General features: G+C 34.4%; 1 long non-coding RNA gene and 2 pseudogenes across 1 annotated transcript; 1 reads left to right on the top strand and 2 right to left on the bottom strand.

The window, feature by feature from the left end:
- Window positions 1-12221: 12221 nt before the first annotated feature.
- On the bottom strand, window positions 12222-15698 carry LOC149557328 (protein CTR9 homolog pseudogene; annotated as a pseudogene).
- A 17642-nt stretch (window positions 15699-33340) lies between these two features.
- Window positions 33341-34576, top strand: LOC149557327 (pyruvate decarboxylase 2-like; annotated as a pseudogene).
- Window positions 34577-41826: 7250 nt separating this feature from the next.
- LOC149557326 (uncharacterized) lies at window positions 41827-87698 on the bottom strand. The gene is made up of 3 exons (XR_016352392.1): window positions 87574-87698; window positions 86191-86251; window positions 41827-42162 (listed from the first exon to the last, which is right to left on the bottom strand). It is a non-coding gene; the product is annotated as an uncharacterized LOC149557326 (long non-coding RNA).
- Between the last annotated feature and the right edge of the window lie 56481 nt (window positions 87699-144179).

Genomic DNA, 144179 nt, shown 5'->3' with positions numbered 1-144179 from the left:
GTTGAGGTCAATTAGTTGAGCAGGTAGATGTTAGATATAATTTTGTTCAGCACATTGTTGAATCTATGCAACAATAATTACTGATGATTAAAAAAAGTACAACTATAGGAAAGAAGAAGACATTTAGGTTCACAAGTTACTTGTTTTGCCTTCTTTTAGCAAAGCATCACCCAATATTTGAGACAGAGAACAACAAGCTTGATAATGAGGTCTATAAGTTTGATGAGAGAACCCAGAAGAAATCAGAGACTCCAAGTCCAGTATATGATTGGACACATAAGATGAGGATGACTTCTGCAAATAAAAACTACAACCATTTTGTAGACTTTTTTTTGGCACCTATTTACCAAAAAATCACAAGCACTTCGATGCCTAGATTGCATGTGTCTTGTAAAGATTACAATTAACTCGGAAGTCAAATTCAATTGGCTGATTGGTTCTTCATGGAAGAGTATACTGTCTTAAGGTTTTATGGTTCCACAATTGAACCCTACAAAATTTCAATGCATGTTACAAAAAGGGTTTTTGCACTGAAATATGTATGGTAGATGGAGAGCGCAAATGAACTTTTCAATGGACAACAAAAGAAAATGATATTTCCTTCCTTGCCTTTCACAATTGGAGGCCTCACATTTGAAAGAAAGGCTTTCAAACTACCAAATGAATTGGTAACCTTTTTTGGCTTTGATTTTGTCAGTCACTGGAATTATGATCCACTAAACATAATAGATATGAGACTTATTGCCAATGGGAACTTTGCAAGAAAATATCAACATCAGGAGATGCCATTGATAGAAAAGTTTAAAAACAAGGAGTCATGGAATGAGGTTAAGAAAGAGATGGAGAAACATGCAACAGAGAATAATATTTCAATGCAAGAATTTTTATCCCAAATTATGACATTGCACAAATCAGAGCCTCTGACATACTTAATTTTCTACGAGAAAGCATCTCAACCTTCTAAGAGGTCCATGTTGAAAGAAGTTAAAGAGGCATGTGCAGTTGAAATGTGGTGTCAAACCAAGATGACTGATTTTTGAAAAATGAAGCAAAATTTGGGTGAACAAAAGACATCAGTTGGTTTTGATGAAATTGAGGAGGATGAAATTTTCAGCAATTATTGGAATAAAGAGCATCCAACTGTACTATATGATTTTGGCAGTGACAGTGATAATGAAAGGCAAAAGGACCTCGAGTCTGATGCTAACATTCAAGGTATTTAGGATTTCAAGTCAACTAGGGGCAAAGATATTGTTACACTTCAAATGAGTGATTATGTTAAACAAACGTATAGTAGAGGGGTAACTGTGATACAAAAAATGGGTTATGCAAGTATAGGGCCCATTGGTGCAAGTGGTGAACAGATTTGGAATCCATTTCCAATACTAGACCCACCCAAAACAAGATGTAAACCAATCATTGGACTCTCTGAGAATGGAGATGATTCATCTAGAAAAGGCAAAAAACATTATCTTTGCTTCTAAAGGTCATCCCAAAGCATTATTTGTTAAATCTTTGAATCCAGTTGTAGTTGATCCCAATGGGACTGGCACTGGCACTGGAACTAGCATGGATGAACCTTGTGCAAAAAAGTAAAAAGTTATGACAATTACAATTCCAGCAATGTTAGCGGTTACTTCACCAATGTATGCACCAGTAGCTTCTATACAAAACCCAAAAAATAATCCTAAAATGCTATGATTTGGAATGGGTCATCTTCAGTCTGTTGGCAATCCTCAAAATACAATTGTAGGTGGAGTAGGTTTAATTGAAGTTCGAGGAGCACACAAGGAACAATTGATAATTCAGCTTTCAAACACTCAATTGTGTCAACAAACCTAAATTTTAGTTTTAACGAGTTTGCATCAAAGTTTGAATAGACAAGAAAAAGAAATAAGCAAATTATGAAGACTTTGAAAAGTGATGCAATTGTTGAATGTCAAGGATCTACTAACAGAATATTTCCAATATATGATCAAAACAATGAAATGATGAACTTCATGGTTGTTATGCCCCTGGGTAGAGATAATAATCCACCACAAAATGTAATAAATCCTACCAATATACAAGTTACCAATCTTCAAATGGATTTGTCAAAAGTGAGAAATATTGACAAAATTAATATATCAAAAGAGAGCAACAAAATGGTCTACTCTACACTTTCGAAAGTGGAGAGGGAAAACAAAAGGCTTACAGAAAAGTTACAGGTAGACTTTGATAATGTGAAGGCAAAGGAAAAAGCAACAAACAATAGGTTCAAAGAATTGCAAAATAGTATAAAGAAATCATCTCCTATAGAGACAATTGTCCAGTAAGAAAAGATGAATGAACAAGTAAAAAAATTGACTAAAGAATTGGATGAGTGCCAAAAAAGACTTTAGCATGAACAAGCCTCTAATGCACAGTTGTTCAAGTCTTTAGAGAGTAGTGCATGGGTCAATAATAAATTGAAAACTGACCTAGACTATGCTACTAAGGAAAATAATATTTTGAAGACTAAATTGGAGAATGAAAAGAAACATTCAATGTCTAGGGAAAATATGGTTTTTAATTTGCAAAAGGAATTGGAAAATGAGAAGAAAAAAGAGGAGTCTAGTGCAAAAACAATTGACAATTTGAATAAGCAATTGGAGAATATGAAACAAAAAGAGGAGTCAACTGCAAAAACTATCAGTAATTTGGAGAAGTAATTGGAGAATGTGAAGAAAATGGAGTCTAGTGCTATTGCAAGCACTAACACAATCCACCACATAAGGAGGGAATTGGAGAATGCAAAGAAAAAAGAGGAGTCAGCTACAAATAAAATCTTCAATTTGAGAAAGGAATTGGAGAATGCGAAGAAAGAGGAGTCTACTGACTCTACTCAAAGACTCCATGATTTGAAGAAGGAATTGAACAATGTGAAGAAAAAGGAGGAATCCATTGCAAAGACAATCCATGATTTGAAAAGGGAACTCGAGGATGAGAAGAAAAAAGAGGTAACTACTAAAAAGAGAATCCAAGATTTGAAGAAGAAATTGGAGGATGAGAGGAAGAGAGAAACTAATTGGCAATGGAAACTAGAGGAAATATAGAAAAAGAGTGAAAAAGAGATGTCTCAAATGAAGAAAAAAATAGAGAATGTAATAGCAGAAAATAAAGTGACCTCTTCTGAAGACCATCATGTGAAGGATACTATAATAAACACAGTTAAGCTTATCAAACAAGAAAATTGGGACAAAATAATGAAGAATAGTAATAGTTAGTTTTTAATGGCTTGATTTAAATAGCAATATTAGACTTGTCTTTGAAAATGTAAAAAGTGATATTTTGGGTAAAAGAAAAATCTTCACCAATTCCTTTAAAAATCTTTCTAACCATTGAAGTTGGTCACAATTATGAACAAGTAATAGAAATAGGTGAAGCTCTCAAATCTGCTTCCAAAGAAGTGAAGAAGATAAATAACATCATACTGAACTTGTTGACTGCTAGACTACCAAATCTTGTTGACTCAGATGGCAGATTCATTGGAAAAGAAAATTACATGAAAAGGTTGTAGGACAGCATGAATTATGATTTAGGCAACTTTCCTAAGGAAACCACTCTAGAAAAAATTGCAAGTTGCATCAAACTACTGTAAAAAATGAATGAAGTTGTAGATAAATTCCTCGATTCATGTAAAAATATCTCTCAGAAGTATTTATTGTTGACGAGGTTACAACTATTTAGCTACAACCTCAAACAAATAGATCTTCCAAATGATGCAAAATAGAGCACCCTAAAGAAATTCTTTGAAGCTAGGTCATCTTCTCAAACTGAAGCTGTTATTGTTGTTGTCATTGGCATGACTCATAGCCAATAGCACTAAGAAGTAACAAGTTAGTAAGTGATAGTACTATAATCATTTTGTTACTTTTTGCTCTTTAATTTCAAATTTTGGATTTAATTTCAACTTTTTTTAATGTTAATTGTTACAGGAATCAAGAGCTAGCATATCAGGATAGTTGGGCAGGCAGGAACTAACATACTATTACTACACTGAGTAGATGGAAAAAAATTCCCTAGCCCTACTACTTGAAAAAATTGTACAATTGGAAATGTGACAAATTGGCAATGTGATTGTATAGTACCAAAGTAACAAGAATCAAAATGGATCGAAATCGGCAAGCTTGAATCAAATCGTGAATCGAATCGTCAAATTGTGTAAATCATCGTGATTCTTAGAACTATGTTGTATACACATAATGTATTATGTAGTAATAATCTAATTATATATACAATTACAAACCGACCTACAGCTATTGTTGCTCCCTTGTATCTGCAAAAGGGAATTCAGGGTCATTTCAATTTGACATTGAGTCATTTGCAAAGTGTTGTAATTGTTTGTAATTGAAAATTGTTAAATGTATCATGTTGCAGGCTAATTTATAATTATAAATTATAATACAATTTTTTTTAAATAGAGCTTATTCTATTAAATGCATTATGTTACAATTTCTTAAAGAAACTAGAATAAATCAAAATCTCAATATGTTAAAAAATACAATCAATGAAAATCTCAACATGTAAGTTTGTAACATCAACATGTTCAAAAAATAATAATTTAAGCATCTATAAAGGGACAGTGAATGAAGTCTATAAATTAACTTCTACAAACATGTTACATAATTAATTAGTAGGTAGAGTCTTAGATCAGAGCTACTAGCCTACTACTTGACTCATGCAATAGTTAAAATTTGAGGTTGAGATGCTACTATAGTTGTCATTCTGCCTAGACCGGCTTAGCATTGCTATCATTAGAATCCTCCTATTATTGTCTGTTGTCTTTTCTTTAGATTCATTGTTAATGTAAGACTCACTATGGATGCCAAAGTCAACATCATCTTCATTACTTCCAATATCAGGATATGAACCACTACCACTACCATTGCCACTTGGGTTTGAAATGTTGGCAATCCCTCTTCTTTGACATTGGTTTCTCCAAATGTTGATAGCCCTTGTCATAAGGGAAATCTTCTACCTCATACCTAGAATGATAGAGCCTCAGATAATTATCCAAATTTTTGTCTAATTTGTTTCTAACCTTTGACTTCAAGAAGCCCAAAGTACTGAAAACTCTCTCATCCTCCATTGAACCCAATATCATTGTCAAATATAAATCAGTAAGCTTGAAATATTCTGGTATTACCGCTCTCAATTGATTACTCTCACCAAGGTTTTTCCAAAGCTTTTTTACCACTCCCTCTTCATTTGGGTTCTCCATAAGAGCATATTTTTCCCTCATTATGTTTGCAAAAGAATACGATTGATCTCTTAGTTGAGATTCATCTAAAATTCCATTTATAGTGACTCCATTGAGTACTTTAGGTTTGCAAAAATGCTGAATCAAAGTTTTCATCCTTCTTCAAAAATCAATAGGATAGTTTAGAGACCAATATTGTGGAAAAACAATTGACATTGCTTCGAGCAGTTCCTCTGGATGGAATTTGAATATGATTTCTAATGAAAGATTGTAGCAAACTCACTTGACAGAGTCAAGCACAAAGTCTTTGATCTTCTTGAAGTCTTCACTTCTAACACCTAAAAGTACCTTCTCTAGTACTAATTCAACTTCGCTTACTGTTTCATTGGGGTTAGAGTTAGGGTTGACAAGGACATAGTACTGCATTGGTATGTCAACTCCACGTGCCCTGGCATATACCTCATCATTTGCACCAGTTTGTAAAAAGTTCCTAGGATTGTTCAAATCTGAGATTTCTAACCACTTTGCAAAATTTGTTTTGTCTAATGGTATTAATCGGTACAAAGTATCCATGCTACTACATGTCATTTTACACAGCTTATTATATTGTGCAATGTACATAGCTCTTTTTTGAACCTTTTTAAAAATATTTCTCATGTCCTCTAGCATGGGGAGAATAGTTTCTAAAGTTAAGAGTACCTTAACATTAGTTAGGCTTGAATATAGCTGAGGGAATCTATCTCCCATAGAGTGGATTAGTCTAAGCAATGACGGGTATTTAAACATTACTGGATGCATTGGTCCATCCAAAGAGATCCATCTAGTATCATTGTCTTTAAGAAGCTTCTTCCCATCAATAAGTCCTTCAGCAAAGTGTTGAAATTCCCAGACTCATTTTGGACTTCGAAAAAAGTATTGGTAAATCTCTTTGATTAGAGATTCCACTTTACTTACACAACCAAAATTTTTGACAATTCCAAAAGCTAGATTCATTCGATGGGCCATGCAATGAATGGGAATAGAGTAGGGTGCCAAATCATTCGTGATCTTTTTGCAATGACTGCCTTTATGACCTTGCATAACCAAAGCTCCATTTGCTCCAACACACACCAACTTTTTGGCAATTTCCATGCTATCCAAACCTCTAGATTCAATTAGAGTAGTCTTTAATAATTCATATAAATTTTCAGCTATCGCAGTACAATTCAATTTAGCAACAAATAGTAGAAATGGCTGATGACAAAGATTGTTTACAGTATAAACATGCATGCACACCCAAGAAGTATTATCAATTGTTGTAACTTCATCTAGATACAATGCAATGAAATTAGAGTCTTTAATTTTTTCCTTCATATCTTCTTTTTCAACATGTGCAAGGCATCTAGCCCATTCCCACCTGTTGTTTACTGACCAGTGACTGTTCAGATAGTTTCAAGTTTTCAAAAAGCATAATAAGGAAAGAATTGAAGGGTAGTTCATCATAGAACATCCTCTTTTCAATATATAAAACACCACACTTAATTTAACTACTTTTCCCATATTTTGCACTTCAGTTGCTTTCCCAATGAAATCTTTAATGGAACCTTTTACTGCAAAACGCTTCTCCCGTAATTGCTGGTGTAACACATATATTTTGGCATTCTTGATATGCAAATAGTTCTTTGTTTTCCAAGTTAGCATGGATTTTTCAACTCCATCTATAGTTTCCTTCTTGTAAACTTTACCGACATGCTTTTCTATGGTATCAAGTTTAAGCTGCAACCTCTTCTCCTTCTTTGTTATCTATGTGCAAATCTGACATCTGTATTTTGCAGGAGACTCGCCATCAATTATATTGGGAACCGGTTCAATGAACCAGTACTTTTTCACCCATTATAACTGAAAATTCCTTTTGGATAGATCCCAATGAGATGAATCTTTCATCGATTCCAATTTTCTTTTCCCCTTTTGTGCATGAACACAATTTATGGAATTAGTTTTGGTTTTCTCACCCAACTGGTCTGGGACCGACTCCAACTCTATAATCTCATTTTGTGACTCCTTACTTAGGGGAAGTGCCTCCAAATCTTGTTCAAGTTCATCCTCGACTGCAATATCAGGTTCACCAACTTGAACTTCAATATGGTCTGAGGGTCCAACTTGTGATTAATCTCCTTTTTCAATAACCACTGGAGATCTAACTTGTGAATCTTGTAGGTTTCCAACATTTCCACCACCAAAATATGCTGCTATGGTTATGCATTTTGGTAATGGTGTCCTCTCTTGGCTTTCAGGGATCTTACTAGAACCCCTATTACTCCTCTTGTTTGACATGGTAAACCAATAAAGACTACAAAAAAATATCAACTTAGTTGTTGAACAAAAGACTCAACTACTTAGACTACATATAATAACAATAATATGATTCAATTCATGAATAAGAGGGATTTTAAAATGTTTCTCTGGCTCATGCATTCCCTGCTTCTACCCACAGTTTCTCCAATGTCTAGACTTGTGGCTCATGGGCCTATTCTGGCACCTATTCCAAGGCCTTTTGCCTCCTCCTCATCCTCCTTGGTTTTCGTTGTGTCTGCTCATCCTGTTGTCCCTATTTTTTCGGATGGGTCTATCTCAGGGGTTGGTTTAGGGCCTCCTATCGACTCTCCCTTGGAGGCTCATTCTGGTGGTGATGGCTCTAGGATGGCTTCTCTTGCATTTTTAGGGGTAGGACTGCTTCCTATGCTGATGTGGCAGCCTTTGAAGTGGGTCTTCATGGTGCTGCTTATGTTCGTTCTGGGCCTTCTTGCCCTCGTAAGGTTTTTCCTATATGTGTTTTTAAACCCATCATGGTCCTTTTAGACATTAATACTGCTGCAGATATTCTTAATATAGTAGAGGAGTTCTCTTCCCTTGCTGCCATCTTTCATTTCTGATTTTTTGGCCCTCTCTGGCTGATCTCCATGCTTGGATCTCCAAGCACTGAGAACCTATTTTAGACCATGGTGTTCAAATTTTTCCTAATGCTAGAGGTTTCTTTATTGTTAAGTTTGCAAGTGCTAAGGATCGAAAGTCCATCTTGTGTCATAACTATTTTTCATCGCAAGACAGATATCCACTTATGGCCAAACCATGGCATATGAATTTTGATCTACTCTCTAAATCCTTTAACAAGGTTCCTATCTGGGTCTAGCTTCTGAACCTCCCAATGCATCTCTAGATAGACTCTATTTTGGAAACTATCGAAGAATCTCTTGGTGAATTTTTATATGTCGACTCAGCCACTTTTGATGTTCTCCATTCAACGTGTACTTGAATTCTTGTTGAGATGGATGTCTCAAAGGGCCTTCTAGGAAAGATTTGTTTGGCCTATTTACAGGGCTCCTAGACTCAAATGTTGGATTACAAAGGTATCCCCTTCTGCTACAGAAACTGCCATATGATAGGACACATTGCTGCTTCTTGTGTTGTTCAGAAGTCTAATCCAAGGCGTCCACCTTCCTGGTGGGCTAGGATCTCCCCTGAACACTACATGGTGCTTAAGCCCTCAGACGTGTCTTCGATTGTTTCCTCAAAGGTTGAGGATGATCCCCATGCTATTGACATCCCAGTGCCTAAGGTGGTAGTGGATGTTAGGCCTTCTCCTCTTGTTGATTCAATGTCAGTGGTTGCTGAGGTTGGCAGGTTTTGGGTCTAGCCTCTGGCACTACCCCTGTCTCAGTTGTTGCTCTAGTGGGAGACCAACCCTCCTCTCCTAGGGAGTTTTTTGTTGGTCCTGCTCCCCTTGGCTTCCACTCTTCTATTTATTTTGGGGATTGGATTGGTGTGGTGGCTAGGGTGGAGGATGGTTGGATCGAGGTAAAAAGAAAAAAGACTAAGCCCTCCATTCCACCTTTTGATATGTATCTCCAATCTAGCAAGGGAGACTCCAAATCAAAGGGAGTATCTTGAGCTCCCTTGCTGTGCCTGGCCTTTTTGGAAGTAGGTCCTTTCTTCATATCTTTGCTTCCTTTCTTGGTTCTGGCTGGTGATAGGTTTCTCTATCACCTTGGTCTTACCCTTTTGGGGGGAGACCTGTTCCTCTTTGGTTAGCCATAGTTTTGTTTCTATTATCATTGTTTATCTATAGTAGTGTACAGGGTTTCAAGCACCCTTCAAAACCTATTTTAGTTAATCAAAAATAATAATATGATTCATTCTCAAAAAAAGGGTACTACTACTACGGTAATATAGTCTATAGTACTACCCAATATAATTCGCAAACCTATAGGCTATCCTAGTATGTGAGATGTCCAGTCACCAGTAGACACTGGACAGTAAAACTTAAAAAGAAACCAGTACCACTATACCAGCGGTCCAGTACCACTGTTGACATAAAAAATAAATTAAAAATCACTTGCCTTTTACAAAAGCCAGGGTCCATGAGTCAATGGCCAATGCACTTAGCACTCTGAAAGTTTGGCAGCAATAAGAAATGCCAATCTCCAGACCAGAAAATGGTGAATTGTGTAGAATAATAATATCTTATAGTCCAATCTAGGTTGGCATATTAGGTGGGATTAACAAGCGAAAATGTCAAATGCAAGCGAAATGCACCTTCCTATGCAAGCCCATAGTAGGAAATAGTTGGCTAAACAAGGCTGGTGATCAACACACGTCAATAAAATGGTTGGTGACAGCCAACCCAAGGGAAAATTATTTAGTTGTAGTAATGGTCAAAGAATGTGGGCCAATAAGAAATAACATGCAAAGGCTGGTGATATGTTTAAAATAAATGTATCCAAAATTTATATTGCATTGGCGATTGGACTGATATTTTTGACCAATCATGTGATAACTAATGGGTGACTATGCCGGGCATTGGACCCAAATCTAATAAATATCTGACGATGCAATTGACCTGTGTTGCATGCACTATTCACCAAATGATGATTGACTCGTCAGATGGGATCGCCAAAAGGCAAAGATTTTCCACTAAAGTAATTGTTGATCTTTGCTTTCCTCTTTTCTCAACAATTAGCACATCATTTTGCAAATCATTGTTAGTCTCAAAGAAAACTTCAGCATTATGTCTAACAATTCTAGAATTATCTTCTTCTTCATTTGAATTATAATCTACCATCTTTTCCTTAGTTCCAAACTTTTCATCAATTCTCACATTTGTGCATTCAACTATTGTCTTAGTTATATAGTTAAAACATCAGTATGCCTTGCTTTCAATAAATAGCCAAGAAACATACCTTCATCACTTATTGGATCAAACTTACCAACACTAGTGCATTTCACCCTAAATCGCAACCAAGAATTGTGACCAAGTTTATTAAATGGGTTGGTTGGTCGCATTATAAAGCAAATTTTTGTTTTCTTTTTAAAACATGCCCGTGTTGGTCGCAATTGCGACAAATTAATTACGTTGAAATTGCGACACACACGGTAGCATAAAACCAAAAAAAAAGGGCAAAAATGTAATTCACATTTCATTTGGTGAAGCTGTGAGTCCAGTCTCCATCAACATTGGTGCGAGCAAAGCAAAAAGTCTGGTCTCCATCAACATTGGTGCGAGGGAAGCAAAAAAGTCCGGTCTCCATCGAAAAGGGCACAAGGGCACATCTACTACAGATCATTGATGGGTGTGTTTGATTGTAGAACATTGTAATAAAACTTTGTTGCGACTTATTGCTATGATTTTAGACTTCCATTTGTGCTTTCCCTTTTGTTTTAGCTCTTGTTCTTGCCACCTCCTTCATGCTCCGATCACATTGTATTTTAAAGTTTTTTTTGGGGTTTTTTTTTTCCACTTTTTATGATATGCAGTGGATCATCTCATTAGATTCTTCACTCATACTATGCAACTTTCCATGAACTGCCTATTTGGATTATGTTCATGATCTCAACTATTAGGGAAAACTTTGCACACTCTGTCTTCTCTCGACTGTGTAGGGTTCTATAATTTTGAACGCTTTTGATCTCCTTAGGGCATGAAGAGCCTTATCTTTATTAGGTCTTCTTCCTTTGAAATAGATGTTGTCTAAATTGACACTAAGTTTCTTATCAAACGCAATTGGCTACTTTGCATAATTCACACTAATAGAAACAGCAACACCAACTACTTATTACTCTGCAAGGAAAAAGTGAGCATCTTCTGCACCCCTTTCACAACTTTCATGCAAGATTTTGTGTTTGTTACAAAGTGCACTCCACATTTAATGATTCAGCTTGATAGAAGTCCTCTCCTTGGAAAATAACAAGCTTTTTCATTCTTGAATAGGGCTTGACTACTATTCTATTTATCCCAGGAATGCCATGTAAAACTCTCTGCCATATACTGACATATTCAGGTTGTATTGTGTTTTTAATGGACACTTTTAATGGATTTCTACCAAGCCACTACTTTAAGAATATGCTCTCTTTCGTCAAGATTACTTTCTAGGATAGTTACTAAACTTTTTATGTCAATACTTTAGTTAGAAATATGCTTTCTTGTTCAGCAACACAAAATCTACCTTGTCTTCATAATTTTGTAAAGTTCTCTGATGCTCATCTTGCAAAAACAACCTTGAAATTTTTAAAAATTCATTGAAACATAGTGCATATTCCTTGTTTCTTGTATCATATTTCATTATTCCACAAAGTTTTGCTCATGATCAAATCATACAATTACATAGCCTAACAGTTCCTTAAATCAAATTAGCATACATATAGAAAAAATGCACTTAGATGGCAGGTTGTGAAAGCAATCATATAGGGATGCAACATGGGTGGCCTATATTAATCCTTGAAACCTGCCATATGTATGAGGGCTTGGCACTACTAACAGTTGGCTAAACACATGGAGCGCATTATTTAATTCAAACACTACTTGACGAACCTCATCAGCAGTACGTTTTTGCTTTTGAAGTGTTGAAGTTGAAAACTTCTACATGGCAACACCAACATCAAAGCGTAACATGTAATTTGAGGATGCCAAATGTACTGCTCTTAATAATGTTCTTTTACAATCTTGCCACTATTCTACTTCATAATGTTATCGAGCTAAATATAATAAAATTTGGGTGTTAGTGCCAAAATAGAATTTCCTCAAACAATTTTGATACATTTTCACTGTAAGCCCAAACTATCCTTGTGCAAAGTAAACATGTGCTAGATTTACCCACACATCAGGCATCTGAACAAAGATGTTTCCTGCTACAGCTTCTTGAACTTGTGTGAAAATTTCCTTTGCAATATCAAAATGACCCCTTTCGGCTAGCACAATGCCTACCCCATTTGCAGCATAGACATTTCCAGGTCTCTAAGGCAACACTTTACAATACAGTTCCCTAGCCTTATCAGGATGTATTCCATCCACATCTGGATCCTTCTTCTCATTGTGTGAAGCTGTAAAATAATTCCAGTTTCCAAGAGAAATGTCAACATAAGCATCCTTACCATCTGATACATTTTGTGCAGTTTTAATTGTTTCTTTTGCTTTAAGCCAGTCATCTATTTTTAGTTCTAGGTTGCCAAGCATGGTAATCACATTTACCGAGGTTTTATCCACCTTAAGTGCCTCCCCAATCAATTCTAGGCTTACTTGGATCTCATTTCCAGCCTGGAACATGGCTGCAAGTCGTAGATATGCATCCACATAATCAAGAAACTTGAACAATATTAGCCTGTACAAAAGATTTGCTTTTCCAGTGTCATGTAGCTATTCAAACAGTCTGGCAAGATTAAATAGTATGGTATATGAAATATTTTACATATTCAACAATGGATGATCTATATTCTAAGAGATCTTTTGTAGTCAAAATAGAAGTTTGAAAATTGTTGAAAATCTAGTATAAGTTTATGTTGAAAATGGTTCTAATCTTTTAAATTGAATTCACCAAATAAAGTTATTTGAGAAGATGTTTTGTAGTCAATATAGAAGTTTGAAACATAGAAAATGTTATTTGTTTTTTATTTGTTTCACAAAAAGATTTTGAAGTCAACAAAAGGAAAATCAAGCGATGAAATTTTGTTCCTCTTATGTTCAATGATATAGTTCTATTATCTTTTTATTTTTATTTTTTTATTGAATATATATCTTAAAATTATTTTAAATAAATCTTAGGTTCAAATTTATTCAATATTTGATTTATCTTCCAAAAATAAGAAATTGAAACCCACTTGAAGATTTTTGTGACATATGACTTCTAAATGATCCATGAGAATTTAACTTATATCTTGAAAATATTCCAGATTGATTTGATTTACATTATTACATAAATACATATATGTTTCTAGAGATATTTAGTTTATTTAAATATGTTGTTGCTTCTGATCTATCTACTGTATAGGTAAAATACTAAAGGTTCACCACACAAAGAGTCTTTTTGATGAAATGATGTATTCACAAAATAAGAAGTATTACCAATGTAGGATGGAATGAATTATTTATTATATCATCCCCAAAATACCTCAATAGGAGACAAGAGGTAGTTGAATCATGAGCTTTCCATTGAGTTCGAAGATATTTTTAGAAAAAAAAATATGTATTTTTGGAGAATGGTTAACACTATAAAACACAAGTTATCTAAATAGATTATTGAATTTTTTGTTAGAAAATATCAACTAGGATAAGATTATAAATCAAGGATAACAACATGATTTGGTATCCTATTTCCAAGATAAAATAGGCTACAAAGAAAGAAAAGTGGTTCACTCATAATATTCTAAAATGCTAATTTGGGTATAAATTGTGTCTTGTTGTCTTTATGGGCTTCATTTGGCTGGTCATTAGCTAAAAAACTAGGAATATATAAAGATCAATTAAATAGGGATAATCATTTATAGTTTTTGTATGAACACATTTAGACTATTTTAAATTAAATATATTGATTTTCCTTTGCATTGAGTTGCTATAATAATTTTGTTTGCTTCAAATCCATATAGTAGATTAAATAAAATGTCTCATTATTTCTATATTCACCACTACTTATAGGTGAAAAAAGAACATTCAAGCATTCAAGGACTATTGTGATATTTTTTATGCAAGCTCACAATGTCCAATAGACTTGCAAACAACTAGAATGCTTCATCCCATGTATGAAAGTTTTCATTTATAAAATAGTTATTCTGTGGTATATGAAATATTTTATATATTCAACAATGAAAAATCTATCGTTCTCTTGTAACATTTAGAAAATAGTTTGAATACTTGACTTTCTAAAATATTTTGTTAGTATGCACATTTTTGGGGAGCCAAATGACAAAGATGAGCTTGAAATATTTGAATACATTCCTTTTCATACGAGTGATTATGAACACATGTCAAGATAGATTGAAATATAAATATATTTTTTTATCGCACACTTATGTAGTGCACACATTTAGATATGTGTAGTTACTTTTAAACATGTTAATCTAGTGTAACTTATAAAATGTCTAATATAAGTCTAGGTTGAAAAAGGTTATAATTTTTTAATGGAATTTGTCAAATAAAGTTATTTCAGTAGATGTTTATTAGTCAACATAGAAGTTTGAAACATAGAAAATGTTAGTTATTATTTTATTTGCTTCATAGAAAGATCATGAATCTTAGGGCTTCATTCGAATCTAACATGCAGACCTCGTTCATACTACTAATAACTGATCAGAAAAGCTTTTAAATCCAACATTTTTTTTTGTTTTTCCGATGGTTTCATGTATGATTTGGTGGTCTAGGGTGCTAAGAGGGAAGTTAGTAACATCATACCTTGCATCAGCATCTCTGTCTATGATGCAGGAGCACCTATTCATTGGATTTCTCATGGATAAATTCATATTTTAAATTATATTTAAATAGTATTTAAAAAGCAACTCAATTTAAATAGAGTTGTCACTTTATCCCATGGAAACTCAAGTGAAACACTTTCTTCTTCTAGTCGATGGAAGAATTCCATGTCCTTTAAACACACATGAAAAACTTCAGAATTGATACTAGGGCTTTTATTGATGAATTCAACCCAAACGCCATTTCCTAATGCCTCCATGAAAGTTTGTTGAGCCAACTCTAGTTCATCTCGCTCAAAATGAAGAACCCCAGTGTTGTTTAACAATTCAATGGGTACATCTTCTCTGCTCTTCTTCAGAAGAGACTTTGCTGTGTTAAGAGAATCTAAGGCTGCACTAGGGTCTGATGATATCAATAACTCACCCATCTTAATAAAGGAATGAGCATCACGTGGATCTATGTGAGTTTCCTTTCTTAGAATTTCCAAAGCCTTCTCTCGCTGCCCTTGTTGAGCATATATATGGCCTACAACTTTCAAGCTCTCACAGTTCTCAGGGTGAACCTCCAGAACCTTTTCAAAATTTGAGAGAGAACTCTTAAGATCTCCCAATTTCATTTAACCTGTCCCAACCCAAAGTATGGCAAAAAAAAATCTTGTGGCTTCTGGATTTCCTTGACTGATGCCATGTAGTAGCGGCCAGCAATTTCATAATCACCTTTGCTATGATAAGATCGTGCAATATTATAATATGAATGAGATTTCATGAGAGGGTGGTCTTTCGAAACAAGAGCTATCTTAGTCAACTGTTTATTTGGATCTCCACATTGCTAATCACTTGGATCAATGCTTTTCTCTTTCTTCACAAAATAGGTTTGGTCCCAGAGTTCAACAAGTCAAGAAAGTGAACCATTTAGGTTAGTGTCTCCCCTCCCAAATGATTTCCTCAAAATCAATATAGATGGGTTTTCAAGGAGTAATCCACGTCCAACAGGAATGGGTGGTACTAGTAGTGGAACTTTAAGCCATGTTTAAGTTTTTCTTTTCTACTTCCTTAAGTACTCATTCTAAAAATTAGATGGAAGCTTGGGCTATTCTCTATACTCTTGAGAAAGCCTGTGTATCAATCTGGAAAATGATTTTTGCAAGATGGACTATGATTCTTGTCACCCTTCTGAATAGTGGAAATTTTCTAGATTGCTCTTGGAGGCTAGCCCTAGTGTCTATGCTAATGTACAATTTAATATGTTTGAGAATGAATATGAACTTTTTTGTTAATATGATTCTAGATGTTAAGTAGTTAGCTATAGATGCACCCTTATGTATGATCTTTTTTCTTAAATCAATATAAAAAGGTGTGGCCCCTTAGGCCACAATTTATGTCGAAATGAAAAAATGTAAAATAAACATAGATATGAGATAAGAAAAATAATAAACAATGGAATAATAACAAAAGCAATAGCCATTGCTAAAGTCTACCCTTCTCATACTTTGTCACTTGCATAAGCTCAAAAGAAGAGATGCTATAAGCCCTAGAAAAGACATAGTTTTTGAACCTAGGAATTCTCATAAAAATTATCAATGTGGAAATCATTTCTCATCATGCATTTGAAAAATAAGTCTCACCATAGATTTTTCTTAAAATCACAGTCAATGAATTTAAGGCTATAAGAACAAATATGCCTACCAAATATGACACTTTGGGTTTCAACATTGAAACTAAAAAGCATCAAACTACATTGGACAAAAAAATTTAAACAAATTGAAATGGAGTACCCAAATCGGGAATTGCTAAATGTCCTAATCAACCAATTTTTATGCTCTATAGTAACGACCTAGTATTTATACCAATTATGCTAATTTTTGTGGAATATGTATCATAAATATTGCCTCAAATCCTTAGCCTACCCTATGGGCCCAGAACCTATCCAGTTTGCAAGTACTAACTAGAATTCAAAACTAATATCTTGATGTATTTGATAGATCATTGTCAATTGTTTGATTTCTCTTTATTATCATTTCTTGAAGGATTGATGGGTGGATGATTAACCAATTGATGTCTTAATTATACATATTTAAATGATTGGATGCTAGAATGGTTGATACTTGAATAGTTGATATTTTCCTGTATAAGTGACTGATTGTTTGCTTGCTGGTCTAATTGTTTGGTTATTTTGATATTTGATTCCCAATTGATGATAGGTGGACAATTGAATGGTTTACTTTGATGGATTCTGGATTGATGATTTAACAAATGTTGATAGTGATGATTGAATGAATGCTGATTTGATATATTGGTGTGTAATGATTTCATTAATTGATTCTTGAATGGATTTCTAATTTTGTATCTAGTTGAATGAAATGACATTTGATGGTGAATTTCTATTGATCTTCCCTTTATATTTTATTTATAAAAGAATTGCCACCCTTCAAAAGGAATTGAGTCACCACCCTTCATTGCTACCTCACGGAATAATAATTTATTTCCAAATGATTGTTTGCTTCCTTCATGTTCTATTCTCATAGAATGGTCTCTCCTTTATATCTTAACCCTTCAATACTCATAACTCTTTATTGCATTCATTTTGATCATTCACTAAACTTAATTAAATTATAACTATATTACATGTTATTTTAATTTTTTTTTTTTTTACTTTTTATTTTTATTATTGAATGTTGTCATGTCAAAAAGGGGACATTATAGTGAGATGCATTACAATATAGAAAAATAACAAGAGCCTTATTGAAACAAACTGATACAACATTCAGATTATAAAATCAGACTGCTGCAACAACACAAATTAACCTAATAGAAAGCATAGAATACCATTCCCTCAATGACCGAACATTTACCCCCTAAACTACACCTCTTCTAAATAATGTAAGATGCTGATAACACGTTGATACTGCCATCACACATGTCAAATTAGACTGATACACACTAAAAGCCACCCCAATCAATTGTAGCTAACATCTGGATGCACACTTATAATTGATGTCAATCAGAATACTGAAGGTCTGGAATAGGGCATAGTGGTTGTTGATACAGCAGGTACAAACTCATAGAAAGCTCACCAAATTTTCCAAAGTCTACATAACTAAGACTTAGCATCAAACGTTCTCCCTAGGCACCTCAAAACCACCAAATATTGGCCCGAAATAGGAGCCCTTCATCTTCAAGCTCTCACATACTTTCTCCACTTGGTACAACACCCCATAAAGGTCATCTATTCACTTTCAACTTGGATAGCCTACAATATGGTCTTTGTATACAATTCATTTTTTGTCATTTCATTATATGGTTTGAACAAGTGTGGAAAAAAATCAGATTTTTATTATGAATTCTTTGTTCACCAATCTATGTTAAACTAATTAGCAAGGTCACTTTCCTAGAACTTTATGAACTAGATGCTATTCACAAGGTCAGTTTCCTAATACTCACTATAGTACTTGCTATTCAATTGAGATAGACATGGCTCATTAGTTTGTCTGTATTCTCTTTGGATTTTGTTAAAGAAGACAGTTGAATGCTATATGATGAACTAAAATTTCTGTGGTGTCAATAGGCTTGTGCATCTCTTGAGCCAAATTACCAGCCCTAGTGATATTTGTTGTTGTTCAAAACCAGCACCATACTAGACTATTTGCAAACAACCATGTAGATAGGCATTCTATAGATAGACTTGGGAACATCTTGCCAAGTCTTCAGTACATAATAAAGCAACTGAATTTCATAAATTGTTTTTTTGATAGTTGATTTGTTTAAATATTTCCCATCAAAAATTACTTATTACATCTCATCTTTTTTTTGCACAGGAGCTTGAAGTTCTGAAGAATCTGATAGCGAAGAATTTGAAGAAGATATTGTAGCAAAGGTATATTTGGTGTTCTTTTTTAAGTGAAAATGTGATTGAAAATTTTGTATATTGTCATATTTCACTTGCAGAAAGGTCAAATTGTAAATAGAGGTGAAGTTGTATGGATTTAAGTTTATTCTTCATTATTTATAATGCTCTCGATTCCTCCTTTGTAGCTATAAAAATACTTGTTTATTTTCACCTTTCCAGATACCCTTTACCAAGTTCTTCAAGATTCCAAAATATCTTGGGCTGACCCCACTCCAGCATGTCCTAACTCCTACTTGGTTCAGAGACCTAACTCCTTTTTATATGTGTCTTCCTCTTACTACTCCATCTGCAGGTTGTAAACAAATCATCCTTCTTCCACCAATGAGTCATTCCATTCAAGAAAGACCATGTTTGATGATATCAATGCACAAAAAAATAGGGAGACAATTGCTAGACTGTTGTCTAACTTAAAAAGAAAAGGTGATGGAAAATGTTATTGTCCTTGCAAAATGTGTAAGGGCTTAAAGACTCGAAGATATCTAATCACAACAGCTAAGCAACATTGTAGGCAACATGGTCACATTGAAGGGGAAAACGAGTATCGCCCATTGGTATGTATTTTAATAGTTTATAAATTACATAAGACATGATTTGATGATGACATCATGGTCATGGTTAATATAAGGTCATCATTTTCATATAGGTCAACATCCTTGAGTTTCATGTTATGGACCATGACAATTTGGAGAATGCAAATTTCCTAACGAGGGAACATGGAGGTGTGAATATTGAAGTAGAAGGTAATGATACAATGGAAGAAGATCAGAATGATGAAGATCACGATGATCAAAATGATCACAATGATCAAGATGATAATGATGATGATGATGGTGGTGATGATGATGCAGAGTTTGATGTACCTTTACTTGAGAAGGTACACCAGTCCCTATATGAAGGCTCCAAAACAACTCTTCTTACCACTGTATTGCTATTGGTGAACTTGAAGGTTATGAATGGTTTATCCAATGTAGCAATGAAATGTATGTTAAGGTATTCCATATTCTTTCATTATTTTACTCCTAGTTCCCTTACAATTAACATTGGGTTCGTGTAGTAATTAATATTCTTTAAATTAAGAAATTATATTTTTGGCCGTAGGTTGATAGGTGAGTGTTTTTTACCACCATCAAACATTCTACCTCGCTCATACCGAGAATTATCTACCATCATGAAAGATATTGGAATGGAGTATCAAACAATACATGCATGTCCGAACGATCATATTATATATCATAAACAGCATGAATTTGCAACACAATGCCCTACTTGTCATATCAGTAGATATCAATCAAATCGATTAACAAAAAGGTGCCTCACAAGGTTCTTCGGCATATTCCCATTATTCCACGTCTGCAACGATTATTCAAGTGCAATAGCTTGGCACAATTTATGGATTACCATGTACACAATAGAAGTCAAGATGACATTATGCGAATGCCTACAGATGGTTTGACATTTAAGAAAATAGAGGAAAAATGGCCACACTTTAAAGAAGAACCTCGTAATCTCAAGCTTTCATTGGCAATAGACGGTGTCAATCCTTATGGAGAGATGAGATCTACTTACTCAGCGTGGCCTATTTTTGTTATCAACAATAACATACCTCCTTGGTTGTCCATAAAGAGAGAGCACATAATGTTGACACTGATTGTTCCAGGTATTTTTTGATTTAGTGGTCATCTAAATTAATTTATTATTACTAATCCATCAAATGGTCAAAATAATTATGTAATGTTTTTTCTCATTCAACTAGGTAAGTACCAAGTCAAAGATATCAATGTATATATTAAACACCTTATCGACGAGTTGGTGGTGTTATGGAATGGGGTTACTATGTATGACATTTGTAGATCAATAGGACAAAGACAATTTCAATTTCATGCAATGCTTGTATGGACAATACACGATGCCCTTGGGCTAACACATTTTTGTGGTATGTTCTCTTCTTGAAACCTCTTTTTTGGTATGTCAAAGTTAATAGATTTAATCCATTTATACACGATCTTGTAGGTCTTCAAACAAAGGGTAAATTTGCATGTCTAGTTTTTGGTCCAAAGACAAAATCTCGTCATTCAAAAAGTTTAAGAAAGTAGGTGTTTGATGAGAATAGACACTTTCTGCACAGAAATCATAAGTACCGAATTACCGAAAAAACATCTTGTCAATGGTCTAGAAGAGACTACGTCAAAGCCACAGAGAATGACACATCGCCTATGGAAGTTGGCATACAATAAAATAAATCATCGAGGTAATGTCATTCCATTTGATGCTTTTTGTTTCAAATTTATATTTCGATATTGTGTTTTGTTTACTGATGATGTGATTGATGGTTGTGAAGGTCGTCAAGACATCAATGTCCAACTTCCAAAAGGACTAAAAATTTATCCTACGCAATTTACTAGGTTGCCATACTACGAGCAACTCCCAATTGTGCATTTGTTTGATCCTATGCATATTGGAAAGAATGTAGCAGAGACATTATGGAAAATCTTGGATGGAAGACGTGAAAAAGATCAAATTGTCAAAACTTGTAGTGACATTGAAGAATCCAACCATGCAATGAAAAATGGTATTCGACCAAATAACAATGGAGACTAAATTGATACAAGTGCCCTTAGTTGGTTATTGTTAGAGCAGCAGAGCAATGCTATAAAAGAAGTCATAAAAAAAAAATGATTTCCCACAAGATTTGTTGCGAACATAAACAATGTCATATCAAATAAAAGTGAATTTGGGCCAAGGTTGAAAACACACGATTGGCATACATTTATTAAGGTAATTCATGTTATTTTTTATTCACTATATGTTTATATACTGCATGTAGTTTCAATTGCATTCTTTTATATTTAATATTGACAAGATCATTTTACAAATATTGCAATATGTTCTACCTTTATCTCTCCCACACCACTTTGCCAACAATGTCAAATAGGTTATATATGATTTTGAAAAATACATAAGGTGGTTGTCATCTAAAGAAATCAATAAAGAAGATATAAAATATTGGAAGAGAAAAATTCCTCTTCTGATGTGTGAAATGCAAAGGTGTCTACCTCCAAGTTTTTTCAATGCACAAGAACACTACCTCATACATCAAGTTGAGGAGATTGAATTGTGTGGACCTGTATCAACCAGGTCAATGTGAATGGTTGAGAGGCACTTGAAATTTTTGAAAGGCTTGGTTCAACAGAGAGCACATCCCGAGGGTTCTATGGTGGAGGGAAATATGGTATACCAGACCATGGTGTACATTACTGAATATCTTCCTAAGTTTGCAGCAAACATCCATGTAGATCGTATTTGGGATCCCAACTCAATTAACAAATTCAAAGGGGAGTACTTGATGGGCAAAGGTAGATCGAGGAAAGTGAGAGGTAAATCTAAGATTTTATTTTAGTTAATTAATTCATATAAATCTTCAATATAAGTTATTTTTAATTGGTGTATTTTTTTGAAATAGGTGGTCAAGAGTGGGATGCAATGCATTTGTATATTGCGAACAATCTTGATTAGATGACGGAATGGATTGAATGATGTCAACAAAATGGTTGCTCATTAACATGGGAAGGTTTTGCTTCATTGGTTACAAAAGCTCGTCGTAATGGAGATTCCAATGTTATGCCGATGGTAGTTGATCTAGTAAAGGGTTTAAGAGGTGGAGAGGTATGTAGATATTTATTAATAATCATAACTTGACGTATGTTTCATATCAACTCACGATGCAAATAATTTACACACATTTCAAAAATTGCAGGTCAAGCACCACAAAGCTATGTACTATCATGGCCACAAATTCCTCATAAAAATGTTGGATGACACAAAGAAAACTTGTGATTCTGGGATAACTGCAGTTTTTGAGGTCACCAATATATCATCTAGAAATGACATACATCCTCAACAATATCAAAATCAATACTATGGCATCTTGGATGATATAATTGAGTGTGAATTTAACACCTTCAAAGTAGTTCTATTCATCGTCAAATGGTATAGGTTACGACTAAATCAAAATGATCTAGATAGAACGGTTATTCAGCATGATAATGGATTTACAATGATCAATACAAAGTCATTTGAGCCATTTGGAGATGAGCACTATGTTCTTCCAAGCCAATGTGAGCAAGTGTTTTACTCAGATGTTCCAAATAAATAGGGTTGGTCATTTGTTGTTAGACATGATCCAAGAGGAAGGCCGATAAAGTATAATGTTATGGACGAAAAAGCTATTGAAGATGATGAAGAAGCAGATGATGAAGATCAAGATAATGGTGATGACGATGATGGTGATGGTGATGATGATGATGATGATGATGGTGATGATGATGATGATGGCAATGGTGATGATGGCGATGATGATGGTGATGATGGCGATGATGATGGCAATGATGGCGATGATGATGGTGATGATGGCGATGATGATGATGATGATGATGATGATGATGATGATGATGATGATGAAGATAATCAATGACTACAAACGTCGTCACCCCTTCTATTGATGATATTGCATTCCATATATTAAGGTAAATTTGTTCATGTTTACGATGTTGCATATTGTTCATGTTGTCTTCTAAGTTATTTGTAGCATACACGTATCATGTAATTTTTAGCTAACTTAAGATAAATGATTAACATATGCAAGAAATTTGATTACATATTTGTTGTGTTCATTTCTAATGATTACAACATATGTTATTTATAGTTACCAATGTTTATGTTGTGTTTGATTATGACCCTTTTTGCAAACAGTCAATTGACTACAGGTACATCGTCACCCCTTCTATTGACAATCTTGCATTCCATATATAAGGGAAATTTGTTCATGTTTGCGATGTTGCCTATTGTTCACGTTGTCTTCTAAGTTATTTGTAGCAAATGTGTATCATGTAATTTTTAGCTAACTTAAAGTAAATGATTAACATATTCAGGAAATTTGATTACATATTTATTGTGTTCATTTCTAATGATTACAACATATGTTATTTATAATTACCAATGTTTATATTGTGTTTGATTGTCACCCTTTTTGCAAACAGTCAATTGACTACAAGAAATTTGACCCGTTTGGCGTGGATTGTGCACAGTGACATGGATCAGCAGGTATAAGTCAATAAATAGACATAATTTTCTTATATTCTTCTTGTTTATCATTGAGCATGTATGTTATAAATAAACATATTATATAATCATATAATGTATATATAGACAAAGAAGGCCCGTATAGAAATATAATTGTATAATCACTTTCAACTTACTACATTTTATATTTGTCACTTTCACTTTCCATTTAATGGATTGCAGGACCCACCAAATAGGTACTTGCCAGATCTATCTACATCAAATGAGGGAAATGAGGAACTGGTAGATGAAAGCTCTACATGTAGTACGGCTAAAATAGGGAGATCAACTAGAGGTCAAAAGAATAGAAAAAAATTTGATAAATGCATGCAATTTTTCCTTGCTAATGGGGGGTCATGTTCTTATGATGATGAGACCAAAGGTGACATCAAGGTGCCCTTTCGGTACTCACACATTGAGAAAGAATGGGTACCCAATGAGCTACCTCCAATTAACACAGATATTTTTGTTCATGAGAGGATATATCACATTGCTCCATCCTCATTACATGGTTTGGGCCTATTTTCCATGGATGGGATAAAGGTAGGTTACAAAAAAGTTGTCAAATTGTTCAAGTATGTCGGTCCATGTTACAATTATAATGATTGGATGCAGATTGTTTGGTATAAAAAAAGTATGCGTAGGTATGGGGTATAAGCTACTTATATACAATGAAAAAAAATGATCAAAGTAAAAGATTTTCTATGTACATTGATGGGAGACCAAAAGCAATAGGTAATATTGCAAGTTTTATAAATAGTACGTGACCTTCTTCAACTAGTAAGCAACCCAAATGCATATTTGAGGTGCGTGAGGGGAATGAAGTTTTTGTTTGTGCAATAAAATCAATAAGTGCAGGGGAAGAACTACTAATCGATTACCATTTAAATTGCATAGATACAAACAAAGTTACTATCATGAGGGTTGTAAGTACTCTTTACCATTTTGTTAATAAGTTTTTTTTTTTTTATGTCTAGTGCTTTCAGTTAGCTGAATTTTTTATGTTTAATCTTTGTAATAGGAAAATATGGATCTGACAGATGATAGAGATCACCAAGATGCTAGTCCCACCCCTTCTTCAGCAAGGGTAAACCTTTTTGAAATTTTACAAAGTAGATAGTTGAAAAATGTTATATTATTATGTTAATTTATTTACAGTGTAAGTACTATTTACCATTTTGTTAATAAGTTTTTTTTTGCTGTCTATTGCTTTCAGTTAGCTGAATTTTTTATGTTTAATCTTTATGACAGGACGATATGGATCCAAAATATGATAGAGGTCACCAGGATGCTACTCCCACCCCTTCTTCAGCGAGGGTAAACCTTTTGGAAATTGTACAAATTAGATAGTTGAAAAATGTTATATTATTACAATATTTTATTTATGGTTTTTTTAGTTTTTATGATAGTTTTACTGATATTTCTCTCACAATTTGATGTTCAAGATAAGGGTAAAGTAGTATGAGTAAGTGTCGAGTCACTAGCTACGCCTTCTGATGAGGATATTGTTGAAACTCCCGATTTCATAAAAATGTTGTAGAAAAAATTTTAAAAATTAATTTAGAAGCAATGAAAATTTTGGATGAGGCAAATATGGAATCCGAGGAGATGATGAAGCAGCTATCAGATTTGAGAGCGCAAGCTCGTCGTTATGAAGTAAGCTCCAATGAATATTTAGTTATAAGAAAAGTTTAATAAAGATTTGTATTTTATAATATTTTATGTTGTGAAGTAAAGTATGTAATATTGGCAAAAATACTTTATTGATGCAATTTTTTTAAAGAGTTGTAAGAAACTTTAACTACTAAATTCTTGTTATACAGGAATTTTTGGCAACTAATCTACAACTTGGTCAAGGACAACACGGTGAGGCCGGTAGTAGCAGAGCTCTGACTGCCACTGGTAAAATAATCTTTTAGTTGACAAGTTAGAAAGAATTTTTTATTTCAAACATTCAAAACTTCTTAACTCTTACTTTTATTATTTCAGAATGTCTTTGCTAACAATGTATTGTTCAAGTCATCCAGTGCAAGAGACTCCTAAGAGGTTGACGGAGGCCTGTACGAGATGGTCGACTGCAATGTAAACAACAAGGGGACATCTAGCTGGTAAATCCTTATTTTTCTATATTTTGTTTTGTGTTAATTATGAGTTGATAATATGTACTTTAATCTTGGGTGCATCACATAGTGTATTGTTTTTTTTTGTGGTAGGAGATGCACCGTCTGGTACTCCACCAAATGTAGATCATAGTGCATGTATTGGTGATAATTCACTGTCATTTCTTGGAGCTACCCGTATTTCTAGCATGGGAGCTATGCAGACATCTTTGTTGATTGACGATGATGAATCAATGCCTTTGAAATGTCCTAAGATACCATGTACTTTAAATAATATTGTTTTATATTGTAATAAGGATTTTCTTGCAAGACGTAAACATGATAGGAAGTGGTTTGGTAGGATCATCTAAATTATCAATGACTTTTTGTCTATACCAGTAATTCTCTAGTTTAGTAATTCGGTACATTGCAATTTCATTCTTTTAGTAGAAGATACTAACCAATTTTTGTATAGAGAACCCAAAGTGGGAGTCTTCTTTCATATTCAATGTTCAGTTTTCAATGATTTCCCACATCATTGCTATTGCCTATTAGAGGTTTAGAGTGCTCACTTTTAGCTTCACTATCTATTTTAGAAATATTTGTTTTCCATAATATCCCAAGTATGATCAGTGACAACATCAATTAAGAATGAAAAAAAATGAAGGTCATGGCTAGTTATATGTATTATGCACTGTATTTTTTTTTCAAGGCATACTGATTAATATAGTCATAGTACATTTTTTAGATTCAGAACATCAGCAATAGAACCCTAGTAGAGTTTGACTGGTTTTAGACATTTTAAATTTTTTTCCAAACTTCTTTTTTGGTCAATTTTGGTCAAGTTGATCCTCCAGCCCTAAAATAGATCACTAAAAAGATGAAATGTATCTCATTTTATGTATTTTTTATTCACTATAAAAAGTATTCTTTGCATGATTCATTTTAATGGTTCTTACTATTAAATATCCCATGACATTTTTTGCAAGAAACGATACATTTTATAGGAGGCTTTATGACCTTGCACTGCAAAGATTCGGGCCCACCATACGTAAAAGGTGGAACATCATAACTGAACTAATTTTATCCCACTGTTTTTCTTCATATCATTAATTGGTGCAACATTTTTCCTTTCATTTGGGTCTTTTCTTATACTAGCTATATTTAACAATTTTGTGTTTTTTCTTAAAAGGTGGAACTACCAAGATCAAAAATTAAAAGATGAGCTCATCAAAGATATAGAGCATGATTTTTGTAGTAATATTTTTGATCATAAGAAATTGTTACAAAAAGCTTCTAGACATCTTAAGGTTGTGAGGGACACATATAGAAAGAGCCTCGTCCTAAACCCGAAGTATGAGCGTCCTCCCTTTGTTTCAGTGAGCGACTGGAATGAGTTCATTTTGGATGCAAAGGAGAAAAGGGAATGTCCAAAAGAAAGTACACTAGCAAATCCAAAAGAAAGTACACCAGCAAATCTGAAAGCGTATGCAATAGTATTAACTACTAGTACATTAATGAGAAAATTTAGGGTTCAACTTCAGTATCAACAATTTCAACTAGCTCAATTTAATCTATCTATTGATGAAAGGTATGTAATTCATATGCTGAAACAATTGCTTATAAATCTCAATCTCAATGCTGACACAATTGTATATATCTGAACTTGGGCATAAATCCTACATAAGATATAAATAGTGCGCTTATAACTTCACATATAGCTATATTATGTCTTGAAAATATAGTAATGCTCAACTACATGTACCATAGTTGTATGTGTTAGCAATATAGGTGATAAATGATATTCAGTAATTGTAATGTGATGCACAAAGGTGATGTCTTTTAAATTGAAAACAAAAAAATACTTACTTTTCAGCTATGGTAAAAAAGAATGCTACTAAAACAATCTGAAATCTGACATTCGCCCTCAAGTTTATACCTATTGCAGCCTTGGGGATAAAAACACTTTGAGTGTGGAACGTAGGGATAAAAATTTAATCTATAAAATCTACTAGCTATTTCAACTGTTAGCTTATCATTTACTTTATGTGACAATGCATAATAGAGACTGTCAAAATTGATGTGTAATTTTATGGAGAGGCATGTCAGAATATGGATACTTAGCATGAACTCCATGGATAAATAGCATGATTACACATGTCAATTAAAGGTATGATGCTATAATTTCTTCCCTTTTTTCATATTTTTGGTGGAACATGCTACTTTATGCTAAAACCTTCATACCATATAATAATCCACTATTTAGTACTGATCTTTATATCTATATCATCTATCATATTTCAAACTTTTCATAGGTTGCAGGACACATCAAAGGCAACAAAGGTGAGGCTGGAAAAGGTTGAGCAGCACAGACTTGGCTCTGAGGGATATTCAAAAATCAAAGCACGCATTGTAAGTAGCAATAAATGAATTTCAAAGAAAAATAATTTATAAAATGCAAATAATTTTTTTGATTAATAAAAAAATGTAGGGCACTGATTTTAATCTAGAGGCCATAGAAGAACACAAAAAAATAGCCTTCAAGCAAGGCTATGTAGCGGTGGCTGAATGCCTACGAAAAACTTCCATTGCCCCAACCGAATAGTCTCCTGCATCATGTACATAGGTAAATATGCCAACATATATATTAGAAATTGAATACTTGAGTAACAATTTATTTGATAATAATGTGCATGACATTGCAATGCAGCTTGTTAATTGTGACACAAATCATACGCAGCATCATGAAGCCCTTGATGTGCATTGTACTATCGATGGAGGTGCTCATTTGTTATTTAAAACTAATTATATAATTATTAATACAATTTAACATCTTTAATTGAACTTGGTGTAACCTTTTTTTGTTGAGGATATAGAATCATGTCGTGCTGACCGAGTGCCGGAGGATGTTCAAACTGATCAGCAGGTAGATCATGTCACACATTCAGGTAAAGAAAATCTATGTTTTGTTCTTTTAAATTAATTTATTGATTTATAGTTCTTTTACTTAAACAAAAAATCGTAATTCACTAATATAAAATGGTGCAAATTTAACTCATGGAGTACTTGTTATTGCAACGGACCCCCCTTTGGTGCAACGGCCTCATGTTGTTCCTAAACGGATGAGGAGGAGACATGTGTTAGAACCAGTACAGGAGAGGGATGACGAGGACATTGATATTCCTCTTAGAAATTTTATGGAAAAAAGAAATGGCAAGAGAGCAAAAAAGAAATGATTATTCATGAATGACTTACTCTTTTAATGAATATTGTGTTAATGAATATTATTCATTAATGTTGGGTGTTAATGAATTATTTAGGAATGACTTAATCTTGAATGTTGTGTGTTAATGAATTATTCACGAATGTTGTGTGTTTATGAATTTTATGTGTTAATGAATGTTATCATGTGATTATAATGATTGAATGCTATATTTCAAAAATGGATGAATTGAATGTTATTAAATGTTAATGGGGATGACGAGGACATTGATATTCCTCTTAGAAATTTTATGAAAAAAAGATACGGCAAGAAAGCAAAAAAGATATGATTATTCATGAATGACTTACTCTTGAATATTGTTAATGAATATTGTGTTAATGAATATTATTCATTAATATTGGGTGTTAATGAATATTGTGTTAATGAATTATTCATGAATGACTTACTTTTGAATTATTCATGAATGTTGTGTGTTTATGAATTTTACGTGTTAATGAATGTTATCATGTGATTATAATGATTGAATGTTATATTTCAAAAATGGATGAATTGAATGTTATTAAATGTTAATAGGGAATTTACAGTGATGTTTGGGGGGGGGAGGGGCCAAATGAGCTTCCACCTTCACATGGTTGGCCATGTTAAGTAGAGAATATTTAACTATTCTCAAAACCAAGTGAAGCTCAAACTTTAAAGATAAGCTTATAGTTAATAGTGACAACCAATTAGCAAGTCGAAATGAAGTTCTTTGTTACAGGTACCTTTTTAGTTTTTAAAGCACAATATCATGTTTTAATATTGTATAGTTTTTTTTCTTAAGTTAAAGTATTCTTTTACTATAACAACATAATTTATGACCATTTTAGTAACTATTCTAACATCGCTTTATGACAAATCTTGTTTTGGCAAAGATGGTGATACGTGGTGTTGTCTATTCCTTGGGAGATTTAATTGCACAGGTCTGTATCTCAACATCAACATGGCAAATGGTGTGAAATTGCACTTTCCTTAGTCGTGGTTGCATACCTACTACACTCTTTCATTTGAAAAATGAATAGAAATACCATATCTAGTAGCTTCTCTATGTTGTATTCATTTATTGGCGATGATTCAATGTCATTCCATTTGATGGTAGCTTCTAGAGTTTCATTTAGCTGTAAGGTGTGTCTTATCTTTTCAAGTTTGTATACTCCATTTGGTAGTTTGGTGTTAATTGATGATGTTTGGGATCTTCTACCTTCACTATAGTCTTCATCATCATCCAACTTGTTGTTTGGTATTTTCCATGTTATCCTCTATTTCCATGGTCTTCAGCATGGTTGTGTATTTTATCTATCTAGTTCAAAGAATCTATGCACCTAAGGTGGAAGCCATTTAGAACTAACAGTTGGAGAGATCATGTTTCCCCTTGTAAAACTAGAAAATGTCACAAGTTTAAGGTCAAGAAGGAAGAAGTCATAACATTTTGAGTAGCAAAATATGCTTAAAATTACATATTTAGTTGATTCTTTGGTGAAGTTTCTTGTTTCAATTCAATTGATTTTGGTTGTCAACCAAATTCCTAACTCCAATGTATATTGTATTTCAATGCTACATTTTCATAGGGATCTAAGTAAAATGATAGTTGACTATTATTTATATTTGAGACTTTGTGTTGTGCCTTACTATGATCCTCTAATAATAGAGGACAAATCAATTTGAATTTGTTTCTCATGTCCCATGTTCAATGCTTCTTCTTGTGTAACTAACCACTTTTGATGTGGGTTATGAACTCTGATGCTAGTATGCTATTACACTACCATTTATTATAGAGTAGATATAATAATTATCTTTGAATATACTGTAAGGGTCTCTAAACATGAGTAAAGCAGTATTACATAACGTAGATCTGAACTCAAAATTCATGATGTTTTCCACTCTGGAGAAAGAGGGGAACTTACTATATTCATAATACACCCCATCAAAAGAGATCCATTGGATGGTTTTTGTTGGGGTTTGACTCTCCTAGTGTAGCGCTAAGCTAGGCTTCTAGGTGCTAGGATATTTGCTCTTGTTGGTGGTTCTAGACCTGCTGAATGCTCTAGATAATTGTCTGTCAAATTTTGGTTGAAGGAGCTATGCTTGGGCTGTCAAGTCTTATGCAAATTTTGTCATATTTTGTGGTGATAACATGAACTTTTATTAGTGCAGAAGTATGGTCTATAAATTCTTAGAGTCTCTAGTGCCTCTAAGATTTACACTGTTGGGTGACTAATTCTTTGAAGTCCCTAATGTTTGGTGACATTAAGCTATACCTATGTGAGTTATGTTTGGGTTTTCCTTCCTCGTCTTCATTTCACTTTTTTGAGTTGTTTTGCCCAAGGCCATTGGAAATTCCCTTTGCTAGTTCCTAAAATTGGATGGATCTAGTACAATTTTGGGCTATTCTATGTTTGTATTCTAGTTGAAATAGAGATCTCTCCACTTCAATCATGGTTGATGAGAGGCCATAGGTGAAGCATTGAATATGAGGGTTTTCCATTTTGTTGTAGAGATTGCATCTCTATAGGATACATGCCTAATGATTGCCATTTTGTGTTGGATAGGTGTTGTCACTTGATGGAGGGCCGTGGAAAATGACCATTTGTAATTAGAGCTTCTGATTCTGTTTTAGATTTTCCTTTTGAGGACTTGTTTTCTAATGAAGAAGAAACTTTTTTTGATTATATTGATGCTTCTTATGCTGTTGGTCTGAGCTAGACTTCTATCGCTTCCATTCTTGTCACAATTTTGGATGTTAGATCGTATTTCAGGTGCAATGCCCGCTAGCCTTGTGGCCTATGTTGTTGAAGTTACTGCTCCCACTTCTATTTTGAACAAAATTCTACTGATAATGCTGACTCTTAAATAATCACTCTTGGGCCTTGTTGACAGGTTGTAGTGAGGTTTCCTTTGTTGCAATCCTAACAATAGCGTTGCTTAGACTTTTGTCCAAGTGCATAGGAAAAGGTTTTTTTTTTTTTGTGTTGTTGATGCCCTGTGTTTATGCTTTCATCCCTTGTTTTTGTAAAGGTTAACAACCCCTTGTTTTGGCTGTTATAGAAAAACAACATATCAATATCATCCTTTCAGATTGAACAATACTAGATGAGTAATGATACTATCTTGAAAAATACAAGAAGCCAAGACTACAATATACACTCGTTTGATGAAGCAAATAAAGTCCTTCCAACAATAATTAGTCAGAACTATCAAAGTGAATTTTTAGGATTGTATAAACACAATTGGAAAATGGATCAAGAAGATTTCATGTCTTTCTCATGGGTGGCAACTTTGGTTATTACGTGTAAAATTGGCCTCATTCTTTTAACAATTATTTTCATGTTATCCATAGAATTATTTTTTATCATTTAAGTTTCTTGTTCTTGCAACATGAACTACGAGATGCAATGTTACTGGTGTTTGCAAATAAGTAGGATATTCCCAATGCAATGAATGTTGCAAAGATCATGATAAACTTGGGTTACATTCTCTTAGGCAGCGACACTTATGAGTATTACATCCTTTATAATTTTTGGTATTAAAAATTCTAGATACTAATCATCTATTATGTTGCACTACTTCTACTTTGCATATAGTTTATTATCACTCTAGTAAATGAGAAAAAAATTGGAATGATTAGTGTTGCTTGTGAAATAGCTTGTATCATATCCTAAGGTATATACAAAGCATATATCTTTTAGCATGCAACGTTCACCACACACACTATTTCCAATACTTTGTTTGACAATAGTAAGGTTTAAATTATCATTCAAGATATTGGGTTGATGTGTAAACTTTATTCCCTTTTCATTGTTTCTTAATGTGTGTGTACCCTTTGCAAAATGAATTTAGAAGTGTGCTTTTTGTTTTGTTTCACCATGACATGTTCTTATAGTTTTCCAATGTTTGCAAGGTCTTGGTGGGTCACAAAATCCATTAATTAAATTGAAAGCAAGGCTTGTATGTCATGAAACTCTTGCATTGCTCATTGCATTTGAAGCCACTTGTAACTTGTTTTTTTAATAGTTTTTTTGGCTAGCATGAACTATAGGCTAAGCAATCCAAGAAGTTTGGAAGTAGCTGTGGAAACAACTATAGAGTTCCTAAATGCAACAGTTAAGCAAGTGTTGGTTAGGGGTCCAAAGCTGAGGGTTAAGGAAAAAGATGCATTTATGGAATTGAAAAATGCTTCAGGTTATGTTGTGGCTGCAATGCCATCGACTAAGGGTAAAGTTTCAGAGACTCTTCCACATTTCATAAGAACTTACTGGGGTGTAGTCGATACTGCATTTTGTGCTAAAATAGTTGAGTCTATAGATGCTTACTTATTTGCAGGGACCATTTTTAATGATTATAGCTCAATGGGATATTCATTACTCTTGAAGAAGGAGAAAGCTATAATTGTGCAGCCTAATCTGGTAACTATCACAAATGGACCTACTTTTGGGTGTATATTAATGAAAGACTTCTTAGAAGCCATCGCAAAGAAGTTGAAGCACAATACAATGGCCTTCGATAATTATTAGCATATATTTGTGCCTCACGGTGTTCCCTTGAAAGGTGCTCCAAACAAGGCTCTTAGAGTCAAATTGTTATTCAAACACATCCAGGTAAAATTATTGAGAATCACTACATATCATAAAATGACTTATGGTTCAGTCGTTACTTCAATCCTTGCTTTTGTTGTTGTTCCTATAGATTAATGAGTAAACACTTCTTATTTGTAGGCCATGCTATCAAATGAGACAATTGTCATTGCAGAAACTGGTGACTCTTGGTTCAACTTCAGAAAGCTTAACCTCCCAAAGAAATGCAGGTAATGCAAAATCTCTTGCAAAAGTTTATATAATTAAATTTCTGACTCATTTATTTTGATGATGGATCATAGTGTATGATTTAAAATGTCGATCTAACCAAGAAACTATTGAACAACAAAGTTCATAAAATTATAATACATGATTTGTCTAACTGACTAGCTTGTTACCTGTAAGTCACAAATTTGCGCTAAAATAGTTCCTACAATTTATTGCAATTATTTATGCCCCTATTTGGAATTGGTTATCAGGTTTAGTTTGAAGAATCAATAATTTGTGACATTATTTTTCTTAAGGCTTGTTTCAATGTTGAATGATTCATTCTAATGTTGATTTTGTAGGTATGAGTTTCAGATGTAGTATGGATCAATCGGTTGGTCTGTTGGAGCTACACTGGGATATGCTCAAGCATTGTACAGGATGAGTTTAAGGCCCAATCCCATCACCTTGAGAGGATCGTAAGGCTTGTATTCCATCTTCATTGATATTCCCCAAAACCATTTGTATCTCTACTAGCATACTTCCTTCATTGCAATAGTCTTTGAATATCCATTCTTGCTATTACAATCAATGCTAGCAAAGCTTTAACACACAAATCCACTCAGAGTTTCAAAAGAGAACTAAGGTTAGATTGAAGGATGTGGAATTTCTTTCTCTCTCCAGACCACGTGGCAACAATTTTAGCAATTTTGTAGTACCACCTAGAATACCTAAATGATGCCCTAATTGTTTGTCATTGCTTATTCCACAAAGTTCCCGTAACGTAGAACTTTGTATAACATAGTGCCCCTCATAACCAGTCTATGTTGCACTACTATTAACTACGTACATAATTCCTCCCTACTACCCTCAACCCTTAAGCATACTTGGATTTCTCAATGGTTGCATAGTACTTGCACTTAAATCAGTTTTATCAAGTGTCTATTGACTGCACATCTTTTCTTGTGTTTTTCTACAAACACAATATTTTAGAATAATTTCTAAATCCATTTGCAATCCCTAAATGATACATGAGAGAAAAGCTTTTACAATAAATGGGATAGCTTGTCAAAATTTCTACATATCTTCGTCTCAATTTCGACACAAATGCAATATTTTGGTCAAAATTTTGATGCAAAATTGGTTCGCTTTGGCGTCACTAGTATGGCACCGGCGAAAAAATGTAAAACGCTTTCGTTGCAATTTCAGTAAAAATGCAATATTTTGGTCAAAATTTTGATGCAAAACTGGTCCACTTTGGCATCGCGTGTATGCCATCGAAGGAGAAATGTGAATTGGATTCATTGCAATTTCGACGCACCACTATGAAGGTTTATGTCAAAATTTCGACGAGCACCTTTGGCAAATGAGGTAATATCACTTCAGCTTGGACCAGGGAAAGTGACAAAATTCATGTCAATAAGTTGACCTTTATGTAATCAAAATTTTGACGCGGAATGTATGTGGCGAAAAACCGACCAAAAAAGATCAACGGCAAGTTTGATCGCCTTATCGACCTACTCTTGTCGAAATTTTGACCTTTTTGCATCAAAATTGAAGCATAAATTTACTAGTGCAATGTCATCATCTCTCTTAAGATAACATCTTCTCCCAAATATTCTGAAATACTTAACTGATGGTGAATGACTAGACTATAGTTCATAAGGTGTCTTGTTCATACCTTTTTTTCTTTGTACTTTGTTCAGAGTGTACACTATTGTATTTACTACTTCTCTCCAAAATGTCTTCGAAAATTCATTCTCAAACAACATTGCTCTTGTTGCTTTTGCTACTAAATTATTCCTTCTTTGAGAAATCCCATTTTGCTCAGGTGTTCTAGGTGAAGATAGCTATCTTTTGATTCCATTCTCTTCACAAAATATGTAAACCTCTCTAGAGGTGAATTATCCTCCTCTATCAGATCTCTCACACTTTATCTTAACACCAAATTTATTCTCAACTCTATTCTTAAATATCTTGAACTTCTCAAAAGCTTTAGATTTCTCTTTAAGAAATATTTCTCATATCATTCTAGTGAAATCATCAACAAAAATCATAAAGTACCTTTCACCATAGAATCCTCTTGTTCTAAAAGGACCACTCACATCTGTGTGAACGATCTCCAGCTTCTCTGTGGTGGTGAACTTCTTGCTAGGAAGTGATACTTTCTTCTATTTAGCCAAAATACATTCTTTACACACAATATTAGTAGGCTTTATAATATTAGGCAAGTCTCTAACTGCAAATGTGCTACTAACCTTCACAATATTATCAAAGTTTATGTGACAGAATCTTCTATGCCACAACCAATTGTTGCTCACTTTAGCTACTAAACATGTCATTTCAGTAGGATTCAACTGAAATACATTACCTCTAGATCTTAGGTCTATTACAATCAGCTTATCATATTTGTCTTTGATAATGTAGGTATTCTCAGTGATTTGCAACTAATAACACTTGTCCACCAATTGTCCAACATTGAACAAGTTATGCTTCAATCCATCAACAAAATAAACATCACCAGTGTTAGTTTTACCATAAATTGTAATGGATCCAATTCTTGTTTAATTATAGCTTGCATTGTTACCAACTCTAACAATACCTCCATCATGATTCTTGAACTTAACAAACTTATTCATATCACAAGTCATGTGATGTGAACAACCACTGTCAACTATCCAATCAAATTTCTTTTCCACTTGGGAAATTAGAGCTCTTTTCTTCTCTAATTTCTCTATAAAGATCATCTTTCTTGATAGCCACAAATCATAATTCATCATCACTTTCACTTTGACCTTTCTCATCAAATTCTTCATCTTCATTTGCATACAAACAATTTCTATCTCTATCTCTTCTAGGCTTAATCTTTCCCTTGTACTTTTTCTCTCTTTTAGGAAATTTAGATTCATAATGACCAAATTCATCATGAGTCCAACATTTAAAGATTTTCTTACCATCATTTTCTCTTCTCACAAGAAGGGTTATTCCTTCCTCAATCTTCTTGTCTTCATCAAATCTGTTGCTACCAGCAAAATCTCCATATGTGCTTGCACTCCTTGTCATATTAGGTCAAATGTTCAGGGCACTAAAAGTTGTTTCAACTCTAGCTAGACCTCCAGACTATCTTAGATCTACTTTTGTAGATTCTAATCTTCCAAGCAACATTTCCTTTGTGAAATATTTAGTGCAAGGCATTACCGGCTGAATCATCCAAGCTACTTGCTTGAATGGTGGTATCAAACTTTTCAAGATCTTCCATTTTACTTCATCTTCTTCCTCGGCTCCACCATGAGACTGAATTCATGCAACGATTTCTAATATTCTAACAATATAACTACTTACATTATCCTCTTCCATCATCTTAGCATCTTGAAATGCACATCCAATTCTGCAATCTCATTCTCTTTGCATTGTATCACCTTCAAAAGTAGATTCTAATGCTTTCCAAATTTCATAAGATGTTTCAAGTGACTTTAGCTAATTGTATTCATTTTCTGGAAGAGCTAATAGTAGGGCTTCTCTTGCTCTCATGTTACACATGAATAAATCTCTCTCATAGAACATAAATCCCATGCTTATTATTAACCCATAAATCCTCTTCATCAATCAATGTAGAAGACTTCCCAAGCTTATTGTTGAAACAAACTCTTCCATCAAATATCTCAAATCTATTATTACTGCTACATTCAAGATCAAATGAATCATACATGTTGCATGCCATCATCTAATTAGAAGATTTATTTCCTTTAGCTTGGTTCTAAATCACAAGATCATGTAGCTTCTTCAATTCAAACTGCCTTTCATCAATATAAACCTTAACCAAAAGTTCTACCTTCTTCAAACCAAAAGTCTTGGAAACACTCACATTCTTATGTAGTACAAGGCATGTGCATCCCTAAAGGAGAAAACTAAGCCCCCATAAAATAACAACCACAACAAAAGTAACCAAGATACAATTGAAACAAACTCTCTTTATTAACAACAAATCTTGAATTACATCCAATGAACCAAATACATGTCAAGTTATAAGGCCTTCCCAACTATGGTCAAAATATTCCAAATTACAAACCAAACTCGCAACTCTTGAGCTATCTTCTTTTTCAACTAAGCATACTACAAAATTGATACTACCTTACAAGACTTAATGAAATTACATATATAGCCATCAAAGTACGCAAGTTGGCTTTGAGTTCACAATCTCCAATAAAGGAAATTTGTTATACAATATCAAACTCACCCTTAATGATTAATAACCAAATGCATAATACATCATAAAACCTTACAAAGCTCAGATATAGGTTCAAATGTTTGTTGGAAATATAAGAGTAACTAAGAGGGGAAGGGCAAATCAGTTACCACTAAAACAATTATAAATCCCTTAGATGTCAATACAAACTTCTTATTAACTCAAATCCTTGTAACTCAGTTAGAACTAGATATTCACTATAACTTAGTGAACAAAGCAATCTTGAGATAATTTGTATTAACCTTTAGTAACTTAGTTGTAGAAAGATAAAGTAGTAAGCAAATAACATGAATACATGAGACACCAAGATTTAATGTGGAAACCCAATTTGGAAAAACCACCAATGCAACTAATTACAATTTTTCATTCTTTTAAAGTGAGCCCTATTAGGAGCCAATCCTGTTAAAAGTTACAAAACACACAATTAGGTGAGATTATGTTAAAAGATTTGAATCACCCTGTGAGGAGTGGCCTTGTTAGAGGTCTTAAAACACTTCAATCTAAAAATGTCACCTTGTTAGAGGATTTACAAAATGATTGTTAAGCCAACTCTGTTAAGAGATTTCTTCACTACTACAATTGTTGAATAACAATGATCCACCATGCTTGTTATATAGAACAAAAAAAAAGCATAAAATCTATGGAAATATATTAGCAAGCTTTTTGCATTCATACATTTTGCATGCAAACAATTGTGTTATCTATGTATGTTGTATATTATGCAGACAATGCATAAGAATGCACAATCCAAAAGCTCAACATTCAAATTATTATGTATTAGATAAAATTTAGTAGACAAAGTTAAGCATATGCACTTGACTAGAGTTATATTGATCAAAATTACAAAATTGATAAGTCTTGGTGATATGATTGACTACAAGTCTTGACAATGGTTAAATTATTATAAATTGAGTTTCTCATCCAAATTGGCATCCACTATATATCTATCTTGTATATCTACTCTAAGATCTTTGAGATGTTATACTTTTCCTTACATACTAATCTTTTTGTTATTGTAGTTCAATTGTTTAATGTTTGATAGTATTGTATTTAAAATAATTAATATATTTATGTCGACAAAAGGGTAAGAATGTTGTATAGGGGTGCAAAAAAGTGTAACAAAGAAGAAAAAGGTAGTGCAAAGATACATGCAAGAAATACACAAAGTAAACTTAAAGAAGAAAAAGGCAATTAAAAAGCATAAGATCAAAAAACAGACAACAAATAAGATTAAATTGGCAAGGATCCAACAAAATAAGGAACATAATACTCTAGGGAAATACTACTCATCCTCTTTAAGTCATACAAGTATGTGATAGATGTATTAACATGCAAATTGTTAGATCTACAACACCTTATTGGACTACTTCATAAGCTTGATAACAAGCCACAAGGCTTTTTCCTACTGATGTTAAGAGAACTATTTTAAGTAATTGTCTAGATGGGGTCCCTCTACAAAACTATTAAAATGTTGTTAACGAAGGCAAAACTTCTTATGAATAATAGAATTAAAGCATCTTCCATCTATGTATAAAGAGAACTAAGCATCTTTGACCTTCATAAGCCATCAATTTTTGGAGAGCCAAATGGCTTTGAATGGGAAAAAGAGCTGCTGTTATATCTCGTAATATGGAAAGAATATTGTAGTCTGTTTCTAGAATTTGTTTCATTTATACAATTTATGAACCTAGGTTGTGTAAAACATTCCTAGACTAAAACATTTAATGTCATAATTTAATAACATTCCTAGACTAACACATTTAATGTCATTCATATCAAATGTAAATTGTATTCTAGAACATCCTAGACAACATCTCAAATCTAGAGACAGAAAAATAATTACTAGATGGCTAGTTTGCTATCTCCTTAAGATTGTGGTTTTCCTTCTACTGATTTCATTAATACAATTATTTTCATTGTAAGTTTGATTGGCAAAAAGCTTTTAACTTCACTTTACTTGCTTTGTGAGACCAGTAATCATTCATCAACCAAAATTATGAGAACCTTGTAATTCGAACCTAACACTCAGATTGTTTGGTTTTTCTCATTATTAACCAGGTTTATTGTCCATCATGCAGTGACACTTCACTCTTTCATTTCCACTGAGTCTTAGTTTAGTGATTACATGCAAATGATATTTGAGTATAGTAGAATGAGACTTTTTAAGTCCATGTCAACTAACACATTGACCAAACCTCAACGCGATATTATTCATTTAATAACAGCAATATTATTATCATGCGTGATGGGGTACCAATTCATTGTTAATGGAAGTTATGGTTTTAATCAATCACGGCTAGTACACTTACAGCGATGTGGGAAATAGGCTGTATTACAGCAATCGTGATGGAGATTTTCCCCGCTCCCCACTAAATCCCCACTTTGAAGAGTATTCAATATTGTATACCTTCCCACATGCACAATCACAACACCATCCATACTTTAGCACATTACTGTAACTGCATGCCCAATTCATTTAATGTTCATGGACATTAAAAGTTCTTCAAGCATTGACCAACATCATATTCGCTGGAAGAGAGTCGCCATACAAAATGCTAACAATAAAATGCAACCTGGACCTGGCCTTTTTCCAATATAGCGGAGATTCTTCAAACTGACAGGATTTGTGAGCCTAGACTTTATACAGCCTCCAAAGGGTACTGAAATGGATACCAAATTTACATCTACGAGGTTTCTAAAATTTATTGCAGTTTCCTTGAATAAGTTTATTTTTAGAAACTTCTCAATAGACGGGAATTAGTTGGTCGCAATTGGTTTGGAAGAACGTATCCAAATTTTGGTTTTTAATTCGCTATTCCAACATAGTTTATACAATCAAAAGCCAATACCTCAGTTTTTTCCAGGATTTTTCTTGATTGTTTCCATCATTATATAGCATACTGCAAAAGTCTTCAAAATCAACTGTAATAGCTTTTTTTCATTAACGACAATGATTTGAGCTAAAAGACGTGAAAACACCTATTGGCATATTAGAGAGTACTTCAGGTAATAGATAGTTGGATTAGGCCAAAAAGGCTAACAGACATGAAAACACCTATTGGATTATTTGAGATAATAGATAGTTGGATTAGGCAAAAACTTTTAAGATTGTATACTCACTGCCCGTAGGGCATTGACCCACCATTAACAAAAGTACATGGCCAAGCTTTTTGTGTTGTAAATTAGTAGTTACAATTAAACTTTCCAACTAATTCACACCTAATGGACTACATATGTAGTTCTTTTTCTGACTAATTTTATCTTTGCCTCTACAAAAACTACCCTTTTTAATCCAGCTACAATCTAAGTTTCCTTAAGTTCTAGCTTTAATTCATGTCGAATGGTCAATGGACTACATGCATACTTCTCTCACTATTTTTATCTTTGCTTCTACAAAACCACCCTTATTTTAAACATATACATCATCTATGTACTTATGAAAAAAAAGTTACTTTGTGTCAACAAAACCAAAGTGCAAACACATTCATTCTACCCATTTTAACTTACCACAACACAACTTAAATATTAAGTAATTACATATTTACATAAGAGCATGCTGCACTTGATGAAAGTGCTGTAAAATGTCAAATTTGAAGCCCCAGAATCCACACAAGATAGGAAGCTTGAACAACACCAAATCCTTGTAAACTCTTTTGCATATTTAAACACTAGTGAAATTTAATCGGTTGCATTAAACGGTGAGTGCTTATGTTTTTGTATGTTGTGACAGATCAAACAATCATAGATATTGCATGTGCAAGGAGAATACTTCACAAGATAATATTAGGCGGTTCCCCATGGTCATAGACTTTGAAGATGGCACCTGTTAGAAAACCATTTCTCTAATCAGATATCATCATACCAAGAATTATTATGCTCTTGTGAAAGAGAGACACTAAATAAGAAAACATTATTTCATTCTATGAATATGAACCACAAGTTCATGTTAATAAGACCATGGAATCAACAGTCCAAGATTTCAAATCTGAATACTAAAACATCAACCTTCAGATGAATGAATGATTTATAGTATGACTGCCTTGATAAGAACTCTTATTATGGTTTAGAGGTAAAAGAAAATCTCCATCCACGGTTATCTCTATGCAGAACTGAATGTAGTACATAATGATAAAAGTATCACTTTTCTAGATAAGCACATCCATAATACCTTGGTAAACTATGTTTTTTCATTTCAACTTGGAATAAAAAATTCAAGGAAAATAGAAGCAATCAAAGTTTAGACAAACCAAATCTTAGAATTCAAATTTTCATGCAGATAGTCATTCATGGCCATGTTTTGATTTGTGAAGAGATCATAGTTACTCCTATGTATGAAGATTAGAAAATAAAAATTTTAATGAGGCACTAGAGATGTTGTACTTTAATATACCGGTATTTAGCATGTAGCATGCATAGTCTGAATTTCACCATGAAGAATACAAAAACAAAAAAAGTAAAATAAAATCTATAAATGTAGGAAAAAAGTTCTCTGGGAAATCAATTTTGTAAGAGGCAAATTTCTAAAAGTTGTACTTTGAGAAAAATATTATCAATCCCAATAAGGTCTACATATTGCCACCCATAAAGCAAACTTGTTAGATGTGTCACAAAAATAGATATAAATAGCAGAGTCTATTGAGTTTGAGGGGACTGGAAAAGTATTAAAAAAAAGCCATGCCCTTTCAGTCATCTTATCCCTATCGTATCACCTCCCACCACAATTCAAACTATGATGTTCAAACACGGTTTCCTTAACAGTCAGGTGTTTAAAAAGATAAGGTCGGTCTAACATCTCACAAAGAGGTCAATATTACAATCTAAAGGTCCTTTCCTCTTCTTATACTTCCCAAAAGATACCAGTGCCAAAAGGGGCTTAATGTTTCTCAAAAAAATCAAGACTTATAGGTTCTAGGTAAAAACCTGGGCTGAATTCGGGAAACTGTGGGAACATGTCCCTCAGAACACTAATTTTTGTGCTGAAAGAGGGCTTTGATGATCATTATTGAAACTTTGTCAAATAAGACTACTTTGTTAATTGCTTGCATTCTGCATTGTTACCTACTATATGAAACAATGAAGACAAAAAACTCGCTTCTAACTAATTTGAGCTCTTCAAGTTGGCAATCTTTTAGGACAAATGCACTGTTCACAAAAGACTGGTCAGAATTCCTCTAAATTATAAAATATTTCTTTTGATTTGAGCCTCTAATTTTCTCTTGCTTCAACACAACATTGCCTCACATCTTTTGGTTAGCCCCAACTGATAATGTTGTTAATATATGTGAAAGAGTCATATCAGTTGTTATGTTGTCATTGATGTTGAGCCAAATCAGAAGCACCTAGTATGCAAATTGAATAGAGCACTATATGGATTGAAGCAAGCACTAAGAGCATGGTATGAAAGATTGAATTCATATTTGATCAAGATTGGATTTTTTAGAACAAGTGAGAACAATAACCTATACTTGAAAAGTGAAGTTGAAAATAGCTTATTGACAGCTAAGATATTTGTAGATGATATTTTTATGCAAATCATTTGTTGATCACATAAGTAAAGAATTTGAGATGTCTATGTTTGGTGAGATTAAGTTTTTCATTGGTTTGCAAGTTCATAAAACCAAAAAGTGATATATATGTGACTCAATATAAGTACATTAAGGAGATATTTAAGACATTTGGTATGGATGAGTCAAGACTATTTGGCTCACCCATGGTCATTGGGTGCAATCTAAGGAGACAATAATGCCGAAGTAAATGAGATGCAATATAGATCAATGATTGGGAAGTTGTAGTATGTTGTACACAGTAGACCTGATATTGCACATGCAGTTGGTATAGTTGCAAGGTTTTCCTCTAATCCTAAGGAAACACATATGACTGCAGTTAAGAAGATATTCAGATTCTTGAAAGGAACAAAAGACTATGGATTGTGGTACAAGCAAGAAGATGATTTTGAGCTTGAAGTTTATACTAATGTTGATTGGGCTGGAAATGTTGATGACAGTAAACACACTAGAGGTGGAGCTTTCTTTTTAGGAGAAAGATCGATTACATGGTTAAGCAAGAAATAGAGTTGTATATCACAGTCTACAACTGAAGCTGACTATGTTGATACTACTATTAACTGATCAAATATTCTTTGGATCAAGCAACTGTAGGAAGGAATGCAAGAGGAAGTCACCAAACCTGTTACTATCTATTGTGACAACACAAGTGTAATTGACATATCTAAGAATCATGTGATGAATGCAAAAACCAAGCATATATCTATCAAGTATTACTACTTGAGGGAGAAGTACAAGAGAAGCAAGTAAGATTGGAGTATGTGAAGTCTAAGGAGAAAATTGTAGACATTTTCACAAAATCATTGCCTAAAGATGCTTTTGAGTATCTAAGGGGTAAGTTAAGGATCCTTCCCCTATCCAAGATTCACTAAGAAAGGATGCATGTTGCATCAATTCATGGATGATCAGAAATTTCTTTATGGAGTTGATGCAAGTTCACTCTTTAGGGATTGTTTCCTGAAGTTGTGAAAGTGACTATGAATGAAGCAAATGTAATTAGTACATGCAAGGTACAAGGTACAACTACAAGGTTATATAAGTTTCTCATTGGAACTTATAGTTACTTTTGGCATTGTTATCAAAGGTTGAGGGAATCTATACAAAGAGATGAGCAAGTTAGACGAAATGAACCTGTATAGAGATGATATCCTAAGGGAGATTCCTACAAGTTAATATGCAGAGATGATGTTGAACAAGAGTACACCCAATGGGGGAGAAATTGTCGAAGTGAAGTAGAGTTGAAGAACCTAATGTTTAACTTGTTAGCTTGAACAAAGTGAGAGAGCTGAAGATGTGTTAGCATTTGATTATTTCATATTGTTATGAAATATCCTATTTGTTTATGTGTTGCCATCAATGCCAAAGGGGGAGATTGTTAGCCCCAAATGATAATGTTGTCAATGTATGTGAAAGAGTCATATCAGTTGTTATGTAGTCAATGATGTCAAGCCTTAATTGGTTAGACATTATACTAATTTAGTAGAGTGTCATATCATTTGATTGATGAAGAGGATATGAAGAAAATATAATGATGATGTAAGTGTTGGTCAATATATGGTATGCAATGGACACTTGAATGAGTTAGACTTTGACAATATAATGTTGGTTTGATTGTTTTACATGGTTTAATTAAGTTTTGAGATCATGTGTAAGCAACATAGTTTGGTCGATGAATGAAGAACCACAATATTAACCAAGCTACTATAGTTGTCACTAAGCACCAAATAAAGAAGTGAAGAATGTTTAGTGTTAACCGAGCAATTATAGTGTTAACCAAGTCTAGTGCTAATCGAGCAATACATAATGTCAACCAAGCATGAACGTGAAGAACAAGTTTAGAAAAGATTTAATCTAAGCCCAACATTTGATGAAAATTAAGATTGTTCAAGAAGTTTCAAGGATAAAGATGAAGTTAGTTATGAGATCAACAGTTGGAATAATTCATAGAAGATATAATGAAGGTGATTTAACAATTAAAATTGGAGCTTTAAGTTCAAGGTGGAAGTATAGTTCCTGAGAGTCTAGATTCAATGACTCTAAATGTGATGAAAAATCTGACGATTGTGATTAACTAGATAAACATAGAAGATTCTAGAGGAATAGGAAAAGTTTTATATTTAATAGATGAATAAGATGTTCATTGTTGCTGATCGAGTTGATGAAGAAAGTTCTTGTCAGAAGGAGAACCAAGAAAAACATCAATGTGAAGATTAAGCAAAGCAAGCGTTAAGTTGATGTGTGAAGTGTGAGAATCATCCAGAAAGGGATCAAACTATTGAAGGAAAAAAGTGATTGAGTGAAGTAGAGATTTGAACAAGCAAGGTAGTGCTAAAATCTAACAAATCATTTATTGTTACCTTATATTCATTGTATCAAAAAATCTCTTAACCAAGTGGACCTAACAGTCTTTTGAAATCCTATATGGTAACAATTTTTTGAATGTGTTGTAAGTCCTTTAGAGTAGGCCACTCTTTAGAAATTGTCAAGGAGTAAACAAGGTCTAGATGATCTTTGGTGAAAATCCTCTAACAAGGTCAAATTAACAATGTGTATGTAACCTTCAACAAGGTTGGCTTTTAATAGAGCTCACTTTAGAAGAGTGAAAAAATTTAAGTTGTCAATTCCCAGGTGGTTTTTTCCTTTACAGGGTTTCCATGTTAAATACTTATGTCAAAATTGAGTGAATGCTTATCATGTTGCATATTTATTTCATGTTTATTGTTTATTGATGCAATTTGGTATACGCTAAAAGTTTATTCTTGTTAATGTTATAATTTTGTTGGATAAATTATATTTTATATATATGAGATATATAATATATGACAATGTTATATATGGAATAATTAACTTATATTAAGAGTGATATATATATATATATATATATATATATAGAGAGAGAGAGAGAGAGAGAGAGAGTATATTAATTGTGTTATAACTAAAACTCATGTAAGTTAATATATTAAAGAGACATGTCTCTTCAAGAGGCATGCCTTTTTATATCATATATATATATTCATTGGAATAGTAACTTGGAAAACACATTAAATATCCACAAGTGCTATTACAAGTTACAGATCCTATTTCACTAACATGGTATCAGAGCTAGGTTCTGATCCTGGGACTTGTGATTTTGCTATCTTCTACCCATGTGACCTTTGAGATGGTTTTTTTGTGTCGTTTTAAAAAAATAAATAAATAAAACTGCTAAACAGTGAAGTCATTGATGTCAAAATGGTAGTAATAGTCAGATGCAGATATTTGTCTAAAATATTTGTAATTTCATAGTGAAGAGGATGCTCGTGATATTCATAGGGATGCTTCATTCATATGCGTATACACAGGGAATGGTTCATAAAGAAATATGTAAATTTATCTAAATACTTTGATTCAGAACAGTGAATTGATATATAAATAAAAGGAAAGGTGCTTATAGATGATGATATACATTCTCCTATAGTTCATATTGATAATCGCAGATACCTAGTTGACAGTGATAATTCTTCATGTTTCAAAGCTAGAGGATTATCTAAACCAAGCTGCCAAGATTGAAGAAAGGTATACGTCTATGTTGAGTTGGATGAAATGGTGTCTATATGTTTATTTATTAATGATAAACATTGCCATAAGTATTGTTGAGCAGCATCCTACCAAGTAGACACACACTAGCAAATTTTATCTTTATTTTGGACGTTCTCAGTATAAGGATTTTATCAGGCAAGCAGACACACAGGAGGTGAATGAAAAAAAAAAAAAATGTCATGTCACTGACAAGCAACAGGTTCGTTTGAGTCAAGAAATAGATTATTTTACTTGTTGTATGTCGTAAGTTTTTTTTCAGGAAGTATTCTCAGCTCTTGTCGTGTTTGACTGAAGAGTATCTGCTAAGCGCAATAGAACATTTTCATCTATGCTTATCAACTAGTTTGATTACACCAATTTTGATTGCTAGAGCATTACTCTTGAAGAAATTAATTACTTCCCCAGTGTTCTTGTTAGACCAACCTTACCCGAGGCACACCATTTACTCCCCTTCATATTGAAAACAACACTGCATTAAACTCATACATTAGCAGAATAGGTGGTGAAAAGGAAAATATGAGTAATCATTTTGGGTTTTGAACGAGACCATGCACCCAACATCCACAAAGGATGGAACAAATAGCAAAACCTATTCTCTCAAATCAAGCAACTTGGCCATTAATGAAGCATGCAACTTTAGTCAAATAATGTGACTATCCATAAGCAAATCTGTGCTTTGTCAGGCCAGGTGAAAGAAGTTCGTTGTTAAAGCCTGAGAATTTTACAAATAGAAAACCATGTGTCAGCCATCATTCACTCACTTTGGAACTTTTGAAACCAGTGGTAATCCCTAGCTATGTTCTATTACTGAAGGAAGTAGCAAAAAATTCTATTTGAATCTTAATTTGACTGCTTGATAGAAGAACAATCACTCATCAAATCATGGTTTCTAGATGAAGCAGTGAAATGTGGTCTTGTGGAATTCAAAGTTCCTTACAAATGTTATCCAAGATCATTCGAAAATGGGAATGCCCAGAACAAAATCATCTTCGGAATGACTCTATGAATGCATCGAAGCTTAATGTACACCCACCTTCAGGAATACTGATCACTGATTCAATGAATGTCATGATGAGAGAAGTGCCATAAGATCTTTCATTTCTAAGCCATCTAGAGTGTTATGGTGGAATTAGGAAGAAACCCTTGTGAAATATCATGATAATGTAGGAGGTTCCAAGTTTGAGATGTATTTCAAATCTAACTATGCTTATGCTATAAAAGTATGTTATATGTGAATCACCTAATGTTACATTTTGGAGGACAAAGTTCAAAAGTTCCTCTCAGTTATCAGAAGTTATGAGAGATTAGTGTTTAATCCATATTAATGATGTGAAAGGGCTTCTATAGAAGGAGGGCTGCTTTTTATTACAAGAATTTAAATCAAGTTGATTTGTCACAAATTGAGAATTTTACATTGTAGGGGGAATATAAACCAATGTTCCATTCTCGTTGTTTGACAAATGATTATATAGAGGCATTTTCTGACTTGATGGATATGGACCTTCATGTGCAGATAAGTATTTCTCATCTTTCAGTATTACACTTATCTACTTTTTTAAGTCTCTTTCTTATTTGTACTTCTATATGTGATATAAAGAGTTATTTTCCTAAATCTTTTCCTTTGTCTCTGAGGATGTCCTTATAGGAAAGAAGATAGGAACATTGTACAAAGTCAATCTTATGATAGCAACTCCAAAGAAGCTGTGATTCATTAATCATCTGATGTTTATGTTGAATAATGTGAGTTTCTTGAAGCAAATATCCTTGTTGATTGAAATTATGAGAGGGAGTCTAATAGATCATTAGAGGCAACCTTGGAGAATGAGAGGGAGAAAAAAATAAAATTTCTTAAATCAAACTTTTGATGATATTGGTTTAGAAGGAGTAGACCTTGTTGATGGATTCATCACTAGTCAGAAACTATAATAGCTAAAAGACTATGATTCGTGGGATAAAGTCTCATGTATGTAGGTTGGAAGGCTTTATGCTATCAAGATAACCATTGAACTAAGGAAGCATGACATGACATGCTACCAAGAGGTTAGAAGAATGCTAACAGATTCAGAGGAAGTCTGATACTTCATCGGAGAGAACCTTGTGCTAAAAGGTTAGAAAAGTTGATATCAAATTAAGAGGGAGAAACCTTATTCTCTGATATGTTTTTATGGTGAATGTTGTGACAACACCACATGACAGTATTCGTGGAGACTTCATGCAAACTTTTGATGTCATACATGTATGAGCCTGTCCCCTATGTACATCATGAAGAAGTGATGACTTCTAAATGATTATCACTTGTATTAGGAGAAGTTGTTGTAAAGTGACGTCCTTAAAATAACTTGTAGCATGATTCAATTTTGCGAAATTATTTCATGTAAAGGCTTTATCTTATAAATCAACAACTAGGTGGTTGATATCATTAATTTGATTATCTACGAGTTGCTTGGATAGATATATTTTTGGTACTTGGTGTATATCTTCCCTTGATAGTCTGATAGGCCATTACCACATTGAGTACCTGGTGGATATCATTTAGTTGATGTTCTAATAGGCCATTACTCATAGTATTTGGTGAATATCATTTGATTGATATTCTGATAGGCCAATGCTCATGTTACCAAATATGATATCAAATAGTAATTGGTGAATATCATATGTTGATATTCTGATAGGCCAATACTTACATGATATCATATTCTAGAAATCTTCTTATCAAAGATTTCCTATATGTATTTTTTTGAAATATTTCCTATGGTGTAATATCTATGTGTTTTATCCTTCTTCATTAAGAGGGAGTGTTAATGTTATGATTCTATCAGATAAATTATATTTTATATATATGAGATATATAATATATGACAATGTTATATATGGAATAATTAATTTATATATATATATATATATATATATATATATATATATATATATATATATATATATATATATATATATATATATATATATATATATATATATATATATATATAGAGAGAGAGAGAGAGAGAGAGTATATTAATTGTGTTATAACTATACCTAATGTAAGTTAATATATTAAAGAGACATGTCTCTTCAAGAGGCATGCCTCTTTATATCATATATATATATATTCATTGGAATAGTAACTTGGAAAAAACATCAAATATCCACAAGTGCTATTACAAGTTACAGATCCTATTTCACTAACAATTCTGATATTCGGTGTATTAAGTTGACAATTTTGATGCAAAGTTTATATCAGTTTAAGTTATGACGTTAGATCTAGTTATCAGGTTATTGATCTAAAAGTTCTAAGTGTTTAAGTTGGTGAAAAAGTGTTTTAAGGACTATAGGATAACTAGTTATAACTGATTCACAACCCCCTCCACACCACCCCCCCCCCCCGCCCCCCAATTACCTAACACTTTTCTGGATTTTTGACATATACCTTTGGCACCATTCATGTTATGTTCACAAGAATAGACTTGTAAGGTTCTACCATTCAGCTTTGAGGTATTAATTGTGATTGTCTAATAGTCAGGTAATTAACTGTAGCATGAATATCACATGCCCAATCATTATCACCATCTCAAAGACTGTTATTGCAAGCACCTCTATCTTCGACTTTTGGTTTGGAAGTTAAATTTTATAATTCAATCACATACTCATTGTTTATAATTTCAAATAAAAAACACAAGTTATGTAAGAATTAGTAGTTCAAACCAAAGTAACGAGAATCGGAATCAACAAGGCCAAATCGAATCGCAAATCAACCATGAATTGGAATTGAATCGAACACGAATTGAAAAATTTAAAAAACCCTTGAAATTTAGTGAGCAACTTATTTCATAAACCCTTTATCACTGATTTGATTTACTGACCACAATAAATCGTTTGGCTTGAATCAAATTGCCGAATCCCGTGAATCACCGGGATTCTCATTACTATGGTTCAAACCTACTAAAAGTTAAATGAAGTTCTATAGAAATCATGCCTAGAATTGGATATTAAATATGGCTAGTGATTTGAATTTTTATTGTGTAATGACATTTTGAGACTTGAATATTATCATTTTGCAAATGATGAATATGATATATGTAGTGTAACACCAACACTAGGGTACATCAGGACAGTGGGAGGCCAAAATGAGTTCTTGAGACAGGGAGCAATGGGCCTAAATTTCAAGATGGTAGGAGGACAACTAAGGGACAATAGCAAGGGGGCACTAAGGCAAGGAGGAGTGTTGTATACTATACATATAGAACTTGAAATGCTAGTTATGAAATGATGTTTAAGTATAACACACCAAATTAAAATACTTGAACATAGAAAAATTATAACACGAAATAGAACCATAGAACATTCAACATAGTAACATTCAAAATCAAAATTCAAATAGAAATTCAAGTACCCATCCCAATGGCGGTGTAGTTGCGTAATGGCAGTGGGGGTACTTGGGTAAACCAAGTACCTAGTGCGGGGATGTCTTGGGGATGGGTACTTTGAGTTTTGGAAGGGGTGCAAGTCCCCGTGTTTCACTGGATATATGAGGTATTTAAAAACTTTACTTACTGGCAATAATGGAATTACGAGTATCACTCTTCTTATAGCCATATAGTTATATTTTATATTTATGTTTTTAATGTTTCAACATATACTATAAAAAATTAAATATATGTATACATATTTGTGCATGTGGGCATACCCATACCTATACCCAAGGAAAATTTACCATTTACCTGAATCATAGGCCTTACTTGTACCAGAATCAACAACTTGGTCAATGTTGCAAGAAACATAAGCCTCACTTCCTAGGTGTGTGTATTGCCATACTTGAAGCCCGTACTGATATTATATGCTTGGAAATAGCTAGAAATAATACACATGTCAAAAAATCTTCACAGTTTCACCCATGTTGGATTTCATAGTGAAAAAAATATTGTTCCATTCTTGGGATGTTTGTGCTTCTATGACCCCATGTCGTGCCATGTTGTGCTTATGTGATATAGTTTTTATTTAGTTGTATTTAGTTTGATAGTTAATTTATTATTTACATGTTTACATATATAATATTTAATTAATATTCTTACGAATAATGATAAATATTTATATTAAATTACTTTTAAGAAATATAAGTTTCACTTGGAATTAAATATTGTTGAATTAATTCAAAATACTTTTATGGATTGAAATTTATTAGTTATGAATCTTTTGACTTTTGAATGTATAAATCTGATAATTTTTAATTTTAAATTTAATTGTTATTTATTTAGATTTACATTTATTCATCATGATCATATTTTAATTTTTCAACTAATACATGCAATTTTGTATCACACTATTTTACATGACTTAAAGCTATCAAATATTTTATTTATTTTTAGTTTTTTGCTTCATTATAACAATTATATATGAAATATTTATTTCACATTTCCTTTAAGTTTTTTAATATATTTAATTAATTTTGAATTTGCAAAATTTAAATTTGAAAGTTATTGTGCATATAATTTTAAATTTTTTGGTTCTATACATATGGTATACAAAATTAAATTTGAAATCGTAAATATTAAACATATATTATAAATTACTTATATACTTTTATGAATGTCATATCCTATCATCTGTATGAGAGATCTAGAATGACTGTATCTCTATGCAATATCATGTGTATCTGTATTTGTATCCATATCCATGCAACTTTAAGAAAAACCAGTACATGCTATGCTACACCAAAATGTACATGCATTCTGAAGCCATTGATTAAATGTTTACAAACCAATAATCCAAAAAAAATGGAAGCAAACCCCAACTTCTTTCTCAATTGTGCAAAATTTAATGCATACCCTTTGGGGGTACAATAGAAGGAATATTAGGTGATTATCTAGTACAATTCTCTCCTAAAGAAATGAAAGGCTGAGAAACTATCCTTTTCTATTTGGCCATCGAACATGGAATTAAAATATGGTAACTTGTCACACAGCTGTACAACATACATTCCTATTGATATTCTTTCCTAAAGAATCTACTGAATTGTTGTCTTCAGGTACAGCTCATGTAGGATACTATATCCACACGTGCTCAAAAAACTCTGATTTCCAGCCATGTTGGAACACTGCGCAATTTGATTTTAAAAACAAAAATGAAACGAACCTTCCTAAGCTTTCAATAAAGAAATTTCTTTCATGCATTTCTATTTTATTTTCTGAGTTTTTAAAACAAAAATTAGATTATTATTGTTTATGTAGTTCATATTTATATTTTACTTTAATTCATCTTAATTCAAACTTGAATGACATCGTCATTTTAAATAAAGGTACTAGTTTGTATATTATTTTTGTAGATTGTAAATTTTTTAATCAAGTTCTAATTATTTATGTAGCACTAGGTGTCTTTAAAGTAATTAAAATCTCATCTAATTGTAGAAAATTGTGTTAAATATGTGGGTGTGCTTTGTATGAGTGCTGTATCCAGCTGTATCCATATTAAGGTTCTTCAAAAATGGCCATATTTGTATCCGTATGTGTCCATGGAATTTTTTCTAAAGGAAAATGAATGTAGATATAAAAGAATCTTCAATATCAACACAGAATCAACTCACCATTGAAGATGGAAGACAAAGGGATATGTAGAAAAGGAATGTGAGGATTGAATCTTTGAGGCATATATCTGGTATATATAAAAATTGTAAATAAGGATGGAAATGCACCAAGACATATGATGGATAAATTTGATCTAATCTTCAACAAAGTCAAAATAGAAATAAAAATACCCTCAAGATATGGATAAATAATTTAATAGATTTTAAGTATTAACTACAAGAAGTCTCCACTATGAGTTACAAACTTACATCCCTACTCTACCTTTACTACTTAATACATATCTTTCTCAATCTATGATCTATCACTTACAGTGATAGATGTTCACTATATATGACCATTCACATAGTTACAGTGGAGAAGGGTAAACCCCATTACACATAAGATTGGCTAGCTAGATAGCCAAATTAAATCTATTTAACAAGTTACCCATTTGACCTATTACAAAAGTCATTAATTGGGCCAATCCAATCCAAACTTTTCGTATGCATCACATAAACAAGCTACTTAATAGCCTCATATACATCATAGTATCATATTTATAGGTCTTAACATTCCACCCCCAATATTGGTGTGTGTGTGTGTGTGTGCGCACGCGCGTGTGTGACTAGGCAGGAGAGAGACCAAATGATGAATGCATTCATTTTGTAAATGAAGGAAACGCCTTCCAAGTTTTGAATCCAAATAGGTCTCACAGCAAAATCACATTCTTGGAATAAGAAGTTCTTGACCCTCTGCATAGATTATGTATAACTCTATAAGTGACAGCAGTTGCCTACCATTTTATTGTCTACTAGATTATCTCAAAATCATTGGAAAAATTGCACATAACTGGCCCACACCCTCAAAGGCCATAGTTGTAAGATTCTTATGGAGCATCACTCTAATTTTGTGCCATAAGATGCTTGGCAATGTATCTAACAAGGCATAAAGAGCTTCTGGAAATCCTCCAGACAACTTGATAGGATGTTGATCCACATAGAGGCCTCAATCTTAGAATTTAGAAACCATTTACTCCAATTGCAGGATTAATGGCTTTCTCTTTCCTAAGACCTTCCCTGATAAAAGGTATAAATACAATGAGAATTACAACCAGAAATATTTCATATAAGCAAATATTATATAAGAGGTTAAAAATTGAATTTTTTTTCCCTAAATAAAACACTTTATTTCAGCCTCATAAATTCAATAAAAATAAATTAATCTGTCCACTCATGAATGCTTAAGTATTCACAGATTTAGAACATGAATATTCAATCCAAATTTGATGAACTCATATAGCCTCATAAGCTTATAAACACAATCTTACATAAATGAACATAGTTACTCTAGCATAGGCCTGCACAGAGGACTTGATAGTTGTTTTTTGGAGGATCACTTGCAGATGCAATTGCATTGCTTGTAAGGCATATGTGTTCCAAATGGCAGCAACCTCTTTAATTTATATTTGCAAAAAATGAGAAAAGAATAGACATATCCCTTCATGGGACATGTCTATTCATTATAATGTAATATATGTGTGTGTGAGTGTGTGTGTGTATTATATTAATTTTTCCCATATCATAATAAACTTATATCTCCAAAATAATATATATATATATATAAACTATATCTCATATATAACTATATATATTCATAGGCTTATATGACTGAAGCTACCAAACATCAACACTCCCTCTTAGCTAGGGAGGATAAACACAAGACATATATTACACCATTGGTATATTCGGCATGACAAATTTTAAAGATATCTTTTGATTAAAAAATATCCACTATTTTGATATCTTAAGTATTGGCCTTCAGAATATATGATATTCATTGAATACTCTGAGTAATGGTCTTCAGAATATCAACAGTTGATACTCACCATTTACTCAATAAGGTAATAGTCTACAGAATATCAACATATCATATTCACCAAATACTCTTTGAGTAATGGCCTCCAAAATGAGATGTAAGATGTTCACCAATTACTATGAGTAATGGCCTCCAAAACATCAAGTCGTACGATATTCACCACATAGTTTGTGTAATGGCTTCTAGAACATCAATTAGCATAACATTTCATCATGTACTCAAAAATGTATATAAAGTGTGTGCACACACATTCTCATAATGTGTACCATATAAACATCCACCATGCAAAGTATAATCTATTATGATTTGTATAGACATCATAAGATATCCATCATAATAGAAGATTAAGTTATTGTAAGATCGTCACCCTTCAATAACTTTTGCAAATACAAGTGACATCATTTGGAAGTTGTCACTTCCTCATGATGTACACAGGGGGTAGGCCCATTAAAATCACATAGTCTTGAGGTATATTCATGAATCACAATCCTCTTGACTGCTACAAAGTACTGATCACTGGAGAATCCATCTCAACATGGTTTACTCCCTCTGAATCAATATGAGCGAGATCACCAAAGGTTGATTGAATCGCATCCTCTATCTACTCCTTCAGATGGATGTGTCATACTCCCTCTGAACATCAATCTTTTGACACATCAATCTTTTGAGCTCCTTAATCAAGACCATCTTTGAAGAAGTACCAGACTCCCTTTAAATCTAATATCAATCTCCCTTTTCCTCATGTAGTCAAAGGATAATGCTCTCTAGATGACTTCTTTATCACTCGCATATTATTCTTTTATAAATTATTTTGACTTGGTTGGTATGTTACCTTATATTATTGGTAAGGTCATCTTACTTCATGATGCACAACATCACAACCTCTTTATCTAAATAATCTCTTCCTTTCGTATTCTCAATTTCACTTTAGTTATTATTAGTCATTTCATTGTATGGGTGATATACCTTCAATATATCAATAAGTATAAACAAGAGCCAATGATGTGGTTTCATGACTTGTACAATCTTGTCATGTTATCCAAACCACTCACCGGCAGTATTTTGGTGGGAAACCATTATTTACTTGCACAGAGATTCCAACAGTCTCATAAATGAACTCTTCATTCTACAGACTTCATTTTCAATATCAATTGACATTACATTCACTTCAAGATATTTCAAATATGCTCACTCACACATCCATTCATTTGAACTAGACACCTATATACACACACATACACACATCGGCATGCCAAAGTGGTGTTTTGGTTGCAAACAACTCAACTCCTTTTTTTGTATTTCTTCCAACTACCACTAGGTTTGGTTAGCATATGCAATTAACAAAAAATGGTTATAAAATCATTCTCTTTGGTTATTACATTGTACGCACATATCAAATAATATCTTTGAAGCAAACCATCACTACACCCAATATAGTCTCAGTATAAACTTATGATTATATATATAAATATATATATATATATATATAGACACACACACACACACACACACACATCGGTATACCAAAGTGGTGTTTTGGTTGCAAACAACTCAACTACTTTTTTTGTATTTCTTCCAACTACCGCTAGGTTTGGTTAGCATATGCAATTAACAAAAAATGGTTATAAAATCATTCTCTTTAGTTATTACATTGTACACGCATATCGAATAATATCTTTGAAGCAAACCATCACTACACCCAATATAGTCTCAGTATAAACTTATGATTACCAACTCTGCCTTTGCATATTATTCTCACCAATATGAAAGATTATATGTTCTTCTATGACCATGATAATGAGTACTCCACCTTCTCTTGAACAAGGTGGATTGTTTATTCTTAGTGTGTTTATAAAAAAATAACAAGAGCCTCAAATCATTATCTTCAAGTTGAGTAGGTAGAATGTTTTATCAACAAAAGTCCCCCTTTGAAATTTTAGGAGATGAAATCTTTGTTCACACAATGATAGATAAGTAGAATCAGAATATGAAATCATATTTTGAAAACCGCTACATTCTCACAACGTCTCAGGTATTCATTCCCACTCGTGAGCTTCAAAGACCTGACTATATCATATCTTTGGCAAGGATGGGAGAAACACCCTTCACGGGTAATATTCCTAATTTTTTGATGGTACTAATTTATGTTCGACTTCATACCTTATTCTTCATTCAAAGGGGTATTTCCTTATTCTCTCAATTGTATAAGTTTGTTTCTTATATGATTATAGTGACAGTATTGTCCTGAAAAATAATTATAATACTAATGGATTAAGTTTGTTCTCCAAATACAATATGAACAAAATATTTTAAAATGGGCATTATACTGGTACCTGATCTTTTCTATGGTAATCTTTGATGATCTTGAGCGAGACCACTTGAAAGAAGGATGTGAAGGTTTTGCTCTATTTTTGCAGTGATATCCTTATGATCATTACGTAGCACTGCATGCATGAAGTTCTAATGAGTTGTTCATTTAAAGTGTCAAAAAAGATCCAAAATAATTTCTAACATGCAATCAAGTTTATTAAATGCTTCCCAGTGCTCAAGCTGATCCTACATATACATTTCCCAATAGAAAAGTTGAACTGACATGTTCAATTACCACCTTTAGACATGGATTATCAATATTAATATTACAATGCATAGATGTCATGGATGTTAAATTTGATAATAGTGTGAATTTACATAATTCAAACATTATATCATTAAAACCTAAGCTCCCGATTCGAGTTCGAGTTTGAAGAACCAGTTTGCTGGTACATAAATTTTTTGATGAGGTTTGAGTTTATTAGAAAAAACATGTAAACAACATATATATATATATATGTATGTATACATCCTAGAAAAATGAATTAAGATTAGAATGCCATAGAGTATCTTAAAATCAATAAAAACACTATAAACTTGAAATCTTTGTTGAGGAGAATGAGATAAGAGGTAGAACTTTATTCTTTATATTATGTTCAGACTTGACTACTCTAATTCTAATACTTAATCACAGTGAGGATATAACTAGATCATTCAAGAAATGAATCTTGAGGGTCTTACTTGTATTTGAATCCTTCAATAAATAATACTGATGCTTTGTTCTTTTTATCGCAGGTGGATATAAGTATGCAGATCGCTAGTAATAGCATGTGTTATATTGATGTATTCCCAAACGATCATGGCACTTTGTATATATAAGGATTGAGGTGTTGTGTCTCATGTAGTGACATGACTCTACATTCCCAAAGGGCATGTAGGGTCATGTTTCTATATGAGACAACCCTTAACAATTATCCTTAATCATTAGTTAGGATCCATTATCCTAAATCACATTTAGTGCTTCAAGAAATTTGATCGTGATTGATATTTAGCAATTCATAACTTCTGATCTCAATTAGTGATATAACACAATGGAGCAGCTCACAACAACAGTGAATAATGAAATCATATTCATATTGTGATATGATCACTGCATATGTACAGAGTTTGAATAGATTGGATCAGTTTAATATAGTCAATTAAAATACTCTCATATAGATATATACATACACACACACACATATAATTACGTATATATATAGATAGATAGATAAGTATATATATATACACACCAATATATATACATGTGTATATTTATGAGAGTATATGTGGTTCCTTTTGAGCAATAATTAGATAGAAGATATCTAACAGATTCTAGAAATCCAACACTCTCTCTTTGTGAGGGAGGATATGACACTGTCAAAAAAAAACTAATGATCTAGATTTCTGATATTCGGCACATTCCATGAAAATAGTTGGCTATAGTCTATCACATGTTGATCTTGACCTTAAGGCAATATAGAATCATGATCTCCAACTCATTCCGGGACCAAGGTAGTAGTCTATCATGATTTCATTGTTATGAATTCTCGTACGGTCCATAACAACAAGTATTCATATGAAAAAAAGGATCAAGAGCTCAAAGAACAACACAAGTAGTACCATGATTTCTGGCTTACTCCTGGAAACAACAATAGATGTCAATCATGATACTTTTTTTATATTATCTAGCACATTCCCGGACAACAACTTAATGAAGTCTATGAAAACAGGTCAATCATCTCATAAAATGAAAGATCGTCACCTTTCATAAACAATCACATGTACACAATAGTAACTCTTTAAACATCAATAAAAGTTATATATATATATATATATATATAACAAAAAACTGAGAGATTATCTCAAGAGTTACAATTATAGTTTTGTCATACCAAGTTTTCATCTGATGTATTCCACTTTCAACTTTGCAAGAGTTTTGGTGAATATGTTAGCAAACTGCTCTTCAATACTGATGTATTCCAACTTGATGATACCTCTATCTACCATATCTCTAATTTAGTGGACTAGTATCTCTATATGCTTTGATCTATTATGGAAGACTAGATTCACTAAGAGTTTGATACAACTTTGATTATCACAATGTAAAACTGTAGGTTTTAGAGGCTTCCCAAATAGCCCAACCAATAACTTCCTTAACCACACTGCTTCTTGAGCTGTCGTGGATGTGACTATGTACTCTGCTTTGATGGAACTTAGAGCAGCAGAAGATTTCTGCTAGCTAAACCAGGATATCATTGCACAACCAAGACAAAAACAACATTCTGTAGTGCTCTTCCAATCAGTAGAACATCCGGCCCAATCAAAATCTGAATATTCATGAAGCTGTAACTCAACTTGTTCATATTTCAGACCAAGTCCAATAGTGCCTCGCAAGTACCTCAAAATGTGTTTTTTTGCCATGAGGTGAATCTTCTTAGGTTTGCACATACATTGACTTAGTGCATTTGTGGCATAATGAATATCATGATGGGTGTTTACTAAGTGCATTAATGATCCAATTATCTATCTATAATATGTAGGATCAATGGCCTCAAACTCAAGTGCCTCAATTTGGAGTTTATGGAGATTTGTCTCCATAGGTGTGGATAGTGGTATGCAATCCATCATGCCAAATCTATTCAATATGTCAATGGTATACTTCCCTTGGTTTAGGAAAAAGTATTTTTCCTTTTTTCTTACTTCTAATCAGTGTAGAAGACCTAAATCTTTCATTTTGAATTCAGATATGAGGTCTTTCTTACATTTAACAATAAGATGGTCATCAACTATTATCAAAAGATCATCAACATAGAGAACTAATATTAACATATCTCTCTCTAATTTCTTGAACTATATGTTAGGACCTGCTTCATTTCTTGAGTACCTAATTTGATAAGGTAGCTATCTATTCTCTTAGACCATAGAGAGCTTTCTTCAATTTGCATATATGTGACTCTTTGTTATGGATAAAAATCCCTTCTAGTTGTTCCAAGTGTAGTTCTTCGTTAATGACTCCATTCAAGAATGACATCTTTACATCCACCTGATGTGCCTTCCAACCTTTAGATGCAGTTGTTGCAAGTATAGTTCTAACAGATGTGTAATGGGAAATAGGAGTAAATGTTTCATCATAATTGATCCCTTCCTTTTGTGAGAATCCTCTAGCCACAAATCTAGCTTTGTGTTTTTCAATACTGTCATCAGGTGCCTGTTTGATTTTGAAAGACTAGCACAATATCCCAAACATTGCTTTTTAATATAAATTGATATTCCTCAATCATGTCTTTATTTCCTCTCTTCCTTTTGAATTTTCCCTTCTTATTGCTTGATTTTTTATGTAATGCTTGAATCTTTTCCTCCTTATTAGAGATGATACCTCTTGAGATTAGTCGAGCCTCTTCTTGAGTACATTCATTTTTGAGTTGATCAAACTTAGGTATAGAGGGATGACTGATGCATTGAATAAATTATTCCCATGATATTGGAAGTCCTCTCTAGGCTATAAGGGATAATTTAACCTCTTCAATATTGTTTCCAATGGTAGAGAGTTGATCTCTTAATTCAGATATTTGGAGAAGTAGAATGTGATTGTATCTCCTTTGTCCATCTTGATGTTTAGGAATTGTTTTAATGTAAGCAATTTGCTTGCATTGTTTATCTCAAATGTTTCTTGAATGGTTTTCAGCACTTCATAAGTAGTTGTTAGTTTTGTTATTAATGGAAGAATATGATCTTTAACTCCATCAGTGATTAATTCTTAGCTTTATTGTTTTGTCCTTTCCATGTGATTATTTCTGATTCATCTTGAGGTATTTCCTTGTTTTCCTCTATAAATGACTCCAATTTGAGTTCTTGAAGTATTGCTGTGATTCAAATTTTCCATGAAACAAAGTTAGAGGTGCCTTCGAGTCTCTCCTCAACTCTTATAATGTTTACTGTGGTTGATATGATGAAAAAAATTTGTGATATTGAATCAGTTACAGTTGGTTTAATGCTCGTTCTACCAGCCAAGCTTTGATAGCATATTAAGGAGAATGAGATCAGAGGAAATCCTTAAATTATGTTCAGACTTGACTGCTTCAATTATGATACTTAATCACACTGAGGATATAACTAGATCATTCAAGAAATGAATCTTGATATCTTACTTGTACTTGAATCTTTCAATGAATAATGTTGATGCTTTCTTCTTTTAATTGTAGGTGGATATAAGTATGCAGATCACTGCTAATAGCATGTGTTATATTGATGTGTTTCCAAACGATCATGCCACTTTGTCTATATAAGGATTGAGGTATTGTGTCTCATGTAGAGACATGACACTAGGTCATGTCTCTACATGAGACAACCCTTAACAATTATCCTTAATCATTAGTTAGGATCAATTATACTAAATCACATTCGGGGCTTCACAAAATTTGATCATGGTCGGTATTTAGCAATTCATAACTTTCGATCTCAATCATTGATATATTCATACTGTGATATGATCGCTGCATATGTACTGAGTTTGAATAGATCGAATCAGTTTAATATAGTCAATTAAAATGCTCTCATATAGCTATATATATAATTACGTGTGTGTGTGTGTGTGTATATATATATATATATATATATATATATATATATATATATATATATATATATATATATATATATATATATATATATATATATATATATATATATATATACATGAGTGTGTGTATATATATAATTACGTGTGTGTGTGTGTGTGTGTATATATATATATATACACAAGTGTATATTTATGAGAGTATTTGTGGTTCTTTTTTAGCAATAATTAAATAGAAGATATCTGACAGATGATACAAATCCAACAATGTTAGCATCATATCTATTAGTAACACCAAACTATTAAAATAATATCAAGTTCAAGTATCATTGTTTAGAATTTCAACAATTAGAACTTATTCTAAGTTTCAACCATCTAATGGATTCTCCAAATCTTCAGCAAAGGCATTAGTTGGTTCAAAAACTTTGTCAAAGTTACTAGGATCAACTGCACTAATAACACTCCCACTTTCCAAGTTGTCTGACACTTATTACTTCTTCATTGTACAAAGAGCTTGTTTGTTTGTATTTAACATTCTACATGAAAAATGTTATATAAGTAACTTGCAACTCCCTTCATATATTGAAGATGTTTAATGTTTCAAATATGATTTATCACAATACAGAGCTTCCAATTAATAAGATAGGAGCCATTATCAACAATTGGATATAAAAAGTTCACTGGAAGAAATCTTGAGGGCTTGTTTAATTGAAGTAATAAATACTTGAACTTCAGCAAATTTTGTTTTGTAATGTTGAAAATACTTATTCAAATTCTGTAACAATTGTTTTCAGCACTAAACTTAGATTTTTCACAATGGAACTGTACCTCATTTGCATTCAGTCTACCTGGGTCTGTGTTGGTTCAACCTAGGTTTGACATGGAGGAACCAACCTGCATGGGTTCAAACCTAAGTAGAATCCAAAAGGGAACCGGGACCAGAACCAAGAACATGTTTGAAATTCGCCAAGTTTGAAGGGAAATGGGGAGAAATGGGTAACTAAGATTAAAATAGATGAATGTCCTAATAAAATTCCAAAAATGACAAAAAAAATAGCAAGAAGTTGGTTAAAAAGAAATGATCTAAAACAAATAAGTAAAAAAAAAATTACCTTAACTATAGAGCTTGCCTACCAATCCTAATAGTAACTTTTGATGTTTTATAAGAATCTTAGAGAAAAAAAAGCCCCAACTAAAAAGAACATCTTTTTGTAAGATAGTGCAAATAAAGCACAGATATAATAAAGGTTTATAAATGAGCTGCATAAGGGTATATGTTGGTATCCTCAATTGAAATCTGCTGAAATAGATTTACCACCATGAAGTATGTGTTACATTCTTGCTAATAAACAATCACTATAAAGGCCAAGGCAAGTGACTTCAATCCAGAAAAGTGACTTCAAGCTAGATAAGTGACAAAATCAATGTCAGAAAGGTAGTAGAACTAACCATATTAAGAGGAAATATAGCAAAAAATCAATGCTTCTCATTTGATATCTAATAAATATTGTACCAATTGTGTATGGTGGAAATGAAAAGCATAATCAAAAGCTAGTTTTCACTTCCAACATAGCTAAGAATATAACAGAAATGGTACTATATATAGTTCTATGCCCTAAAAGTCACATAAGATACAAGGAGGAATTCATGAAAACACATTTTATGCAATAAAGGGTCATATAATATGTTGGTCCCAATTGGTACTGAGAAGGGGGGTGGATCAGTATGCACACTTCTATAAACTCTATCGGTTATTCTAATAATCTCTCCCACACACTTAGTTACTATCTCTTTAACTATCAAAGAAATGATAAATGCTATGCAGTAAAACCATACAATATTCCACACATAAACATACATCAATGACACAGATATTTTACATGGAAACCCCCAAGGTGAGGGTACAAACCCCGGTGGGAGTAATGTACCCACTAGGATGTCCTTGCAAGAAAAAGGGTGCCCTGTTAAAGGGTTAAAAGTGTTCTTTTTGAGAACGCATCCTGTTAGGAATATTAGTAACCTGTTAGAATTACAACAGCTTGTTAAGGCTACCTTGCTAGAGGATTTAGAGCTCTTCCTAAGAGATACTTTGTTAGAGGGTTTCAAAGACTTCTTACAAGTCTACCTTGTTGAAGGCTTACAATAGAAGCAATGGTTAGAAAGAAAATTAATGTAGTGATCTAAATATATGACACACCTTGCCTAGTAGATCCTTCGTTATGTTCTCTTGAAGATGCGTTGATCTTCCTCTACTGCTCTAGCTTGGGTGAGCTTCCTTCTCTCTGCCCTTGTTTTTCTCGCACACTTGGCACTTGCTGGAGCTCCCTATTCGCAACTGGCTTCCTCTGATGAATTCTTTACTTTCACAGTCATGAAGACAACAACATGCTTGGCTCTTTCCTTCTGAACAATGATCTTTTTCACTTTTTCACTTTTTGGCCAACTTCTTTCAAAATGTGTCAAGTGATCCTTAAATCACTTCCTCAGACTACGAATGGAAACCCTAAAGTTATCCCACTCAAATTGCAATTTGAATTTTGAACTCCAAAGTGAGTATAGTCACAAGACACATGTGACTACCTATTCATAGATGCCTATGCTTATAGGCTAGCTTTAGCGTCTACAAGTCTACAACTAGATTTGTGACCTTGCTTGCTTCAGTAGCATTCCACCACACTACTCTGCTACATGTCTTTTTCATGTCCAAACCTTCCTCTTGTATTATCACATCAATGGCGACTGGGTTGCAACCACTTAGCATTCACGCTTCTCCCTTCACTCCACTATCTTGATCGGTACACCAGATTATCGGTGGTTGCACTTGAAACACTTTGAGACTTCTTGCTAACTGCTTGCCAATCAATGACAACACAATCTTTTAACTCAATACTTTGAGTTCATCGCTCACCAATTGCCCAGTTGATGTAATAGTCTCCCCCTTTGGCATTGATGGTAAAACCTTCTATACTACTTCATAGGTTAACAAGATACTTAGCTTGAGACTTGACCTATCTCAATGCTAGCCGATTCATTTTCCTATTTGTGTCCTTGGACTATTTCTTTCTTGCCTTTATTCTCCTTGATTTTCTTTCTCTGTGTCACATTTTACTTGGGTGTTTATTCATGTTCCCCTTTGTACATGCTCCCCCTGAGGTGTGTACTCCCCTTGTGTTTCTTTTGCCTTGTATATATCTTTTCTTCTCCCCTATGGCTTTATCTTTTCTTCTCCCCCTTTTATAGCTTTATATAGCTTCATATTTCTTCTCCCTATTTTTCTCATCAATGACAATGGGAAGAGTAGAGTTAGGATGAAGGCATGGTCCTGATTGCTTGCTCCCCTTGTGATGGAAATCCCTTGGTGTCATATTCTTCACAACTTTTCAAAAATTTCTTTGTACTTTTCTCTAGCTAAGTTGAGAAGGGTCTCCCATGACTCCTTTGAATCTTTGAGTGCAATTATTGTACTTCAGAGCTTTGCTAATAGCTTGTAAGATGCTTCGTCGGTCTCTATTGGTGGTAAGGCAAGTAGCTCAACTGCTCCTTTTAGAGCTACATCGATAGATCTGATCATTGGAGTTAAGAAGCATTGAAGCTCCATCAATTTGATAGTTCTCTTCTCTTCTTCAACTAGTGACTAGTGTAACGAGTACATTGTTTCTTGTATGTTGGTGATGTATTTTGTTGTTGATATGGAGAGTGGATCAAATGCTTACACAGTTGTGTCAAGTTCTTGTTAAGCCTTTGATTTTACTGCTCGAGATCACCTATTAGGGTATGTGATGTGCTTGGTTTCTAAATTACTAGAGTTATTTCACTCAAAGCTTTTAACATCTCATCTCTAGGTGTCTTGAGTTCCCTCTTTTTCTCTTCGACAAGTTTCTTTTCCTTTTCAAGAGTTTTCATGGGAACCTTTTGTTCTACTATCCTTGGTAGCTTGACTACCTTGTCATGAATATTTCTTATACCATCTCTAATTTGACTAACCAAATCATCATCTTTAGTATACGTTGCTCCTTTTGTGAGTCCTTTCAAAATATCATGAGCATCAGCCAATGTGCTCACCTATTCATACCTTTTTCTATTTTGCTTCATCTTCTTATACTTCATAGTGAGTCAAGTATAATTTCCCAACTCCTTTGATTTCATTCATTTGGTTCTCTTTCTTTTACTCTTTCTCTGAGCTCTAGCATTCTTGCAACTTTGGCTGCATTTGAATCGTATAGTACTTTGACATCCCTTAATATGTTGGATTATGTCAGTTCTTGGGATTCTTCTATCCCTTTGCTTCTCTTCTTGCTTCTCAAATCCTCTAAGTCTCTTTTTCTTTTCTTAGGCTTCCTGACTCTCCTTTGTCCCTTGGACGATGTCGATGATGGTCCAACTATTGGTGTCTCCTTGGGCTGAGTGGGTTGCAAGACTTCTTGCCTTTGTGTTTCATCTATGTCTTTTTCTTGTTTGCACCTCTTGTGTTGTTTTTATCCTCCCTTCTTGTCCAATTGCTTCATTTTGATCGATTGTTTCTTATTCTACTTCCTATCCTTCTTTAGTTAAGTCTATGACATTATCTTGTTCTTCGGTTGTCTAAGTGTCGGCTTTGGGTTGCTCTTGTGTAGTTGATGATGTTGTAAAGGCCTATTGTGTTTCTCTACTTTCCTTTGCTTCTTGGTTTAGATCTTGATTGATCTAGGTACTATTCTTGACCTATCTTGTAGGCTTCTCTGCTGGTAGCTTCTTTGCGCTTCTAGGACCTGTTGTCTTAGGTCACTCCTTTTCCTTTTATGCATCTTTGTTTGTCTGGCCTAGACCTCCTCCTTTCTCAAGAGTTTATTTTTCCTATTCATAAGGTTGTGACCAAAACTTCTTTGCATTCATGGATGCATCCCTCTTCTACCTTGTGGCAATTAATACCACATTCTCTAACGGAGTGTTTGGTCTACATGAGTCCACAATATCCATGACCTCTTGTCTACTCAAATCTGATCTAATGTCTGTGAGTTCTTCATCTAACATAATCTTCCATTCAACTATGGCCTTAGACCATTTCTCTTTGATTATTTCAATTAATTCTTCTGGAAGTTGAGACTCCACATCTTTTGGTGTTCTACTAAATGCTCTTAAGCTTACTAGTACAACATGTACTATCTTGATCCTATTTGATTTATTGAAATTCAAGAATCTATCTTTAATATTATTGTAATCACCATATTTCCAATATCTTCAATAATGTTTTGTAGTGAAAGCTTCTTACCTTCTTTTATAGACTTTACACTTCTCAGGTCTAATTATTCCTCTTGTTCCTGTTCCTCTAGCTGAGTTTGAGGTTTCTTCTTTCCTTTCATTATACCTTTCCTCTTGTAAGCCTCCACTATTGGAGGCTTAGAAAGTGCATGTTTCTTCTTGCTCCTTGGTTCCTCCTCTTCTGACTCGGGATCTGGAGTAGAACTTGTCTCCTTATCAGTTTGTGGACAATCTCCACTTTCTTGAACTTCCTCTACCTCTTTTTTCTTTAAATCCCACTTTGTTCCTTTCTTCTTCTTCAGCTTCATTTCCTTTGAAGCTTCTGCTACTAGCTCAGTGAGCTTTCTCTTTATCTACTCGATTGTTCCAAACCTCTGTTGCTCCCTGTCAATAGGTTTTTCCATTCGCTTCTTAATGAGACTTCTAGATGGTCCTTCCATCTTTCATAGGGAAATTTAGTTAACCAGTGAGATCTTGGTTCGATTGCTTGAACCATGCAGTTATGTGTGGTTGATAAGAAGCAAATGCTTCTTCTATTGTCATTTATCATATTTATTGGTATCTTGCTTCTTTTTTGCATATCTTCTTGAAGTAAATCTCAAGCTTTTCTAGGACCTTGTCACCTAACTTGTTGTGCATGCTCATTATCTAAGTGATGACACTACTCCTTGACTTCCACTGGAACTCCTTATATCTAGGGTATTCACCCTTAAAATAGAAAAATATACATATCAGTATTGCACTAAATTTAAATGTGTGTGCTACATTGTAGGTCCTAATCTTCTTAAGACTCTCCATCATTTGCCCATGTAACCAACCACTAAGATTCAACTTGGTTTTAATTACTATTATCTAGTGTGCTCCATATATTGCTCATGTAGGTACATTGTTTGCTCGATTAGATTGGTAATGTCTATGTGTGATTACCCTTACTACAACTTGCACCTTGTCATCTGAGATATCTTTTAGGGTACAGATCCTCTCCAGTTTTGTTTAACCTCATTACCCTTTTGTTCATTTCTTTTGTGATTTTGTATGGCTTATGTAGCCACATGTACTCCTCATACACTTGGCTAAGCACGGATCTCACCTATTCCCTTTTGAAGAAATTTGGAATGTCCATTTCCTGAGCTAGGGTTGCGATTTCCAACTCTTCGAGGTCATCTTTACCCATCTTTTTTTCTTGGATCTTCTTGTACAACTTTTTGATCAATGCATCTCCCATTTCAACTATCTTTGTCTCAAGATACTTGCCAACATCCTCTAGCACTAGCACATTGATTGGGAGTGAGAAGAGGGCTCCATTCATATTTTTCTTGTCAACACTTGACAAGATCGACTCATAGACATGCAATTCCTCATCTTGTCCATCTACTAGTTCAACATTAAATATATTGTTGTACTATGCCATTGAGATTTTGCGCCTCTAGCTCTATCTCTTGATCTTTTTCTCTGAGTGAAACCTAGGGTTTCAAGGCCACTGATAAATTTTTGCACAAACTCGCTCAAAGGATAGCTCTTGATAATTAGGGTTTTTCTATAGAAAGCTCTAATGATCTCAAGCTTGCAAAAATAAATTTTTGTTCAAGTAGGTAGCTATTATAGATCTGTCAAAAAAGTAGTGTTGTTCTCCAAATGATAATCTCGTCTCTTACTTGTCTCTTCCTTGGTGCAATAAATTATTTCTGATGATTAAACCAACAGCCAGATTTTGATGAAAACCTGTCTTCCTCCTTTATGTGTGATGCACTCACTTTCTTTTGAGTTACTAAACGTGACTTACTGGTTTGTATTAGGGAATCGGTACAAAACTTTCCTAGCTTGTCTAACCCCTGTTAAGCCTTTTCTTGCTTAACTTGATTGGGAGGACTCACCACTTGTAGGTGAGCTTGTTGCTTCCTTAATTCTTATTCCAGTATTTTTTGGTCTTTTCTTGATCCATACCTTGGCAAAGTCTTTGTTGACTTGCTTGGTGTCAATGGCCTTCCCTTTTCCTTTGTTGTCATTATTGTACTGCTTTGGTCTTTGCTTTACCTAACAGTTCTTGACAACATGTCATGTTTTGTGACATCTATAGCATGTTGTTCCATGGTCTTGCTTGTCTTTGTTGTTTCATCAACCACTTACACTATGATGCAATGTGCCCATCATTTCCATAGGCAAAGAAGACCTATCTCCTTTTCCTAGGATATGACTGATGTGATCCAGAACTTGATCCACAGTCCCTTTCAGTGTGACCATACATGTCACAGTAGTAGTAGTATTTCTCTACTCTAGCTTCATTCGTGAGATCCATGCATTCTTGCACATTGTAACCATATCGGCAATCGCTATTACATAGGTCTTTATTTGTGTCATATCTACTAATTGTTGCTTGTTTATGCCAACACTCCTTTAGCTTATCTCCTATGTTACCACAATATAGACAAGTGGAGTTTTTTGATGGCATACCTCTTTTTGTCTTCCTTTTTTCCTTGGTGGTCTTTTAGTCTTTCACCTATGAAGACTCTCCTCTTTCAATTCTATGGATTCCTTGGAATCCTATACTAGTTAAGTTGGTCATTTCTCCTTATGTGTTCAATGTCTTCTCCTCTGATTTGTTCTCCCATGTCTTGGAAAGTCTGTCACATTCTTCATTTACTGTCTTAAGTTAGACCAAAGTTGTTGAACTTGCTCTTCCATTTGTTTGGCTTCTTCAATTAGAGCACTTAGTTGTTCTGTCTTCTCATGATCATACTCCTACCGTATGTTGTTTTCTTGTACTACATATATGTGCTCCTCCTCCATAAGGGCTACCTCATTTTCCTTCTCTTTGATTAGTTCTTCATCTTGATGTCTTGCTTCCTGAGCCAATCTTAGCTCTTCGTAGGCTTGGTCTCTAGCTATGATAGCATTTTCTTTCCTTTTTCTTCCATACCTTCTCCTAATCTTACAAAAAAGTATTCCTGTTCCTTCAAAACTTTTACCTTTTTCTTTAGCTTATCATTTTCAGCCATGACTTCTGCTATAGCTTCTTCTGACTCTTTAGAACAACTTTGTTCTTCGAGCTTTTCTATTAGCTCTTGGCTTTCTCCCAACTTTATCGTCAACTTATTCCGCTTAGCCAAAGATTTTCTAAGTTTGTCTTTCAGATCTTCAACAGTGTCTAATGCTTCTTCCAACTGTATTTTGAGTGATGCCATTGGATCTTCCTCTAAGTTGTTAGACTCGTAGTTGTTAGTGTCTGAGCTCAAATACCAATTATTAGTCCCAATCAGTATTGAGAGGGGGGTGAATCAGTATGCACACTTTTGCAAACTCTACTAATTAGTCTAATAATCTCTCTCATGCACTTGGTTACTATCTCTTTAACTATCAGAGAAATGATAAATGCTATCCAATAAAACCATACAATATTCCACATAGAAGCATACATCAATGACACATTTTTATGTGGAAACCCCCAAGGTGAGGGTAAAAACCACGGTGGGAGTAATGTACCCACTAGCCTTTCCTTGCAAGAAAAAGGGTGCCTTGTTAAAGGCTTACAGGTGTTCTTTCTAAGAATGCATCCTATTAGGAATAACAGTAACCTATTAGGATTACAACACTCTTTTAAGGCTACCTTACTAGAGGATTCAAATCTCTTTCTAAGAGATACCTTGTTAGATAATTTCAAAAACTTCTTACAAGTTTGCCATGATAAAGGCTTACAATAGATGCAATGGTTAGAAAGAAAACTAATGTAGTGATCTAAATATATGGCACACCTTGCTTGGTTGATCCTCTGTTATGTTCTCTTGAAGATGTTCTGATCTTCATCTATTGCTCTAGCTTGGGTGAGCTTCCTCCTAATCTCTACCCTTGTTTTTCTCATGTGCTTGGCACTTGTTGAACCTCCCTATTCATAATTGCCTCTCTTATGGATACTCTGGCTTTCACAGTCATGGAGATAACATCGTTCTTAGCTCTTTCCTTTTGAACAATGATCTTTTTTCACTTTTTCACTTTTTGGCCAACTTCTTTCAAAATGTGTCAGGTGATCCTTAAATCACTTCCTTAGACTACAGATGAAAACCCTAGAGTTATCCCGCTCAAATAAAATTTTGAATTTTGAACTCTAGAGTGAGCATAGTCACAAGACACCCGTGACAACCTATCCCTAGATGCCTATGCTTATAGGCCAGCTTGAGTGACTACAAGTCTACAGCTAGACTTGTCACCTTGCTACACTACTCTGCTACATTCCTTTGTCTTGTTCAAACCTTCCTCTTGTATTGTCACATCAATGGTGACTGAGCTGCAACCACTTAGAATTTACGCTTCCCTCTTCACTACACTGCCTTGACCAATACGCCAGTCTACTGGTGGTTGCACTTGCAATGCTTTGAGACTTCTCTTAACAATGACAACACAATCTCTTAACTCAATACTTTGAGTTCATTGCTCAACACTTGCCCGATTGATGTAACTTGGTCCAATAGAATATGTTGTACAGATGTGTGTGTGTGTGTGTGTGTGTGTGTGTGTCCATGTGCATACGCATGTGCATGTGCATGTGCCTGTGCATGTGAGAATTTTTGTTCTCCAACATATTCTAAAGTACTTTCCATGTCTTTTCTTTTAAATGTTTTTGAAGAGCAGCTTTTTAATGTTGCATTTTTTGTTTTGTAGTGTTTTTAATCTCTTCTAAGAACATTGAGCTACATAAGTCTCCAGTTGGTTAGTTACCATATCAATTCATATTAGTTAAGCCTCAAATATGTGCCCATATTCAAATGGATCTAGCAAGGACACCTAGGACATATCCTACTGTATCTTATACATATATAATATGCAGATATGTGCATCTATGGGAGGAAATCCTGACAACTCTAACTATAATTTGTTAAGGCTTTGAAGTCAGCAAACATGGTTAAGTGGCATCTCAAGAGCAACATCAAGGAGGCTCTTAAACTCTTCAATCTCATTTCTAGTTGCATGAGTCATCATAATAAATAGGTCAGCTCCCTAGTGAATCTACTGAAGAGTTATGGTCAAGCTATGGGCTTGGTTGATACAGATCCACTGGTTAATCATTTTAGGCATTTGGAAACCAATTGAAGATCAATTGGTTTGAGACAAGTCTCTATCTTCTCTCTCCCATAGTAGTTTTTCTAAATTTATTATTTAAACATCTACCTTGTAGGATGGTCAGTCAAACTATGGGAGAGGAATAATGATTAGTGAAGCAATGATGATCCTGCTTGCTGTTGCAGTCAAAGCATTGAGATGATCAAAATGGTTTATAATGTCAAGGAAATAATTTGGATTTTATCTCCAACCTCCAGCTCTCAATTTTTTTGTAGCTCCTCACTCATTGGAGGCCCTCCGGACAATGTTCTACTATCTATAGGGCCAATTGTTTCAAATTCCTCCTCCTGCACATTCATAGTCAGAGTAGACAACATACAACATTGTGAAGATGGTCTAATTGCACCCGAAGTGTAGTGAGTCATGTTCATGCTCAGGGAGGTAGCTTATCTCAGAGAACAAGATCCATCATTAAGGGATTATAGAAATCAATCAAAGGCAAGAACCCTGACAAAGATATAAGAGCTATTATTATTCTCACACAACTTTGCTTTAGGTTTCACAAAAAATACTTTGGGGATGGAAACAGTCTATTTAGGGGATGAAGAATTAACTATACCAGCCAGTTGATGAAAACTTTGAAAAGTAACCTTACTACCAATGTTCAAGTATGCTATTGTTAGCAACACACCTAAATTCAAATTTTAGGGTTCTTACTTTAGAAAAACATGGGACTGATGATTACACTCTTTTGACATACAATTTAGTCCTTCAAGTTATTGGTTTGAATTGTATGATGTATTCTTTCCTTTTCTTTTTACAAATTCAAAATCCTCCATAAGATTTTCATAGAAAGCTTGTATTTGATTTCGACTGCTATACAGATGATGCCAAGATAAAGCACAACTATTCACAAGGGAAGAAGATTCCATATTTTGATCAATTGATTTGTGTCTCCTTTGCATAATGAAGTGATGCACGAGCATACAGAGTGTGAATGCAGTCTTTTACCATTTAGCATATAATTTATTTCTTGAAGTTATGGAAATGTTCAATTTAAATAGCTTATTCTTCTTAGTTTCAAATTCACAACAATCAGTAAAATGTTCATAGAAAGCTTATATTTAATTTCACTTGCAATATAGATGATGCTAAGACAAAGCATAACTTATTCATAAGGGGAGAATGGATACATATTTTGATCAACTAATTTTTGTCTTCTTTGTATAATGTAGTGATGCAAGAGCATCTAGAGCTCTCAAAACCCTGCATGCCCAAATATACAATTTTTATTTTGGTAAACTCTGATTTTTAGCCTGATCCGAGCCCAGATAGATCACTTATATGGCAATCTATTCCCAATGGCTTTATCTCCAAGACCACTACTAGGGGGCCTCAGTCCCAAAAATGGTTTCACCACATTCAAACCCGCAAGCACAATGGGTAGCATAAGCAATTATCCTGTGGGTACAACTACCCTATGAAAAGGCACATGACCTGTGAGTTCAGTAGCTCAGCACAAACTTGAACCCTGGCCACCACAACAATTTTGTAATCTGACAGCTGTATTTTTTTGGGTGATCATTTTTTGGCTACATTACCTGGGGACACGTCTCCACCCAAAAACTTGGAGGTTCTGTAAAGGGGACATCCTTGGGATAGGGGAACAGATATGGGACATCCCCCCACATCTAAGTTACCAGATTCTCTCCAGCAACCCTCAAAGTCTGGTTCAATTCTGTACAAAGTCTGGTCCTTGTCAAATTCTCCAAAAATTCTCTTGCAAAGCTACAAAGTTTCTACAAATTCTATTAGAGGAACCTGGGTAGAATTTGCAATGAATTTTGAAGAATTTTTTGTCCAGTGGCCAAACTTAGGTGAAATTTGGTCTCAAAACAATTTTTTCAGACTTTTTTTAAGTGTTTTTTTTGCCTAATTTTCTTTATTTGATCCTCCCAACCCTAACATATTCACTAAAAATACTAAAAAAGATGGTTTGTGTCATTTATGCATTTGTGAATGAAAATGAAAATTTCTTTATAGAGGAAATTCAAATTGACAATAGGTGACATCCAAATTGATGATTGTATAGGAATCTCTTTAAAAAATATATGATATCTTTGAATATAGGGCTTCAACTTTTGATTTAGCCTGGTTACAAATCCTCTAATTATGACAAAATAAAAATTTAGATAACTGATCTAATCTTTTGACAACTCCTTTTGTTCTCAAACTGTCCCCTTGATATTGAAATATGCTCCATGCATGTGACCAAGCAAGTCTATGATGTTCTATGTATGGCCAAATGATGCAATTAATATCGTATTGAACTGAAACATAGATATGGTGGTGTATTTTGCTATGATGCTTTACTATTAGCATAGTGACGTATGGACTTATTTGTTGTTGCATATATATACACATACATTTTTTTTAAACATATGTTTTTGTACAGAAGAATCCAAAATGAATCCAAACCCATCCCCAAAATAATTTGAACAAATTTTGAACCCGAATCTCAAATCTGCATCTGTACCAAGATCTGAACTGGCAATTTAGCCCCACATCCCCAAAAACTTAAAAATTGCTCAAGATGTCTCAAAAACACTAGGACATCGCAAGGAAAAAAGGAGGACAATCAGGCGGGGACGTCACAAACGTCCCTCGACCATACAGGGTATGATTGGCCATCCCCGACATAATAGCACAAAAAATATTTTAGAAAAACTGATATAACCTTTTGTTTTGCAATTTAATTGGACACAAATTGCTGCTATTTTGGATGAATTTGTGCCTCAGAGAACGTCTACAAATTCCTAACAAATATGAATTCGCAGACTCTGATTTTGATGCCATGGTGGCAAAACTAGAACAGAAGCAGCAGTCTACTTCAATTTTCTATATTTTTCTTTTTATGTTGAACCTAAACATGATGATGAAACTTTATAGCAGCCCTCTAGCCTTTTGTATATTTAGATTTTCAGATTTTTTATGATATTGTTCACTATTAAACTTATATTTTTCTTCACATATTGATATGCATATTGACAATTGAAACTATTATATGAATGCATAATAGACTAGAGTTCAATTTTAATACATATTAAGTACTAAATCGGTTATTATTTCCTAGATTGGCATTCAAGTGGTGTATGTTAAGGTTCTATAATGTTAAAATGACATGCTTTGTGCTTAATTTCATATGAATGACATGTATATTTGAAAATTTTAGTATATATTTTAAAACTTCCCTATATTTATATAGCCATCCCTATTTGCCATCCAGTCCCTGTGCCCAAAATTGACAAAAAAAATTTCCATTCCCTGTCATCCTTGTCCCAGAAACTCAGGGTAACATAGTTTTTCGGTCTTCTATGCAGTTCATAGCTGAGGATGTAGTCATATCTTTGTATAAGGACCAAAAGAACCTAGGGTTCCTTTAGTTTCCTTATGTTCGGCTCAACTATATTAGCTAGGAGACTGGCATTTTGTTCTGTATTTCAACTAAGTTTCAATTTGATTCCTCCAGCTGGCACTTTAGTTCTATGCTAAGGCCCATGTAGGTAAAAAATTCAAGTTTATAGGATCACTGGCTATGCTAGGACTGCCATATGTTCTTGGATATTTTAGACACTGCTGCTAGTATATTTCTTTGCTTGGACCCACCATATTTCCTTGGGTTGTGGAAGGAGCAGTTGTTGTCAGTTGCTTAGCTTATTTATTAGTAAGCTTAGTTTTTAGCCAGTGGCTGATGCTGTTACCTTCCAAAGAAGCATCCAATCATTTTTCCTTCATAATGGACATTGTAAAATAGAGAACAAGTTATTCAAATGCTGACATGGATGAGGCTGTTACCTTCCATAGAAGAATCCAATCATTTCTCCTTCATAATGGACATGGTAAAATAGAGAAAGGGTCATTCATATGCTGACATGGATTCTTTTATGATGGAGCTACCATTAAACACCCAACAAGCACATCCTTATTATTAATTGACTGTTGTTTCTTAATTTCGGTCATGTAGTCTTCTTGAAATAGGCTTAAATAATTAAGAATAATAATAAATGTAAAATATCAAAGGATTCAAAATTAAAATAATAATTAAATTTTAGTTAAATTAAAAAAATGGTCAAAAAGCATAAAGGGTGTCTCACTCAAACATGAGGCATAAAAGGGAGAGGAGAGAACTTCATTTGAGGGGGGGAATGGAGAGCAAAAAAGGTGTGAGCATAAGAATTAAGGAAGGACTAAGAGAAGGATGGGAAGGGAAGAACATAATGTGACTCTTTTAAAAGATGAAGGGTTGAGACTCTTTCAAAAGATGGTGATTGTGAAAGGGTGTGACCATTGAAAAGGGCAGACATGGTAAAAAGGTGCAGCCATTCCTCACAAAAGATATAAAGGAAATGATCAACTGGTATGGAGGAAAGCGAGTAGAGGAGATATAGAGAAAATTCAAAGTATTATAAGGAAGGGTCTAAAATAAGAAGTGAAAAGGAAAGAAAAAAATAAGATATGTAGATCTAGAAGAAGAGGATATGTAGATCTTAAATCAGATATGTGCAGATTTGAGAAGTGAAAGATAGGTGAAGATAAAATAAGAAGTGAAAGGGGTCAGCAGTCATTGTCAAATATAGGTAGCTTTTCATAACCAAAGGGTGTGACCCTTTCATAAGGGCATTAACAACTGAAAGGGTGTCAATCCCTACATTAAAAGGAGATATAAAAGAGAACATCATTTGAGAAGGACATCCAAGGGACATCAAGTTGGTAAATATATTATTCTCAAAGGCAACATTAGAAAGTGGTGAATCAGTTCTTATGAAAGGTGGTGACCCTTTCACAAAGAAAGTACAAAGGATAGCCTATCAATCATCACTTGTAACCCTCAAAGACAAATCCTTCATTCATCTAGAAATCATTAATTCCTCATGATATTAATCAATCAACAAGGTCAAGTAGCAGTCGTCAAATCCGTATCAATGATCACTTCACCTTGAGGTCAAGGTAGCAACAATTCAGCAATCAAGCATCAATCTATTAAATCAACAATCACCTAATCATCACTCATCAATACCTCAAATCATCAAATCAAAGAAATTTAATCATTCAACCAATCAATTATTAGATTGGAATATGATATTACTATATAATCCCTCATATATTGAACATCACAACCCCAACCATTTTTTTATCAGAAATTGCCTCGCAATAGTGAGACTTCTGCCATAATAAAATATTCCTTCAAGATTTTCTTCTAATGCTGAAGATTGATAGATATTGCATTCATAATATTATTTTGACAATCTTCGGTGAATAAAGCAATTTCTATGGCTGATATATACAGAGTGATCCCTTGACCAAGGTGTATATAAACCTTATAAAGAGAGATCTTGTCATCAACTAATGCAGCAAGTTTAACCAATGTTGTGACCTCAACCTTAATGAAGGAGGGATATAAAATAAATTCGCAGATCATTATTATTGGGACTCGGGTGTAAAGAAACATTTTTATTAAGTTAATAACAATCCGTAATTTAGTTAAGGAAAACACGATGTATTGAAGGTCCCTCCCTTTGAAAGAAGATGACCGTTGGGAAAGACACAACCCTCCCAACCATTAAGGATATATATACACACACACATAATCATCTATTTGATGATGAACCAAAAAATAGAAACTGAAAGAGAAGGGAAGACATCAAGAAGGGGCAGATTATAATTAATAATATTTAGATCTACGATTCTTGGGTATGAATATCATGTGAACATACGTTGTGTAAGGAATCCATTGATGACTGTTCTTTATTGAATTATATATGCAGTTCAGGATTATGCTATTAGTATGTGATTGTTTATATAGCTATATATACAAAGATGTGTACAGATAATCTGCATACCTTTGATTTAACATGCATTTCATTGCTGACTTGGGAATATTTTAAGATAGGATTTTTGTCTGAAATATGATATGTAAGTTCTGCCTAGTGTAAGTAGCCATATCTAGGAAATGAGGGGATCACAAATTGGGGGAAACAGCGATAAGGTCACCTTCTAAGCACACCATCTCACTTCTAAGCACACCATCTCATGGTAATGTGACCAAGGAGTCCCATAGGACCAAAGAGGAACAAAGGGACTGCCTTTGGGCTTACAAAAGGAGCTATTTGGACACTACTGCAAATTTTACTCATAACCTCTATCATGGTGAATAAATGCATAGAGATGCTCAATCATTGGAGGTAAAATAGGAGTAATAAGATTGAGGGAAATGGTGATAGGACACTACACTAGGTACACCACCTCATATGGATGGCACAACCTACATTAGGCCAAGTGGGGTGATATTCCGCTCTTGGGCCAAGGGTAGGGGGGTCATTAGGACACCTCATTGAGTCACCCCTACCTAAATTGTTAAAAATAGGATGATTAATTGTATTAACAATGAACTCTTAAATAAAATTTACAATTGCTAAAAATAACATGAAAAAAAAAGAAAGGTTGTCTTAATAAAGACAACATCTATAAATAGAATTGAATGAGAAAACTAAAAGAAAGCCTAAATGACCATTAACTAAAGTTCTAGAAGAACTAGCTAAATATAACAGGATTGAGAGACTTGGTGAGGATGTCTACACTGCTGTCCTTAGTGTGCATATACTGCAACATCACAATTCCATCTTTGAAAAGATAGTGGATGTAGTGACAATGAAGGTCTACATGCTTTGCCTATTCATGGAAAACTAGATTCTTGGCTAAATTTAGAACTCTTGATTCTTGGCTAACTTCTGAGATCCCTCATTATCACAAAATAGGAGGGTAGGGCCTTCTTGAGGCATATGCAAGTCATCAAGCATCCAACAAAGCCAAACTACCTCACAAGTCACCTTAACTGTTCCTCTGTATTCAACTTCACTAGATGAGAGTGAAATAGCTTCTTGCTTCTTGCTTCTTGCTGGTCCATGTGACTAAACTTGTGCCCAAACTGAAAACATACCCAGAAGTAAATTTTTTATCATTAATATAATCTCCCTAATTTGAGTCTATATAACCAATGAGTCAAGGATCTTGACTTTTGCCATACAAAATGCCAAAATCAAGTGTATCTTTCACATATTGCAACACATGCTTTGTGACAACCCAATGTTCATCCTTTGGGGTTGTCATCAAGCGAGAAATATAACTGACAACATGGTGTCATGTCTAGTAGCAGTGAGATAGATAAGGTTGCCCACTAATTGCCTAAATGTTGACTCATTCTCCACTAGTGAATCTGATTTAGTTGAAAGCTTCAACACTTTCTCCATAGATGTAGAGATTGGATTGTGATCTTGCATCTGAAATTTGTCCAACAAACTCTTGGCATACTTTGACTGTGATATAAAAATGAAAGCATCTATCTGCCAAAATTTAATAGCAAGAAAATAATGAAGAAGTCCCAAATTTGTCATGTCAAATGTCTAGCACAAATTCTATTTGGCCTGCTCGGCCAAATATGTTGCACTACTAGTAATGATCAAATCATCAACATAGATGAAAAGAATCATAATCTCACCACTACAATGCTTGACATACAAATTAGAATTTAAGGATTGCACTGAAACCCTTGATCAGTCAAATATTTATCAATCTTGATGTAACATGTATGGGGGTGCCTTGTACTTAACCTTATAGACCCATTTGCAGCCAATGGGTTTCTTCCCTAGGAGGAGAATCAGACAACACCCAAGTGTTTTTTCATGAGACTTTGATGTTCAATTGTCACCTAACTTATCGTCATGAAAATCACCAATGGTCTTGGCCCAACATTAAGGTTGGAGAGTAGAAGGACCAACATCTATTGCAGTAGGAACAATAGGACCTAGAATTACTTGATGTAGAGCCTGATTATCTTGTAAAGGAGATAGTGGCACACAATGTCAACTAGATCTCTCCCATCAGGGGAATCAAACAAGCTGAACATCGATCTCTATAGCCTGTGGAGGCTTGTCCTTAGGAGAAGGCTGAAATGGACCTCAGTCTTCATCAAACGCCACATCTCAACTAAATATGATACAATCAGTATCAACATCAATCAACTGATAAGTCTTATGTGTATCACTATATCTTGTGAACCTCAAATCATTGAGTCTTGGTATCCAATTTGGTGCACTTGGCATCTAGAAGCCCCATATGTTATAGAGCCAAAAACCTTTAGATGATTGATTTTGGGATTTTGACCAAACCAAGCTTCCTTTGCAGTCATCTTCTTAATGGCCTATGTGGGAGACCAACTTAGAAAATAAACAATTGTTAAAAAAGCCTCTACCCAAAATTCCTTTGGAACAAGGTGATGCTCCAACACCAATTGAGCCATCTCAATGACTGTACGATTCTTGCACTAAAAAACACCATTATGTTGTGGGTTGTATGGTGTATTAAGTTGATGCTTAATCCCATGTAATATACAAAAGTTGAAGAGCTTAGATGAACAAAAACTCTCCACCATTGTTGGATCTAAAAGAGATAATGTAACAATAGGATCTTTTTTCACCAAGAGCTTGAACTTTTGAAACACATTAACTCTTTTCATTTAAGCTGGAGAAAATACATGCACATCTTCCTGCTGAAATCATCAAGTAGGAGAAAATAATTGTATGGAGTATTCATTGGCTCACAAACATTTGCATAAACAAACTGCAAGTGCTTGGATGTCCTAACAAATCACTTGTATCAATGTGTCTATATAGACCATGGTCCTTGTGGTCGACGACAACTATAGATTGAGACTTGCTATCAACAATAGTACACTTGTGTGCACTAAAAAAAACATACAACTAAAGAGAATTAAGCATAATCTGGTTGGTTGACAATAGATTCAGCTTCATGCCTGAACCAAAGTACACATTGGAAAATTTCAAATACCTTCCACAAAGTATAATTTGTACATTTCCTTTACCAACAACTGCATATTCCTCTCCTCATCCTACAACAACTAAATTAAGGAAAGACATGAACTCTGTGAACCAATTCCAATGATGTGAGAATGTCAAGAGACACCAAAGTGAATGTACCAAATTGAGGATGTGGCATGATCTAATGGGCATGTGGCCATGAACAACATGACAACTTCTTAATTATATTCATCCCAATTACCATGCTCTATCTGAGCTTGCCTCTGTACCCAATGCGATCTTATCAAGACAACGATATTCAAATATCCTGCTAGATTCTGGTGGCATGTTACGTATAGAATCGTCAACATGTGTTCCTTCTAGGTGTTGTAGTTGTAGCCATTAGACCATTGAATCCTTTTCAACAAAATGTTGGTCAAAGATGTTGTCACTAAAATGAAGGTTGTTGGTCAACCCTATGAAGATGTGAAAATTGAAGCGGACTAAACACTCTTAAACCTGAAATCAAATAAGAAAACAAAGTGGATGAGAAAAGAAGTCCAAAAAAAAAAATTAATATTAGAAAACCATAATCAAGTTTAGGGTTAAAAAACCCAAAAAAAAAACCTGAGAAAATTGGATTAGGGTTTTGATGGGAAAAAATACTAAAAAATCCCAGGAAAGAGCTGAAAATCCAAAATATTGCAAATCTGGTGTATCTGACAAAAAAAAGATAAAAAGAACCTGTTCATTCCTTCATGTCGTAGAAAAAGCTCAAAAGGCACTTTAGTGAGCCAACCACACACAATAATAAACAATGAGTTGGCCCAAAAAGAAAAATATCCTCATGTTAAAGAATGTCATTGGGGCTCGGCTGACGCAACAATGACAGAATAGTTTGTCAAAGATGCCAAAAATAGCTGGGCATGGGCAGAAAATTGAGGGTGTTGGGTGCTACAAAAGAATAGAAGAGTTGCTGATGCCACAATGAATACTCCAAAACATTGAAACCAAACCACTCACACTGACTACAAGAGTCCATAATTTGTTTGTCCTGTCACCAAAACCACTAAGCTACAATTGGTCTTAAAAAACACCAAGATTGGAAAAAATTGCAGGTCAAAGATGTATCAAAATGGCCCACCTAGTTCTGCAATTTCTTCAATATAATGTTGATCTGAAGTTAAATGGTTTGTGCAGCAAGCTCCTATAGCAAATCAAGTGGAAACAACAATTTAGGAGCAACCAAACACCTACTGTGGAACAAGGATTGACTAACAAAGCCAATGGATATGGAAAAGGCCAAGGCAAGTACATAAGCAAAAAGAACAAAGAAAATCAAGAAGGTAATCAAATGTCTTTACTATAGTAAATGTGTTCATATGAAGAATTAATGCAAGAAATAGTTAGCTAATGAAAAATCCAATCAGGATGGTCTCAACTGATGGCCCATGTTGGAGAGCATTTTGAGCAAGAATGCCCTTTATGTGTTTATGGCAAATATAACAACAAATCATGTCAAAAAATATGCCTGGTATATTGATCCCAGAGCTTCTCAATGCTTTAAGTTTACACACAAAAGATATTGGTTCACAAAGCACAAACCTTGCACCGATTCAATGATCTTTGGCAAAGGTGAAAAGTATACAGTAGTCAGCAAGGGCAATGTTGAGATTGCATTTAAATCTCGTATTTCTCAACATGATGCTCAATTTGGTTTGGGTGAGTCAAATTTTGCGCAATTGTCCTAAGTTGTATGTCCTCTTCAAAACAAAAAAGTGTCATATTGTTGACAAAGAGATGAAGAGTACAGTTGTCATTCGCATCGAAGATCATGGATTATTTTGTCTTACTGATACTTGAGAGTCTCAGAAAGTTGCAATGGATGTGAAGAGTTCATCCCTTACTTCTCTTTCGAACTACTGGTATGGTCACCTCAACATACCCTATCTTAGTTGCCTCAAGAGAATCCAGTGAATGAGTTACTTGAGATTCAGTCAGAAACACCTGGTGTTTGTGGAGCCTGCCAAGGAGAGATGCGACATCACACTCCGTTCTCAGATGGAGACTCTTGGAGAGCATCCAAAATCTTGCGGCTGGTTCATACCGATGTTTGTGGACCCGTGAATATTGCATCGTTCACTGGTGCCAAGTATTTTCTTCTGTGTAGACAATTTCATTGGAAAAATGTGGGTGTTTTTTCTAGAAGAAAAATCAGATGTGCTTAATGAATTCTAGAAGTTAAAACCATTAGTTGAAAAAGAATCAATATGTTAGATCACAACTCTTAGGTTAAATAATGGAGGGGAGTTTTGTTGCAATGAATTCTCCAACTTTTGTGCTACAAAGGGTATTAAGTGTCAACTTACCACAACCTACACACCTTAGTAGAATAGTTTTGTGGAGAGGAGGAACCATAATATTATGAAAATGCCCTTGTCTATGTTGAAGCATATACATTTCCTATGAATTTTTGGGCATAGGTAGTGTAAACTATAGTGTACCTTCTGAATCAATCTCTACACAGGCCATCAAAAAGAAGACCCTAGAGGAAGCATGGTCTGGTAGGAAGCCTAATATCAATTGCATAAAGGCTTTTGGTTTAACAACACATGCTTAGATTCTAGATGCAAAGAGGACCAAAGTGGATTCCAAAAGTCATAAAGTGATGCTTACAAACTATTGTGACAATCATAAAGCCTATTGGCTAATTGATGTGGACATTAATCATCTCACTCAGTAGAGGTGTAGTTTTCCACAAAGAAGGTGGAGCCATTTATGCAGACAATCAAAACATTTCATCAACTTTCCACAAGCTACAATTCTGAATTAAAACTTATGCACTGATAAAGGGTCTAAAAATATAATCTAGTTTAAATTTGTTCAAATTTTTATATCCAAAAAGTTTGATTTTCATATCTAAATAATGCCATAAGGACATAAAATGGGTTTTCCATTCAATGATGATAAAATTACTTACAAAATTGAATCGATTGCAATGTCCCCTTTTGGGGATTGGAATGTCCCTTTTTGGGTTTCGAGACATTAGAAATCAGTCATGTAATTAAATTTAAGTTATCAAATTATATCAAACTAAATGAAAAATAGATTTAATTATTTAATAAAGTAGTAAAATGACTTTATGGAGCCAAGAGAAAAAAATAATAGTCATTTTAGTTTAAAGAGGTAAAATAAGGAGACAAAGAAAAGGAATATGGGGAGACAGACAGAATGAAAACAAAGTCACAAGAATGTGCTATAAAAAAAATTGTGAGGATCTTTTTGATCAAGCTTGGTTTTTTGTTGGTTTATTATTCTCTCTTGGAGAGTTTGGGAGCTTTAAGCTTCAGTTCTAAAACCTGAGGATGGAATCCTTCAAGATTTCTTGGTGGATTGTATAGAAACCCAATTCATTTTTTGGGTGAATTCATGACAAAGTTCACAACTGGGTAAATTTGTAATAGAGGTATTTCATATCTGTTTAAAAATGAGATTGTAATGATTTACCTTTATATTTTATAATTAATTTCAGATCTTTTTTCAGTCTGATATTATATGATTTCAAATAATCTGTTGGATAAAGAGAATTCAGTTTGCATAGAAATGTAAATTCCTGTAGAACATTTGGTAAAAATATGGAGAAAATATTCTCTGGTAAAAATCTAGAGAAAATGTCCAAAGGGATATTACATAAGTTCATGTGCATGAACTCAAATTTCACTAGAGGTGTTTATAGGCTATACATAATCGATTCCACCATGTTAAATCAATAAACATTGTTGTGACTCTTAGTATTCTTTCAAAGACAATTGAATGGGACTGGAAGAGTGTTCTACTACTTAAGCATTAATAGCAATTTTCAATTTGCTAAGGGAAGACTCTTGAGGCTAACACCTTCTAAGTAGGGTAACATTTGTCATTCAAACATACCATCGTGACAAAACACACTTCAAAACCGCCTCTAACATTCAATCAAATATCTTCCAAATATTGAATCAAATTTGCAGTGCGAGTTGTTTGTTTGCTACTGATAACATCAGATGGTTCACTGTTGCTATCTCTGCAAGTACATATGAGATTTCTCTCTTTGAAGGAAAAGATTTAAAATTCTAAGAAAATAGGCAAGTCACATGAAAAAATTGAACTGACTGTTGTAAATCCATAAAAAAATGAATACACGGAACATACTTGCAAGACAACTTCGATCAGAACGAACAGCTGGAATATCAATATCTGTCCGAGGAAATCCCTGCACATTATTTTGCAGGAGAGCAGAATAATTAAAACCATTGTAATGGTGGGAAAAAACAAATAATGTTGAAAATAACTCAAGCAAAATAAGTGATATTTAAAATAGGTCAGCATGGTATAGACGGACTAAAAACCCAAGTCCTTCTTGTGTTTGCACAAAGAATATATTACAAATAAAAAAGTATCATCAACAGTCACATTTAACTTGCCTTCTAAATTCCTCACTAAGGCATAATGGAAACTTCAATCGGTTTTCTTACCATTTATGGATTCTCATAAAAAAAAAGAACAAATTCTATCAATGAAATTTTAAATAACAATTACAAAAGAGTAAAGTAGACTTGCATTTGCAAGTCACAGTGAATAAATACCATATAAAAAACAACTATCATCTAATGAATTTTATGCAGTTCAGACAAACTAGCTGACTAAAGTGTCATGAAAATAAATACACATGGAGTAGTGTCAAACTACGAAGCAAACATATAAACACATGGATGTAGATAAGTGCTGACAGAAGGGGCCATGGGATGTGTTTTTGGGACACCAGTCCAACAGGCCAATTTTGGGGAATGGCAGTAAATATCAAGATTCAAGTTTAGACATTCAAAGAGTGCACCACACTCATGATTCAGTTTTCAATGTTCATTGTTGTTGCCTTGGTATTAGACCCGCCCCAATTTTTTAAATTCTCATTGTGCTTAACTAAGGTTGTTTGTCAGGTAAGGATACCTATGATATGGCTAATATTTTCCATGGTCCGTGTGAGTCAAATGTTTGAATTCCATCATTTTGAGTCAAAAAATGAGTTGATACATGCCTAACTTCAAGCTTTAAATCGTCACACTTTTATCAAATCTTTAATGATTTTATAATTCCCAGATCTGTGGCTTGTTCCTAGCTCCATCTAGCACTTCGAATTTTCAGAATCTGACTCCTAGGTCAAGAGTTATGCTAGATTAATCAAAGCCTCCAAAATACGTGTTTTCAATCAAAATATTAACCTCTAACCAAAAAGAGGTTAGGCAAGAAAACTTATAAAATGTATTTTGGAGCGCATTCTTAACCTCTTTTTTCTATTAGAGATAATGGATCAACTAATTACAGAAGTAAAATATTTCAAAAATAACTAGATGCCAAACTGCATCTAGTAACTAAAAGAACTCTATCCAGTACAACCTTTACAAATAGAACAGTACTGCAAATACACTATAACAGATCCAACTAAAAAGTCCATATAGTGACCAAAATGAGACCAACTATACATAACAGATCCAACATTCAGTCCCAACCATCATTAACATTGCTTCTGAAACTAACATTATTCAGATTCCAACCATCTCCAAAGAAAGCATCTTCCACTGGGCTATTGTTAGTGACTTCCTCATAATTGCTGTTATGAACAATGTGGGTATCCTCTTGCTGAACATTCACAGGGTCCTCGTGACTGAAAAAATCACCCTGGTGAGAGCATCTCGAGGTATTGGGCGAATTTGGATCCTACTCCTGAGAAACAAAATTGGACATCAAGATGTCTTTGTTGAATAGCAGCATGTTGCCTACACTCAGCAACTATGTGAATCTTTCCTTTGGTACCTCGATTATAGCCATAACTTGTGAAGTGATGAGAAAGAGGGTGAGTTTCAAGAAAAACCCAGTAAGGTCCCTTTGCCTCCCTTGAAAGATTTCCTCATTCCTTTGCTTCCATATGAAACATAGAATTTCATTAGTAAGAGCAAACCAAAAAGCATTTGACTTCAAATCAAAAACCTCAACATAACCAGCTAGAATTTCATGCCAAGACAGACCGGACTTATGATTCCATTTAAAAGAATTGCCAAGAAAAAAACACCACATTCTATTTGCAAATTTTCATTCAAATAAAGGTGCGCAAAAGATTCAGCACAATGACACAAGGAGCAAACAATGGACTGCTTCCCATTATTGGAAAGAAAAGAACCCACAGGAAGCTTTTTTAAAATGAGGAGCCATCTGAAACAGACTTTTTTAGGTTCAACATGTGAGTGCCAAAAAAGTTCAAAAATAAATGGCCATCTAGCATATGACCAACCAACACCCCACGCTTGATTAATTCTATAAAAAATATTCATACAGTAGCTGTAAATCTGCCTGCTAGAAAATTCACCTAGAAGTTTACCATTGTGCCATCAAACTTGTTCTAAAAAATGATAAGTATTGAAGCTTTTACCAGGAAAAAAAGAAACAAGAGCTTTAGTAACAAGAGTATAAGTTTTCTTTTGAGAATTAGGAATAATAAATTTGCTCTTGATTTCCTCCCAAGAACCCATCTGGTTATTAATAATAACATCTTGTATCAGAGAAATGCCTTTCTTGTTCCAAATTTTAGCTAAGCAACTTTGAGTTAAGGCCAAAGCTTTTTCATTAAGATAAACACCACACCCTAAGGATCTAGCCTTGCCAGAATAGTAGCAAGGATTCTTCCCAACGGCATACCTCGAATGAATCAACAGTCTCACCTGGGTCCAAGCTTTCCAAATAGATTGAAAAAAAATTGAGCCAGCTTCTCTAACCTTAAAGTCCCCAACAACAATGTCAATCAATGGAATATTATCCCAGTGTTTACCTTTCTTAATAACAGACCTAGTCATATTGTTCCTTACTAGGACTTTCCACGGCTCATTGACATCAAGAGAATTGAGAATCCACTTAGCAGCTAAAGAAATCTGACTAGAGAAAGCATCTCAGAGTCTTTTCATTCTTCACACTCTGATATTTGGAAAACAACCAAGTAGAAGCATAGTAGACAGTGTAGGATGAAAGGACTTTTTGAACAACTTGAGCTCTCCCAGCAATTGACAACATATGAGTCTGCCATTTTAAATGTTTATTCTCAATTTTATTATAAACCCAGTTCCACATGTCTTTCAAAGAGGGTTCAATAGAAAAGGGGATACCATGGTGTCTCACAATGTGATTGGGACCAAACCATTGCCACTCTTGATTTCAAATCCAATCAGGAGGAGAATTAAGCCAACCAATGATAGAAGATTTCCCCTGGGAAACCTTGGTTCCAGAGGCCTTACAAAAAAGTTGTAGCCTGCTCATCATATTATCAAAATTAGCTTTAGAAAGCTCCACAAAAAGGGTTGTATCATCAACAAACTAGTCAAGGAGGAGCTCATCATGATTAGGGAGAGAGATACCCTTCACTGGTGGACCCAACTCCTTAGCATTAAGTATATATATTAGGACATCTGCAACAAGCACAAAAAGAGAGGGGAATAAGGGGCAACCTTGTCCAATAGATCTTCCCAAAGAAATAGAGTCAGAAATATCTCCATTAATATAAATAACAGTGTTCGAAGATTTTAACAAGATGTCAACCCATTTATAGAAGGATGGAGGAAACCCTAATCTTTCTAACACTTTAATCACAAATTTCCATTCAATTCTATCATTTGCCTTCTTGAAATCCAAAAGAACCATACCCACATTCTACCCTCTGTCTTTACCCCACTGCATAGCTTCCCAGCTAGTAATGAGATTCAACCTGAGATTTATCACTAGTTTTTAACCTGAGAATTATCACCACCTTTTGGAAGTAGCTTGATAATCCCTTTATTAGTAACTTCTCCAAGAGTACCAAACTCAAAAGCCTCCTTATATACCAAAAGAAATTCCTCTGAAATCCATTCCTTGTTCTTCTTCTAAAACTCAGCAGGGAGTCCATCAACTCCAAGGGGCTTAGCATTGGCAATGGATATATTGTCACCAATCTCTTGAATACTGATAGGGAGATCTATAGTCTTAACCTACTCCATAGAAACTTTCCTTGGAATAAGAGTAACACACTTATTCATAGCATCAATATTATTAGCTTCTTTCTCCAAACTAAATAACATTTTATAGAATTGATAGAAAGCCTCAAGGAGATCTTTATTATCATTGGAGATACCCTTATCAATACAAATACCTTCAATGAATTCTCTATTTTTTTTGGCTTTGATAAGGTTAAGAAAATATTTTGAGCCTCTATCACCATCCTCGAGCCAGTTGGCTTTGTCTCTAACTTTTTAACCCTGAATCTTGATATTCTGAATCCTTCTCAAGTGCATATTAGTATCATTCAAATCCTTCTCTAGATTCATCTCTCCCTCTATCTTGTAAATCCTTCTCAATTCTATTAAGTTTCTTTTGATATTCATTCTCACTTCTTCTCCTATCCTTGGCTTCCTTACACCCCATGATTTGGAAGACCTTTCTCCAAGTGTCCACCTAGATCAGATTGAGGCATCTTTATTGCAGAGGTTGGTCATCATTGACACCATATACAAAGTATTTTCAATATCTTCCTCCTAAAGTAGGGAGACATTAAGCTTGAAAAAACCTTTTTTACTCAAAGTGCTAGTTTTCTCTTTCTCCAAATTATCAATGCAAGCATATATGGGAGAATGATCAGACATACTAGCAGGAGTAACCACAATAGGAGAAACATTGTTTTTTGTTGTTTCAACTTAAAAAAGAAGGGATTCATATAAAATCTATCAAGTTTTCAATAAATTCTCTTACCTAGAGCTTGATTAGTGCACCAAGTAAACCAAATGCCTTCAAAATTGTTCTTCCTTTTATCAAGGGGGTCATGGATTTGAAATCTTCTTTCAAATTTTGACCAGAAATAATGCTCATTTCCTTTTCAAAGGTGTCCACCCCCTCTTTTATCCTGAGTGTTCTATATCATGTTAAAGTCTCCCATGAAGATCCAATTAGCTTATGGGAGGTTATCAGCTAACCACTCCCAAAGAAGAGCTCTTTCTCCATAATCATTGGAAGCATAGATATTGCAGATGCCTATAGATGAATTAATGAAATTAAAGATTGCCCAAATAGCTCTATGGGAGGGGAAGTAGCAATGAGAAACACGATTCTCCACCTATTTTGGGCTGATGGGTGGAGCCAACCCACCTTTTCCTTTTTGGTGACCAGAGTATAAGCATTTAGCCTTATCCCAAACAAACTTGAGGGTGTTAAAGGCATGATACCTAGTAACTTTGATTTCTTGCAAACAAATGGCATCTTTACTATGGAGTTTGTTACACCAACTCCTAACCATATACTTTCTATCAGGCATTTCAAGCCCTCTTATATTCCAACTATATATGTGCAAATTCATGATTGACAATTAGGTAAGTTAGAACTATTAAAGAATCTATTAAAACAATCTGTGGTTTCAATGCTTTTGACTTTGTTGTTTCTTTCGCAATTTTTAGCACTATTGTTTCTTTCATAAGTTTTCCTCTTCTTCTTTTTCCCAATAACTTCAACATATCCTTCATCAGAGTTATCCTTAGGGACAATAGGGCAAGGATTATCAAGGTTAGAGGTTGCACCATTCTGCATTAGGTTAGAGGGCCCAGGTGAACCAATGAACTCACCCAAGTTATGTTGTTTTGAAATCAAATCCATACTACTATTCAAATTTAGCTTGTTAAGAGCTAACTGTTGAGCATTCAGAATTGGGGCATTATCATCATTGATTTTTTCTCTGTCAACAGGGATGTATATAGGCTTAGCACCAATTGGGGTTCACATCCACTTACTCATTAGCATGGACAACCACATACTCATCATCATAGAGAGGATTATGATGAATAACAAAACTATTCTCAATAGAGTTTCCTTTCAAGTGATTACTCCTAGCATTCCAACCTTCATTTTGCTTATCAGTGTTAACATTTTCAGAATTCTTGCTATGATCATTCTTAGCATTATCATTTTGTGTTGTCCTATTCCTTCCATTTAATCCTTTATAAATATTTTTCAACAACGAAAAATCCTTTTTATTATGTCCATTTAACTTACAGTGAAAACAACCAACCAAATGGCCTGCATGGGTTAGGCGAGTTGGTTTGAGGTTGTGGGCAGATCCCCATGGTCTCGAGTTTGACTCCCTACCCGTCATTACCCTACCACAGACACTCGGGGGACTTGTTGGCTATCCTGCGGCTGAAGGGACTAGTCTCGCCCCAAGCTCACCTCATAAAGGGAACCCATTGGGCTTGTGTTGCGAGGATACCCTCCAAAACCAAAAAAAAAAAAAAAGCACCCAAATCCCCTAGATTATGGATTTTCCAACAAAGTGTTTCATTTTCAATTTTGGCTAAGATTTCTTCTTGAAAGGAAACATATGGATCTAGGGAAATTAGGCTCTAGCATTTAAATACAAGAGAGTGATCTTAGATTGCTCAATTTGGATGATAGACCCCAAAGGTTTTAACATAAGCGAAAGAAAAGACCAAAACTTTGGTTGAATATTCTACAATTCCACCCAAAAGGGTGAGGAATTAGTGAGGATTCTCTGGTTTACTACTTTGAGACCACAAAAAAGCCCAAAACAAAGTTTTGCCTACATTCTTTAAACCCTTATTCAACACTTTTTCCTACATAGCATGTGAAAATGCCTCTTTGTATCATTCTACTGAAACTAACCACAATGCCAAGCTTTTTTCCCAAACAAATTTAAGCCAGTTATCTAAAAAATTTCTAGCAATTAGAAACTTAACATCCAAGCAAACAAAAAAATAGCAATATTTTAAAGTCTACTTTTCTCATCCCTAAATGCCTTTACCATGTCATCGTTCGGCTCCAGATTGAGTGTCTTCCTTGAGGGCAATGGGACCTTACCTTCATTGTCATCCCTGTAATTTCCTCCATTGTCAATCTCACCTCCCTATCTATCTCCATCGGCATCAGCTCATCCTCCTCCATTATCTCTGTTACTACATGAAAAAATTTCGTTAAAGCAAGCCAAAGCTAGAAAAACCAAAACAAAAGAATTTTCCACCACTGTGCTATATAACGGTTTGACACCATTGCTATCATTGCAAGATTGGCCATCCCATTATTGTTAGATCCCCCTTCGTCTTTAGAGCTCCTCGCCATATCATAATTATCTGTAGATTTTCCCTCATCATTCCAGGGTAAACCTTCATCCTACAAATCTTTCATCATTGTAGCATCATTTCCCTTCATCATCATAGTTAATCAGGTAGAGGGGAAAGATTGGCCAAAGCAAAAAGCAAGAAATCGTTAAACTTAAAGGCATCCACATGAAAACCCTAAACCCAGACTCACGATAACTCACACAACAACAAGATTCAAAAACAAAAGATCAATCCCAAGCACCAACACACAAAAAACAAGCACAAAAACCAAGGCACACAAAAGCCAGCCACACCACTTGGAAGCTTGCAAATAGGGTATAGGTATGGAGTACAGTAGTGCTAGTGCACCCTAGTTGCAAACCTCCCTCCTTATATCTACCTGCACTTATACCATTCTTAACCTCTTAGTAAAACATAAGAGGTTAATAAACCTAAATAAAATTTAGTTATGCTCTATGTGTCCATGCCAAAATGCAGAAAATTTCAAAGATATCATTGAAAGAGACATTGATGATTTGCAAGTGTAGGCAAAGATATGGGAACTTTTTGCCACATTTTGGGAAACCAATTATCTCAGTAGAATGAGGGATTTTCAAAAAAGAATACATAGACTAAAATCAATGGCTTGTACCCAATGCAATTATTTGCCATTAACTCTTGGAAACTTTCCTTTTTCCATCATATATCATCAAGATGGTGTCAAGTCATTTGAGAGAGCCTCCGTTGTTGCAGAGCACACATCAAACTAATTTGGTGAAAAGCGTTAAATATGTTTTGGAGGTTGAGACATTCATTGATATTTTCCAAGGTGGTGATAATACCAGTGGCCAAATAAGAGATTGAGCACCAAATATTTAATGGAATGTCAAAATGTGAGAGTTATGATTGATCACAAACAAAGCAGACAAATAATCTAGTTACCAATTTGAACATGCTTGAACAGATTGGAGTTGTTGAAATGAATCACGTATCTCATTCAAAACCATGTTTGCCATTTTTCAAGGATGAAGAATGGTGCTTCAATCATAAACTGACTGCTAGCCATTTGACCGAAAAACTCAAATGATAGTGTGTTATGCACCAAGCTATTTGATAGAATGTCGAACAATGGGAGCCATAGGAACAACATTATGGACTCTAGGAAATTGAGAACATTGGAGCATATTATGGTGGACATTATTTACTTGACAGAATATTGCTACCTCCCAAAGCACGTACAAACTATTTGATAGAATGCACTTGGACTTAGAGGGGCCATTGGAATAAAAGAAGCAACACTAGTGTAAGCACATGGGGTGTGCAATTAATCCATATCCTACAATTAGATATGCAAGAAAATGGCAATGGAAATGGTTATAAAGTCCATTATTAAAGTGATGTCAATTCACAATGAACTACTTCTTTATTTAGTGAATTCTATTGTCTTCAATACCTTTGTGCCGATAGTGAAGAGCCATTATAATCATAAGAAAGCTCTCAAGTTGAAACAATGATAATGGGGATGATTTTAAGCTTTGAATTGGTGTAAAGCTTAATCCTAAAACTACGAACACATCCTACCTATCATTCCAAATGGAAATGCTCTCTAGCATTTTTAAAGAGGGATGTGTATATCATTTGACCAAATGTCTCATGGATGTGCCATCTAGCAAAGCACAATGATCAGGGGTGTGAGTTGTGAACCACATGTGTAAACGACTGGTCATAAGTTGCGCTCCTCTAAATACTCGTGATCCTCATCTGCATATCCCAATATGGATAGCCTTTTCTTGAAAGCATTGGTGATAGGAATGAGATGGATAACCAAATAATGAGGTGACACAAGTCTTGCTAACTGAGATGTGTAACAACGAGACTAACAATCGGCTTGGAAATGGGCTTCCATTGTAACCCACAATGCTTCAATATAGGTATCATTGTGCCACCTCAAATTGTAAAATAAAAGTATAGCACAATGCAACACCCATATAAAAATGCGATTAGAGGTGAATAAGGGGGCCTGAAGAATCGAAACTACCTCTAGATATGAAGATTAAATGTTGATCTCCACATCTCCTAGATATGATCGCAAGATATGGAAGGATATAAATAAGAAGAAAACACAAATCATACTTGATTGTTGTTTAAAAATGTGGAAACATGTCCTATATACAAACCATTTGATAGTATGTCAGATGGGATTTCATCAAATGTAACAATGAAAGGTCACATCTATAGAGGTACTAAACAGATTTGTTGAAAGCTCATTGTAGTTGTCAAGTATATGCAGATGGTATGCATAATTTCTATAATATCTCCCAAAATGAAAGATTCCATGGGTGTCTCTATGAAGTGTGGAATCATCAAAATGCCCTATACAAGCACAAGATGGACTCAGTGAAAGTGTTTTTAATGGAGAATATAAAGGGAAGATGAATTTTGTGTTTGTTGATGTATGTAGACTGTAATGTCCCCTTTTCGAGACATTAAGAATTCTAAAGTCAAATTCATAAAATATTTAATTTGGCTTATGAGAGCTTAATGCAGATTTATAAAAAGAGTCAATTTAATATTAAAGGGGCATTAATAAGAGATGGAATGACAAGATGACAAGGAGATAGGGTAGAGGAAGTTGAAGAGTCATGGCATTGGACCTAAGTTATTGATTCAGGTTAGGTTCCAAGTTCAAAGTTCAAGAACTAGTTCGGAAGGGGTTTGGATTCGTTAGTACAAAAACATGTAAAAATTATATATATATATATATATATATATAGATACACATTTGTATGAAGCATGAGTTAAAATTAGAATGTAGCAAAGTAGCATAAACACATTTAAACAACAAAAACTTTAAAAGACCATAAATAGTTAAACTTGTAATCATAGTGATCATACCATCATATACAAACATAGTTCAATCAACTTCAACATCAAAGATTCAAAACATTTAAAATATCAAGTTCAAGTATCATTGTTTCACATTCATTCTTTAACTAATTGAATGAAAATCTATTAATATTCTAAGTTCTTCAATCTTCGTCTTCTTCTTCATAGTCATCTTCTTCTTCTTCTTCATCTTATTTTTCTTTGGTAGTACTTGCGTTAAGGCCAATGGGATCAGCAGTAGAATACTTTCCTAAAAAAACATTTAATTTTTGCTTAAAAAACACTTTCCAGCTGTCCGTTGGGCCCAGTTCGCTGCGGGTTCAAACTAGGTTTGAACTTTTTGGTGTTGGTTCACCTGGGTTCAATCCCAATTCGAACCCAATTAAACCCACAAGGCAAAAACACTACCCTAGTCAAACCAAGTGCAAACCATAATAGAATTGCAAACCAGTTCGAACTTTTCCTAATGTGGAGGGGGAGGGGAGGTACCCGTGCAACTTAGCATTGGACAATAAGAGGAGGAGAGATGGTTTCTTTTGAGCATGCTTGATTTTGAGATTGAATTTTTGGTTCCTCTTTGGAGAACTTTGGGAAGTTGCTAGCTTTCTCTTGTTGAGGATCCTAAGGGAAAAAACCTTTAGGCTCTTCTTGGGTGGATTGGACATAGCCACAATTCATCTTTGTGGTGGATTCATATCAGAATTCACACTTGGGATTACAGGTGCATTTTATTATTATTTCAAATCTAACTGTATATTATGTATTTAAGATTGGACGTGATATTTGGTTATTGTATTGTTATTGTATAATGCAATAACATTTTGAGTGAATTCTATGAGCATTTTTGGGTTTATTGCTTGTTATTTCTGCTAGTTTATTTGCAAGGATATATGTTTATATTTTGAAAACTATCTATGAAAACAATTGGAGAGGATATCCAACTAGGTAATTATACTAGTATCAAAGCTGGTTTTCCTATCACCCTATAAAGCTTATTCAAGAAATCCTCAGGAAATTTTATTTAGAACTACCTGCCTATGAGGATCTATTCATAGAAAAATTTACTAGAGGTTAATTAGAAATAAATACAGAGAAAGCTTTATTAGAGGCAAAAAAGAAGCTGGGTGTAATATCACTCCTCTACCATTTGTTTATCGTACTAAGGTAAATGAATCAATGCACACAGACAATAGATAAGAATAGTAGAACTCCTTGTATTATTCACATATACCAAGACATTACATTATTCTTACAATGACGAATACAATGATGCTTACAAGCCATCTTGAATGGTGTCTATATACTTATCGAAGGGCCTTCTAGAAGGTTCCTAAAGGGACCCATCGGCCAGAGATTGGCTACAAAGCAATTAATTCATACTAACCTACCCATCGGTTGATTTACAATTGTTCAACGACTACATCATCTCCCCCAAAAAGAAAAGTCATCTCCAGATGACAACACAAGAAAATTCAAAATTGTACAACTAATGACATTAGAACAAAGATATTAGGCAGGGGGATGGGTCCCTGGCGTGGTAGGTGTCTATGCTCTCAAATCACCCAGCTTAGCCCGTAGCTTGTAGACCTACTCCTTCTGAATCTTCAATTTGGCTTCCGCTTCCATCTGAAGCTCCAGAGTTGACTACATCATCTTTGCAACCTCTCCCAACTCCTCATTTTCTGTTTCCACCTAACTCTGTCTAACTAATAGGGCTGCCCTCTCAGATTCCTGAGCTGCCCTCTCTGAGGGTAACTTGGCAACTAACTCCTCCCAAGCCCTCTCAGCTGCTACCTGATCTGCCTGTCTCCTCCGAAGGGTGTAATACGCCTCCTTGTATAACTTGATGATCTTGTGAATCAAAGCCTCAACCCAACTCTCCACACTAGAATCTCTCATCATGGCCCAATCCTGATGTATCTCATCAGTCTCAACATTCAGCCATCCTCACTCCTCAAAAAAAACCATGAATGCAGCTGGGCATCCCAATCACATAAATGAGATGACTCCCTCTGGCTCCTTCACAACTGAGTCCACCACCTGAGTCTCCATCGAATCTAACACCTGGTGAGCCCAAGATGCTAGAACTACAACATCAGCAAGAAATGCCTCTCATTCCTATCTCCCGCGCTAGTGGATGTTCTTGCTACACACCCATAGCCATCTCCACAGCATTCACCATATGCTCAACAGTATTGTGCGATAGTCTAATGTCCTGAACTAGCTCTGCTACCTGTTCCTACTGAGTGTCTACCTCCAAAATATCATCCTGCATAGGAGTCTACAAATAGGCCATTCGAGGAGCCAAAGTATGATGGAACCACGTACTCAAAAAGGTACTCACCCCCCGAGTCCTCTCCCTATCACGCTCAAGTGATGCTAAAAGTGTTGCATCCACCATAACTATTGCATCGGACCCTACTACATCCAAGTGCATACCAGGCGTACTCTGGCTCTCTGCTATCTCTAGTACTAGAAGGTCTGGTACCTCCAGGGTAGTCTCCTCTCCCCCTTACAGTATTCTCTCTACTATAGGTACCCCAACTTCTGCTATTGGCTAGGCTTCTGCAAGTGCCACAATTTTTTCTACTGGAAGTGCTTTAGCAGGTGCTGGCATACTCTCTCGGCTCATGGGTGCTACCACTCATTCAAACCCTATAGAAAACCCAACTCCTAGTCCGACTAGATGTCTTACCTCGTGCTACCATGGTGCTACTACTATAACGGCCTGCTGGGGTGCTACAGTCATCACTATGGGTTGTCGTGTCTGTCCAAACCCTAGTATATGAGCCATGTGTAGACCTGCTAGGACCAAATAGGGAGTGGCAGATAGTGTAGGTTGCAAAAACAAGGGGGTAGTTGTGAAAATCTAAACCTCTTCATCATCTTCTTCCCCTTCTTTGTCCCCCACACTGTTCTCCTCAGAAGATGTCTCCTGTCATCCACTGTCTGTATCACCTCTTGCATCAAGTTGGGGTCTCTTCTAGCCTGCAGAACCGTTTGCTCAATGGTTGAATCCAAGTGCCTCCACTACATGATAAGAGGTTCTCTGAGAGCTAGTGGTCCAGGTTTTGCCTCCAACCTGTCTTCTGGAATCATCCGCATTGTGGCATCAAGGAAGAGACCTATAGCATAGTGTGGCATATAATATATCTTATGCTGTGATGGAACTCAAATTTTAGAGTCTCCATTTAGGAAATATGTTTGGAGATTGATAAAGTATTGTAAAAGCATGTCTTGGTATACAAAGACCCATTTTGTAGAAAAGATTTCACTCTACTCTCCTTACAATCAAAGGTGCTTCTCTATGGAGGTCTGTGTATGATGAGTCTAAAGTCTCTAGTTATGTGAACCAATCATCTAAAAAGAAAACATGACATAGCAGATATGGAGATTTGGAACAAGGGGGATTCAGGGATTTATGTTTGCACATTCAGGCTTGTTGTCTCTATTCAGTATTTATTAGTAGTCTTTTCTTGCATATTCTTTATTGGTAATTCAAATTACAGGCTTTCAATCTGAAGATGTTAGTTACCATACTGGTAAACTCATGCAATATAACTCAAAGTTTATATTAGATGAATAATGATGAGGGCAAAAATAGTCAAATTTCAAACTTTACATCAAAAATAATTCCATTTCATGATGAATGGATTTTATTAACATATCGCTGAAGAATATTTTTTGGCAAAATCATATATCACAATATGAAAAATTCAAACTGTGCTTATACTAGTCAGCATATGAAAGGAATGATGTATTCACTTCAATCTGAGGCAACAGTATATTCTTTCAGATCATAGAAATATGGTGCATGTAGATGGTTACATGGATTCAGAATAGACTGATAGTATGTACAAGTTGGATCATGCAGAAGCAACAATATTTCCATTTCTAAAAGTTGCTGTTAGAGGTGTCCAGTTGCTGATAAATTATATTGATTGAGTTTGTGCTGGTGACATAGAGAATGGTAAAATGAATACATCAGATCAATAAAATAATCAAGATTTGTTTTGGGTGTGACTTAGGCCTCAGTTATCCTTACCAATGCTCAATTTATGGGCTCTATCTTGACACAACTCTCTACAAGCAGTCTGGTCTTAGCAGTTTGTGAGAACAATGTGGTGGTTGGAATAATACAACATGAGTTACAAAGATCACGTAGCCAATATCACTAGGCAGAGGTTTCTATACTTATGTTTGCTGTAGTTAGGTATTGCAGAGGCTATTCAGAACATAATACCAAACCCAGTATGCCTTATATGTGCGAAGAATCTTATCAGATTGCAAATTGTGCATACCAGCATGCAATTGTGTTTATTGCTGAGACAATGAAAGAGCGGAGTTTCAGAATACGGCATCAATTTATCCCTTTTCAATATACAATGTTGTCGGATATCATAACACTTATAGAGATAAAGTGCAAATGGCAGTAAAAAGATGCAATAACAATGTTGATGTTTTCAGGAGTCTTCACTGATAGAAACTGCATATGAAAGTCACAACCTATGCAAATCTGTGAATCAAGTTTGCTCCTCTCTATGTCGCAAGATAATCACTACGCAGTATAATATTTATGGAGAATAGCTATATAACTGAAGTCCGATAAGAGAGTGTGTTCAGAAATTATCTACCTTTCCTTATTTTTTCCATGAGGCTCCAGATTCAAAAGGGGCAGGTTTGAAATGGTTACATGGAACACTAATCGTTCCATGAATCCTCTTGACTGTACAAGAGCCTCCCAAGAAAGGATTTTGTATTAATAGCCTGCATTTGATAATAAGTATCTAATGTTATTGCTATTTGTTGTAGGTGAAAGGAATACACACAGATCACATATTAGCACCTGGAGTCGCACTATTCTTGTGAAGCCCTTTTACGATTAAATATAAAGTGCATACGAGAGGAGAAGCCCATGCAAATCTAAATTGTGGAGTCACCAAGCATGAAGGATGAACCACTAGAAGGCAATAGTTTGGAAATGTGCATGGGAAGGAGAATTACTGTGATAGTGTAGAACAGAACCAGTGCATCCAAAGATATGCAATTTCCCATTATACTTATTTAAATAAATTTTTAAAAAGGGGTTTAGTTTATAAATATGTAAAGTTTGTAAGGTTATTGGGTGGTTGTAATTTTGTTAAGTATAGGTAGGTGTTTTGGAGAGATATGTCTTTGCATCTCGCACCTTTTCATTCATTATAAATATGAGATTGAGATGCATAAATCAAAAGGACAATATTCATATTCATACTTTAACTTTTTTCCTTGCCTATGCTTTATGATATATTATATTTTTCTAATTGGCGGAGAAATGGACTTTTGAACTAAGCTCGTGGATTTGACTTAGTGAGTGGATTTTGTGCGATCCGGATATGTTTGCAATAGATGGATCTTCTGTAAGGAATGTCTCTATTGTGATTTTAATTTCGGCATTATTACTTATTTTATATTTCGGAGTTTTAAATTATTATTAAGTTGTGTCTTTTGTAAAAAAAATTTATTTATTTTCTAGAAATATTTTAATATTCGGATAAGTGGATTGGATCATTATTGCATTTTAAATTTGATAAACATAGATATTGTGAAATGTTTTATTATTTCTGTATTTATGTCTAATTTGTCTCCATAAGATTAAAATGCATATTAGACTAATTTAAAATTGCTTTTAAATAATTGATCCATCACGTCTGATTATTATATTTATTTATAGTTTGAATATATTAGACTTCATAAAGTTGTACGTTTCAACTAATAATGTTGACTCTGATTACTTGTTTAATTAGGCACTGGTCTTTTACTCCTAATTCATAATCCATACACTAGCAATTGTTTCATTTATTTCCATTAGAGGAATTAATATATTCATATGTTGTATTAATCTATATTTATTCTTTATTTAAACATTACTTCAATCATTTACTTTTCTTCTCAGTTCATAAATCGCAAGTTTGAAGTTTTCAATAATTCTTGCCATTTTGAAAGCTTTTATTATCTTCACGTTCTAACTGATCTGCTTTAAGCATCTTGGATATAAAGCTATTGTCCAGGATCAGGTACACCCGCCTCAATTTTGTAGAGCTAGAAGCGCAAGGGATTTGGATCACGTTGATCAATCCTGTCAAATTGGCCTTAACTAGTTAGATATCCTAGCATCAAGTAGGAAAGGCTCGTAGGATTCCAATCTATGGTTTTGGGAACCAACATGCTAGAGGGTCATAAATTCATGCATACGCTCAACCAGCACAGATGCCCAATTATACACCTTCTTTTTCATTATACCATTCATCATAGATACCTATGGAAAGGAGATATCAAATGCCCTACTTGATCTCGTAAGCCTGCTCTTGACTAAATCCATCAGGCATAACTATAGTCCCTCCTAGATGTTTGTTTTCTTTAAACCCCTTCCTTTTGATGTCTCAGCCAATGCTTCTTGTATTGCTTTAGCCATGTCTCTGCATACCAACCTAATCAAAAATAATATTACCTCCTTAGAAATTTTCTTAGGCTGAACTTTCTTGCCCTACGGCCCTAGTATGCCAAACATCCTCGTGAAATCCGCTGCCTTGAATGAAACTACCAGGTCTTTGCCCAAGTACTAAAATGTGCTCTTCTAAGAACCCTACCATATGTCTCAATCATGGCACACAAGAAACCCTCGTAATCTCAAATGCAAAAAATAGGCATCTGAATCACCCATTCCATCTGTGCCCTTCTGATGCTAACTTTTACTACATGGTCGTCAGGAGTTTCTTGCCACGACTTTCTATAGTCCATTTAGCTCAACCCTTCAAATGCTATATTTTTTGGTGTGATCTCTACTATTGTAGGTGCCGAAGGCTTACGCTTCCGCTTGCTATTGCTACTAGTGCCTTCATTCTAGTTACCTGCACTCGACATCTTCATGCCCTTCTCCGTTGTAGATTCTTCTAATTATTTTTTCCATTTTCTCTTCGCTATAGACTCCATTTATTCTTAGGGCAGTTATTTGTCTACAAATTATTTTCCCTTCCAAATGTTTGTATGGATCCATACAGCCCTTCCTTGGATGAAAGCTAAATAATCCCTCACCTGCATAGCCAAATGATCTAGCCTTCAGACTCCTTCACCAATTTTGTTCAGTTATTCCATCTGGCAGGCCATACAACCTCTCTCTAAATACTTTGTAAATGGCTTCAATTTTTGTACAAATTTACTATCTTGCCTCCTTCCTTTGTCTACCCCTGAAGATGAATTGTGATGCTGTATAGCACTGATGTATATATTTTATTTTATTTTTATTTTGTTGTTTTTGAACTGTAGGGCCCATACGGATATCAGCTCTAAGAAGAAGTCATACATTCCTTCAATAAGCTAATGTACAGATGAAAGACAATCTTTGGTGTAGATTTTTGTACAGTTAAAGAGTCTTGGATTGCCGTACGACACCCAACAGAGGATTCCACCTTCAAACTCATGTTGCAGCAAAAAAAAACTTGACCTCTAAATGCCATACTGTACCAAACAGAGAAGCCAAAATTCAATATTCGTACACTCCAGAGAACTTAAATTTCTAAATCTGTACTAAACCAAATCCATACTGAAACAAGCAGGCAACTTATCTTGCAAAATCCATACTACAACAACCAGAACACTTAACCTGCAAATCCATAGAAAATTGAATCTCCAGATCCATATGAAATCCGTACGCTAGCAACATGAAGGTAATCCTCCAAATGTCCTACGGTACCATCAGAGTCCGTATGCTATTAGAGAACTTAATTTGAAATCTGTATGGGTTGCAATTAGAAAGTTTCTTAATATTTGAAGTCCGTATGATAGAAAACTAGAAGCTCAACTCTCAAATTCATACAGTGGTAATAGTCACTATATTCTTCAAATCCATACGCTATATCCCTCCTTCAAATTGGCCGTATGGTGCTTTGTGAATTTTTATATTAAAATCTGCCATACAGTACTTTGCAATTTTCATACAGTGCCCTCCAACACAAATTTACTCACCGTACGATGACTCTTTCTCTCTTTTAATTTTTTTTTAAAACTTTCAAATTACGCAAAATCAGTTCTCCTTTCGAGCTCCATCATCCTATGATGACAATAGAGATCGAGCATGGTACATTTTTAGCTTTGAACTATTTACTGCCTCGGGTATTTCTTGTTTTTCTAATGTCCACAACTTTATCGCTTCATTGTTTCCTACTTCTTGAATTTGATATGGCTTGACCCATTTGACTTTAAACTTGCCAAGTTTGATCTCGTTCCATCCATCATACTTCAACACCCACTGTCCCAGTTGGAACTTGTTCAGTTTTAGGTGTTTATCATGCCACACCTTAGCCTATTCTGTGTCACCTCTGTGGCCCACTGTGCCAATAACTGCTTCTCCTCGAGCTTGTTCAGATTATGAAACCTCTCCCTTAAGCTTTCCATGTCAGCTAACTTATTTTCAAGTGCGATCCTTAGGCTTGGTATCATGAATTCTGCCGGTACCACTGCCTCCTATCCGAACATCAACTAGAATGGTGTGTCCTATTGTCACCTTGTACGCCATGCAGTATGCCCAAAGGGTAGAGGGTAATTTTTCCTACCAGTCTTCACCTTCAACCGCACAAGACTTGTAAATAATTAATACCAGGATCTTGGTTGTAGCCTCGGCTTATCTGTTTGCTCTCAGGTAGTACGAGCTCGATAATGAATGATAGATCTTGAATTCAGTGGTGAGCAGATGGATAACATGGTTAACAAAGTGCCCGTCCCTATCACTTGCTAACTACAATGGAATCCCATACCTGGTAATGATTTACTCATAAATAAATTTGGCTATGCTTATGACTGAGTTATCCGGTAGTGTGCGTGCCTCCATGCACTTGGTCAAGTACTCCATCGCTACAACAATGTATCAGCACCTTCTAATTTTTCTCACCTTCAGAGGTCCAATGAAATCCAACCCCCATCTTTCAAAGAGTTCCTACATGTGGGAGGAGTGAAGTGGCATGAAGTCTCTCTTTAGCGGCTTCTAGGCCCGTTGGCAAGTGTCACAGCCGATGAACCATTCTCACACATCATTGTACACTGCTAGCCACCACAATCTGGCAAGCAATATTTTTTGTGCTGTGATATTAGGTCTCATATGTCCTCCTGCTGGACCCTCATGCACTTCCTTCAACACTCATGGTATTTCTTCCTCTAACACACACTGTCATAGGATGTGATCAGGCCCCATCTTATAGAGTAATCTGTTGATCAATTGAAATGTACAGCTCTTGATTACCAATTTTTGCCTTTCATTTGGTGGCATCTCACTTGGGAATTGTCCTATCAAAAGGTATTCTCCAATGCTCATGTACCATTCCGTAATGGTGAAACTTCTGCATGACGTAGACCATTCCCAAGGCTTTTTGTTCTGTTGTACTGAAATTTTGTTATACTTTTATAGTAGTCAATTAGCAAAGTATATCGGGTGATCTAGCCTATGGCTACCTATCTACACCAAGGTTGCTCCAATTGCATAGTTGGACACATCGACATGAACATGAAATTCCCTGTTCCAATTTAGGTATGCCAACATGGGTGCTATAGCCAATCGTACCTTCAGCCCTTCAAATGCCTCATCCTATTCTTTCTCCCATCTGAATGATTCTCCTTTGCATGTTAACCTGTCCAGCGTGTATGATACTTTGGCAAAAAATTTGATGAACCTTTTGTAATAGCCTATGTCCCAGGAAAGACCTTAACTTTGTTACATGGTGGATGGCTACATTTCCAATATGACTCTGACTTTGTCCGAATCTATCTTCAACCCCTCCTTACATACTATATGTGTGAGCAATCTTCCCTGTGGAACCATGAATCTACATTTCTTTGGATTCAAGGCTAGTCGCACCCTTCAACATCTTTCCATACATTCACTCAATGCTGCTAGATGTTTTTCCTCGGCACTAAACACAAACCAGTCATCTGAGAATACCTTGAAGTTTTTGACGGACATTTTGTCAAATATGTGCAGTATGATCTGTTGGAATGTAGCTGGCGCATTGCATAGGCCTAATGGCATCCAGTTGTATGTGTACACCCCATCTTCTACAACAAATGTCATTTTTAGTTTGTCCTCTACTATGGAAATCTGATTGTATTCGAAAAACCTATCCATAAAGGAATAAATTCCATGTCCTGCTACCTCCTCCAATATAATGTCTATAAATGGAATCGGGAAGGGATCCTTGATTGTGACTGCATTAAGGCATTTAAAGTCTATGCAAATCCAGATCTAGGTGGTATCCTTCTTCAATGAGATTGTTATGGGTGACACCCATTCACTTGTCTAAACCTTGAAAATAACACTGGCTTCCAGCATCTGGTCGATCTCTTCTGTAACCCATGCCGCATAGTTCTTATTCATCCTATAGGGTTGCTTTCATACAGGTACTACTCCTTCAACCAACGGGATGCAGTGCATACACAACTCCAATGATACTCCTTTCAGATCCTTGTATGTCCATGCAAATACATCTTTGTTTTCCAAAAATATCTTGAATGTTGATGCTTTCAATACTGGATCCCAATTATCTCCCACGAGTGTTTCTTGGTTCGGCCTCATCTCCCAAATTCATGGTTTGAAGGGTGGCTTCGTTGTATTTGATCGGCTCCCCCTCACTGAATGCATGGGCGAGTGTTTTATTTTCGTGAATTCTTTTGGAAATCCATCTCCATTGTGCCCTTCCTCTATCATTAGTATGTTGCAGCTCTAGAACACCTCATAGTCCTCCATCTGCTAGTGGAAAAGACTATTCACCAAATCCAAATTGTCATCCGTTGATCCTCCTTTGTCGTCCACTGATCCTCCTTCCAACCCCAGAACTCCCTCCTGATCTAGTTCCATATGCTGCCTCCTTTCATCCTCTTCTTCATAATTTGATGATAGAGCTTCTTTCCCCACCATTTGGGTGTGTAAATCAATGATGAATTTTTTCCCTTTGCTCTCGAGTGACAGAGTATTATTCTTCCAATCATGTTTAACTTTGGCTTGTAAGCCATCCTCATCCCAAAATGGCATCGTACCCTTTCCTCTTTAGCGGGATGATGATGAAGTCCAATAGGAATAGTTGTGTTCCAATAGTCACAGGCTATGCCATCAGGACTCCCAATGGTTTGATTCCGTATTGGTCGGCTATTAGCAACTGGAATGTAGGTAGCCATAATGTTGGCTGTCCCAACCTCTTCCAACTATCCTCTGGTAACACATTCAGGCTAGACCCTTCATCCACAATTGTGTCTGTCAGGACAATTCTCAAAATTCCCATCTCGACAACTATCAGATGCCATCTGAATGAGAAGGCTAGCAGCATTGGATCCTTTGCACTTGCGGCACTTTCTTTCTCCCTTGTTTTGCTGGTAACTTAGTCGTTGGGGTGATGTTTGTGAGTGTCGATTGGAGTTGAGGCATTGTGACCAAAAAATCTTTTATTTTGACGAGTACCTCGATTTGTAATATTTTTCGTACGATGTTTTATTCCACACAGTTCCTTGATGAGGTACCGGTAGTGTCCTTTAGGTGTGCTTTCTCCACCTACGTTGCTTTCTAGATTTTTGCCCATGCTTCCTCCAATCTTTTATTTTCTTCCATCAGGTTGGGTATAGTTTTGATTCCTTCCATGTGATTGCTAGAACCTCCTCTTCCTTCGTCCCAATAGTGATCAAATTCACTCTCAATTTTGAGCACTTGGCATCTTCATGATCTCTTGGAGCACACCATCTGCATAATAACTTTGGTGTGTTGGCCGTTGTACAATCTTGGGATGAGTGGCCTTGCAAATTACATGCGTAGCATTGAACAATTGGCCGTCCATTCGCATCATACTAAATTTGACTGCGGCTCCCATTATTATTATCATTATTAGCATTTTTGTTGTTGGTTTTCCCTTGAAATTTTTTTTTGTACCCCACCAACATGGCACCAACATTATTGGTGTTACTACTTCCTCTTGACGCAGAAGCCTCCTACATGAGCACTTGCTGAGGTCCTCTTGTTTTCATATTAAAGAGGCATTCTTTAGTGGAATGTCCCATGATTTGGCAGATCTTGTAGAATTGATTCTTTAGACAGGGCTCTTTTGTGTGACCCTCTGTCTTACATTCTATGCACCATAGCTCGCTTCCCTTTGTTTCTTTTTGCATGTTCTTAAATTCCTTCATCATTCAGATCATGTCCTTCTAGAGAGCTCGGACCTTCTTGCTATTGTTTTCATCATCCTACTATCTTCTCTTGAAGACACGTCATCATCTGAATTAGATGAACTATTCTTCTTTTTATTTTTTGTCTTCTGCTCACTTTCTAAGTCCATTGTTCAATTGTATGCTTCAGTGTATGACGATGGCGGCACAATCTTCATCTTCTTCCATAACTTTGGGCGTAGCCCTTCGATGAACCATCTTTTTTGTAGCCCATCTACTGGCTTATTTTCCATTTTATTTATTAAGTCCTTTAATTTTGTCGCATATACTCGAACAATTTCATTCTTCCCCTACTTTGTGTTGTATATCTCCGCTATGATCTCATTGTTTTTGCGCAATAGTTGAAATTCTGCGATAAACTCATTTTTAATGTTGTCCCAATTGGTTAACTTTTAGGGATCTGTATCGGCAAACCAATCAATTGCGACACCCCATAGGGTGGCCAGAAACTGTCAAACCCATTTGTTTGTATCTATTATGCCATTTTCCCTTCAAATTGTTTCGCATGTTTTACAATGTCGGATTGGATCGGCTGTTCCATCGCCATCAAATTTTGGCAATTTTTCCTTTGGTCTTGCCATTACTATTTGAAGTTGAGGGGATTGTTGTGTACCTATGTTGTTTTACACTCCTACATTATTTTGCACTCCCGCATTGTTCTGTACACCTGTGTTGTTCTGCACACCCACATTGTTTTTGACAGCCGTGCTATTTGGTGAAGAAGGGTTTTTTTCAACTGAAGCTATTCATTCTGGAAGTGTATCTCGAATGAAGAGTTCACTCCATGCTCATGCTCCCTCGGCACTTCGAGTTAAGTGAGTTAATCCCCTTCCATCTAGATTCTCTTTCCTCGGCATATGCAGGTTCAGAAACTCCTCCCTTGCTTCTTCCACCAAATCCAGCCATTATCGAGTCTCTTCCAACAATTCTTTAGTGCTACGGTGTCTGTTGGCAATTTGCTAAAACCTTCATCTACGTTTGACTTATTATGCCAAAATTAAATCCCTTGTGTTGTGTGTATTTCATCCTTCTCCTTCAGCTTATTTTTATTTTTATTCAACTAATTCGGCATTAGTCTTTATTCCTCTACCTTTATACCAGGTCCATCGGGCAACATCGCCAAATTTTTACCGTACTGGGGTAAATAAATCAATGCACACAAACAATAGATAAGAACAACAGAACTCCTTGTATTAATCGCATATGCCAAGACATTACATTATGCTTACAATGACAAATACAATGATTCTTACAAGCCATCTTGAATGGTGTATATATACTTACCGAAGGGCCTTCCGGAAGGTTCCCGAAGGGACCCATCAACCAAAAGTTGGCTACAAAGAAATTAATTCATACTAACCTACCCATCGGCTGACTTAAAATTGTTCATTGACTACACCATTGAGATCATACCACAATATTTGATACCTCTATTTGAAATAATTAAGCTTAGTTACCAATTCGGGATACGAATCTAATTCGAGCACATGAATCGGCTCCATGGATTCTCAATTTTTTTCCCCAATTACAATTCATGAATACATACATATATATGTATATATATACACACACAACAGAAATATACAATGAGAGAGCGAAATACAGAGCAAATTTGAGGTGAACTATATTTGTATGTTGAATAAAAGGGTCATTTTAGGGTCCTTACTCATACCTATGATGAAAAACTAGATGTGCTGCACTATCCCTATTTGGAGAATGATGCAATTTGAGGGATATTAGGAATATTGCATCACAAGATGCATAAAATAATAATTTGGTAAGTTTTTTATGAATATTGGTAATATGACATCATTCCCTGGTCTATTTGTTATTTGGCCATGATTTTCTTGTTTGTGTGTATTATGAGCAACTCATATCTTCAGCAATTTGTTAGAGGGAGTTTCCTAAAATGTAGGAAATAGAAATCCTATATATACATACATACATATATATATATATATATATATATAATGAAAAGATATAGAAGCATAGTATTTGGTGCATAATATTATTTACACTTCTATAAAATTTTCACATATTTTGTTATAGAGGATTGGCTAAGTAAAAAGATGAATGGTCAAGATCTATTTTGACTTTCGCTAGGATACAAATCAATGGGATTCCTCTACAATTGTTTGTGCCAAGATAAACTAATTCATTTTTCATTATGAAACTGGAACTTTCCAACTACAGCTTTAATTGTATTCATTAGTACAAAGATTGTAGCTTGCCAACTTTGCCTATGGTGGTTATTGTATGCTAAACAAATCCTCTGATATATGAAACAAGATAATCCTTGATTATGGCTTTGACTATGAATATGCAAATATTTCCAAAAAGAGATGTATTATGTAGATTTTTATGATCATGATTTTCCATTACCTATTACTTAGACTTATAGTTTGATTGAGGAGTGGGGCAACACCATAATGAGGTTGACGATAACACTCCTCCTAGGGGATTGGGGGTGTGAGAGAGAGAGGCACAGAGATAAGTCTAGATCTTGAGGAAGATAGGTGAGTGAGATAGATAGAGGTGGAGAGATGGAATAGAGAAAAATGATAGCAAGAGAGATAGGCCTAGAGTTTTTCGAAGAGAGAGAGAGAGAGTGTGTGTGTGTGTGTACGCATGCGTGCATGCGTGTATTTTTGTGTGTGTGTGTGTGTGTGTGTGTGTGTGAGAGAGAGAGAGAGAGAGAGAGAGAGAGAGAGAGTACTAATTATTGAAATAGAGAGGTAGAGAGATGTGACAAAGAAGTGATAGCAAGAGAGATAGGTCTAGAGTTTGTGGAAGATAAAGAGAGTGAGATAGAGAGAGAGAAAGCGAATGCTGATATAAGCCTACTGATTACTAAAAAATTTACTAAATTTTGACCAAATCTGAGAATTTAAAGATGTAAAATCTACTATCCACATTATAACTCCTAAAGCTTTGTATCCACTCTCAAATGTCCAACTACCATATACGTGAAATATGACTATCAATATAAGTCAAATTTTGTTACAACCCAATTTTTTGACAATTTAAATATTCATATAGCCATTATATATTTCATGTGAAATGGAAATATGGTTGTTTTGATTCATGTAAAGATGACATGTTAGTTGTTTGTTACAATTTTAACAGAAAATGAATATTTATTATTTTAAAAGAAGTTAGAAAAGTTAGTTGCTTATTGGAAATGGTGGTTAGCCATTATGATGATTGTGAACATAACTTTTGATTATAGTTATCTTGAATATGTTATTATCGTGGAAATTCTTCTTGGTTGTAGAGCACGAAGAAGGGGTGAAGTATTGCTAAACAAAAGCTAGGGATTGGGGCACCAAAAGTCCACTAACAAGCCATCAAGTATGGATTCTAACCATCTTGGTAAAGAATTTAGGGCCCATTTGGTTGCTGGAATACAACCGCAATAGGAATAGGAAATTAGAATATGATTTGTATTCTTTGTTTGGTGTATGGAATAGGAATAGAGAATAGGAATACGTATTCTCATTTTAGTCCCAAAATGAGCTTTTGTCCATTCCAAAAAATACCTATAATTGGAATTGCTATTCTTGCATTCATTTTAACTTTTTCAAATTTGATTAAATTTTCAAATCTTCTTTGACCTGGGGTGAGCACTGGAACTTTGTTTTCAATATTTTCAAATATTTCAGCAATTTTCCAATGGCATCGATTGCATCTTCAAAAATATTTTCAAATGGTGCCGATTGCAAGTTAACCCTATTCCAATTTAAGCTTGCATAACCACACAAGGGATAAACAAGATTGGATTGCATTTTTCCATTCCTAATCTTCATTCTCCATTCTCATTCAAATTTTCTATTCTAATTCTCAATTCCTACGCTTGCAACCAAACGGGCCCTTAATGATTGGGCAAGCAAGAGTATACCTTGGACAACCATGAGCTACTCAGTCGGTTCATAACACTTATCAAAAAAAAATAAAGCATTTAAGTAATATAAATTGTTATCTTTTCTATCTGAGATTATTGTGTAGTCCCCTAGTTATATCTCCATATATTGACACTATGTTATTTTGGCATCTATACTTGGAACTTATACATAAATATATATATATAAATACACACACACATGTATATATATACATACACACACACACATGTATATGTATATGTATATATACACATACATACACATATATATACATATACATACATATACATATATATACATATATGTGTGTGTGTGTGTGTAAATCAATGTAATAATGTGAAAGAAATATATGAATAAAATTTATGCACATATATGTATATACGTACGCACAAATAGAGGTGGCATAGATACCATGTTGCCAATATATTTTAAAATCATGAGAAAGGATAACCTTATAATTATCTCTTAATATTTGCTCATTTTTTGAGCAATTGCCCATCTTCTATTGGGCTTATATTTTTAAATATTCAAATCGATGGAGTTACTCTTTTAATTGATTGGAGAATTAATTTCTTTTTGAACCAATAGTTGGCCTTGCACCCGCTACCTCGTCCTCTTCTTGTAGTAAGTGATAACAATCAAATTCATTGGGAGAAGCTCTGCATTTACTCAAAAGCCTAGCAGATAGTCTCGGTTCTATCAACTTCCTTGCCAACATTTACAAGTTAGCATTCCACTTGCATCATGAGACAGTGACCTCAAGTCTACTCTAGGAAGCACAAATTTCATTGCAGGTTATGCAATCATTGTTCCTTATTGCATTTCATTTAGAAGCTCTATTAACAATTCAAGAGGATATTAAATAATCTTAAATGAAAACTATGATATCTTTGTTAGAGAACTGCAATTGGCAGAAGGACCAAATAAGTAATAAGAAATCAAGAAACTTTATGAATAATGAGCCCATTTAGATGTAGAGAAAATCCTTTGTTTTTGCATAGAAAACCTTTGATTGTAGTCATATTTTATGGAAAAAATATCCAATATGTAACATGTATCACATAAAGGCATACATAAAGGATCACAAGACTATGTGCTTCAAAGAAAAAGTAAATTGCTTTTAAATGCATATAGAAAAAGAATACATTAAACACAATGAAATATAATGCTATCTAGAATTGCCTCAACTTCAAATAGAGTATGCCTCTATACCTTTTTCATATTGTCCTCTTCAGATTCTTTAGAACTGTCGTTATCCTTTTTTTTTGGAATGGCTTTAACTAGTATTGAAGCATTCTGTGAAACAAAATGATTAGCAACTTTTTTAAAATCATCAATTAACAAAAAATAATATTAACAAGAGAAAATTTATAAAAATATGAACTGGTATCATGGATTTTGTAGGGCAAACAAATTAGGATGCTATACCTTCTTAGTGCCTGAAATAAGGGTGTTAGTTTTTATTAGATATGTACATATAAGTATATATGTTTAAAAACATATATAACATGTGTGCTTATATTCAAGAAAATACAATTGGCAGGTATAAAGCTAAATCACACAACCTTTTCTAGCATTATTACTGCCTATGCCAAAACAAGAGCTTTGGATGGTGCAGATGCTATTGACATGCCCATGGTACTTGGTTAGATTTTGTAATTATGCAGATTGTATTTGTTGAAAACAATCTAGTTTTTCATTTCCAGGATACTTCTCTTGTTGAAGCTTTAATTGTTCTTGATGTGCTCACCTTGGAGAATTTTTGAAATCTTTGAGTTGTAAATTGGGGACTCTAATGGCAAAAATATAGTAACAAAATAGCGAGGAAATTTGAGTTATTCCAATTTACACTTCTGTCGAACCTTGGTCAAAAATTGCAATGATCTCAATGAAAAAGAAAGTCAATGTAAGACTAAAAGATTTCGATTAAAATTTCCCAATTCAAGATGACTAATGGATGTCTTGTAGTTATGATATGGTGTAGAGAGAGTTGCAGTGCCCTACATATGTAACTTAGGCAGATCAAGGCAATAGGGTAGAGCAAGGACAAAAAGAGTGTTAGGTAAGGTTACCAAAGTTGCTAGATTAGGTACAATTATTGGCCCTATCTATATCTTGGCCTGGACTTTGGTACTTGTAAAATTGCCTGGAGGCTCATTTCCTCATATGAACTCACGAAGCCCTATAATTGGTAAAATTCATGAAATGGTAGACACTTTAAGGGAAAAAATGCATGAGGAAATTTTAGTATATTACCATATGGAAGTGCAAAGAAAGAATTCCCAAAAGGCATAATCATACTGTGGAAGGACTTCAAATTAGGTATCAAAAAATATGACATGATTTAAAGGAAGGGCATATAAGAAAAGAACACTCTTGCATAGCAAACTTGTACCTTACTCATCTGCCACCCATAAAACTACCTTTACCTTTTATCTTAAGAAAAATGACTACTGCTTAGTATAGAAAAACTAGGTAAAATTGGAATGGCTTATTATCTAATGTCAAGAGATAGTATACTCAATAAGAATAAGAGTAGTCTCACACAAAAAATTTCTATCTCGTTGATCTACAACCCATAAAACTACATATACATTTTTCTTTTAAACAGAAGGCACTATTTTCTATATGGAAAACATATAAAAAATGAAGGTATTTCTAAGTTAGAAAGAAATAAGTACTAAAGGATAGAATTGAAGAGCTTGTCACAAGCACCATTATTTAGTTACCTTTCCCCATTTTCCTAAAAAACCAAAAAAAGGTTAGCGAGTGGAAACAACTAATAATGGAAGATCTCAGTAAGGGAGAAATTGACTTAAAAAGTATTTCTTTGTAGTCAAAATGTGAGTAAAGCCATAATGGTTATATTTATTATACAAGGAGTAAATACACAAAAACATAATACCTTCGTAAGGGAAGTATGTAGAAATAAATTTGCTTCATAAGGGGGGTCAATAGATTAATCAGGATTACTTGGTATAGGAAGAGCCTAGTTTTTTTTAGAGAAATTGCTTGGCAGGGGGAAAATAAGAAAAACCAAAATTTCTTAGCAATTAGTAAGGAAGGTAATTAGAAAAAACAAAAATAGGCCAATAATGGGATGCAACTTAAGCCACACTAGGTGGTAAAGCTCAAATCTTGAGTTTCCAAACAATGAGTCTTGAGTTTTTGAACCATGAGGATTTTCCCATAAAGAATTGGTTGGTAAGGAGGTGTCAATTAGCGAACAACTTAAGGGCAACTGATTCATGGGTGGGCTTAGCCAAAATCTATGTTCACAATCTCCAGTATCCAATACGAGGATATGCCAAAAAAGTACTCATTTTGTAAACTCCATCTTTACACAACAATTTGAGGGAGATTTTTTGAATGAATTAGTGCAATTGAGAGCTCAAATTGTACTCCTGTTGATTCCTAAAATGAAATAGGTGAGAAATGGCAAGCGACTTGGCAAGAATTGCAGTGCCACCACTACACCCATCTCCACGCACCCCCTACAAAAAGATGCCCCTTTCTCAAAAACCTTTATCTTTGCCTCCTCTAGCCTATGAAACCCTTCCTCCATTTTCACCCTCAGCAACAATGAAATGAGTTTTTACCACTTTTTTTTAATTTTAATATAAGAAGCCCGTGTTGGTCAAAATTTTGACCAACACAGGCATGGATTTTAAAAAAGAAGATATTTTTCCTTGCATATTCTAAGAAATCTAAAACATTTTAGTAGATGGTAAAAAATTTTGGTCTAAAAATGGGGTCAAATGTACTAGTGTTGAGATTGATTGATATGGTTTATCATAATAACATGGATGGACACTGTCAATGTTTTAAAAATGGTTTTATGATATCATGATCTAACATCAAGGGACTTGACAATGTCAATGATCAAATGAAAAGAATGATGGCTTGACCTAGCATTAGAGCCATGACAGTACTAAGGTTAGATTGATAGGTTTGATAGATTGATAGGTTTTTGAGGCACTAAAAGCCACAATAATGCCTAGGATAAGATAGATTAAAGATGTATAACATGCTTTGAGTTGATTATGGTTGATTTTAGGTAATTCTAGGTAAATTTGGGGTGATTCTGAGTTGATTTGATATGATTCCAATGATGTAAAAATGATGTGAAAGGGGATACAAATGATGACTAATATTGTTGAGATATAATCAAGTTGGCCAAAAGATCAGAATTAGTGCAGTGAGAAAATGGGATGAGTTAGTATGAAGAAGTGATGAAACCATAGACACAAACCATTTTCGAGAATCTATAGTTACAAGACATGATGAAATGATCAATAAAGTGTAGAAGTTAACACACAATCAATTTGATATGCTCTATTAGTTAGTAAGTGAAAATCATGAGATTGAAAGAAGAGAGTTGGATATTACAAGTTTGATATTTGAGAATGACAAACTGACAACTGAGTTGAAAGTTGAAAAGGAATTTTTTGAGAGGTTGAATACAACTAAAGAGGCTATGAGATTTCTTAATGATTAGATGAATGCACCAAGGAGGCCTCATGATACCTCTTGACTCGGCTATGCCAAGTTCCAATCAGGTGTTGAGAAAGGAGAATAATCAAATAAAAGAGAACAAAGGAATGTGAATACAAGGCCAAAGAATAATAATCCTACATGCTATCACTCTGGAAAACTAGGCCATACAACAAATATTTATAGGATAAATATTAGTAAGTCAAACCATAAACTTAAATTCAATGGTTACTGCAAGGCCAAGACAATTGGACACCTAAAGGTTAAAAAAAGAACCTAATCAAGGTGATAGGATAAATTGGGATTACATTACTTAAGTAAATTGTCTATATTATGGAAAGTATAGACACATTTTAGCGAATTATGCTAGTATACATCTCAGAGGAAGATCTAGTAATTGGAGGATTTTTTTTTGGGATTAATATATTTCAATTGTCATAAGGTCATTCATTTGAGAAAGGACTATATGAACTGAGCACCAACATCAAATGTTGAGGTAAATAATGGAAAGTAAAATGTCAATACTAAAGAAGTAACATCATTACTATGATTGAGCCATCCTATATAGGTCAAGCTAAGGAGTGAAGAATTGTAAATATTCCAAGTAATGTGTCGAGTAGTAGTCACAACCAATAAGCTAATGGTCATTGAGTACTCTAGTGAATGCGAAGTTTGTTAGGGATATCAGTTGATGTCAAGTGATATATAGGTTGAGTTATTCAATTCATGTCAAGTATAGTTAAGGCTGATTGACAGCATGAAGAGACAATTTATACTGAGCGTTAGTGTGATGTAAGTGTCAAGAAACATAGTTTAACATATTTATTTGGAATGGCACAAAATCTTATGTTAACAATTTTTACCAATTTGAAAGTGTATTTTTGAAGATTGAGAAGGTAATCAAGGAGGTGATTGTGCATTTAAAGAAAGATCATTAATCCCTAGGTAAGGAAATTCACCACTCATAATAATGCAAGGATTAAGAGAAAAAATGATTGATCCTTGATTATTGATTAAGATCTAGAAGGTTCACCTAATCATCTATTTCAGGAGGATCTATGACCTAGCTAGTTCAATGCATAATTGTATGGGCACATGTGTGTGAAGATTCTGATTACATGCAAATTTTTGGAGGTGAATAAGAGTGTAGAGATTGAGTAGTGATGATATCCCTCCCCCCTCTCAATATCACACTTTACCTATTAGATTTCCAACAATTGGTATCTTAGAAGTGTACTCTTAGAAAAAGTCTAACCACTTGGGAGTTAAAGATCTTGAAGATGGAAGCCTACAAACTGGGAAAGATCATTCAGATCTAGAAGATTGATGTTCAAGTTGCTTATGGACAAGTCAAGGCTATAAAGAAAATATTAAGACAATCCTTGAAGAGAAGGAATGATATGAAAATACAACAAAATGATGCCCAATACAAAGAAGAGATTGTTGAAGAACTATTTGAAGAAGAAAGATACAATGAATCTCATGCAAGAAAGTGCACTTCTCTAAGCCCTTCTATCTAAGATATCCCATGAATTGGAACACTTGAATGCTAGCTTAGAGCTCCTTATCCAAAGTATGAAATGAGCTCTCAAATGAGCCTTAGAGATGCAACCCTTTCTAGTAAACCATGCAATGGGAGGTTCCTAAGACAAGAACAATAATGAAAGTTTCCAAAGGAGTTCTGAAGAACACAATGCAAGAAATGATCTAAGCTATAATGTAATGCACAATGTAACTATACTAACAATATGACCATGTTACCAAGACATACTAATTAGCTAGGTGATTTGAACAAATGTATCTAAGATAATATGAAGATGATGATGAGAGAATAAGATAAGAAGTAGGAAATTCTCCATTAAAACTCTCAAGAAAACCTCCTAAGAAAACTATAGCATAACAATATTGAAAAATGAGATCATTTGAGAAGGAGAGAGCTCTCTCTTTTAAAGGTAGACAAACAGTTGAGATCAGGATCAAGGAATGGATAATCAAGGGTGGGAGTTGGCTTATGATATGATCCATGTGTAAGAGCAAGTAACCCAATGAAAAGGAGTTGACTTTTAATGTGAAACAAAAGCCTTTTCTTTTAAATTGTAAATAGAAGAAGGACTTTATATGGGCACATTGAATGGGTTAAAAGAATGAGGTCTTTTATTTAATTAAAAGAGGGACATGTTATTTTAATCAAATATAAAATTATGATACTATAGGAAAACTATAGATTAAAATAAAATAAGTTAATTTTTAGAATTTTGGCCTAGGAAAATGATTAAATAATTTAGCCAAAATAATGAGAAGGGGGCTAATAGTCTAGATGACCATTTTTGGGTGATTACATTTTCCCCTCTTTGACTAATGTGTGATCAATCTGGGAACACATGACATCAAAGATAGATAATTGAAGTAGGTAGCAATAGGTAGAGAGATTTGATTTTAGAGCATGAAATGCAAAATGAGATAGCAATTCTTGAATGTGCAGCCTGGTAGTGATAATACTAAACACTAGGAGAGAGAATAAATGCTTGTGTAACAATTATGGGGTCTAGTAGAGCTCTAGTAGGTGAGAACCTGGTTGGTAGGAATATAGCTGAAGGGATTCACCCTGGTGGTATAGGGATTTTGGAAGTGAGGATTTTAGAAGGGGGTGTAGGGAAGGTAGATACATATTTTAGTGGGCCTTTGGAGTAGGAAGAAGACAAATTTTTGTTGGGTTTATGTTCTAGAAGATGTGGGGTCTCTGAATATAATCATTTTGATCCTCTAACCAAGAGCTTAGTCCAAATAAGGGACCCACTAAAGGAGGGGAAAATCTTAGTGGATGTGGGCAAGAATGCTGAAGGATCACATGCTAAGGAGTAGAAGAAAGAGGATTTTGAAGTGGGTCAATGAAAGTGGTCTTCTTTTTTTTGAAAAAGGCTAGGAGGAAAGTAATCTTTTCCACCTGTTACTTCAAAATCCTACTGTGAAAAAGGTGAGTTTTAGATTTTTATCCTAGATTTGATAGTTTATTATTCTATTTTGAATATAAATTTTACCCTAGTTGGGAAATTTCTGGGGCCCTGACTAGATATTGATGCCCTTAGAAAAATGAATAAAAGGAAATGGACTATTTGAGGTCAAGTAGATATCACTATAATGGTGAAAGAGTTCTTCTCCTTCATTTTCACATGTAAGGAAGATTTAAATATGGTTTTATGTGGAGGTCCTTGGTCTTTTGGTAATAGCACCTTGATGATTAAAAAGTGGGAACCGAATATAGATCTCTTTGATGCTTTCTTCCTTACTACTCTAGTATGGATTAGACTCCCAAGGCTCCCTCTTGAGTTTTGGCATGAAGATATTTAAAAAGGGATAGTTGTTTCTTTTTGAGAACTTATAGCTATTGAAAATAAGACGACATATAAACCTAGAACCTTCCCCAAAAGGTGGAAATTAATTCAAAATTAGGAAAGTGGATGCAAGAGATTTTTTTTGAAGATCTTCCTAATGCTTTTTTTGTCTTCAAAAAATAGGGTCACTAGGAAAAAAATTGTCCATTGAAAAATAAAAATAAACTAAAGATGGTGAATATGGAAAAAAGGTTCAAAAAAGGGTTTGGAATCATAAAGCTCTCTCTAATAAGATAGTCTTGCATGAACTGAAAGATTACCAAGTGAATCAAAATAAGGAGAAGCTGAAGCAGGAAGAGGACAAAATCCAAAACATTGAACATATTAGTATCAAGGATAATGAGGATGTCAATATTCCAATGAACTAGATGGTCATATATCAAATTAAGGATGATGAGCTAGAAGAAATAGAAGATTTAGAGTAAGCTGAGGAAGGAGAAATTCTTGAGGAAAGGAGTAGTCAAATAGATGAGATTGAAATTTTAGAGGAATCATAGGATGAAGAAACCCTCTCTCTATTGAATCCTCTATGTTAAGATTTTCCTCTTATTGAAAGTGTATTAGATTCTAAGTGTTTGGATCTAATATTTGAGAAGAAAAAACCTAAATAGAAGTAAGGTCAAAGGAAGGAAATAGATAAAAAGGCTAACCCTTTTCTCGTAGGAGTTGTGAACCGAAGAAGTAAATTGGAAATTGGCTCTCTTAAATTGAATCGAATGTTGGACTCTAGAGAAAGTTGGAAGAAAAACAACTAGGAAGACAAGAGAAAGTGAAAGTTTACACAATATTGTTGATGGGAAGCAGACAACTATTCTGAATTTTATCCCTAAAAAGTTATTATGAAAGTTATCACCTAGAATATTGGGGGGATGAATAGTATCCATAAACTTGATGTTGTTCAAAATTTTGTTAGAGGGCACAATCCTAATAAATTGGTGCTCCAAGAAACTAAAATGGACAAAAATAAAGATTTAAATTAGAAATATTTCAATAACTACTATATCACGGCTAGTAGCTCTAAAGGTGCTTCTGGGGGAATGATGATTATGTGAAAGCATTCTTCTTTCTCTAATACCCTAATGGATGCCAATAAACATGTTATTTCTATTAAGATTCAAATTTTATCCCTAGATAACTATTGGTATGTTGTTAATGTGTATGTTCCTAATAATAAGAATGCTAGAAAAAAGTTTTGTGATTCTCTGTCTAAGCTTAAGAGTGTTGACTATTATGGTAGATGGTTATTTCTAAGGGATTTTAATGTTCCTCTTTATGAACATGAAAAAAAAGGAGGTAATGCGAGTCAACTGGAAGGAAGACTAGATTTTATGGACTTTATTAATAATGAAGGCTTAATGGATTTAGATCTTCAAGGGATTGATTTCACTTGGAGTAATAAAAGAGTTGGAAATGATTGTATCCAATCTCATTTAGATAGATTCCTTATATCTCCAGATTAGACTATAGATATTTTGTGTAATCTCAATGCTATTCCGAAGATTGCCTCTAACCATTTTCCTCTTTTTCTTAAGGTAGAGGCTATTCAATCCAAGAAGAATTTCCCATTCAAATATGAGAAAATGTGGATAAAGCACCCAAATTTTGATGATTAATTGGAAGAATGGTGGAATATTAATATTGAAGGAATGACTCTGTTCCATGTTGACTCTTAACTTAAAAATGTCAAAAAGAGAATTAGAGAATGGAATAAAAGATCCTTTGGGAATTTTTTTGAAAGAAAATCAAATCTAAAAAATGATCTTAAATCTATCCAAGATAAAATCCAAAATGAGGGATACTCAATGGAGTTGGTTAAGGAAGAAAATGAAAAGTTATGGATGACCATGACATCATTTCTAAAGAAGAGATATATTGGAGGCATAGGTCTAGATACTTTTGGCTGGAAGAAGGGGACAAAATACTAAATTTTTTCATTTGTCAACTATGAAACATAGAGCCAAGAATCGTATATCTAACCTTATTAAATAAAGACAAAAAACTACTAATGAAAAGGATATTCCTAATGAAATGGTCTCCTTTTTTTCTTCTCTATTGTCTTCTAACCCTAATGTTGATGAAACTAAATAGTTTGAGCTACTTGAAGCTATTTCCCTTCTGGTGTCCAATAAGAAGAATAAAATGCTAAGTGCTTTTTCCAAGTGAGAGGAAATTTTCAAAGTTGTGTGCTCTTTTGAAGGAGATAAATCCCCAAGGCTAGATGGCTTCCCTATTTTTTTCTTTAAGAAAGGGTGAAAACTATTATAAACAATAGTCCACCAAGATAATTGAGGGGAGGCAGGGCTGAATCAATTATCCAACAATTAAAACATTTATCTTCTTTTAAAAAAATTAACCATTCAACCAAAGTAAATAAAAAGCATACAAAGATGCACATAGACAATTACACCAAATATGTTGACTAGGGAAACCCTTGATCAGAGAGAAAACCCTAGTGGGAATGATTCCCACAAGATGATGTAATAATATAAATATTCCTTGTTAGAGGATGGACCCGTTAGGAGTCTATTATAACTTTTAGTAAAATAAGTCCTTGTTAGGAGACTTTGAATCCCTGTTAGGAGATTCCAACCCTATTAGGAGTTGTGGCAACCCTGTTAGGAGTTGTGGTATAATGTATGCAAGAAGAGCCCATTGCCCAAACATGCAATTTCAACTACAAGAAGAGCTCACTACTCAATCATGCAATTTACTATTATTTTCTTCTTTCCTCTGCTCTTTCCTATATCCTATCAATTAGACCAATCACTATCAAACCTTTTAGACTAGGTCTCAAACCTTGGATCCAAATACCAAACCTCGGATCATTTAGTAAAACCTCAGTAATGAAGTTTTCTTCACTTCCACACTGCTTTGTTCAACTTTTCATTCCACACTCTCTACTGCTTATCATCAATCATTCAATCATATCTTCACATTCCATGATAAAGGAAAACATCCTTCCTTTATACCAAGCCCATAACAACAATTCCCTAAGTTGACTATTAGACCTACTCAATTAATTATTATAGGACCACATTAAGAACATGTTATACTTAGTGATAACCTTAATATTTTTCCTTGAAACTTGAATAAATTTTTGTACATGCAATAATATGATGAGTGAGCTTAGCCATGTGATCCTCAACATGTCTTCTCCATGTCCTCAACCTCGATCATCAAGATATAAAATTTGCTAAGAGATATAACAAGTTTACTAGAATGTGCCTCTGTAAATTCTATCTCAAAATAGACATCACCAAAACTTACATAACTTCTTTTAGACTTATCCTTTCTACTTCTAACATTAACTACATATATCAGATACTTAGAAGTATCTTCCATAACCTTGGGTCATTATCATGCTCAATTAGGTATTTGTACCAACTTAATCTTTCCAATGTTCTTTTGACAGATACCACAGAAGACATTAAACGTGCTATGTTGATATCAATGAAAAACTTAGTCATGAATGTAGCATATCATCATATCATGATGATTTCTTTGATGCGAACCAGATAAAGGAGATCTGGAGGGATGTTCTCTACTGCATCCATGAGTATTTCATATTTGATGGAAGAAATAAAAGAGTTCATAAATGTCATTTTGTTTTTTTAAATCATTTCAGAAAGCTATGAGAATTGGAAACCTAAGGATGAGGATGATACTGAAACTAGAGAGTTAAGTTCTAATTTGGATGGGTATTCGGAGACTGAAGATAATAGTGAAAAAGGAAAAGAGGAAAACAATAGTGAAGGTAATTTTGAATAGAGTAAATCTAATAAGGAGGGTAACCAGGTTATTTCTAGTGGGGGTAATAAAGTGGAAGATAACACTGTCGAGAATCCTATTGAGAAGAATAAGGAGGACCATACAACTATTACTACTTCTCCTGTTAAGCAGATAGAGGAAGAAAAAAGGAAGGACTCTACTCATCCTAAGGACTATGCCGAGGGTCAAAAGGAGGATCAAACAAAAATGGAGGATATCAATGACAATGTCTGCTCCCCCCCACACGAGACTGCTGAAGATGATTGTGACGCTATGCAGAGGGATACCATGCTTTCCTTCCTACATTCTGCTAAGGAGAAAGTCAACACCAATCTCAAGGTTGATTCTTGGATCTACAATGTAATAATGGGTTTGAAGAAAAAGGTGGAAATTATGCAACATAACTTGGATACTATCAATGCTAAACTTAGTCATATGGAAGGACAGATTGGAGACATCCCTAACAAACTTAACAACTATGAGAAGAACCTCACAATGTTAATCAAGAAGAGTAGCACTAAGATGGAATAGGTCACCTCGAGTATTTGGGCAGCCACTGCAAGCCTGGGAAAAAGGGTGAATGAAGATATCATTTCAGCTGAGGGTCCGAGCAAAATAACAAGGCAAAGCTTGAGGAAGAGTGCTATGAAAGCTGTTGCTACTATGGATGTTGTTTCCATTAAAGAGACTATTGAAATTGGTAAGGAAGCAGCTAAATTGATCCCGGAGCTGCAATAGTGGCACTGGGGTGGGTTCTCTAGTTTGGTGCTTGTCTGGTATTGGTCGTTGGTTGGGGACTCTGGTCTTGGTTTCTAGTTTTTTATAGTTTAGACTATCTATGGTTCCAGGTCCCTGTAAAACCTGGGTTAGTTTGTTTTGGAATTTTCTAGTAGTTTCAGGTCCTTGTAAAACCTGATTTTGATACTGTTCTTCAGTTTGTTGCAGGTTTTTTCCTGGTTGGATTGTCTGCTTTATCTTTCTATTTTTTGTTAAAGGGTTTTGGGGTCCCTTCAAAACCTACTTTTATCATAATCTAAAACATATCATCATATCATCAAAATTCATGCTTCTAACCAATCTTCTAACAATATCCCCAATCTTCCAATAGAAACTGGTTGGCAAAGATGTGTGTGATGCTCTCAAAGAATTCTTTGGAGCTAAAAGAATTCTAAAGGAAATTAACTCTACCTTTCTTTGTCTTATTCAAAAGAAGATTGGAGCTGACTCACCTAAATAGTTTAGACCTATTAGCCTTTGTAACTCGAGTTATAAAATCATTTCTAAAGTCCTCACTTTGAGATTATTGAGCATCCTTCCTAATCTAATTTCTAAGTAGCATAATGGCTTTATTCCTAGAAGACAAATTCTTAACTCTATTATATATGTTCATGAAAATATTCATTCTTTATCTCTTTCTAATAAATAAGGATCTATTAAGATAGTTGATATTGATAAAGCTTATGATAGAGTTGAATGGGATTTTCTTAACAAGGTTTTACTTTCTTTTGGCTTTAGTGATAATGTTATTAAGCTAATTATGCAATTGGTCTCCACTACTTCTCTTGCAGTGTTAGTCAATGGGAGTTCCACAAATTTTTAAAAATCCTCTAGGGGGTTGAGGCAAAGTGATTCTATCACTCCTATTCTCTTTAATTTTATGGAAGATAGCTTGGGAAAATATATTGGGAAGTTGGTTTTAAGAGAGGAAATTCAAGGTTTGAGACCTTCTTCTCATCCTCTTATTTTATCTCATAAACAATTTGTGGATGATACTATTTTGATAGGTAAAGTTGATGTTAGGGAGGCTAGATGCTTTAAAAAGGCTCTCAATCTTTATTCCTCTATTTATGGGTTGTTGATTAATTGGAATAAGAGCTCTCTATTTTTTACTAACACTCCTATAATTAGACAAAGAAATATTGCTAATATTCTTGGATGTTCTATAGGATATTTTATGTGTTCCTATCTTTGTCTCACTCTAGGGCTTAGCCCTTTAGATACATTTTGGGAGGATCTAGTTAAGAAATTAGTTGGTTGGAAAGGTAATATACCGAGTCAAGAAGGTAAAGTCACTCTTCTCAAACCTTGCCTTCAAAGTATCCCAACCTATGCTTTGAGCTTCTTTAGGATTCTAGCTAAATTTGTAGATGCTACTAATAAAATTCAAAGGAATTTTTTATGGTCTAGAACTGAGGAAAAGAAGATAATGGCTTTGATTTCTTGGGAAAAGATATGTAAACCTAAGATGGATGGTGGCCTAGGTATTAGATCTATAAGAAGTATGAATAAAGATTTATTGGCTAAACAAGGGTGGAGAATGTATCATGATAATAAGGAATAGAGCTCTATTTGTAAACATAAGTATCTTTATGAGGCTCCAACTATTTCTAACTTCTTATCCTCCCCTATTATTCCTACTTCTTTTGCTATTTGGAGTGTAGTCCAAGGTGCTAAACATATCTTGAATAAAGGTTGTAAATTAAAAATTGGTAATGGATGTAAAGTCATATTATGGGATATGAGTGGCTTTTGGATCACCCTTTAGTTGAGGATTTTGAGGATATTAATTCTATAGAAATTTGTAAATAGATTTATGGTGAATTTTTGGAGAATTATTGGACTAACAATGAGTGGGTTAATATTGCTGAGATTTATCAAGAATTTTTCACTATCCAAATTTCCCTGAATGCTTGTAGCCTTAATCCATAGTAGGAGGATCTTATGGTGTGGGGGATTGATCCTGGATGCTACTTCAAGGTCTCTTCTATGTTTAGATCTGAGAACAAGGATAATTATCCAATATGGGCTAAACCATGGATCAAAGGACTTATTTCTAAAATCAATATCTTTTTCGGGACTATGATTCAAAATAAAATTATAACCCTAGATAATTTGCAAAAAAGAGGGGTTTATTTGGTTAACACATATTGTCTCTACAAGATATATTTAGAAGATAGAAATCACCTTTTTTGGAATTGCACATTTAGCTAGAATGTTTGCAGTCACCTTCTTCAATATTGGAACATCTCTTGGGTTCAACATAATAAGATTGATCACTATTTTTAGAGTTGGATATGTTGTAAAAAGAATGTTGAAATTGGTTTTCTTTGGAAGATATCTCTTCCCCATCTTTGGTGGGGTATTTGGAAAGAGAGGAACAAAATAATTTTTAGAAATAAGGAAACTCTAGATCGGGTTTTGGGTCAAAATATTATTAGAGCTATTAAGGATAATTTCAAATCTCAAAACAATTTTTTTGATGAAACCCAAATAAGTCATTCTCTAAATGGTAAAGGCACTAAAACTAAATAGGATGACCAAAGAAAATAGTTTAAATGGAGATCTCCCCCTTTGGGATGGGTTAAAGGTAATTTTGGTGGTTAAGCTAAAGGGAATCTTGGAAAAGTGGAGTGCAATGGAGTATTGAGAGACCATTATAGTAGAGTAGTGGATGATATTGCTATACCTATAGGTCAATCTACTAGTCATAAAGCTAAGGCTACAAAAACTTTATTCATGATAAGGATGGCTATGGAATATGAATTCCCAAATTTATGGCTAGAACGGGATTCTCTTAATATTGTCAATATGTTGAATAGTAAGAGTATGATAAGTTGGAGTATTGAGGGCAACATCATGGAAATTAAAGATCTTATTAAAAATTTTGGTAATGTGATTATTACTCATATTTTTCTTGAAGGTAACATATTCACTAACTGGATAGCCAATAAAGTAGTTTATAGGGAAGCTAAGATGAGTTGGTAGGATTACCTTAGCAAGGAGTGTGAGTTGATGACATTTTTAAATTATGATATCATTGAAGGAAAGATTACATAAGATTGAGAAATTTATGATGAGAAGTGATGATTTAATGATAGATTATTTGTGTATCCCAAGAGGTACCATTGTGCCATCATGGAAAGTACTTAGCACATTTTTAGGGTTAAAAGTTTTGTGGAGATTAAATACACTTTGTTCTCTTTTTTGGTTACCATTTTTTAGATTAGTTGCGGGTGTAGAACTAACTATGAGATGGGTGGAGAGCTAGGGAAATAAGAGCTAAAGACTTGCAAGGAAAGGAAGGTGAATTTGGCTATGTGAAAAATTCTCCAAAAAGGGAAAGTTAAGGTGTATATTAAGAAGCTTCATGGTTACAAGTCCCACATAATAGAGTATTTTTTCAAGAACTGGAATGAAGATAGTGTTACAATACATGGGGCTACTATGAAATTGTCTAAGGAATTTCTTGTTGAGATTATGGGATTTCCTATGGAGGGCCTAAAATTTAGCAAGGAGACCAACATTTCGAATGTTACCTTCAAGAAATTTCCAAAAAGTGATGAAGAGGAGAAAAGGTGTGAGAAGAGTGACGATTTCTATGACCTAAGTCAAATTAAGGTTATATGGAGGGATGTTTTATCCCATATTCATGAGTATTTCATCCTTGATGGAAGATCTAAGAAGGTACACAAGTTTCATTTTGTGTTTTTAAATCACTTTTGGTATATAGATAGGCTATCTTTCCCATTTTATTTGAAGTTCTCTTTGATTCAAAGTCTCCAGGCCCATAGGAAGAAGGAGTCTAGACCCATGCTCCATGAGGGGCTAATTTTACTCATTGAAAATTACTATAAAAAGAAAGATGTTAAATCCTCTCCCATTGTGGAGAAGAAGCATAAATAGCTTGCTAGTGACCCTTATGCAAAGAAAATTAAGGTTAAAAACGAGGAGGGAGTTAGAGATAGTAAGGATGCCAAGAAGGGTAACAAAAGTGAGATAATAAAGAAAAATGTGGAGGAAGTTATGAATGTAAAAATAATGCTAAAGATGAAGATAAAATAGAAATGGGGGACCTCAGTTCAAATCTTGATGGTTACTCTAGAAGCAGAGGTATTTCAGCCAATAAGTTTAACATGGATAGTAGTAAAGAAAGGAAAACAAAGTCTAATGTTGGGTTTGAAGCCTTGGGGCATAATGAGGGGAACCAAAGTGCTCACCCTTCACCCATAAAAAGGGATTCTACTGAGGTTAAAATGGATATGGAAATTGAAAAGAATAATGATGGAAAAGAGCTTATCATGAAAGAGCATGGTCTAAGTAAGGAGAATAAAGAGGAGCTTAATGAGCAACATGGCTTAAACACCAAGAACCAAGTCAAGATAAATGATAACTAAAAAACTACCATTGACTCTAAGAATAAGTTTTCTGAAGGGCTTAGGGATGATTCTCATTAGGTGAACTTATCTTTCCTCCATAGAGCCAAGCATAAAGCTAATGCATCTCTTCAAGGAGATTCATGGCTCTATAATGAGATTATGGTGCTAAAAAAAAAAGTTGGTGACATGCAGAAAGAGTTGGATCATGAAAAACTTTTGAGAACCCATTTGGAAAGCCAAGTTGGAAATATTCCTAAGAAAATTAAGGAGTATGAACTAGAACTTTGACAATTGATCAAGGATAGTAGGAAGAAGATGGATCTTGTTACCTCCAACTTATGTGTTGATATGACCAGTTTAGGAAAGAAAAGCAATGAGGAGATTATATCTCCAAATATAGTTGGGGTTAAGAGTCAGGCAATCCAAGTAAGAGAACAAGGTAGAGTATGAAGAAAAAGGTTACTGAGGCTCCTAAGGTTCCTAGATCTGCAATAGAAGACATCATCTAGAGCACTATGGAGGCAAGTAAGGAGATAGTGAATATCATCAAAGAGCTTCTTAGGAGCTGGTCGGGCTCACAAGAGTGCTAGTTTCTGCTATGTTCTCAGTTGTTGGTTCTATTTTTTTTGTTATTTCAAGATTTTTGTAATAAACTTTAGGTTCCAGGTCCTTGTAAAACCAATTTTTTCTTCTGTTTGTTTTCTCTAGTGGTTTCAGGTCCTTGTAAAACTTGGTTTTTTGATGATTTGTGGTCAACTTCAAGTTTCAAGTCCTTCTAAAACTTGGTGATGCATCCTATTTATCTTTAGGTTTTGTGAAGGGTTTTGGGTCCATTCAAAACCTATTTTTGCATTAATCTAAAACATCAAGGAAAGCAGATAGATCAAGAGAAAATGAAAGATTGAAGTGTATACTCCTGAGAAATAGATAGTTGTAGCAAGCAACCGATGATAAAGTATTTCTACCCCCTTGAGATTGAAATCAAAATGAGGTAAAGGAAATGAAAAAAATAGATAAATATGAGGAAATCAAGATATAGAAAAATCCATGATGGTAGATAAGCGATTAGAACCAAAGAGTGAGCATAAAGAAGTGATAAAATGCCCCAATTTGACTAGAGTTGACCAACAAGGATAAAGCATGCAAATTAGGTTAAATCAAGTAGAATGATGAATTAAAAGTGAAGGATGTGAATTAAAGTTTTAATGGAGTGTAGAAATGATGAAGACATGGAGAAGTGAAGATGCCCTAGTTAAGATTCAAAGATTAGACCTCAAAAGGCCAGCTAACTACAGAGAAGAAGGCATGATTTAAAAATATGATTTTAACCATCATGATGAACCCAAATTTTGATTTTGATCTCTAAAAATGAATCTAGGATGTCAAAATTAGGCCAAAATAAGGTCAAAAATTTCTATGGATACGATGACAAGTATGGAAGAAGAAAGAAAGTAGATATGATGGACAAGGAATGAAAGACATGTTTGAGAGAAATATTGAGAAGATATGAATGCAGTTAGCTAAAGTGTCCATAAAAGATGAAGAGAGAGCTCTCTCCATATGCAAAATGCAATACTAAGCTAGAATAAGCCTATAATCAAAACTAGCATACAAAATAGTTTACTTGCAAGGGACACAAAATATTTAGACTCCAATTTCATCATTGAACATTATTAGGGACATCGAAAGATCATACAATGCTAGCTAGTATAACCATGAGGATATGAACAAGATATATGTTAGATAGAAATGTGGGAATCAAACCTAAGAATAAAATGTAGGTCAAGATGACTAATCTAGTTAGATTCCCTAGGTTTAGTATAGCAAGATTACACCTATATCAAGGCATAAGTGCCAAGATAACCCCCAAGTGTGGTCTTGTGAAAATAAACAAGGATGATACATTGTAGGCTCAAAGTGTCAAGTAGGATAGGTATGAATGCTTTAAACACCTTAGGATAAAAAGTATACCCACAAGAAAAAAGCAAGCAAAATATGCTCCATGCACCCAGTCTTCTAGCCCATGACATCCTCGAAAGACTATTAGGGAGGGAACACTTGGTAAAGAAATCATCATAAACAACACACAAAGATGATAAAGTTCACCATAGCTTAAGAATTTTAAAGTTTAAGTGTGTGTGTCTATATCACATGAATATTTCATCATAACTAGAATATGATAGTGAGAAATATTGTAGCACCCTAGAAAATAGGTAGAGTATCCAAAAAGTGTTGAGAAATACTCGATGTCAAGGTGGGGTGGTGTTGAGAAACACTATTTTGCATGACTTCTGTCCCCAAGATGAGGACAAGAGACAATTCTAAGCTAGGAAATGTGTTGTGTAGGGAATGAGTAAGATTGATAGACATAGGTGCGAGGGTCTCAAGTAGTGCCTATTTCCAAGTTTTCACCACTTGGTAGATTTTTTCAAGATTTTTTTCAAATTTTTTGTATTTTTCAAAATTTTCATATTTTTTGGATTTTTTTGGTGATACATCACTGTGCCCATTGCTAGGTTTTCACGAACATGATCATTTTTTAGGAAATTTTCTAATTTTAAGGATTTTTTAGGATCAATAGATATATACAAATAGCTGAGTTGCAAGCCTTAAGAATAGAATTTCTTTAGGTATAGAATGTTGATAGGCTTAGTAAATTGTTCCCCTTAGGAAGCGAAAAGTTGATAAGCACTGAATCCAACTACTATTGTGACAATGTAAGGACCCAATCAGTAAGGCTCAAATTTCCCTTTTTGTTCCCTATTTTGTTGATTCTTGGGGTTTTCTCAAAGCACAAGCTCACCCACTTGGAACTCTCAATAATGAACCTTTTTGTTGTAGGTAGTAGACATCTATTTTTTATGAGCCCTCATATGATCAAAAGAAGCCTTGTGGTGCTCATCAAGGGTTTCTAGCTCTTGTATCCTCATATCCCTATGATCTTTATCATTTATCAACCCATATAGGGAGACTTGTAGTGAGGGAATTTCAACTTCTAAGGGTAAGACAACCTGAAAACCATAGACTAACAAAAAAGGTGCAGCCCCTGTAGGAGTATGTATAGTGGTCCTATAGGTCCATAGTTTTGAATTGATATGTAGGTACCAATCTCTACCTGATTTGTGAACCATTCTATGTAGGATTTTGAGCAATGTCTTATTAGAGGCCTCATCTTGGCCGTTCTCTTGGGGATGGTATATTGAGGACCAATGTTGCTTGATATTGAATTTCTTACAAAGCTATTTTAGTTCCTTGTTTTTAAATTTTCCTTTGTTATCAATAACAATAGAGGATAGGATACCATAGAGACAAATAATATGGTTGAGAATTAACAAGGCAACATGCTTGCTTGTAGCAGTAGATAAAGGTACAACTTTAACCCATTTTGTGAAATATTCAGTCATTGTAATGATGAATTTGTGACCACTAGACAACCTTGTATGAATATTTTCCACCAAATAAAAGTACCACTAATGGATAGGTCAATGTGTAATAGAAGGTATAAGCTCACATCCAGGAGCATGAATCAAGTTACCATGTAGGTAACATTTTTTACAAGATATAACATGTCAAATAGTGTTAGCCTACATGGTTGACTAATAGTCGCTCACTCTAAGTAGTTTTAAGAAAGTGCAAGGCCATTAGAATGTGCCCCACAAATTCCATCGTGAACTTTGACTAATGCCTTTTTGGACTCTTAAAGTTCTAGAAACCTATGAAACATTCCATCTAGACCCTTCCTATACAAGTCACCAGAGACTAGGGTGTAGTGTGAAGCATTATGAAGGAGTTAGCATTTTTGGTTTCACTTGAGATTTTTAGGAATGATTTGATCACATAGGTAGGAGAAAATGGTGTAGTAACATGAGGACTCCTGACCAAAATAAGTGCAGATCACATGACTATGTGAGGAGTCATATGCGGGGTAACATAATTATTCCACCAAGAACTCAAATCATGATTCATGTTCTTGTAATTGAATAATAGATGCTAGAGTGTCCATAGAATCGACAACCTTATTTTTTTCCTTAGGAATTTATTGGAATGTCACAAATATGAAATAGTTACATAAGGCATCAATCAATTTCTTGTAGGGTACCAACTTGTCATCTTTGGTTTGATAATCATTATTAACTTGATTAATAAAAAGTTGGGAGTCTCCATAAATGTGTAGCTTTATGATCCTCCATTCTAAAGCCATTTTATTCCCATTCACTTAATCCTTATGCTTGACTATATTGTTAGTGTATTGGAATAAGAGTTTGTAAGACTTCAATATTGTGTAACCATGAGGTGTGATAAACATAATGCCTACACTAGCCCCATTGTGGGTGTGAGAACCATCAAAGAAGATCTTCCATGTTCTTTTAGTGATATACATAATGGAAGCATTAGGAAATTCAATTTGCATAGGAGGGATATCTTGCAATGGAAAATTAGCAAGCTGATCAACTATGGCTTGCCCCTTGATAGCTTTGCATTCAATATACTGAATGTCAAATTTGTTAGAATACTTTAGAATAATTGAGAGGGAGGTGGTGGTGAGGGGGGCGGGGGTGGGGGTGGGTGGGGGGTTTAAATTAGTTATCCAAGGTCCATATGTATAAGTAAAACTTTTCACAGCTTAATGAACCCATAAAATATTCATATCCATGCATGCATCCATAAGATTATGCAATTACTAAAACTTGTAGGTTACTGTCAAATCAACTTGCAAAAATGTAAAGCATGAAACATAACATATTCATCAACACACTTGACATAATGATTTACATGGAAACCCAATTTAGTAAATACCACCAGTAACATGCTTCTCTTTTCACTCTTCTGAAGTGATGCCCTATGAAAGGCCAACCCTGTTAAAGGTTACAATACACATTGTTAAATGTGACCTAGTTAAGGGATTTCAATCACCCTGTTAAAAGTGAGCCTTGTTAGAGAACTTTAGGCCATTCACTTGGAAAGCCACCTGGTTAAAGGATTTACAAATGACTATTAGATCAACCTTAATCCAAAGGATTTACCCTAGATTGATACAATTGTTAGAGAGTAACAATAGAGCTTTGATCTAATACAACCTACAACTTCTCTTGCATATTACAAATCTCTATTCGGTCCTAAATTCTACTTGGCTTTCATGCTTTGCAACTTTGATAGCTTGTTCACCCTTCAAGCTTTCATCTCCTTAAGCCTTCTTGCTTAACATGCCATTGTAGACTCTTCTCTTAGGTCACTTGATGAAGCAAAACCCTTAATACCTTCTCTTCCTTAGGTTCTTGCACATGACAACTTTGCTTCATGACCAGACATTCCTATAAATATGAAATTAAGATATCTTCCCACTCATTTTCCATCATCAAAATTTAGGGTTTGGATGGATGAGGTAGGATACAATGTATCTACCCCATATCTCATATCTCTTCTAGAAAGTTCTTCTAGAATCCATCTGAATTCACCTAGAAATGGTTTACCTCAAATTTTATGCTACCAACTCATTAGCCTTATCTTCCACCTGATTCAAAAAATTCAAGAAAACAAACTTGTTAACTCATATTCAACAAATCTTTGATCTTTTAAATAATGCAGTAGCTCCACATTATCAATCTTATGGTGATCACCATATATTGCATTGCTTGGCATCCTCTATAAAATCACTCAGCATCAACTAAAGTTTATTGATGATTGGCGTTAACTAAAGTTTACTCAGCATCAAGTGTCTTGCTAGACATCCACTAGAATTTTATTTTGCTTGGCTCCAACTGACTTTCTACTCAGCTTGCACTAACTTTTCTCGGCACATACTATCCACTTAGTCAAGCTTGGCAAACAAACTTTGTGTAACTTGTTATTCTAAACTTTCTTAGTGTAGCCAATATTTGTAACCTTAAGTAGATTATAAATAAATCATGCCATCACCATCTTAACTAATCCTTGCACTTCATTACATAATCATAGCTCAACCTTTCCTCTAGGTTCTTTTGTTACATCTTATTGATCAAATTCTCTTCAATAATAAACTAAGTGATAGTACTTGAATCTTATAAGTAGTTGTCTTACCAACAACTAGTAGGTTTGACATCAGTGACAAAAAAATGATTGAAACACATAGTCTTCTTCAACAATCTCCCTCTTTAATTGATCTCTTTCAATAATGATCTTTTCAATGTTATCTAAACAAAATTCAAAGAGAATCATCATCCATTTAGCAAGATGTCTGATAAGTGTAGCTTTACTCAATAGATATTTGAGGGGGTCAATCTTTGTGATGAGATGCACTGTGTGAGCCAACATGTAGTGTCTAATATTTTGGGAGGAAAATACCACTACAAGGCAAGCCTTCTCAATGTTTTTGTAGTTCATCTCAAATTAGACACCAAAGTAAGATTGATGTACATGCTCTTTTATGGCCTAATCACTTTGTGCTAATAATGCTCCTAGTGAAGAATCTATAGTTGAGAGATATAGTATCAAAGGTTTTCTTGGTATGGGCGACATCAATACTAGAGGTTTGGCAAAATATCCTTTAATTTGATCTAATTTTTGTTGAAAGTATTCATTCCAGATACATTTGGAGCCTTTGTGCAAGTTCTTATTAAAAGATTAAACTTTATTAGCCAATTGAGATACAAACCTCCTAATAGATTGTGGACATCCTCGAGGACTTCTTAATTGATTGATATTTCTAGGAGGAAGAATTTCCATGATGGATTGAACCTTTTTGGGATCAAATTCAATGCCTTTTATTGATATGATATAGCCTGACAATTTTCCTAATATGACACTAAAGGCACACTTTTTGGGATTTAACCTAAGTTGAAATTGTTCCATGTAGTACAATATCAAACTAAGGTCATCAAGATGTGTATCTCTTTTTTAAGATTTTGCCAATGTATCATCAACATAGTTTTCCATATTTGTGCATCATATCATGGAAGATGGTGGTCATGAATCGTTGATAGGTACCTCCTACATTTTATAACTCAAAAGGCATGACATTCCAACAAAAGGCAACCCATGCACATGTAAAGACTATTTTCTCTTGATCTAGAGGGGAGATTTTAATTTAATTGTACCCAGAGAAGATGTTCATTAAAGTACATTTCAAAACCCATGGTCATGTCTACTATCATGTCTATGTTAGGTAGTGGAAAATTAGCCGTAGGGAATGCTTTGTCTAAGTCTCTAAAATCAATGTACACTCGAATGGACTTATCATGTCTGGACATAGGTATAATGTTGGAGATCCACTCTACATAATCAATAGCTCTAATGAATTTTTCACTTAAGATATTTTCTAGTTTTGCCTTAACCATTAGAGCTACATGTGGATGTAGTTTTATCAAGTTCTTGATAGGTTTGACACCAAGAAAGATAGACAAATGATGCATGATTAAATTAGTGTCAAGTCCAGGCATATCTAAATAGGTCCACGTGAAGTTTATCCTTTTGTCTTGGAAAAACTTAGTGAAGTTCTCCTTTTCTTCCACTAATAGAGATTGAGCCACATGAATGATTTTGGGGGACTCTTCTATATCCAGATTAATAGGCTACATAGGCTCAATAAGAACTAAAGATCTATCCTAAAAATAGCTTGGTAGACTACTAAGTACCTCATCTTTAGGTTCCTCAAAGTGGTCTTCACCTTTAGATACATATTTATTTTCACTTTTCTTTTGGGTTTAGATACCACTACAAAGTGGTTTTCACCATTTTACCACTTATATTTTATTTTTATTTTTATTTTATGAATAAGGTACTTGATATCTATTTCTATCATGTTAATTGGGGGTTCACTAGTGAAATATATCCCATGTTCAATGGCATTGAGGTAGCAAGTGATCTCATAGTCATTATGAAAATATGGCAGTTCTGGTCTTTAGTGTTCAACAAACCAATCTATGAGATCTGGGTGGATTAATGAGAGGGATGTGGAGGCTTCAAGGTTTTTGATATGGAAAAAGTCATCTCTAGTGACATGAGAGGTCGAGCCTATAGTGAAAATTCCAAAGGAATCCAAATTAGGAATAGACCTAGAGGGACCAATGTGACACACTAGAGAAGATTTCAAACCAAACTCGTCAGACCCTAGACTAGAATCTTTGACTACATTTGGTTGGGTAGCATAGGAATGGATTACATCTGCTCCTAATTCACAAGATGCATCAGAAAGGGATTCCCATTCATATTCACCAAAATTTGTACTCTAGTCCCTAGCATTCAAGAAAGAAATGTTCTCTCTAATCCTTCTTTTGTTTGGATCTTCATGATCAGATTCATCTAATTGGTGTTGTCTAGAGGTAGAAGCCTCAACATAATTAGAGGTAACCATATGTTCTTCTCCCTAAAGTAGGGAAGTGGGAGGCATGAAATCTTCATCATGTAGAGTAGTGGCAAAAAAAGTTGGGTCATCATCCTCTAATTCACTAAACATGGGGGCCCTTCTATCAAACCTTGGTAATTCATCTTCTAGGCCAAAGCCTAAGCCAGTAGTATTTTTTTTTTTTTTGATGCTCAGTATGACTTAAGGGTTCTACAAGAGCTTTCTTATCACTGACTAAGGACCCTTTCTCCTGATAGCCCAAGTTTTAAAGAAATTTTTAGTCCTTTCTATAGTGCTTAGGAGAAATAAGAGTAGTGACCATAACTTCCTCTACATATTCCTCTTCCCTATAAACCCCATCTCTTATAGCTTGATCTTCTTTTTTTTCTCCTAAGGGAATAGAAGAATGAACAAAAGTGCTAAAAATGGTCATAATAGAAGTCAAGGGCTTCAAATTTTTAGAAGGTTTCCCATAAGATCAAGGAGAAACTGATAGAGAAGCAATAGAGTCTAGAATGTACTCACCCATACCCAAGCTCATCATTTTCAATTTTTGTTCACACTCTTTTAGGGACAATTTAATCACATGAGAAGAGTGATTATGAGGGACTAGTGTTCTAGCAGTAGACAATGTGTTAATAGACATTGAATTTTCCCTTGGAATAACTATCTTAGTACCATTGAAAGGGGATTTGATATATTAATAATACGTTGATGACACTACTTGCATATCATGGATCTAACATCTTCTTAGCAAATTTTTTTATGCTAGTGGGATGTCTAAAACTTGGAAGACTACATCCTTTTGAACATGACCAACATAGATTGGTAGCACAATAAGACCTTTAGAAGGTCATTCAACCTCATCATAGGCTTTGATGGTGATCTTCCACCTAGGGTCGATAGTGAATTCGAACATGCCTAGCTATTGAATAACATTGAAAGAGATGATGTTTAACCCTGAACCATTGTTTATCAAGACTTATGAAGCATGAGTACAAAAGATTTGGACTTCTATGTGTAGGGCTAGATTATGGGGATGATTAAGTGACTTGTCATCTTCTTTAGAAAATGTGAGCTAATGGGGTGAAGATAGGTGATTCACCATAGCTTGGAACTACTTAGCATTAATATCTATGGGAACTCAAAGATTGAAATTTGTAAAAGGGTTCCTTGCAACTGACCAATATAGTTGGGGTAGCTTCTTGTTTGTACAATGACAAATTCTTAGGATCATTTGCAACTTTAAGGACAACTTTTGATTGCCTCTAGCGCTAGCATTAAGTGTATCACCATGCAAGGAAGAAGGTTCCATCATTCTAAGAACTACCTTAGGCCAAGTGTCTCTATGATGTTGTTGAGTACTACACATTTTTAGGACTACCTTAAGTATTTCATCATTTGTATCATAATTGGGTTCCTTGTCAAATTTAGGACCCATCACATCAAAGATATTCAATAGGTTCTAGCATGTTTATGACATTGTCAACGTCAAGGTAGGTGTAGTTGATCTTTGCATCATGATTTTTCTTGTTATCCTTGGATGATTCCCCTTTTTTATACTCAAGTAATAGTTGTTTGAAGGCTTTGTGATCATATTATTTTTACTAAGCCATCCATTACAAATTTTCCTATATCAATGAGGCCTTGGATAACATCTTTGAGTTTAAAGCAATGTTCCATTTTGTGCCCTTTGCTCCTATGATAATTACAGAGATGATCCTCTCTCCATCAATTAGGTCTAATGGGTGGGTCCTAGGGGAGGGAGTTGTTTGGAAGTGTGACAAATTGATTTGCAAGTAAGGTCTTCAAGACCACTTTATAAGTGTTAGTTCAAGATTTTTTCAGAGTCACCATTTTTATTTTCCTAGTTCACTCCTATTTTCAATTGTTTATTTTGAATCATTGGTTCTACTTATTGTTAGTCACAATTTGAGGTACAAATAAACTGTTTCAGTAATTCATTCATGAACCTCATCTTATTTTCATTCACTCCTTTATGCTTACTGTTGACCAAGTCTAATCCCCATATTTCCTTGGAAAGTGTGTTGATTGAAGTCATAGCCAAAAATTTAAAACTTTCCTATGTAACTTCTAAACCCTTTGTACCACTTGTAACAAGAACAAATTCACCTTGAACATCTTGTACCATTTAAACCAAGTTCAAAAGGTTCAACAAGTTCATTAATTCAAATGTGTTTTGGTTCTTATGTAATATCATTGGTGGGCCCTAACCTAGTCTGTCACAGAATCCAAAAAGGAAATTTATTACAACTAGATGCCTCGTTGAGTTTGACAGACTCGTGTGTGAATTCATCATTTGTGGAAAGGCAGTAAGATTAGTAATTTCTAAAGTAAAGCAATCATTAATAATCGCCCCATGATTTAGATTTGAAGGACAAAAAGTGAAGATCTAGCACATGCAAAGGCAAAATATCATTTAAATATCTTACTTTCTATTTAACATTGGATGCCACTTTGTCCCATCAACCTTTTCTCACAGAATTTGTAATTTATTGTGTCCTTCCCATAATTAATGCCCTACCTCTAGTGTGAAGTGTATATGATGAAAATCTTTTCTTTTCAAAAGGCATAAATTTCTTCAACTAGTTTAAGTGTTAGCAATGAGAGTTTGAGGAAGGAGAACCAACTTTCATAGTATTCATAGTTGTGACTCTTCAAGTAACCCTTCTATTCCCCAATTATTTTTCTTCACCTATTAGCATAAAGATTGTGACTACTTCTTGATTTTAATTCAAAGGGGGGAATTCTAAATCATGAGGTCCACATCGCATATATTTATAAAACCTACAACTTACATAGTAAGTCATCCTTCATGTTTGATACAAACCTCTTAGGAGTCGATTTAAGAGGAGTAACAGAGAGGTTATGTGAAAAGATCTCAAAACCCTTTTCTACCAAAATCATGGATACCAATTTCCTTATGGACTCCACCTTTCTGTTAGCATACCCATGTCTAGAATTCATTAAAAAATGTATCCAAATGTATGATACACCTAGTGGAAATATTTTGAAAATGGATAGAAGTGTATTGTCGAGCATCACTAGAGAAAGTATATCCAAGCCATTTCATCTTGAAGACAAAGAATTTTCTTATTTGACCCTTGCATTTTCATTGTCCAAATTTTTAGAAGAGTCTAGCATTTATAGAAATATTATTGCAAAGACTCAGACTGAAGCTTCTTACAAAGGTGATTCTATGTTACCCAAAACCCTCAAGAAAGGCCAAATGACCTCACAAGTGCATGATGTAATGGTTTTGTTGCACCAGATTTTTGGCTCTCCTGACGTGTCCTCTTTTGAAGAATGGATGTACTTTTCTATTTATATTGTGTTGAAAGGGTCTCAATTCTTGAACTAGGTTGAGTTGATTTCTAGTTCCCTGAGAAATCAGCTTAGGGGAGCTTTAAACCTGAAGAAAGACTTCTATATGTCTTCGTATCTAACATATATGTTGGCTAGTACTCAAGACTTGCAATATTTACCCCATGAACCTTGGATTGAAAATATTACTATATATAATTACTATCCTGTGTTATAAAGATAAAGCCTTGGGAAACTTTAGGAAAATGATATTTTTTAGGGAAATTGTGCTTTAAAATGAAGGGTTTTCCCCATCATAGATTCTCTCATGAATCTCAGAAGTTTGTTCAATCTTTTGGTAGCATATACATCCAATTTCCCAAATTCACTTATGTGAGGATAACTAGTTTTGATGAAGAACCCTTACGGCTCCCCAAATTTTCTTTAGATTGTTTTATCTTGGCAGAGGTGTCTTAGCAATTGATTTTAGTCATAAACAAGTATACTACTGATGAAGCTTCTAATATCATCTTCCCACTCAAACTAACCTATCAAAGTATGGAAGACGCTACATGTATAAATTCATATTTGATTATTTTTCATCTTGATTTTTATCATGCTAGACAAAATTTTGATAGCAAGGGGATACCTTATAGCTTGTTTGAATCTTGTGTGAAGTTTTTACATGTCCCTAATATAAGAGAATTTTTGGAAGAGTGTGCAGATGAATTGGAAGTTTGGAAAAGGGAGTCTACTAGGCTCACCTTTTCCCAAATTATGCTTTTTCAATTAAATTTGGATATAGATGTCATGGGTATTGAAGAAGATAAAGAAGATTTGATAAAAGTCCAACTAACTGAGTCTTTGATTTCCAACAAGGCCATTATAAACTAGGATTTTGAGGAAGAAGATAATATTCTTGAAAGAAAAAAGATTCTGCTTGAAAGAAAAAATGCTTGGATAAAAATGAAAAAGATCAAACATGCTAAAGAACCAACTAATTCTAGTTCTGATTATAATCTGAAATGTGCAAGTAGTAAGAGATCCTCAAGGATTAATAGAGTGCAATGTAGTAATCCCACCTTAGTACAAAAGACACATTCCAAGAAAAAAACCAAGATGTTGACACCTATTGGAACTAATGAAGCTATCTAGATTGATAGTGGACATAACAAAGATATGGCTAGGGTGATCATCTACAATATCCAATGAGTTCAAATGACAATGGGAACCTTTCCTCAAAGGATAGAGAAGCCTAGTCCCTATTTGTTTTCCTGTTGATGACATTGTGAGAAAGTATAATAATAAAGCCTCAAAATCCAAAAGAACTAAAAGCTTGATTAGAAATAGTGTTCAACCAAGAAATAAGCAATATCATTGTAGAAGTAGCCACTTACAACCACAAAGAGGACACAAGTACATTGGATTTGGGTAATTTTGAGATTAGTCTCACAAACTTAGGGGTGATCAACCAAGAGATGAAAGAACACTGGGTGGAATCATCCACTAAACAAATTATTCTGCAATTACGAAAGGATGATGTTGAAAAGAAAAAATTGAAGGCCAAAATATATGCAATGATAGAATACATAAGATCATTAAAGGGGAAAATTTTAATGATTGATGGTTTGTCTCATCCTATGTTTGATCCCAATGTGCCTGAGAATCAATAGTTGATGAGTGATTTAAAGAAGGGAAAGGCTACTATTTCTATAATACATAACTGGATAGACCATGTAATGAATTTTCTCACTAAATTTATATGGGATCTGCCTAAGGTATTTACCATTCCTAAGGTAGTGATAAGTGAAGTCCCTATACAAGTGATAGTATGGAAAGCAAAATTTGAAAGGCTATTAGCCATGGTAACTCAATTAGAAGATGTGGAAGAGTATAGGCCAGATAAATTCTTGGAAGAAAATCCCTACAACTGGTCGATGCAAGACTAGCCCATGTGTTGCAAAAGAACATAGCTTGGCAACTTTCTAATTATGGTTTAGTCATTACTCACATGTAGTCTTTTGAAAAGGAGTTTAAAATACTTTAGGATGGTGTGAACAAATACCTATAGATCATTAGCTCAACTCCTTTTGTACCTTTCAAAGAAGGAGGTTTTGATGTAGAAACATTGATTAAACAATATGAAGAACCCCTATATGCAATCAAAGATGGAGCTGAAATGACCATGGTAGACCTCACCAAGATTGCCAAGATAGAGACTATGATTGACATGTGCAACCAACAACTCCTGGAGTATCTTGATAGCATTACCAAGATGAAACAAGATAAGGACACATGGAAAAATCACCTACAAAGCATAAAGATCCCAAACAAGAATTCCATGTCTAAGTTCATAGGTGCATACAAAGTTTGGAAACTTGCACAAGGACATTCAAATCTAGACAAGGATGAAGAAGAAGAGGATCCACTGAAGAAACAAGATGATATCTCTCATTGAAAATTTTTTTCTTTCTATTTCTTTTTCAATTTTTAACTGTTAATTGGCTATTTCCTAGGTTTGCGTACCCATTAAACTTGGTTATTATTACTACTTTTAAACTATTTGAGAATCAAGTTTTGATGGAGATTCTTGGATGTTACTCTATTTAAGTTAGAAAATTAGTAGTGTAAGGGGTTGGCAGTTTTTGATGGAGATCATACTGTGAACTTTGATCTCATTTTTAGCTGTTATCTAAATATTTTAGATTTATAGCATTATATAGAAACATGATTTTTTTGGATGATAGAAGCTTCTATAAACATATTCTAAGGTTTCATGCTTTGAGTTGTTCACTATTAGTTTAGGATTGAATTGACATTGAATTGTGGGATTTCTTTCTAATGTTGGATGCTTATATTGTGCATACTTTAGATAATCTATCTATTTGACACCTATTTTAAATTTTAATTTATGGAGAAACTATGAGCTCACCTCGTTCTATGAAATATTTGATTTATTTAGCTATTGTTTATTTTATTATCCCCCTATCTAAGAATAGATGGGATGCCTTATTACTTTCTAGTTAAAAGTAATTCTTGTTTGAAAGATTATTTTGATTGAATATCTAATAAGGGAGATGAACCTTATTAAAATTTAGAGAGGAATTAAAGAAGAAAAGATTCCTCAATTATTGGAAAATTGTGTTTGTCTTATGAGTTTTAGCATAAAGGGTTTTAATTATTTGTTTTATTAAAAGACAAATATGTTTACAAAAAATAAGATTCTACCATAGGTGTGTAAACACATTTTGGCTAAGATTTTTTTTAGCTTTATCCAATGTTTGAGACTTTGAAGTCTCTTGTTGTTTTGTAGCATAAATGGCATTGGAAAGGTTAAAGGCTGAATCCTTGGTCTTACGGCATCCACTACTCCATCATAAACAATGTATTTGTTCTTATTCCAAGGCTTGTTTTTGTCTTTATCACTCCCATTGCCTTATGTTGTATGCACTTTCAACCAAGGCATTGAACGATGTGAAAATTTATATTCTAAGATTAAAGTAGAGTTTAGGTACAAGTATATTGACAAAAATGTCAATCTTGTTAGT

The sequence above is a fragment of the Cupressus sempervirens genome, chromosome 5, assembly GCF_028749045.1.
Source record: "Cupressus sempervirens isolate cs-2001-9-10 chromosome 5, ASM2874904v1, whole genome shotgun sequence".
Lineage (NCBI taxonomy): Eukaryota > Viridiplantae > Streptophyta > Pinopsida > Cupressales > Cupressaceae > Cupressus > Cupressus sempervirens.
The sequence above is the reverse complement of the archived record's forward strand: the minus strand, read 5'-3'. Positions and strand labels throughout refer to the sequence as shown.